A 144,179-nucleotide genomic window follows, 5' to 3' on the forward strand; every position below is an offset into this window, starting at 1 on the left:
CTCAGAACAGCCGAACTCAGACCACCTCTTACAGCTCCCCGGTCTGCATGACAGCTTTCACATTACCAATTTTTCATGTGAACCGTGCTCCATTTCAAACCAAACTGCCAGTGTGAAAGCACCCTTAGATTAGCTGTGACACACTTTTAAAAGCTTTTTTGCCCCAAGGTTCACTGTCAGACAAAAATATACCTTTAGGTGTTCAACAGCTTGTCACTGGGGCAGTACCATCAAATGTACATCCACTATACTCTTTACATGTCAATTGGAACGTATTTGAACATTATCTGTTTTTAAAGGCACATATTAGTACCTTAATTGTCGTATCTATCCCTAAAGGGTACATATTAGTACTTTAAAAGGTAAAAAAGGTACAGTAAGTGTCTCTTTGAAGGTACTGCCCCAGTAACACAATAGTACAATATTACAAAAGAAATTCTGACAGTGTTGTACAGGCTCTCTGTTATGGGGTGGTTTAACAAAGAACTCCTTCAACATTGATTTACATGAGTTTTGGATTCGAGAAGCTTCAAAGCTTTCTGAAGTTATTCTCTGGAGTGAACAACCATTATTTCATTGTGATAGAGCAGGAAATCGAGTTGCCATTACTTTCAGAGTAAATTCAATTCAGAGTAGGTAAATGGGACACTTCATTGGAGAGGCACTGCTGCACTGATGTATCGTCTAGTTGAGAGTGTGGTGCTGCAGGATAGCAGTAAGGCATAGCGGGATGCTGATGGTTGGGTGTTGGAGAAATCAACTTTTGTTGCCCTAGAGGCTGGAATGTTTTTTCAGCATCACTGTTCATTGTTTGTTCATAATGGGGCAGTAGTCTGGTAGATGGAGATAAGACAGTATCTGATTTAGTTGGTTGTTGCTGTGGGTGTGAGACTGGAGATGCTGTTCCAGAGAAAATAGGAGAATACAGTGAACCTGTAGACTTTGAATGGCATGGGTGGATTGGAGTTAATCCAGGGCTGCAACACTCTACCTCTACCTTTCCACTGTCTTTTATATTTTACTTAATCACGTCTTATTGATGTGCATTCAGCAGCTTGTCTTTTAGCATGTGGCTCTGTCATGTTACGGTGGCAAAGGGGGAGAACAGTTTCCACTTTCATTGTACAAATCTTCACTTAGGAATTATGTGACCTGTTCAATCAGCTCCTGGTGGCTGTGCTTGCATTTCTCATATTGGTTTAGTTTAATGAGGAGTTGGTCTATTTCAGCTCTCCTCTCCAAGTTGAACTTGGACTGGGTGTGGCTGAATGTCCACTCTGGTTGGGGCTGTATCTGTTCACTACGGCTGCTGCTTCTCTGGGTCTCTTTCAGTAGGACGGGAGGAGATGGCAGGCCAGTGATCAAGAATATAATCCTCCAAGCACTTGGGGGTGTGACAACGCTGTGGTGGTCTAGTTTAGGCATCAGCATGAGGGAAAGAGGCTGTTTTATTATCTGATGACATCTTCTGAAGTCGACAAATTAAAGGACCTTATGTTGGGGATTGCCCACTGAACTGGTATTTTTAATAATTGAGTCTTGGTACAATATCAAAATATTCTAAAAGTAATGGAGAGCGACACAACAATGCAGGTCAAGGCTACAACGCACTTTACTGAACTGAACTTTTACTGAAGTTGTTAAATGGAATAAATAACAAAATACAGCGCCACCTAGAGTGTTTCACAATAATTGCAGAATACATTTTGTGTATGTTTGGAATCTTTTAGAACTTGTTGGAACATCAATTTCTGCCTGAGTGTCAAAGGATCGAGCCCTTTGTTTTAATAATTGATCCATGTAATGCTTCCATGTTCCTGCAGCGCCAACGTTGACTGTTGTAGAGGTTCTGAAAGTTGGAGGCAAGAAGGAAGTGGGAGCCGGCTTTGCAGTCCACATAACTGTTCGTTTTATTCTCAGGGCTTAACTCAAATTATTCTTTCCAGCAAGAACTTCAGTTTACACACAACAGCTTCAATGATAGCAGTCAACATAAACTCAATAGAAGCACAAATATAAACAGCTTTTCAGCATTCAGCTCCAGACTGGGTGTCTGTGCGACTCGGTCTCTCTCACCAGTCTGCCGTTCCTACGGCCTTTTAAATCCCGTCTTCACCATATGAGACGCAGGTGTTTAGAGTCAGTAATCACCAGCAAATGGTGATTACTTCCTCTTCCCCCTCTGGTGATTACTTCCTCTTCCCCCTCCTGTGTCACTCTGACACTGAGCAGCCGCAGAAAGCTCCGCCTCCCCAGCCATCGTGTCATATGTCACACACCTAGATTTCGGTTTACAGGACCCATCGAACATATCGTTTTTAATAAACTTTTAAATCCCTGCCAATTGATCCACAAAATCAGCAGATGGGTGAGGCGGGAATTAACCGCAGCCTCCACTCTATGCTTTTTCCCCAGAACTGAATAATGGCTGTCACTACCAGATTCTCGTAAACATCACCATGCATACACCTCACCATCACCTTGTGTTTTGCACCCAAAGCCCCATCATGAACCAAGCCCTTGTGGATCGAGGTTTGATTACAGCCAGAATCCACCATGGCTTGGTATGTATTCCCCTTAATTCTTACCAGTACTTGGTACGTCCATGCTCAATTTCTGGGCGGTCTGTGACGTTTCAGGGACCAGGACCCATGTACCCACCTCTATTACGGTCACCAGTCTTGGGCATGTCCAGGCTCCCTGTAACTCCAACAGACCAGGCCCAGGCTTCCCAGCTACACTCGTGAAGGCAGTTACATCATCCTGGGAGGGTCAATGGAGAGGGGTAGGGGGGACTGGAGGATAGTACATCCTGCGGAAGTGGGGTGCCGGTTTGGCTGAAAAAACTCCCCGTTTTAGGGGAGCGGGTACAGGGCGAGAGGGAGGAGAGGGAGGGAAAAGAGGGTGAGGAGCAGCAGGAGAGAGAGCGAGTGAGAGAGAGAGAGAGGGACGTGGACTCCTGTTTGCCACCTTCCAGATAAGCCGCCATGTGGGCTTCGGCCAGCTGGACAGCATCATTCACCACCTTGGGACGATGGCACTGGACCCATTCCGCGGTTCCTCGAGGCAGACAAACGGTCAACTCCTAGCACCATTAGATCGATGACATCCTCCACGTCATGGCCTTCCTCGGCTAGCACCCACTTCCACGGGCAAACGTGAATGGGCTGCCAGCTTCGCTAAGGGTGAGGTGTCCATGGCAACCGGACTTTTCCCAATTCCCGGGTTTCGGCACCAGTGTAGATGTGCTGAGATTTGGAGGCAAGATGGAAGCGGGAGCCGGCATCGCAGACCACGAGTGTTCTTTTTATTCTCAGGGCTTAACTCAAAATATGCTTTCCAGCAAGAACTTCAGTTTACACACATCAGCTTCAATGATAACAGTCAACATAAACTCACTAGATGCACAAATATAAACAGCTTTCAGCATTCAGCTCTAGGCTGGGTGTGTGTGTCTCTCGCCAGTCTGGCATTAAGCCGGCCTTTTAAAGTTTGTCTCCGCCGTTACTGAAATGAGCATGGGTGTTTAGAGTCAGTAATCACCAGGTGATGGCTCTTACCGCTTCCTCTCTCCCCACTGATAGACAAACAACCATATTCCCATCCTCACAACTGTGTAAGAGACCGATCCAGTTTGGAACATTACACCTCTAGGTTCCATTTTTCCTGTTGTGGTAGTCACAAAGGTCACATGATGCTCACTATAAATGTTCTTGGTCAACTCAGGGTGCATTCCATTCCAAAGGGCTAATCCCTGTGCCTTAATTCCTTCCCAGATAGACAGAATGGAGCAGTTTTAATGTCAAATTGAATGAATACATTAGTGTTTACCAGACATTACTTTCTTAGATTGGCTAGGGCTCAATTAAAGTTTTGAAAACTGTTCTTCCACTGAATTTTAAAGTTGCTGTACACTGTAACGTTCCAAATATTTCTTCTGTCTCTGTAAATATCCGGACCTTAAAATTTCCTACCAAACACTTATTGTAAGAGTTTCGGGAACTAGGCAACTACTTCACATTGTAAACACAGATAACTGGAAACTGGCGAGTTGGACTATTTCAAAGCAGAAGTACTTCATGAGGCTCAATGTAAGTAGTCCATTGAACCCTAAGGAAACCTTTATTTTGAAGGGCCCTTTAAAGCAGCTATTTATTAGCTTTTCAGTTTGGAACGACCCTTCAGAGGCTGATGTATCCTGTGCGTTACATTCTAATAATGGGTCATCCATATGCCCTAATCCCTCCGAAAGGTATAGCGTCCAGAGTGAAAGCTTCAGAGGTCTGAAGAGTGTAGGACTCAAAAATATCGGACATTCAGAAATCACTACAACGTCATCTATCCAAGCCAAAGTAATCGTTGTTACCATTGCACAAAGGATGATGTTAATGAACATCACTTGCACCTTTTTAGTAATCTTTATATGTGATTTTGCCTAATTGCTAGAAGTGGCTCTTAATTGGTAGTGTAGAGACTTTGGTTCCAGCAGCTCGATCAGCTCGGTATCCCAGGCGACGATGTGGAGCTTGGGTTATGGTGACCATGGCGCATGCCTTCAGTCCTGGGCACAAGTTTTTGTGTTCTTCTTCAGTTTATTGTTATTTGACAAACCAGCTTTTGGTGCATTACCCCACCAACTAAACTGGAGTGTGGAACAGCAATGCAGATGTAAAAAAAAGAAGTAAAAAAAAAGATGATATATTCTTGAAACCAATCATGTTGCCTTTAAAAAGCTCAAAACAGCATCTCTCATATTGAGTTTTTTTCTTCTATTTTTTTACTTTCACCCACTGGAGGGCACGGAGGATTGCAACTAACTTGACTGTAAAAACCTGTTGCTCTCTTTCTTGTGGATACCTGTTATTTAGGTACGAACAAAGAATATGGGTTCTTTGATCCATCTGTAAAGATGCCTACAACACTGCTATATTTCTGTTTGATGTACCAGTTAATATGATAATCAACTGGTAAGTCTTCATTTCCCCTGATTTCATCTAGTGTCGATGCAGAGAATACAAAACAACCATGGTGGAACTGCAGGCACAGGCACACTTTGACTATGATCAAGACCCGTTGATTAGGCTGCTCTAGATCCTACCCATCCTAAGCTCTTGCTGCTACCTTGCGTGTGTTCCCAACACAGAGCAAATACAGATATAGGACGATGTCCTTTCAGTGAGACCTATTGACAGTTGTTAACACCTCACTATCAAAGGCATTTCACCCATCTCCACTTGCAGAGCAGCTAAAGGGGAATTTCTGAAAGCCCCACAACACAGTGTGACTGTCTGTATCACATGCAGTCTGTATCTATATTCTTCAATAGTACCGTAATTTCCGGACTATAAGCCGCAACTTTTTTCCCACGCTTTGAACCTCGCGGCTTATACAATGACGCGGCTAATATATGGATTTTTCCCGCTTTCAAATTTTATAAAAAAAAAAAAAAATTCTGTGACGTGCTCAGTTTTTTGGCGGCGTGAAGCTTTCATTAGACCAATGAAATTGCCGAACGGGTTAAGGTCAAAACAACTTTTTTTGTTTACTGTTTAGATTAAATCGAGCGCGCTCAAACTTCCCATCATTCTGATTACGGTAGTAATTTTGTCACCCTCACCATGGCAAAGACATGGAGAAACGCATATGATGCTGCTTTCAAGTTGAAGGCGATTGATCTGGCTGTTGGAAAAGGTAATAGAGCTGCTGCATGGGAGCTTGGTCTTAATGAGCCGATAATAAGACGTTGGAAACAGCAGCGTGAGGAATTGACTCAGTGCAAAAACACAACTAAATCTGAGGCTATTCAACTCCGACAACGAAGGAGATGACTTCAGTGGTTTCAGTGCACAGGACGAGGAAGATAGTGACCAATGACTTTCTTGGTAGGCTACTATTTACTGCAAATGTTTTATTACAAGCCGTGTGTGGCAGCGAGGGCATGGCCAAGCGCCCGTCCGGGAGAGAAAAGTTGTAAGGGCACTTACACCTGCGCTAAATTATGTCTAACACCGGTGTCTCTTTCAGTAGACGGGCCAGAGCCGTTAGAGCAGGTTGAACCAGAGGACTGGGAAGACAGGGAATAGGGCAGACAGGAGCAGTCTGGGGAGAGGGCTAGACAAAATCAGGGAGAGGCTGGGATCACATGATTCACAAAAACACATGATGCAAGGGAATCACGAGAACAGAGACAGAACTGGGCTAATCAACCATAGTCCTGACAGGACTGGACCACCCAACCCGACCTCCGAGGCATCCACCTTCACATTGAACTGCCACTCAGGATCTGGATGGGGCGAAGAGAAACTGGCATTGAGACTTTCAAAGGCTGTTTCAGCATGAGGGGACCACTGGAAGGTAGTTCTTGTGGAGGTGAGGGCCGTCAAGTGTGCAGTGACCTGGATAAAATTGTGCTCAAAACAGCAGTAAAAGTTAGCAAAACCCAAGTATCCCTGAAGCAACTTGCATGATTTAGGAGTCGCTAGTCAGAGACAGCCCTTACCTTGGCTCGGTTTACAAGGATCTCCTACGCAGAGATAATGAAACCCAGGAACGTGACCTAACATGGAAAGCGCACTTCTCAGCCTTGACATAAAGCTGGTTCTCTAGTAGCCCCTGCAACACGTGTCTGACGAGAACAGGAGAAAATCTGGATATCATCCAGGTACACAAAGACAAATTTGTTTACCATATCTCTCAGCACATCATTGACGTGGGGCATTTGTCAGCCCGAAGGGTATGACCCTGAGCTTGAAGTGTCCTGTAGGTTTGTTGAAGGTTATCTTCTTATGAGGACAAGATGGTAAGTCAGCTCACTGAACATTCATTTGTCTGTCCGAGGAAACTGAACAGCTTTTTTTCGGCTGGAATTTGCTTTGTGAAGGAACACACCTTTGAGACATTTCTGTGAATGAATCTACACATTATTTGTGTTTATTCTGCCTATTGGCTGGGTTTGTTTTACAAAGTATTTTCTGTTATGTAATTTTGCCTTACAAATATGTGAGGCAAAATTTAGCAATCCGACGGCAAATTTGTCACGGAGGCTCTCGTAGGCATACGTGGACATTTTCAGTTTAGAGGGTTCGATGCCGGTTGGCGCTGTCGTGGTGGGTTTAATGTGCACATTTTTTGTGAGATTGGGGTTTGATTGTTGCGCTAATGCTGAAATGTGGTCTTTAGAAATGTATTTTTGACACACAATTGATTTTTTCTATAATATAAAAATGTAAAACGTTAATATGATTGGGTTATCTCTTTCCACATGGAATATTAATGGGTTGGGGCACCCCCATAAAAAGATGGAAGGTTATTTCTTTTCTTAAACTTAAGAAATATTATATAGTGTTTCTTCAAGAAACACATATTTCCCTGCAGGTAGCTGGAAAATTTGCGAAGATATGGGGTGGACAAGTTCTCTTCAGTGCTGGCTCAAGAAAAAGCAGGGGAATCATTATATTGGTAAATAAACATCTACATTTCAAATTTCTCAAACAGATTAGTGATAAAATTGGAAGAGTTATTATTGTTTTAGCTGAAATTCAGGGGCAAAGGCTGATTTTGGCTAATATTTAAGCACCTAATGCAGTTGGCAAGAGTGACTGACACACGTCTTTATCGGTGGAAGCACAGCTTTCATATTAATGCTCATTTACAGGTACCAGACCACGGGTGAATCTAAAATAATTGTGTTCACTTTTAATCTTATTAATTTCCCGCTTTAAGATAGTGGATGTAGCTAAATTTATTGTTCCTCAAAGTTAAGCGGTTTTGTGTGTGTGTGTGTGTGTGTGTGTGTGTGTCTCCGCGCTAGCGCGTGCAGCATATTTGTGTTCTTTCATTGTACAAGTTACCCTAATATAGAGGGAAATGTAAAATAAGTGCGTTCGTTGGATTCTTTTATTAACTACCGTAGGTTTTTTAATTTACCGCCTTTCGCCAGTATGTTTTTTTTACGCGGTGGGGGATGGTGGAACAGCTAACGTTAGGTTCTGTAGCACGAGTGAATTGCACACGTCTGTCTCATTTGAAGTTATATGAACTTATTAAATGTCAGTGCTATTATTTTGGCTTTGTACAGTATATGAGCACAATCATTTTAACAGCATACTTTTGCACTCGATAAATTTGCTCCAACTAACGTTACGTACATTAAGTCGTCGTCGATATAACAGAGGACATTCACTTAAGTTTCATTTGAACTTGTTCCTCAAAGTTAAAACACACATGTCTGTGTTTTGATAGCTGGATTGTGCTCTTCCATAGTGTAAAATGTTTACTTGCAAACTTTGTGCACACACATGCAGTACTTTACCTGCATTTGTGAGACACATGCGCATTCATATTCATGTTGCGAATGTCAGGTTTAATTGTGCATTGCCTGCTTGTAATAAGAGTTTCAAAAAGTTTTCAGCTTTGAAAACTCACTGTTATCGACACAAAGAGGGGAAATCTAAGCTCAAATCTATGCCATTGACTTCATTTGAATTAACGTGTCATGTTGACTTGTGTCAAGTCAGGTGTGACACTATGAGTATATTTTATCAGCATCTTAAAACTCACATTAGAGAGGGGAGAAGCGTTTCATGTCCATTTCAGCTATGTGACAAGTCTTTTTCAATTGTGTCCACTTTTACAGCGCATGTATCTAGAAAACACTGTGATTGTTCAGAGGTAAACCTGATTGATTCAGTTGCACTTCCTCATAGCATACATGAGTGCTCTGAACAGCATCATGAAATGCCACAGGACTTTCTTTGCAGTGATACTGATACTGATGGTGTGGAACAAGACACCTTTGGTGAAAGTGTGGACGAAGATCAGTTTTTGAGACATCTAGCTCTATTTTATCTCAAATTGCAATCAAAATGTCTGATTCCATCCTCCACTGTTCAAATAATTGTTGATCACCTTCAGGAAATTAATGAAATGAGTCACTCGCACCTACTTTTTAAATTGAAAGAAAAATTGAGTGCATTGGAGGTTGCAGAAGCAGACATAAATGCTATTTTGGTAATTTTGCACAGTGAAAATCTCTTTGAGACTTGTAATTCACAAAAACTTAAAACTGATCAAAAAAGAAAGACATTTTTCAAGAATACCTTCAACTATGTAGCACCAGTTCCACTTTGTCTTGGGACAAATGAGGCAGGCAAAGAGTGTTTTGCTCAATATGTTCCGATTAAAGATACAATTGGTTCTCTATTACAGATTGACACAGTTACAGAACATCGCAAACAAGTATTTTCTGGTGTACGTCCTCACAATGTTCTTCACGATGTATGGGATGGTAGCAACTTAAAAGGTAATGAGCTGCTCAATACAGACACCTCATCCTTTAGTTTAATCCTTTATCAGGATGCTTTGGAAGTAGCCAACCCACTGGGATCTGGCAGGAAAAAACATAAATTACTCTGTGTATATGCAACTCTTGCAGATATTCCTCCACATCATAGATCACGCATTGACCAGATGCAGCTTGTTTTGCTTTGCAGGGAGCAGGACTTCAAGTATTTTGGCCAGGACAAAGTGTTTAGCCCTCTCATCAAAGACCTTAAAGACATTGAGGTAAGTGGCATTAATTTGCCTGATGGAACAGTGTACAGGGGAACGCTATCTGCAATTTGTGGGGATAATCTGGGCTCCCATGGCATTGGTGGATTTGTGGAAAATTTCACAAAAAGTGTGCATTTTTGCAGATACTGCAATATAGAAAGGGAAACGTTTAAAACAGATCCCTTGTTCAAAGCAAGTAAACGCACTTTACAGTCGTATAGGGATCTTGTTCAAAGTCAGACAAGTAATGCCACATCCAATGCCACTGGAGGTGTCAAATTTGACTCTGTGTTTAATGGACTACGTTACTTTCATGTGTGTCAGCCTGGGCTACCCCCCTGTCTGGGACATGATATTTTTGAAGGTGTTGCATCATATGATTTAGCATTGTACATTAAGAATTTTGTCACAGTGGAGAAGCTGTTCACTTACCAGGAGTTAAATCGACGAATAAATCATTTAACATACTTTGGTAATGATGCAAAGAACAAACCCAGTGATGTTGTTCCAGGGAGTGACAAACTTTCTGGCCATGCAGTTCAAAATTGGTATTTTCTTAGGATGTTGCCAGGATTGATTGGAGACAAAATTGTAAACCCATCTGAAAATGAGACTTGGCAGCTGGTTTTGCACGAGAAATAGTAGAACTTGTATGTGCCCCAGCTGTGTCCACTGGTCAGATAGCTTACTTGCAGGTTCTAATTGATGAGTATTTGCATACTCGATGGCAGTCTTTTCCCAATCATCCCCTCAGACCAAAACACCATTACATCAGTCACTATCCTGACCTGATTTTTCACTTTGGCCCTCTAATTCGTTTGTGGACACTGCGATTTGAGAGCAAACACTCCTATTTTAAACAGTGTGCTCGTAAATCACATAACTTTAAGAATTTGTGTCGAACACTCGCTGAGAAGCATCAGCTTCTTCAGGCATATCTGTATGCTGGGAGCTACTTCCCACAAGACATTGAAGTAGAGAAAAGCACAGACCTTTACCCAGATGATTACAATGAAGACATCAGACGCTCAGTTTCAAATATGAACTTTGAGCCTATGAACACTGAGGTGGCCAGTGATGTTACAGTGAGAGGCACAAAATACAAAAAGAACATGTTTGTATTGATCAGTGACTCTGATGAGGGGCTTGTAGTTGGAAAGATCAAGCTAATTCTCATTCATCAGGGTGTGTCTTTACATTTTGTTGCTCAGGAATATCAGGCTGTTCGCCTTCCAAACATGGGCGTTTACAGAATTACACCAGCAGAAAGAACATGCTGTGTAGATCTAAGGAATATTTTGGATTATTACCCATTGCTTGAGTACACTGTGTGTGGCATGCCTGTACTAATTCTGCACCACTCTTTTCTCTTTCTGTAGAAAAATGTCTACCTGGTTTGAGGAGGTTAAACATTTAATTCTTCATGCATTGCCCAGCCTGTCTCCTGACATTCTCCACCAGATCATTTCCAGTCTTCAAAGCTCAGGACTAGAATGCAAAGAAGACCTCAAATATGTTCAGCAAGAAGACCTTAAGGACATTTTACCTGTCATTCAAATCAGAAAGCTTCAATGTTTGCATGTTTGAACTTTGCCCAACACGTGCACAGTGTCTTACAATCTGTAAAAAGATTGTAAGGGAGAACCCTAACACTTTTGGAGACAAATTTCCAAATGGCTCATTCATAGGAGCGGGATACACATCACTCCTAATTCAAGTGAAGACGAGGGTTGAAAATTTGAACCGTGAGAGCAGCTTTGTCTGTCATCGAGCAAAGCCAAACTCAGGATGCAAAAGAGGACCAACGGACACCTATGGCTGTGTGAGATTTGAACCGCACCTTCCCCCTGAAGAGACTGCAGAGACAATAGAGTCCAAACGTCAAAGACTACATGACATTTACAGCCATGAGGGAATTGGCAGTGTAGAGAGAGCAGAAGTAAACACTCTTATGGAGACTACATTCTGTCTTTTGCGTCAGAAACTAAATTCCATACCAGCACCTTCAGTAGAAGACATTAGGAGCCAGTGGCCATACCTCTTCCACCAGAAGTCTATTTGTGCCCACTTCAAGTTGCTAACTGACATTGATGTGCTGAAAGCCTTTGACATGTCCATGAAAGAATGCGGAAAGGCTATCGTTGAGTACTTCAAGAGCAAATCAAAGAATGAAAAGGTGAAGGATGTCCTGTCCCAGCCTGAAAACACAGAGATGGCACACCTGCATATCAAGCTTCTAATGTCCCATTTTCAGGAACATGAAGATAGACTGGTGTTGCATGCAGATGTTAGTATTTAGTTTTCTTCTTTCTACATTATTAAAGGAGAACTCCGGTCAATTTTAACATTGAGCTCATTTTTTTTGTAAATTTGGAGTGCTGTCAGTACAGAGAACAACGACAAAAATCGGTGTTGCCTACACCGTGTTATCCTCTTTTTAAAATTTGCACCCTATTGACCGGAGTTCTCCTTTAAGTGATGATATGTATTCTGATTTGTGTATTGTGTCCTCTTCAGGTTGCTGCATCTGCAGCTGATGTTGAGAAGAAACTTCAACCTGGAAGTCCTCGTCTTATTTTACTGGGTTAGTATGTTAAGAAGAAACATTGACAAATGGGGAAGATACAGTCAAATAAAATAAAACATTTCTAATTTGTATACAATTGTTAAAGAATAGTTCACCCAAAAATGAAAATTGTCATCGTTTACTTACCCACATGTTCCAAACCTGTATAAATTAATTTGCTCTGCTGAATACTCCACACTGTTGTTGTTTTTCCTACTATGGAAGGCAATGGTGCCTCACAACTGTTGGGTTACAAACATGCTTCCAAATATATTCTTTTGTGTTCAGCAGTAAATTAAGACAGAATCTATCCATATCCATTTACAATGAAGTCTTCTCAAAAGCAGATCTTTAAATGAGTTGTGCCAATGTTTTCATTATTGTTGTTATATATTTATTTATTTATTTTGTTTGTTTGTTTTTGCTGTTTTTATTTTAGGTATGGGAGAGCAGACAAATGCTGTACGATGGATGATAAGCCTTGAAGGCCGTGTTATTTGTAAGTGTGTCCAGTCATCATTTTTGACTGCACTTTCAACACTTTTTGCTGTGTACTACGTCTTCAACCTGCATTATCAAGAGGAGGCTTGTTGCACATTGGAGTTTCTTCAAAGGTATGATTTTTTTTTTTTTTTTTTCCTTTCATCTTCATAAGAATTTTGATGCATCATTCTTGCATTCAATGGTAATTTGTTATATAACTGTCTTTAGACGCTTTGTTGGAATAAACCCAGAAAGAGGTTCAAAGACCTGCAGAGGCAAGGTGGTCTCCAAGAAGACGGGCAAGGTGGTGAATAAAAAGTCTTCCACAGTCAATCCAAAGGTTGCCTCTCTACTGAGAAATCTTGCGGATATAGAGTGATTTCATCTAGGTAAGTAAATTTGCACGTACACACTAATTTATGTAGCTGCTTCCCATTAAAGTTATTACAGTATACCAGCTTTTTTTGTAGAACAGTTTACAATACACTACACTACTGAAAGCTCTTTTCATTTTAATTTCAGATGTGCTTTACAATGTATTGCTAAAGTGTGTGTCTTTCCAAACCCATAAGACTTGTTCATCTTCAGAACTTAAATGAAGATCTTTTTAATGAAATCTTTCTGTCTACACAGCCTACAAATCTACTACTTTTAGGGCCGGTTTCACAGACAGGGCTTAGATTAAGTCAGGATTAGGCCTTAGTTCAATTAGGGTATTTAAGTAGCTTTTATAAACATGCCATAGATAAAAAATATTTACTGGTGTGCATCTTGAGACGAAACAAAGGCTCTGACATATTTTAAGAAATTTCAGTGCAAGTTTCTTTCAGTGAAAACAGCTCAAACATGCATTTTAGTCTGGGACTAACTTAAGGCTTGTCTGTGAAACCAGGGGTTAAAGTCTTTAAAGTAATCCAGGAGACTCCAGCGGTTTAACTTCAGTTTGATGAAGAAACGCAAGTGCTTTTTGTGTGCAGGGAAAAAAAATAACACTTAGCGCATGACGCATGCGTGTTAAACATACTTTGTGTGGGCTTTTTCGCTTCATAAAATTGAGGTTAAACCCGGGAGTCACATGGAGTATTTTAATGATGCCTTTACTACCTTTCTGATGCTTGACAGTGCTGCAAAGGCTGTCCGTGGAGTGACAGAAAGTTGTCAGATTTCATTAAAAGATCTTCATTTGTTTTCCGAAGATAAACAAAAGTGTTACGAGTTTGGAACTTCATGAGGATGAGTAATTACAGTTTCCATTTTCTGGGTAAACTAGCCATTTAACCATGGGTCATTTCTAAACCCCAGATAAACAGCATCCTAGGTTATCTTGATTAATGTTCAGCATTGCTCATAATATACCCTGGGTTTATTTCCATATTTGTGGTGTCATTTCCATTGATTTTTGAATGCTGCTCATGACCCAAACGCTATGATATTGTGGATTCTTAAGTTTAACTGAGTTAAAATAGGGTTTAGAAAGAACAATAACCCAGAGTTAAGTCAGTAAAGCCCTTTTTTGTGACGGGCATCATTGTACCATGCTGCTGCTAATAAAAAAAGCCTGTCACCTCTTCTTCAAGCTCAAAATGTCTCCCCATTTACTCTCTCCTTCAAGTTAATCTAAATTCTTCTTAGTCATTATTTTTGTAGTGTAGCATTATGTTGCTTTTTGTCATGTTCTTTTGACACTTTATTTACAAGCAAACAACATACAAGTTTATTTAAAGTTTTTTCCCCCCCATTTTTTTTTTTTATCTTTCAAACTACACCTGCATCACTTTGAAGATTCCGGCATATTCCTGGCCTGTTCCTGTTCCAAATATTTGCCAGGTTTTGACTTCGATTGACTGACTGTTATTAAACTAAAATTAACTTCAAAAATGTTCACACCATTTACTATTTTGTAAAGGCTGTTAGGGGAATGGGCACCCCAAACACATTCTTGGCCTGTTCCTGTACCAAATACAGGTTTTGACTTTTATTAAACTAAAATAAATTTGCAAATTCACTATTTCTTAAAGGCTGTTTTTATGTAAACACAAAAAGACTGATTATTCTATTGGACGTGGTTCAGTTGTTATGAATTGCTTTTTTTGTCTAAGCATTCAGATTATTTGTCACTAAACTCAATAAATTGTGTGCTATAAGAAATACCCTCTTGAGCTGTTTTTTTTCCCCTTGGGAAAATCTTCTAAATGAAATATTACAATACCAGCTTATTTGTACAAGTATAGATATTAAAGGTAATAAAGAAAATGTATCTTAGAATACAGTAATAAAACTGCAGGATTACGGTACAAAGCTGGAAACCCTGCTGCCAGTATTTTACTGTTAAATTATAGAAAAGCTGTAATTTGGATTACGGTAATGAAATTGTAAAATTACGGTACACAGCTGGAAACCCTGCTGCCAGTATTTTACCGTTAATTTACATGTACATTTTTTTACAGTGTATTGATGGACTCAGTCCTTGATCATAGTGATGCCCCCTAGAGCAACATTGACGGTTCACAGGATGTGTAAAAATCTTGGTCTTTCAGATATTTGGAGACTTTTGAACCCATCTGGTAGGGACTATACATTTTATTCATCAGTCTATAAGATTTATTCTAGAATAGATTTTTTTTAATATCTTAAGTCCCTCATTTCATCTGTTGTGGATTGTTCAATTGGAAACATCTTAGTCTCAGATCATACCGTGGTGTGTTTAGAGGTGCTGCCACATATGGAGAAAAATAAATAATATAGTTGACTCTTAATGTAGCACTTTTTTTTTAAATCCTTATTTCCAACAAATGTTAAATAATGATATCAGTGTGTATATACCAACTGGTTCTCAGTACCTGCTGTGGGTGTGGCTTGGGAGGCACTTAAGGCTGTTGTTTGGGGTCGGATCATACAGTATGCGAGAGGAAGCATATACAGAGAGAACAACACCGGACCAAGGATTGATCCCTGAGGATCTCCACATTTGAGAGGTATGTTAGAGGAGGAGTGATGGCCAATACGAACACTGAACCACCTATTTGTCAAATAGGAGTGGAACCACTGTAGTACCATACCACGAATGCCCACTGCTATCTCCATGTGAGTCAACAAGACCTCATGGTCAACCAGATCGAATGCAGCACTCAGGTCTAACAAGCCATAGAATTTTCTAAGAATTATCGATTTCTTTTCTAAATTTACAGGATACAGATTTAATTGGTCTGAATCCGAAGTGTTGGCTCTGACTGTGTACTGTCCAGTAACGGCTTTTCAGCCAGGCACCTTTCAATGGCCCAAACAGAGCATTAAGTATTTTGGTATTTTATTCCCAGTAAATATATGTGATTTTGTCAGAGTTAATTTAATTTTGTGTAGATGGAAAGTTACATAGTGTAGATATTAGAGATGCACCGATTGCAATTTTCTTGGCCGATTCCGATTACCTATTTTTTGCAAGTGTGACCTGCCGATACCGATTTTTTCCGATTCCGATTTTCTTTCTAAGAACTATTATTGACCGCATATACAAACAAAATCTACCTTTCTTCAATGCAACATTTTATTTTCATAATAAAATAAATAATTAAACATTACAATTTCCCCCAAACTGCACTAAGTTACTGGATCTTCTCTCACTTAAACAACTCTCAAAATAAAGTGCTCTGTGACTGGAAAGAGGTAGAAATAACAATTAACTGCAAATGAGTTGCTTTATATAACAAATGTCATTTTCCACTATTTTTATAAACTGACCTTTTTCTCTTTATTACTCGTCTAACAAAACAATTCCAAAGATCTGAAAAACTGAAGTGTCCAATACGCTCAACTTACGTTAGATGTCCAAATATCGGGAACGGCTTGCATACCTGTCAACACTCCCGTTTTTCCCGGGAGTCTCCCGTTTTGTTATTTCTCCCAAAAAAACTCCCGTAATTTGTATGGCCCAAACCACGTTATATGAATAATCACATCAATATATTATTCCAAGGTGGTCCAGTTGCCAGATCTTGAATGAAACGCATCCTACTCACACAATCCACATATAGTACACATTACAAATCATTTATGACCTCAACCTGGCAACCTACAACCCAGTTGCGCAGTTGATATCTGCGCAGGCAGTAGATGCGGGATGTTAAATCAAGCATCACTTGTAGAGGGGAGGAGAAGACTCAGCTGGTGCTCCGGTGAAAAAAACTAAATATACATGTACATTTAACAACAGCTGGATGGAAGAATTTAATTTAATATCCCGAAGCCATATCGACAATGCCCACGCCTTTTGCAATGTGTGTCGCACTGATTTTAATATCGGACACGGTGGGAAAAATTACGTTACTCAGCACATTAAATCACAACGGCATAATTTCTATAGTATTTAGCCTGCCTCTGCCATCCAGCACCCCACTTCCCCTCACCCGGATTTGTGTACCCAACTGTTGACAGATAACAGGCTGCGTGTGTGACATGACACGACACGAGATTAAACAACTCAGGCATCGCGACGTCGGAAAGTACCTCCTACTCTGTATAGAGGAAATGTATCAGATTTCTGAACCCTCTGTCCTCAACTATGGAGAACAGCTGGTCATCCAGGGCCATGAATTCCATAATTTTCCTCGTAATTGCTTTGGTCTTTTCGCTGCTCTTTCCAAGGGATTATAGGAGAGGCTGCTGACTTGTGAATGGCTCTAAGCTCTGGCTAGCTTTAGCCACTTTCCCTTTTTAGCTTCTTTTTTAAAATGGGCATTTTCAGCTGGGTGATGGTGTTTTAAATGTCTAATTAGGTTTGTTGTTCCGAAAGTTATTGTGGTGGTTCCCCCACGGTTAATTTTGGCCTTACAATTATTACACATTTCGAACTTTATGTATTCTTCACTCACAGTGAAGATCTTCCATGCCAATGACATGTTTACATGCGGCTGTGACGTTATTGCCTGCGCCGCTGGCAACAAAATGGACCGGCTTGGAATCGGAAAGACGCGAGGCTGAACGGCCGAGCATGCGGAAAATCGGCTAATTCCGGTCCCTGGCCAGTCGATCAGTGCATCTCTAGTAGATATACTAGAGGTCGACCGATATTGTTTTTTTCAGGCCGATGCCGATCTTTTGAAATCCGGGTCGGCCGATGGCCGATTAATGCTGCTGATTTATTTTGGCCGATATGTGCTTGTTTTTAACCTCTTATTGGAACCTTTTATTTGAAAGATAAAATGTAACACAAATAATTACTTAAGATAGACAACATTTCTCAACAAATACATTTATTGAACACTTGACCAATCTGTACTTGTACACTTAAATTAAAAATGTATAATGTTAAAACATATTGTATAAATAATGTATAACAAATATATTAAATAAACAAAGCAGGTGTTATGAACTGCTCCGAGACACGAAGGTTGATATCCAAATGCAGCTTTAATTAAGGGGCAATCCAGACACGTAATCCAATATTCAGAGCATCCAAGAGAAGCACAGGCATAACTAGGGATGGGTATCGTTAAGGTTTTAATGGTATTACTATCTTACCGATACTGCTTATCGATCCGATACTTCAACTGTATTCTTAACGGTTCTTTTTGTTATATATATATATATATATATATATATATATATATATATATATATATATATAGATTAAACAAAGATAAACAATTACACAAATATAAACGTTATATAGGCACAGTGATTTAATTTCAGGAAGGTCTACTAACATTACTGTTCAGGTGTGGTCTAAAAAGAAATCTAATAAATTAATCAATTGTAAAATAATACTGCATAGTTTATCATAGATAGATTAATGCTTATTAATGCAGAAGTTATTCATTCAAGAGCTGTAAGTGATTTTCTCTTTGCCTTTTGTTGTTTGATTCGCAGTAATGGCTCAATCGTCAACATGTTGATTAGACAGCTTCCCCTTTAAGACCGAGTTCAGATCTAATAGGCTCCTGATGCAGCATATTTTCTCCCAACTATTTCCATAACTACGTCCATTTAAGACATAAACTGTGTTTAAGTGAATCTCCAAGCCGGTCGTTTTGACATATTTTTGTGTATAGTTGATCGTTTAGACGCGCATATGAAACCCAAAGTAGCCTATAGTTTGCTTGTCTCTTTGCGGTGTGTTTCGGAGCACGCGCCGCCTTGGGAACGGTATCTCTTGCACTCTTTTTATTATTAAACGCGTCCCACAATTTAGCAACAGTAGCTAGACTGCATTTTACAACAATCACCGATCATGCTGATTCTGACGTTAAGTTTGAGTTTTAGGGAGAAATGTCAGTGCACCGCTGTGAAGGGAAGGAAGTTGTGCTAGACAGAATGTGGCTTATGTATAAATATTCTTTTTATAATGTTTGGAAGGTGAAATCTAAAATAAAATCAGACTAATAATCACAGATCTAAACCAGGCTACATTTGAATGTTTAGTTCTGTCACTCATTAAGCAGGGCTCGCTGTGCGCGAGATCTCTCGCTCTCTCTCTCTCTGACTGCGAATAGCTAAATTGCATCACAGACAAATGGTTTCATAGAATTATTATACATAGAAATGGCTGGCGAGATAAAATAACTTTCTCTTTATAGCAATAATAAATGTATTTTCTTAATTTCTCCAGTACCGACAGCAGAACCGATAACGTCCGAGCTTACCAAAGCCAGTCCCTCAGTAGCATATAGTGCGTTGGTATATTTTTATTACTTATTTCTCTGCATTGAGTGACAACCCTCTCAAATATAAGACACACAAACAGAACAAATAAAAGTCTCAGATTCACTGTCCGTAATTGCAAAATTCTTGCTTACATATTGTGACATGATAGCAACCCTTCTGCTGTGATAATGCAACTTCAACTACGCTATCAATATCCAAAGTAGCCGAACGTCATGTCACCTATCGCGTTTGTCACGTTTTTTCTTGAAGTTGGCAGTAACATATCAAAAGTTTTTAATTAAATATAAAGAAGTTATACAAATTTAACCCTTACTGTTTTCTCCAAGGAACTTAGCTCCTTCCTTGGGCACTGGATGAGGTCTGTTCACTCTGCTGGAAAATGACTCTAGGGGCAGCGTGCGTCGAACACGTGTTCCACAACAACACTAGGCTGCCCACAGATGTGCCTGCCTAATAATCGGCTTGATATGCGTGGATATTGGCCGATGCCGATTATGTAAAAAATGCAAAAAATCGGCCGATTAATCGGCCGACCGATTAATCGGTCGACCTCTAAGATATACATACAGTATGTAGATACATTATTTATTAGCAGCTGTTTTAACGGACTGCAATACTTTGGGGTGTCCATCAAATTGGAAATGACAGGAGCAATTTGTCATGAAAGTATACGATCTGCAACAGTCTGGAGTTTTTTTCCAGCCAATGATTTTCCATAAACATAGGGCAGCATTTTAGGTGATGTAAATTTCCAAATTAAACTGAATATGGGTAAAAATGCTCTTATAAGTAATCAGAGCTCTGTCTGATGTTGGAAGTTTCAAATATATAAGCGGTGGTACTAGTTATCATAAACACAATGGGATAGATTGGGCATAACATAAAGGAATCTAGCTCCAAAAGCATCCATAATATGTTTGTTTATTTAAATCATAATATTTTTTTTATCTAGCACCCAAAATATAATATAACATCAATAGTAAGGTCATATTACCACACAAAGTTGTATTTATATATAGAACTTTTCAGAGTTTTATGATAGAGAGTTAGTTACTGTAAATACTTAAATCTTACTTGATGTAATTTTCTGACCTCACTTCTAAAACATATTTTTTCGTAGCAAAATGCAAATAAGTCCTTTACAAATGAATATACTGCATCATGGCAAATGTACTGTAAATTAACACCCAGTCAGTCAATTCATTACTTAATTAACTGTTTCCACACAAAAGCAGTTTATGCAGTGGTCTGAAGCATCTCCTCCATTCACTTGACCATTCCAAGATGGCACCTCGGTTGGCGTATACAAACCAGCCGAATAAGGAATCTATGTTTTTAACACTTTATCTAACATCTCTGTTTGTCTTTGTTTGAAATATCTCTTCCAATTTTACTATCAGGCATATTATTGTTTTTTCTTAATTCCTCCCTCTGATATCCTAGATATCAGAAATCTTTGTTTTCCATCCGAAAAATAATTACAAACTTATTACAAAACAAATAAAGGTTAGGAACACTGGAAATTATTTAGTCACCCTACAGTGACTTCTGTCTTTCTCTGGTATCTTAACTAGGTATGGTGTCAGAGCTTGACGGATATGCATTCTTGACTCTTTTAAGGGCTTCAGCATACAAAATTCCCTCTGCAATTTTTATAATCTGCACCTTTACTGCTCTTTTCCTAACAGATCCACATTAAGTAGCATTATGCACACCCCCAGAAATGCAACAGTTTAGTTTCCTTTTGATTCAGTTAACTTGACATTGTGACAAAATGCTTTGGGGAATTCCTATCACTAGTTGAAGCACTTATACAATAATCCCAATCTTGTGATTGGCAATGGTGATAAAGCCCCGCCCCTTTATGCCATTAGACACCACCCGCTTCCCGCAGCGTTCTGGCAGGAGATATTGTATCCTTTTAATATACATGTATAGTTATATCAAAAATAAATTACTTGCGTGCTACGCATCTTTTTTAAGTTATGCAAGTGTTTCATATGCGAGCGGCTCATCCCGCCATTAGATGAACATTAGAGCTGTTTGCTGCCTAGGCCACGCCAATGGCGAAGCAGCTCTCTGGACGCTCCGCTCAAGGATCACCCTCATTCTGAAGGACGAAGTGACCGGAACCCTCTGTTACATCCCAAGGGATTACATGAGGAGGCCCCTCGCAGCATCAAATACGGGTGGTTGGTCCATGGAGGATGTTACATCCCTTCCCCCAGTGAGGGTGAAGATTGTGCGCATGCCACTGATAAGACCTGATTCATGTCCTCTCGCAGGTGGCTGTGGAGTTCGGACAACAGTGGTCCCTTCCAGTCGACCAAAAAAGATGTCGCCTCAAAGGCACTCACCTCATAAAGTGTTGGCATCAGAGTCAGAAGAATTGCCATGACAGAGTCATGGAAGTGAAACGAAATTCGTGGTTACTTCAAAATGATGCTGCGTGTCACAAAAAGTCTCATGAATCCGAAATATGCTCATTGCACCTGCTCGAGACTCAAACACATTCACAGTGTTCGCTCCACCTCCCCGCCGATGAAATGTATATATATTATTTTTCATGTGTTCATCCCTCTGGGGGTATAATGTCAAGTATGATGTGGCGTGATGGTCCCCATAGTGTTTTGACGCAATGATGAGTGAACGGAATCGAAAGGGATTTTTCGATTCCGAAGGTTACCTGAGATGAAGGGAACGAGATATTATGAAAACTGGCCGCACTACTGCTTCAGAGTTTTGAGGTAAGAGCGATCTTGTCCCTTAGTCCGAAGATTTAGAAGAAATGGTGATTTCACACCTGCTTATATAGGCCAACTGCAAGCCTAAAGGGCCAGGGCTTAATCACCATTGCCAATGACAAGATTGCCGTTATTGTATAAGGGCTTCAACTAGTTGTCGGGTAAGGAATTCTCCATAGCGTTTTGTCCCAACGTCTCGTTCTCTTCATCTCTGAGCTCCGAGGTTACATGTGTAACCATAGACATTTTTCTCCCTCTCCATATGACCCATACTGATGCTCCTCACCACATTTCTCACAAAGTTGCTTACCAGTGCACACCACTGCCAAATGAAACACCAGTGGTGGTGGTACATACTGTCTTTCTGAGTAACTTATTAACCCAACCATCACTCTAGCTGGCAGCTTTTCTTTTTGGAAATGAACCAGTACAGACAAACTATTCTTTTTCACTTCATTTCTTACATATTATAATAATTTCGATTTTGTCACCTTTGCCCCAGAAATGTTGTTCATAATCACTTTGGTGGACATGCCATTTGTTACTCCTTATAACACACCTTTTACTTTTATTTCTTCTCTTCACATCTTATACATTTCACTGCTTTGCCTACTAGAGACTTTGATCTCAAAGCTGTATCACTTTGATTGCTATCTCACTTTATCTTTTTGAGCTCGCTGATTCACTCTTTTGCCTTCGCTATCAGCACTGCAACTAGATCTCTGTGATTCTTTCCTTTTCCCTTTCATACAAACTAACTGCCATCCAACATCATTCAGAGTTCACTCCACACCTTCTTCCATCTCATCCATATTCTGCTCACTTCCCGAATCATCGTCACTTCCAATCATCTCTTCTCCAGTTACAGCTCTGTTTTGCCAACAGTGCCTGGTGCGAATACAAAAGGCTGTACTAAACTTTCCTGGGCATGGGTCGGTCCACGTACTGAATGAAAGCATGTCCTTGAATGAGTGGGGCTCACATTATGATATGACCTATTTTAGGGGTTGCCCAGATTAGTCAAGACTAGTAGATTTACTATTGATTTATTATCGAATGTCAAATTCAGAAATCACTTAGGTGGCAATAATATCAAATAATAAGTAAATAAATAAAATAAAAACAAGTGGGGCAATGCCAATGTTGACAAAGTGCCATTAACTGATTACGCTTAATCTGATTATGCATCGTGCCACTACTTTTAAAGTTTGCTGCCTTATCTAAGCACATTGGCCAAATACACACAATACAGTTTTTGGAGTGACAATCGCATTTAAATGTGTGAGTGAATCCCCTAGATTTTCATATGTGTACAGAATAGGACTGTCTTCTGCAATTGCGATGTTTGACAATTGATAACCATACAGTAGCTACGCTTCAGCCTGTGAACAAGAAACTGAAATGCCATCATCTTAACCCATTCTATATTTGCTATTTTTGAACAAAGAGATTATACACCAGAGATTTCTTAGCCTATCATGCGAAAATGTTCAGTTTGCTGCCGTCAACAGAATTGCAGTGTTTTGTCCATGTGCATGTGTATATGTAACATATAGGTTAAAAAGCTTGCAATACCATCTCACAACCACTCTTTTTATGGAAAATAAATGAGCTAATCCATAGTAGATGTTGCTAAACTAATCTCTGCAGAACAAAATGAACTAGCTATGATGTAATAACTCTCCCCTCTCTCTTTCTGTATATGTAACACACCATATAAGAGTTTAATAGCACTCTTGCGATTCGGATTGAGTAATTTAGAGGAAAACCCGACAACAATCCAATCTTTTCTAAAGAAATGTGAAATAAACATGAGAATCTAAAATTGTCGCTAATTGCACACATATTTGGACTTCAGCTTCTAATGAATGTTGTTTACTGAAGCCTCGCAATAACAAAAAGACTAGAGCTTTCTCACTTTAATGGACTATTTTATGTAAATATTTATGTCCATAACTCTCATTTTGATGTGTACTCCTGATATAAATTAAGGAATTATTCTCAATGTGGCATTTCTATCATTAAACAGTGGTGATGTATCAAAGCTGGAGATTACACCTTTCTAATGATGTATGGTTTGTCGTGATTAATACAGTCATGCTTCTTCTTCTCATCCCCCTCTTTCTTTTTCCCTCGTCTGACTCCCAGATTATGCGTTACATTAAAAGTCAGATGTTGGATATTCATACTTTATATTAATGTTGGAACTTTGACTCATTGATAGATATTAAATAAAAGTGAATGTTTATCACTAACTGTGCAACATTTTCCTGCGTGCCGACATGTTAGTTTGAGGTCACGCACCTGGATTTCCGCACGAGTTTCCAAGTTGGAAATGCGACCTCAAGCGGCGTTGCAATTTTCCTAGTAGGAAGTTGGAAATTCTGACTTTCCAAGTTAAATAAATTGAAGCAAAAGAAAATTATTTGGAAAAAGGACAAATAAAACCAAAGAGGCAAACAGATTTAGAAAAACAATTGGCTAAGGCTTTTACTAAATGCAATTTAAAATCTTTCAATTTCAAAATGTATATTATTATATTTAACTACAGTTTAAAGGGCACCTATTGTGTCTGTTTTCACAAGATGTAATTTAAACCTTTGGTGTCCCCAGAATGTGTCTGTGAAGTTTCAGCTCAAAATACCCTACAGATAATTTATTATACCATTTGAAAATGCCAATTTTTGGGTGCGAATAAAACTAGCTGTTTATGTGTGTCTTTAAATGCAAATGAGCTGGTGCTCCCCGCTGTATCCAGAATAGGGCAGTGTTTTGACCAGTGTTGCCAACTTAGCAATTTTGTTGCTAGATTTAGCAACTTTTCAGACTACCCTAGCAACTTTTTTTTCAAAAAGCAACTAGCAACAAATTTAGCAATTTTTTAAAAAGATTTGGCAACATTTAGCAACTTTTGGAAAGTGACTCTAATCCAAACAACACACGGCAAGGGCGTGGTGAGCTGGTACCTGCTTACGTCAGGGCAAGGGCACCACAACTTCCAATAGGAAAATTAAACTGCAGTAGCCACCGTTCAACCTGAACACGGCAGCACTCATACGTTTTTACACCATATATTGTAGAATTAAAACACTTTATACCCAAATGTCAAAACATTTATGTCAACAAAATTACTTGAATAAATGAACAGCATTAATAAATCCCCAGTCTTACAGATCATTAACTAAAAAAGTTGTTTTAGGTTAGTTACCCTTTAAGATCGCTGTGGAAATGTGAAAACAGGAAGACAAAAGACAACGAGCGCAGGGGCGGGGCTACATAAGGTCTATATAGCCAGGACACAGAGGCTGCGCAGGCAGGCAGCTTGCACAAATTTATGACATCAAAAAACATTGTGCTACAGCAAAGCATATAAATCAAAACCATATAACCCCGCAAAGCAGTCTACATTACCGCAGCTAGTTAAGAAAGTGGATAACTCCAAAAGTGCAGAAGCTGCTATGGCAATGTTCATTGCAGAAAACTGTTCACTGCTAGCATGCGACCATTTGTCGCATGCTATGGTATTGGCTTGCAAAGCTGCCTTTTCAGGCACAGAAATGTACAAACTTCCAAATGTACCGCACCAAGTGCACAGAAATGATTAAGGGAGTATTGGCTCCTTATTTTCTGAAAAGGATAACATCAGATGTGGGGGATGAGAGGTTCAGTCTCCTTTTGGATGAGTCCACTGATGTCAGTGTCTCAAAATACCTGGGTGTGGTGATTCGGTATTTTAGTGTTAAAAAAAGAACAATTGTGTCCACATTTCTTGGGCTGGTTGAATTGGAGGCGGGCGATGCCAGATCAATAGCAAAGGCAATAGTTGAGTTTCTTGAAAAGTGTAGCCTTAAAAAGGAAAATATTCAGGGTACTGGCACTGATAATGCGTCTGTGATGACTGGGGTGCACAATGGCATACACAAGATTTTAAAGGAAGAATGTGCTTTGCCCAATTTGGTACTCATCCGCTGTGTGTGCCATTCTTTACAATTGGCTGTCAGTGCAGCATCCAAAGAAACCATCCCTAGATGTGCTGAATACTTAATCAGGGAAACCTACAACTGGTTTTCTATTTCCCCAGAACGGCGAGAGGCATACAAAGCAGTGTATGCCACCATTAACTGAAAAAGTGTTGTTTGAATTACTTTTACAAATTCTGTGTGTGTGTATTTCAAATAATATCTACGTATTACATAATGGCGTAGTTTTGCGTTGGGATTACGTAATGAGGTCATAGCACAATGACATCACAACGTCATTTAGCAACTTTTAGCAACAAATCGACCTGCCTTTAGCAACTTCCGCTGAAAATTAGTTGGCAACACTGGTTTTGACATCTCTGCTTCAGATAACTAGACATCATAAGCAGTATTACTGACAGCGAAAATAGTGGTGTTCAGGCCTATATGTTTGAAATGGAATCAGACATGGATGAGAGAGAAACTCCATCAGAAGTAACAATTTTGAGAATGAACCAGGAAGATTCTGAATGGTTATTTGATCAATTTATTTATTTGTTGTAGAGTTATTTCAGCAGTTTTGCAATGATGGATGAGCAACACACACACACAAATACTGTTACAATGTATGCTATGCGCTATAACGAAACAACACACACAAAAAAATATGTCCGTCGGCAGTGTCCATCAGCAGTTGTGGGCTGGGGCTGTACAAAGTGATGTCACTTTGTACAGACTCTGCGAATGGCTTGTTCTGAGACAGTGCTTATGATCAATGGGGATTTAAAAAAAGGACTGGGTGGATTTTTATCATTATATCTTTTTATTTTAGTTGTGTACACACACACTGCCAACACACATTTATGTTCAAACACCATGTAAAAGTGAATTTAAAACATGAATTAAACGAACAGTTTTAAATGTCTATTAATTTGTCAATTAAAAATGTGTTTGATTTAAAAAAATATATTGATTTATATTTTCATGTTTGAGTTAATAAACTGAATACCGATTTCGTCATTTCATTTTTAGTGGTAGGTCTACTCATGACCTCCATATGGACTTAGATCGAAACAGGAACGCATCTGGTCCTGTCTCCGGGGCTGTGTCTAGAAGGTAACCCCGGCAGCCTATGTCTCGCGAGAGTCTGTTCGCTGTTACTATGGTTAGGTTTAGGCTTAGATTTAGTGTTTGGGCTAAGTTTAGGGTTAGGTTTAGGGGCAGATGTAGGTGTATGGTTTCTGTAGGACTCTAAATAAACATAAATAACACTGCGTTTGAACAATCAATGTGGCTCTCGCGAGACATTATGTAACTGGGGAGTTACCTTCCAGACACTACCTGTCTCCGGCTGTTCTGGCCTTGTGCTTCAGAGCAGTAGATGGCAGTGTTGGAGTATGACTTGATTCGTTCTGCCAGCGCATTATAGAAGAAGAAATCCGACCGTCCCTTCGGTGTTTATAAAAGGCGAGTTTCAGCGACGGAAATTTAGGTAATTATTAAAACTGTTTGTTTTTATGTGTGCATTTTTGCCTTATGTTTAACAACCGAAAACGAATGTTCCTGCTCAGTTTAAGCGTTACAGATGTAAAGTGGTGAAATCATAAATAGTGCGAAAGTTAAGCAAGCCATCTCGCGAAGTTCCCGGTAGTTATTTATCAGCGTGCGACATTTCTTGCTCGTGTCCAATGAGCTGCGCGTGTCCCTTTCACGACAATTATGATTATCTTGTAAAGAATGAAAATGCTGCCATGACCTTTGTGAAGATGCCATTTGACAAACATCGTAGCTAAGGCTAGCTATGGGGCTAAATGTAGTCAGGAGGTTGGTTATGGCCAAATTTGAATTGTTTGTTGGTGTAAAACATTGAAATGATAGATATTTTATAGGTGAGGTTTGGTGAATTAGCAAATTTTCACACAAATCGAGCTAAATTCCAGTGATATGGAAATATACAGGGATTCCTGTTTGTTGTCCCAGAGTTTTGGATAGCAATGTTGTTTAATCAGAGTCAGTTAATGAAAGGACTACAGCGTGTTATGACGTGTACTGAACTTATAAATCAGCCTAACTGTATTGCAAGCTTTTAGAAGTGCGTACGCAATCAAGCTTGCAGAGGTACTGAATTGTGCTATCTGCAAGCTCCCAAACTTGTGTTCATAATATTTGACATTAAAGGGATAGTTCTATCCAAAAATGTAAAATCTTATCATTTACTCACCCTAATGCCATCCCAGATGTGTATGACCTTTTTTCTTCTACAAACAAAGATTTTTAGAAGAATATCTCAGCTCTGTCGGTCCATACAATGCAAATGAATGGTGACCAAAACTTTCAATCTTCAAAAATCACAAAATGCAGCATGAAAGTTGTACATATGACTCCAGTGGTTAAATTCATAACTCAAGAAGCGATATAAAAGGTGTGGTTGAGAAACAGATCAATTTTTAAGTCCTTGTTCACTATAAATCTCCACCTTTGACCTGCCCCAACCAGTAGGTTGTGATATGAAGAATGCAAATAGCCAAAAAACAAAAGAAGAATGTGGACATGAAAGTGGATTTTTATGGTAAACTAAAAATGACTCAAATTTTGATCTGTTTCTCACCCACATCTATCTTATTGCTTCAGAAGATGTGTATTTCACCACTGGAGTCTTATGGATTACTTATGTTTTCTGACTTTGATTTTTGATGTTTCAAAGTTTTGGTCACCATTCACTTGCATTGTGTGGACCTACAGAACTGAGACGGACGTCTTGCCATTTCAGCGTTGTTTGCTCTGTCCCTTCAAAAAATTAGAATAAAAATTCAGTTGCTTCCCTAATTAATCTGTATTGGTCTCTCTTGTCTTTTGTGTGTCTGAACAGTGTTAAAACTAAGACGATCACATCACTTCCTTTTCTACCTGTTAAAGGCTGGCTATGGACACAAGTGAAGCTGAAACTGTCAGTACACCGAGCCTGTATGCCACACTCGGCCTGTCACCAGAGGATATGGATGCTCTTGCTCAGATTCCAGAGAGTGAGATCAGTGTAGAGACACTCCCTTATTTCATTATGCAACTCAAGGCAAAACGCACCCACAATACATCAGCCACTTCAGATACTGACAACAGAGACAAATCTACACAGGACAAGCCCGATACACCCGAGAAGTCCACCACTGAGAAACGCAGAAGCCCGCAGTTATCCAGTTCAACACGGCGCTCTGGCAGCCATGACCGTGAGCAACATGTGAAAGGGGAGAGTCATCGGAGGGTTGATCGGTCCACAGGAGGAAGAAGGGACTCGAGATACAGAAAGTCATCCCGGGAAAGTGGAGATGATGTAGCTGTGGAGGTGGAGCTGGCCGACAACCCCACGGTTTTTCCACACGAATGCTTTCTCTGCAAGTGTGTGGTGAATTCTTTGAAGGTAGTGAGCTAGGTTTGACCTAAGAATCATTTTGGGAGAATAATATACCATATATGTAGTTCTTCAAAAACTATCAAACCAAATTCAGCATAAAAAACGATAAGACTAAAATCAAAATAAAGCAACAAAAGAAAAAAACAGCAACAGAAATTTAAATTAGCTGCATTCAAATTGAATTCCACTGATGTGCAGTCATAGGTTTTTATGAGCTTTAAACAATACTTATCTAATCAGAGTTTAGAGTCTTTCCTATCCATTTTATAATGTTAGTTGAGTCTTCCATTTTTAAGTCTTAATTATTTTTCATGACAAATGAATGTCCATCTTTTGGTTTTCATCCATCAAGTTCCAAATAAAAAGAGTAAATAAATTGGATGAAGTACCTGTCATTAGTAAAATATTTAATTCACTGGAATATCCATAAGCATTTCTTAGTTTCATTTTCAGCAAAAATATCTGTTCCTTGATGTATACCATTACTGTGATTACTCGTACATTCAATGTAACATTTGGGTCACACGTAGCACATAGAATTAAAAAGCAAATACAAGCTAAACGCTAAATACACCCATTCTTGCTTTTGAATATCTTGTTTAGCCTTTCTATTTTCCATTGTCAACCAAAACTTAATAGGCCTTTTAGATAAACACATGATCATTTTGCCATTTTCATTTTTGACAATTCATCTGAGCCTGTCACTGTTACTTGTTGTGTTCTGTATTTTTGTCTTGTTAGACATGGAAAGAACATTTTTTAGGTGCCCGCCACCAATCACATGAATCACGCATTTCCCACAGAAGTTCTCGCTCTTCTCTGCCTCCTAAGAGACCCTACAGCTCTGAACCTGTCACAGGTACGAAACTTTCCTTTCATACAAATGATTAAAAGAATTGCCCATTGCATCTATAATGAATAATGTAACTACCCTAAATATAATGAATATTTTGTTTAATATATGTCAAGGTCACATAAAAAAGATATATTTTATGAAATTGTATGGCTTTTTTGTCAATGTCTGTTATCTTTGAGGCCATCTATTTTCTATTGTACTCATAAAAGTTTATATATTTTTGCACATTTATGTGTTAAAAATGGACAGTCTTTCTTTTCAGAAAAACAGACCAAAATATTGATCACTCATGTTGTTAGCTGATGCACATACACATATTTTGTCCAATAAAATGATCTCAACAATGACAATGTCCCCTCCCCCATTGATTCTAAATATCACCTGCCAATATCACTAGCTAGCAATAACATATAGCAAATTATGGTTTGCGTATGGTTGATGTAAACTAAAGTCTAGATGGGACAGTGCTTCGATGTCTCTACTGCCAACTTATTGATTCAAAAGGAATTAAACACAGGGAAGTATCCCATGCTGTTTTATTAATGGGGTCTTAAAATTTCCAAGAAGGATCTGTAACTCAATTCATGAGTGTTTTATAAGATACTGTATTATTGTCCTCCAGTATTTCCCAACCTGTTTTGCCATTAGTACCCCCAAAGCACCATCAGAAAGGCTTAAGTATACCTTCATCGCCTCAAAGACTAAATATTTAACATTATCATTAATATTGATTGTTATTGATCAATCATTATTGGTTTAATCTATTGACATCCCTTTATCAAAACACATTAAATTCAGCGCAGATTAAGTTGGGTATATTTTAGTTAAGTATATTTTCTTACATATAAAATAAATGATCTTTCAGCTAATGGTGTTAATTATACAGAGTACCTTCTAAATATACATTTTTTAATTTAGTTATTAGTAGTTTTCCATCATTTGGTTAACATTTTAGCTTTTTAAAAATGTACAAATTTCATGTATTCTGCACTGTAAAATGTTTTTGTAAGGTAACCTAAAAAAAGTGCTTTTATGTGGTAACATTTACATTAACTGGATTTATTCCATTTAGAAATGGTTGTTAATCTGACATTTTATACCTGAAATATTAGGATACACTGAAAAAAGGCATCTTTATGGGTTAGATGATCCAGAAATGTATCTTTGAGGTAATAACTCAAGGGTAGGGTTTCACCAGCTGTGCGTAAAGTCTCACTTATGTTGTGACGTAAAGTTCACACTACGTGCTTAGTAACTACTTGTTAGTTTGTAACTAAGTCAGTGCTTAACTTGGTTGCAACCCCTGTCCTTAAGGCTTAACTAGTAGGTTGTAAGCTCTCCGTAACGTAATGCGTTGTCACATAATTTGACATTTACCTGTATTGATCCAATAAGCAGCCTTGAAATTTGTACACAGAAGTGTTAAAAAGCCGTTAGTTTCAGTTTAATCTTGTTGCGGTTGATGTTCTTACCTTATTTTCTCATGTAACTGTCAGCTGTAATAAATGATATCCCCATTGAAATACGATACGTAATAAAACAAGATTTAATTAATAATATTTAGCCCATGTAAATAACAATATTCAATAACAGCATCCAAAATATAAAAAGGCAATAAATACTAATACAACAGGCTGGAAATATAGACATTTATTCATAGTGAAATTGCTTATATTATATTGCATACATATGTGTAATAAATGTTTTATTGTTTACATGCATAATTTGTATGATTTAAAAGTTTTTACATTGATATGTAGAAAACAAGCTAAAATGGTTCCGTCTCTTTAAAGCCCTTTCAATGTATATACTTCAGTTTTGATTCGAACACTTAAGGTCCGGGTGTACTTTGTTTTTGCGAGTTTCGGATCGCCTCGTGCCGGTCGACCGCTTTGCCTTTGTGAGTATACATTTCTGACTGTATACTTTGGCCTTTAGAGTCTGCATATAGTTAAACACCAGCTTTTCAAAGCACACTTCAATTGACTGTGCACGCATATACAGGTTGTTAGCGCATGCACGTAGCGCTACGACTGCTATGAGATAATGGACTATTTCTCTTCAGGATTTTAGACCCATTAAAATGGGATTGTTCAAATGAAGTTTAAGATTATTTGGAAAATCCATATACCCATCCCTAATCCTTATTATTTTTATTTTAAGCCATACATTACATACATACAAACACAGCAAAATTAAATTAGATTTGCATACCTCTGGTTGGATATCACTGTAGTACATAACAAAATAGCACTTAGTTGATGATAAATGGAAATCTTTTTTTTTATTAAGGTAAACCGTCCATGTCAACCACGTCAGAATTCCTACACCCTCCTAAGGTAATTCATGCTCCTAAATTTTTATATAAATTGTTGTGCTGCTGTTTTATTCAGTTTATTTCTATCGTGTATGCAGTTAAAAGTTTTTGCTTCTTTTTTTTTTCATGTGGTTGCATTACCCTAAGTTCAATACGAGAGTGGTAGTTGCCAAGTTTCCTAGGGGCACTGTGACCGTGGAGGAACTTTTAGGGCTTGGCAAGCCATTCGGCACAATTGTGAAAAACCTAGTGTTGCCTGCAAAGGTAAGATTTCTAGAGATTCTAGATTTATACAGAATGATGAACCATTTCTTGACACTGTTCATGCAACATTGTTTTGCACACTTTTTCTTCGTGATGTTATTGTGTTAAAGCATTAAACATGTTTTCCTTAATATTGTAACCTTTCATCTTGTCTTTACCCTAAACTAGAGGTACAACAGTTTGAGATTTGATATGTTCTCTGATTTTTATACAGAGAATTTATAATAGTCACAAAACATTCACAGTATTATATTATCAAGGTATCACGTATTAAGGAGTATTGCTAATATTTTTATTATTCAAATAATAAAATAATTATAATTTTGACTAAATGGACAAAGTGTGTACTTAAAAACTATGCTGTCATTCTTCACATAATCAAAAATGATTCATATGTAGTTTGTTTTTTCTTGGCAGTACTTTCCATTCTCTTTCACTGTTCCATTTTATGTATGCTTAAAGCACTGTTTTAACCCTGTTTCTTTTTTCTTTTTTTAAAAGGAACATGCAAATAAAACATTATTAATAGCAGAGCACGCTTTGCATACTTAATGTTACTCTTCTCTTAAGCAAATAAATGTATGAGCAAACAGTTGGCCTGTTGTAACTTTACATATAAGCACCTACAGTACTTATAAAGCTGCGCTCTCTGACATGCCATTCATGTGTCTAAAGCTGAGGAAGTCGCATGGTAGAGATTTATTTTTACACTTCAAGTTCATGATGCTTTGTAATTAAAAAACAATTTTAATTTCATAGGCTTTTTTTTCCTGCACTCCAATATATTCCTTGGTATAAAAATAGACTTGGCCATGGACAATCAGATTTAAACAGTTTGGTTTAATTGCACATAAAGACTACTTTTTCTTTCTTCAGTGGTACCTTGTGGTAATATGGGGCGGCTGTGGCTCAGGTGGTAGAGCGGGTCGGCTGCCAATCGCAGGATTGGTGGTTCGATTCCTGGCCCACAGGACTCCACATGCCGAAGTGTCCTTGGGCAAGACACTGATCCCCAAGTTGCTCCCAATGGCAGTGAAGTGAAAAAAATGGGTTCCAATGAAATGCACAACAAAACTTCCTGCAAGTGTAGTGTTTGTCTTTATACCATTTACGGAAAAAATACGGTGAGGAGTACAACTAGGGCTGCAACCATGACAACTGCACAACGTTGTGGTAGAGTGCTACCAGCAGTGTAGTGCATGTCATGCCTTAGTGTGTTGTGGATTCTTTATCCTTTTAAATACTTATTATTTTTCCATTGTTTTAGACTGTTTAGGCTTTTGCATTAAGAAAAGTGCATTGTTACAGCACCATATATCATATACGTCTGTAAATATGACACTAAATCTGTATATTTTGCAAAACAAAATGCTTTAAAATGCTGAAAATTAACATCAGTGTTTTTATGCGAACAGATGTATAATAATTTATTTTGAAATCTGCTATAAAAAGTATGCTGTTTGAATAAAACAATTGTCCTCATTATAAGATTTGGTGTCATGGCAACATATGTAAATTTTACATAGTGCCCCCTTAACTAATATTTAATTAGCAGAAATTTAATAGGGTCCACAGTTGATTGGCAAAAAAAATAAAAAAATCATATATCAACTAATACAATACTTCCGGTGAAAACATCTCAGTTACAAGATGGGAACAAGACGCTGTGTCAGTAGCTGATGCTATGGGAACTCCTCCCAGAAGTGAAAATGGCCTCTAGGTGATTTAGTGAAAAACATTGAAACAGCCACCCCCTTTGTATTGATAACTAGAAAGGATGATGGGGGGCATAACAGTGTTATGATAAATACAACAATGCCAATAGCCATTTCTGATAGTGAAGCATTGGAAGAAAAAACATCCTTTGCATTGCAATGTGAAAAGCCGAGTTCAAATGACCTGCACATAAACAATGTTATTAACCAACAGGGTAGAGAGACATTGATACATCAACCCTCCTTCACAGTAAAAACCTGGAAAGAGAGGGAGGACACATCCAAATTATAGAACCATGTGAAGATTTTAGGGGAATGCCAGGCAGATGCCCTCAAGGGACACTCCATTAGCCTAAGCTCAGGAGGGACCATGCTCCTGGTGGAATGTGCTTGTTGGGTGCTTCGTTCAGGAGCGGGTTTGGTTATTAGCAATTTGGTTATCAGCAATTATGAATAATTAGCTTTTTATTCCTTTAAATCAGCAATCCTCAAAAAAGATAAACCTCAATTATCAAATTCAATAGAATTTTAAATATTATATAATTATTAAAATCAAAAGAAAATTGATTAGAATTAACATTAGCTTATTGATCTTTCAAATCAACAATCATCAAAGATAATTATCAATTGTCAAAATCAATAGAATATTAATAAGGATTAATATCAGCCAAGGCATCACCCTGGAATCAGGGACTAATAACCAGACAGTGTTGCAGTCTCACTAGAGAATTATTCTCTTAGGAATGTCGACGTCCGGAGAACATCGACATTCAAAAATAAAACAATGAAGGCTTGAATCCGAGCACTGACATCCATTGCCAGGCCTTGACACAGGTGCATGCAGAACAATACCAAAACACTTCTCTTTAAAGTATAATAAAATTGATTGATGCAGTAATATCAATTAATAATCAATACATTGCAGTCGGTAAACATCCAACTTCCAACTACAAACTAAACAGTAACATGATTAAATATGGTAACATATAGGCCTATAATACATGAGAGGAAGGTGTGTGTAAGTAGAGAAGGAGGGCACAAAATGGCGGACGTGGCTCTCGTGGAGAGTACTTCACGCGAATGGAGAGACTGGTTAATAGCGTCTGCCCGTTTAAAGTGTGTCTCCGCTGGTACGATAAATTGGGGACAACGCAGCTCTATTACCAAGTTATCTGCTCACCAAATGTGTGTGCGGGCATGTTTGTGAGGGGTCGCGTGTGTGTGCGTACGTAGTACGAGAGAGAGAGAACAGAGTGACATCACCGAAGCCTGTTTTAGCGATTATGGGAGAGAAGGCAACCGTTAGTTTATCACTCAGAAGCGGTGAATGGCTCGTAATTCATCTGCTGTAGTAGTTGTTTCTTTAATGGATAAACTCAGTGTGCCGGTCTCACCTGCGATGGCGGAGCTGCACAAACAGTCCAACATGGTTGGTCGACAACACAGCAAATCTCATTCATGGTAACAGTGAGTTACTGTAATACCTTGAGTATTATTAGCAACAATGAGCAGACTTGGCAGTCTGTAAACTTTACAAGCAATAGCCTTGATACACAAGAATAACACACTATAATGATCTATCTCTGCCCAGACATAAACCTCTTGAGTCGTGTGAGGACTCTTCGGTTGAAGAGGGAATAGAAATCTTTTCTCTTCACTTCTGCTGGCAAATGAGTGAGACGCGGATTGCTCAGCGGTCTCCGTGGGATCCGTTAGCATGCTCGGTGGAACATGGAGAAATCTCGGCTTGTCCAGCGAGGTGAGATAGTATGGCCAAAGTTCATGTACGTACATTACTTCTTGGGCAATGAGTCTACATGGGAGCAGTAGGACTACAACTAGATGAGGCACATACTGTCGCTGGAAGCAACACCCAGAAAGACCTCACGACTTTGAGGCCCAAATGCTGCAAGTGCATAAGCAACAGTTCCTTTGATTGCACTTGAAGCAGACGGTGATCGAGGTAGTGAAACAAACGGATGCTGCTCAACCTCAGCAGAGCAAGCACAATGTCAACACATTTGGCAAATGTGCAAGGAGATAGGGACATGCTGAAGGATAGGACTTTGAACCATCTTGATGGGAGACATCCTTAGTGTCTGGTTCAAGTGCCTCAATTCCAGTATAGGATGAAGTCCACTGTCATTTCTGGCCAGAAAATAGCTGCTGTAGAAGCCTTGCTGTGTCACAAGCACAGTGCGATTCACAGAAATCGAAGCACTGACTGAATTGATCTGCCGAAGGGTAGGACTTTGAACTGGAATGTCCTCCTTTCGATGGCGTATCTCAAGAATGGCCTGTGGCGAGGTGCTATTTGTAAATTAAAGTATGCATCTTTCAGGGCAACACAAACCAGTTTAATGGACAGACATTAGACAAGATGTTCTCTGAGTAACCATCTTGAATGGAGACATCCTGAGTGTCTGGTTCAAGTGCCACCATTCTTTTGGCAACCTGAAAATAGCATCTGTAGAAGCCTTTTGTGGATCACAAGCAGGCACACACTCTCTATCGCATCTTTGGTGAGGAGCCACTGTACCTCTGAGCATAATACCGACGCATCACGCGACCGTCACGTGGATGACAGGATGTGTTAAAGTGAGGCGGCTGCCTTGCAAACTGAATCACATAGACGTCCCCATAGACCTGCCAATAGCTTTGGCAGTGATTTTGGTAGCCTGGAGCTTGATCCGCATTGTCCCTTAGTCATTAGTAGATCTGCTTGATAGGCTTGCAAGACCCCCAAGGTGTGCAAGGCCAAACCAGCTTGGCGCGCTGCAGCAGAAGTCTTAACCCACTAATGAGTATGTGAGCCTACTAGGGCTGGGCGATATGTAAAAATAATTTTATCAATAATTGCCTTAAAAAATTGCCAAAGGTCTCTGATTTTTTTTTTGCATGATTTTGGTTTAAAAATTTTATTAATTTATTGAATCGCAAAAAAACAAAAACAAAAGACACTTCTAAATTCAAATGGCACTTTAAACTAAACGAAAAAAGCAATAAAATAACAAAGTGATAAAAAAAAATCGTGATTTAACCACCTCCCCAAATCCAAACATGTACTGTCTCCAACTGAATCCATTTGCCATCATGCAAGCATCCGTCAACACAACAGATAGAAAATGATTAATAGCTTACAGATTAAGATTTAAAAACAATTATAAATGTAAAGACAATAATAATCAAAATAATTAAGCCTAATAAATTCCTTTAAAGGGAACAATGGAAAGAGAAGGCAAGAACCAGCTTGACAATATAAATAATAGTTTAATGAAGAAATAAACCAAAAGACACAAACATAAACACACAACGGTCAGCTGCCCGTAAACGTTCTCCCTCGCACCACCGTCCGCAGTCGGGCTTTATCGAGGCTTGATTAGCCTGATAAGGGACCGGGTATGTAAAATCACAACCCATTCTCTTTCACTGTTCCATTTTATGTATGCTTAAAGCACTGTTTTAACCCTGTTTCTTTTTTCTTTTTTAAAAGGAACATGCAAATAAAACATTATTAATAGCAGAGCACGCTTTGCATACTTAATGTTACTCTTCTCTTAAGCAAATAAATGTATGAGCAAACAGTTGGCCTGTTGTAACTTTACATATAAGCACCTACAGTACTTATAAAGCTACGCTCTCTGACATGCCATTCATGTGTCTAAAGCTGAGGAAGTCGCATGGTAGAGATTTATTTTTACACTTCAAGTTCATGATGCTTTGTAATTAAAAAACAATTTTAATTTCATAGGCTTTTTTCCTGCACTCCAATATATTCCTTGGTATAAAAATAGACTTGGCCATGGACAATCAGATTTAAACAGTTTGGTTTAATTGCACATAAAGACTACTTTTTCTTTCTTCAGTGGTACCTTGTGGTAATATGGGGCGGCTGTGGCTCAGGTGGTAGAGCTGGTCGGCTGCCAATCGCAGGATTGGTGGTTCGATTCCTGGCCCACAGGACTCCACATGCCGAAGTGTCCTTGGGCAAGACACTGATCCCCAAGTTGCTCCCAATGGCAGTGAAGTGAAAAAATGGGTTCCAATGAAATGCACAACAAAACTTCCTGCAAGTGTAGTGTTTGTCTTTATACCATTCTACGGAAAAAATACGGTGAGGAGTACAACTAGGGCTGCAACCATGACAACTGCACAACGTTGTGGTAGAGTGCTACCAGCAGTGTAGTGCATGTCATGCCTTAGTGTGTTGTGGATTCTTTATCCTTTTAAATACTTATTATTTTTCCATTGTTTTAGACTGTTTAGGCTTTTGCATTAAGAAAAGTGCATTGTTACAGCACCATATATCATATACGTCTGTAAATATGACACTAAATCTGTATATTTTGCAAAACAAAATGCTTTAAAATGCTGAAAATTAACATCAGTGTTTTTATGCTGAACAGATGTATAATAATTTATTTTGAAATCTGCTATAAAAAGTATGCTGTTTGAATAAAACAATTGTCCTCATTATAAGATTTGGTGTCATGGCAACATATGTAAATTTTACATAGTGCCCCTTAACTAATATTTAATTAGCAGAAATTTAATAGGGTCCACAGTTGATTGGCAAAAAAATAAAAAATCATATATCAACTAATACAATACTTCCGGTGAAAACATCTCAGTTACAAGATGGGAACAAGACGCTGTGTCAGTAGCTGATGCTATGGGAACTCCTCCCAGAAGTGAAAATGGCCTCTAGGTGATTTAGTGAAAAACATTGAAACAGCCACCCCCTTTGTATTGATAACTAGAAAGGATGATGGGGGCATAACAGTGTTATGATAAATACAACAATGCCAATAGCCATTTCTGATAGTGAAGCATTGGAAGAAAAAACATCCTTTGCATTGCAATGTGAAAAGCCGAAGTTCAAATGACCTGCACATAAACAATGTTATTAACCAACAGGGTAGAGAGACATTGATACATCAACCCTCCTTCACAGTAAAAACCTGGAAAGAGAGGGAGGACACATCCAAATTATAGAACCATGTGAAGATTTTAGGGGAATGCCAGGCAGATGCCCTCAAGGGACACTCCATTAGCCTAAGCTCAGGAGGGGACCATGCTCCTGGTGGAATGTGCTTGTTGGGTGCTTCGTTCAGGAGCGGGTTTGGTTATTAGCAATTTGGTTATCAGCAATTATGAATAATTAGCTTTTTATTCCTTTAAATCAGCAATCCTCAAAAAAAGATAAACCTCAATTATCAAATTCAATAGAATTTTAAATATTATATAATTATTAAAATCAAAAGAAAATTGATTAGAATTAACATTAGCTTATTGATCTTTCAAATCAACAATCATCAAAGATAATTATCAATTGTCAAAATCAATAGAATATTAATAAGGATTAATATCGCCAAGGCATCACCCTGGAATCAGGGACTAATAACCAGACAGTGTTGCAGTCTCACTAGAGAATTATTCTCTTAGGAATGTCGACGTCCGGAGAACATCGACATTCAAAAATAAAACAATGAAGGCTTGAATCCGAGCACTGACATCCATTGCCAGGCCTTGACACAGGTGCATGCAGAACAATACCAAAACACTTCTCTTTAAAGTATAATAAAATTGATTGATGCAGTAATATCAATTAATAATCAATACATTGCAGTCGGTAAACATCCAACTTCCAACTACAAACTAAACAGTAACATGATTAAATATGGTAACATATAGGCCTATAATACATGAGAGGAAGGTGTGTGTAAGTAGAGAAGGAGGGCACAAAATGGCGGACGTGGCTCTCGTGGAGAGTACTTCACGCGAATGGAGAGACTGGTTAATAGCGTCTGCCCGTTTAAAGTGTGTCTCCGCTGGTACGATAAATTGGGGACAACGCAGCTCTATTACCAAGTTATCTGCTCACCAAATGTGTGTGCGGGCATGTTTGTGAGGGGTCGGCGTGTGTGTGCGTACGTAGTACGAGAGAGAGAGAACAGAGTGACATCACCGAAGCCTGTTTTAGCGATTATGGGAGAGAAGGCAACCGTTAGTTTATCACTCAGAAGCGGTGAATGGCTCGTAATTCATCTGCTGTAGTAGTTGTTTCTTTAATGGATAAACTCAGTGTGCCGGTCTCACCTGCGATGGCGGAGCTGCACAAACAGTCCAACATGGTTGGTCGACAACACAGCAAATCTCATTCATGGTAACAGTGAGTTACTGTAATACCTTGAGTATTATTAGCAACAATGAGCAGACTTGGCAGTCTGTAAACTTTACAAGCAATAGCCTTGATACACAAGAATAACACACTATAATGATCTATCTCTGCCCAGACATAAACCTCTTGAGTGCGTGTGAGGACTCTTCGGTTGAAGAGGGAATAGAAATCTTTTCTCTTCACTTCTGCTGGCAAATGAGTGAGACGCGGATTGCTCAGCGGTCTCCGTGGGATCCGTTAGCATGCTCGGTGGAACATGGAGAAATCTCGGCTTGTCCAGCGAGGTGAGATAGTATGGCCAAAGTTCATGTACGTACATTACTTCTTGGGCAATGAGTCTACATGGGAGCAGTAGGACTACAACTAGATGAGGCACATACTGTCGCTGGAAGCAACACCCAGAAAGACCTCCACGACTTTGAGGCCCAAATGCTGCAAGTGCATAAGCAACAGTTCCTTTGATTGCACTTGAAGCAGACGGTGATCGAGGTAGTGAAACAAACGGATGCTGCTCAACCTCAGCAGAGCAAGCACAATGTCAACACATTTGGCAAATGTGCAAGGAGATAGGGACATGCTGAAGGATAGGACTTTGAACCATCTTGATGGGAGACATCCTTAGTGTCTGGTTCAAGTGCCTCAATTCCAGTATAGGATGAAGTCCACTGTCATTTCTGGCCAGAAAATAGCTGCTGTAGAAGCCTTGCTGTGTCACAAGCACAGTGCGATTCACAGAAATCGAAGCACTGACTGAATTGATCTGCCGAAGGGTAGGACTTTGAACTGGAATGTCCTCCTTTCGATGGCGTATCTCAAGAATGGCCTGTGGCGAGGTGCTATTTGTAAATTAAAGTATGCATCTTTCAGGGCAACACAAACCAGTTTAATGGACAGACATTAGACAAGATGTTCTCTGAGTAACCATCTTGAATGGAGACATCCTGAGTGTCTGGTTCAAGTGCCACCATTCTTTTTGGCAACCTGAAAATAGCATCTGTAGAAGCCTTTTTGTGGATCACAAGCAGGCACACACTCTCTATCGCATCTTTGGTGAGGAGCCACTGTACCTCTGAGCATAATACCGACGCATCACGCACCGTCACGTGGATGACAGGATGTGTTAAAGTGAGGCGGCTGCCTTGCAAACTGAATCACATAGACGTCCCCATAGACCTGCCAATAGCTTTGGCAGTGATTTTGGTAGCCTGGAGCGCTTGATCCGCATTGTCCCTTAGTCATTAGTAGATCTGCTTGATAGGCTTGCAAGACCCCCAAGGTGTGCAAGGCCAAACCAGCTTGGCGCGCTGCAGCAGAAGTCTTAACCCACTAATGAGTATGTGAGCCTACTAGGGCTGGGCGATATGTAAAAATAATTTTATCAATAATTGCCTTAAAAAATTGCCAAAGGTCTCTGATTTTTTTTTTGCATGATTTTGGTTTAAAAATTTTATTAATTTATTGAATCGCAAAAAAACAAAAACAAAAGACACTTCTAAATTCAAATGGCACTTTAAACTAAACGAAAAAAGCAATAAAATAACAAAGTGATAAAAAAAAATCGTATTTAACCACCTCCCCAAATCCAAACATGTACTGTCTCCAACGAATCCATTTGCCATCATGCAAGCATCCGTCAACACAACAGATAGAAAATGATTAATAGCTTACAGATTAAGATTTAAAAACAATTATAAATGTAAAGACAATAATAATCAAAATAATTAAGCCTAATAAATTCCTTTAAAGGGAACAATGGAAAGAGAAGGCAAGAACCAGCTTGACAATATAAATAATAGTTTAATGAAGAAATAAACCAAAAGACACAAACATAAACACACAACGGTCAGCTGCCCGTAAACGTTCTCCCTCGCACCACCGTCCGCAGTCGGGCTTTATCGAGGCTTGATTAGCCTGATAAGGGACCGGGTATGTAAAATCACAACCCGGGACAGGGGGATGGAAACAAAAATTATTAAAATGGGGTACTTCCTGTAACAGTGTAGAAAACCCCCCCCAAAAAAACACTGTAAAATTTAAAAGAGAGGGAAAAGGCCAACATTTACTCGCCGGTTCTCCGATACACCGTAGCTTGGTCCTCGGACACTTTTCCACCCTCTAGTGGATGACAGCCGTGCCTTCCCGGGCAGATCGGAGGCAGTCCTCCAGCCCCTGGCGGACGGAATGCCCCGCCGTGTTCTCGAGGAACAAAAGGGGCCTCCCCTGCCCCTGGCAGCGGTTCTCCCGCTCCAGGTGGTCAGCAGTGAGCCCCTCGCGGTCGGTGACCAATTTCTCCGCTTACAGGCGGCTGAGCTCCTCCGTCCCCCGGAAGACGGCCACGGCTGCTCCGTTGGGGTGGATGGTAGTGGCGAGAACTCCACTACGGCATGTCCCTCCTCCTTCCCGGGTCTTCGGCACCAGTGTAAAGGGAACAATGGAAAGGAGGCGGCTAGAACAGACTTGACAATATAAATAATAGTTTAATGAAGAAATAAACCAAAACAGACACGCAACCATCAGCTGCCCGTAAACGTTCTCTCTCGCGCTCTCTCTCGCACCACTGTCCACACTCTGCCTTTATCCCTCTCGGAGGCTTGATTAGCCTGATAAAGGACCGGGTGTGCAGAATCACAACCTGGCCCCGCCCTGTCACAATTCCCTTGGGTTCCCAAAATAATGCTGCCAAATATGTTTTTATCGAATTTGTGTTTGTATTCCGTTTTGTAATACAATTAATGCTGCCTAAAAAATGTTTTATGTTCAAGGTGAACATGTCTTGCATTAATTTATGATTTAATCACTTTTGTCTTTATTTTATACAAAGATGTGTATTACTGAACCTGCAGAGTTGCATTCACAATTTATGTTACCTGTATGGAAATAAAGTGAACTAAACTAACAGCACCTCCTGTCCCATTTGAAACATTCTCACAGACAACATTACAGGTCTTACAGTTTTCAGAAGAGTGAAAACTCTTTACATGCGCTCGTTCCACATGACAAGCTTGTGGTGCATGCCTCTGAACAAACTAAACTCTGAATCATGTACATTTTTTGCTTTATTTGTTTTGCTTTAAAAATGTAATTAATTTATTGATTAAATTCAGCAGTTAAGGCTCTGGGTTACTGACCGAAAGGTCAGGGGTTCAAGCCCCAGCACTGCCAAGATACCACTGTTGGGCCCTTGAGCAAGGCCCTTGAACCTATCTGCTCCAGGGGTTCTGTTTCATGGCTGACCCTGCGCTCTGACCCCAGCTTAGTTGTGATATGTGAAAACAACTGCATTTCATTGGCTCTGTACCTGTACTCTGCACAATGACAATAAAGTTGAATCTTAATCTGAATCTTAAAAAATCATATTTAACCACCTCCCCAAATACAAATATTTACTGTTTCCAACGGCTCCATTTGCATCACATAGGAATCCGCAATGCATCCCAACCACGTGGGAATAAAGGAAACTAAATTCACAGCACCTCCCGATATGATCGGAGATAATTTGCAGCATTCTCATAGACAACATTATCCTTGCAAACTGTTTCAGATGAATGAAACAGACAAAAAACAAGAGTGAAAGGCACAATAGCAAACACAGAAGTGTGTAAAGGATACGCTGATACAGAGCTGATACAGAACAGGGAGAAGAAAATAATCAATTTGCTGTTGAGGCGTGCAGTTCAAATGACAAAGCGATGAGTCGGGCTTGCAGAGGCACAGAAAATGTATCGCGACCCTGAAGAGAAAAACTCTTACCAAATAGTGCTGTGCTCCGTTTATTTGACCGCGATGAAGCGCATAAGGGGGACAAGTGCCAAAGGCTATCTTCCAATAAGATTGGCAAGATTATAAAGGTTTTTGGAGATAACCACTCCTGGGAGGAGTACCCATAGTGTCAGCTACCCATTCAGTGTCGAAGTAACCGTTTAAATATGTTTATGATATAGTATGCCGCTCTAGTTATATTTTCTATTTTTGTTTTTACCATAGATATAACAGCATACAGACTTGGAGCAACTTAAGGGTGGAAAATGTTTACAGTACTCAGTGTTTTTTGTAGGTATTAAGTCTTATTTTTATGTTGTTTGCTGAATAACAGGGTTTTTTGGAGTTTAGTTCTCACAAAGAGGCTCAAAATATGGTAAGTCACTACAAGTTGAAACCAGCCTTCATCAAGGAGAACCTAATCATCCTGTATTTATCACTAACAGCAGACACCATTCATGTGAGTAGGAATCCCTCCAATCACATATCACAGTGTCACTTTAAAAAAAATAAAATCCAGATTTAGCATTAATTTCCTGGATAATTACAACATTTGGAATATTTCTTGTTGGCAGCCACCATTCATGTTTGATGAGCCTTTGCAAAAACGAGCAAAACGTTCAAGCGCACCTTCAGTAGTTTGCCTTTCACGTTTGCCTGCTGGGGAGGGTGTTGAAGCGGAGGTCCTGGAGCTTGCAGGCATGTTCGGTGAGGTGCAGCAGTCAGAGATCACAAACAGTAAGGTAGTGTTAACTTTTGCTCAGTATAGAAACACAGCTGATTATTTTTTTCTCTTCAGGTTCTTTTTACTAAATATAATAAGGTTATTTGTGTGTGTGTCCAGGCCTTGATAGAAATGGTTAACTGGCGAGATGCAGACATCATGGTGAAGTATTACTACAGTAACCCACTAAGGATTCAGGGCAAAAGTGTCAAAGTTACCATGACCAGCATCACAAGCCTGCGGTAAGAAACTCTTTTACTCTTCTGATGTTCAGATACCTAAAAAGGTATTTAGACTTTAGTATAGACATTCAAAAGTTTGAAACCACAAGAGATACATTTTTTGAAAGAAATTGATCATTTTATTCACCAAGGTTAAATAATATTGATCAAAAATTAAGGTAAATGCATTTTATAATTATTTGTATTTCATATAAAAGTTCTTGCTGCAGTGACAGCTGTGCAGACATTAGGCATTCGAATGGATGTGAAGTTTCATCAAATGTTCTCTTTATCATTTACCATTTTTGTGATTGGAGTGTAGGGAACCTCTCACAGACCATATTTTTAAATTGTTAGCATCGGCTGATACATTTTACTGTTCGACTGATTAGTTTTGCGAGCATGATTGCTGATAATTGTCTGGTTGCATGTGGAGCCATCTGAAACATGTAAACAACCACAGTTCATTTTATTTTTACATGCCATGGTGTTACAAAAATAATAGACCATTACGCAAAACCTCACTTTAATTCATCCATCCATAATACTAATCGTTTAGCATCCAATATAATTTTGTTTTTGCCAGAAAATATAATATTATGAAAAAAAATGTATATATATTTTTGTATAAAAAAGGTTTAAAGCCTTAAAATTATTTTATTGTTTAATTTATAAATTTGAAGTTTAATATGTACCATAGTCCAAAAGAGAGGGGAAGCTCACACACAATGTGTAGAAAATGTTATACAATATTATAGTTTGAGAGGCCAAAAAGTGCTAAATTGCTTAGTGCAAAGACGAGACGTTTTCAATTTACATCATCATCAGTGTCCAGTTAACAATAATTATATGGGAGTATTTACCGTATTTGTCCTAATAGAACTGACTTAAAAATATACAAATGTTTGCTAAATGCTATAGACATATATTGCCTCTTTATATGGTATTCCAGCATTCACATATATTACTAAAGTAACAAAGACAAGTTATCAACAATCTTTGTGTATATATCAGGAGATAGAGATGGACACAAATTTCATATACAAAAATTTAATTGAATTGTATTATTATATCACAACCATATACCAATAATATTCATTATTCACAGAAGTATTGTTGTATGCATTCAAATCAGTAAGGAATTATATTTTGTGTCATATATACATTATACTTTGAGAAATGTCAGTCACTACTAATGTCACTACAAATGATGATCATGGGCATAGTACAACAATCACCTGATATTCAAATATGCTTTCACATATTTTCAAAAGTAAACTGTACATAGTTATATTTGCAAATACACCATGATTCAAATCATAAACATATGCAAATAGAGATGCGTCATAATAATCCTACTGAGGACAAATCTTCATTCATTCCTAGGGGATGTTAAGATTTTAAGTGAAATATCCATCGGGATTCTTTCTGTAGGATTATCCGTTCTATATTTCTCCCCTATGTGGACGCTCAACTTGTTCAATAATCAAAAGGTTAAAGCGGATACTGAATGGCCAGATTCTGAAAAGTGGCATGCAATTGGAGATTTTTGATCTTTCCTTGTCACATGCTGATATGCTCAATTACAAGTGTTCTAATTTGTCTAATTCGATAAATTACATTCTCAAAACTACAAGTGACAAATAGTTTTATGTTGTATATACTGTCTGTTATACAGCTCCTAAACGAGCTGTTGTTATTCTTATGCCTCCTACACACTACACGACTTTCAAAGACGTTTGTGGTACCAAACAACCGTGTGTCTTGTCATGGAAGTCACGTCAGGGGTGAACATATTACATTTACATTTATGCATTTGGCTGACACTTTTATCCAAAGCAACTTACAGTGCACTTATTACTGGGACAATCCCCCATGGAGCAACCTGGAGTTAAGTGCCTTGCCCAAGGACACAATAGTGGTGGCTGTGGGGATTGAACCAACGACCTTCTGATTAACAGTTATGTGCTTTAGCCCACTACGCCACCACCACTCCATACATTTCACTATTGACGAATCCCCGATGACTCTGCCTGGACTCCAAATTACGTTTCACAACAGAGTACATGCAAGAAGTGATATGAGATACAAATCACAGATTTAGAATCGCCGACAGGTCCAACCAAATAGTTAACATACTAGATATCTCGCTGATATCGGCGATGCGTTGGCACTTCTCAGATTGCATCTTTGATAATTCATACATTGTGTTCATTGCTCACGGGAGTGAGCTCTGATTTGCCTATGATTTCGGCTTTTGTCGGTGACCTCCACAAAACTGTCAGCGAGTGAATATCGGGCCTAAAATCGTGTAGTTTAAACTCGACATTACAGGTGGCACAATTCAAACATGTGAAAAAAAAACTTGATTCATCCAATCCGCCATCATTCTTATTATTTGAAGTGAAAGTGTCTGCTTCAATATTTTGAGATCTATAATTTGCAAAGAGCAGAGAATCCTGAAACAATTTGAACAAATAGGATCGCTCTTTAAAAGCAGAAGAAAAAAGACATCGCTTGGAGGAAAGTGAGGACTACCTGTAAAGTTCTGAAAATATGGGCGTCTACTTGATTCCAGTTATTGGTTGTACTTTACTATGAATCAAGTTGTAGAAGCCCCTCCTACTGTCCTTTTTTCTTAAAAAGGAAAAAGAAACATGTTTGATCAACAACTGACAGTTAAGAACATAAGTGATATTCAAAGAGATAACCATCACTCGTCACAGCGGCAACAGGCACGTGTCGCAAATGCAGCACACAGACATGTGATCCTAAAGTGGTTGAAGTCTGTTGTGTGGGAATACTTTGGGCATGTCAAGGTTCCACAAGGCACCATCATTGGTTCTCAGTTACCCTGTTTGTAAGGTTTGTTGCAAAAAAAATTGTTGGTTCAGGAAGTAAACAACCTTGAGCACAATCTCCTCGACCATTATCCCACGGAATGAATGTATATAATGTATATACAGCACAGCATATATGATGTTTATAGACCCCCTTTTCATACTGTGAAAACCATATGCAACACTATGTATAATACTTAAATATTTAAACCGCAATCATACTTTATGGAAATGTTCAAATTTAACATTTGCTGTAAATTTAAAATAATTAATGAATTGACTCTTACTTACAACAATTGTAATAGTGATTGGATTGAATGACTGGGGCAATGTTTTTTTTATTTTTCTATTTTGAAAGGATGTATACATTTGATTGTTTGGTTAATAGATACAGTACACTTTAAAAAGATAATATTATATTGAAGTGTAACATTACTTGGTCCTACAAGCAGCAAATATAGGACCAAGCACCAAAATGGCAAACATTGCATCACACCAAGCACAACGCAAAGAACATATAGACTGAATATGACATGCAAAGCAAAAAAACTTCAAGTTGCCCCATGGCATGATCGAACTTGTAACTTTCCATTGAGCATCGGCAATATGGCCGATATTGAAATGACCCATAGAATCCATAGACACAATATCATTTGATTTTTGGTTAAAAATGTATGGGCCAAAATAGCCATTTTAGACATATCTGGACCCATAGTTGGCACTATTATTACTCAGTTAATGGTCCAAATGAAGCATACCAAGGTGTTGCAGAGATATTGTCTTTCTTCCTGTTTAACATCGACCTTGTTAACTTTTCGATGCCATAACTTTTAAACTAAAGTGAAAATCTATTCTGTTTAGTAATATCTGCTGCTAGATCTGGAGACTGTTTTGAGACATTGTTTGGGTGAATTGGACAAAGTTTGAAGGACGTGAAAAGTTTCAATGTTAAAAGTCATAATTCAAGATGGCTGCTGTTTAAATTAGCGTGAGGAGAGAGAAAAAAAATGGTTCAAAAGATGCACATGAAAAAAAGTGAATTTTTTAACTGGTGGTGGCACTATAGAGATTGTATAAAGTTTGGTTTACTACTGCTCTGTAGTAGTGACAGTGGCTTACCCCTTCAACCATTCAACATCCTTTCGCGTACCCCGTCTCTAATGCATAATATTCACACAAGATTTTTTGAAAATATGTATATTTAACACAATTATCTTTTTACAACAATTCCCTTATATTAAACATGTTATTTGTACATTATATATTTATTATATACAGATTTAATAAATGGCTTACCGATTGAGATGGGTATGCTAGATATGATAACTGCATAACTTGAAACCCCCCCCCCCCCTCATCGTGTCACGATACGCAAGAATAGCATCTGTACCTGGAATTGTGCATCATTGCAGGTAGGGCATTGCCGGCCAACTTTGAGTATCTGTGCAATTGTGCGGTCAGCTCAAGGTGGTTTTTTATGTCACATTTGACACTGTTAGCAAGGTTGAGCTCATTTGCTGAAAAAACATCATGCAACAATGGAAAAACGGGTCTCTAGCGTGCAAGCAAATGTGAGTGAAAATTACTGTGTGTGAATGTGGAAATTATTTGGACGCACCGGATGTCTGATACATGTCATCAAAGCTTATGAACTTGTACCTTGAGAATCAATATTCCATATACATCTAACCTTTCAGCAAATGACATTTTAAACTGTGGAAGAAAAAAAACAAGTATCAATTTTTCTTGCTATCACTAAACTACGTCACTGAGTTGCTGAGCTGGCAAAAAAACATACTTTTGTGTTGATGCATTTTGTTGATGCAACCGCAAAAGATAGGGGTATTTCATTAAATATTTATCTGACCTTTATGACGCAACCTTTTTGGTGTTTCAAGAGGGCACACAAAATAATTTTTGCCAGTGAGAAATACATGAACTGGGTTTGAATGTTATTTTAGACTGATGAACTTAAAAGAACGGTAAATCTCATAATCTCATAATAATAATTAAAAAAAAAACTAACAAATACATACTTTGGTGATGTGGCCACTAATAATGATTATACAGATTATAAATATCTTTTGAAGAAACCTATTTCCAGTGGGCCACAATAACTCAGAAATTTCCAGTAAAATTTTGTCTCCCAATCCGATCCTGCTGTTTTGCATAATGATACCGTTAATAGTGATTTTTAATTTGTAACATTTTAAAATTAGCTGTAATTTAAATCAGTTTTTCATTTGAATCATCTTTTCGGTTCATGGCAAGTGACCATGGGAAAAAGGCACTATAAGTATGCAAAAGCCCAAACTGCTATACCTATATTCAAAGTAATGATAAAACATAACAATAGGATAAAATTAGAGCATGAAGAAAATTTCAGTGCTAAAGAACAAAAACCTGTATCTTATTAATTAGGTGATTATTGTAAATATTGTTGGCTAAAAGTGATAACTATTGAAATAAAATAATAAAATTGATTTTCTCAATGAAATTAGAAACTAAATAAATGTGTTTGTTGAGCAGTCAAATCGCTCACTCATTCACTATTCCTTATAGCCTTTACATATAGGCCTATTATTTTAGCTTTCCAAATATTATAATGTAAGCATGTAATTATTTGTGATTTGGATGGCACCAAATGGCAAAAACATTTAAAAATACACCAAAGAAATGTGATGTCCTTTGGAATGTACCCATGGTACAAAAGGGCTGGACTAGTAGGCAATTTTGTCAAATTCTCAGCTGAAGTATTAAATATGTAACTTGAATGCTGGAAGCACTTGAATTTGGTACTTGAACACTTGCACTTGCAACCTGAAATGAAACGTCAACTTCCGGAATCAACTTTCTGTGTAATATGTATAATTATAATACATTGAATAACTAAGATTTTTTTTTTCTGCTTTCTGTTTTCCTGCAGTTTTCTTTTCCTTGCTGCAAAGGAAATTTTTTTCCTGTATTTCAATTTTGAAAGATAATTAAAGATAATAATTTGGTTTTTCATTTATTCATTTGTCTGTCTTAAATGAAAATTTTATTAGCAGATCTAAGGAAGGTATAATACACAGTCACCCTATCATTATTGCAAAATAAACCTGACAGATTGATCAGCACCCCGATGTACAACTTGTAGAATATAACAGTGCCACTTATCAAATAAATATATATATGGACATGACATATTGATAGTTGAAATTATATTGTTTTATCTGAAATAGATGTTTTCCCTAATAAACAATAAAGCTTCCCCTAGAAAACAATTGGCCTAGAAACCAGACAAACATTGCAACAGTATGAAATTTTACAGTAAATTATTATTAAACTGCAATAAAAAAAACAAATCTTCTTTGCGCTTCTTGCGTTATTTTGAGCTACAATGTAACATCTCTCCCTCTGTTACTTTTTAAGTTCTGTTTCATCCAGCTCATGTGTCTCTTTAACTCTTTGTTGTTCTTCACTGGGGATTTGAAGGCCATCTATCAGAGATTTTATACTCCCTATAATACAGTATATTAAACCAATATATTTGGTTTTGCGATGCAAGATGGTGCCAAAGAGCAAACTTGTGTTGGTATGAAAAGAAAGCATGTAGTGAGACAAAAGACATAAAAGTACTACCGGTATGTTGCCATGGACAATGGTCAACTACAGTTTAGCAGTCAGTATTAAAAAAAATGTACTGGTAAACTGCACGATTGACTAATCTGAATCAAGTGATAAAAGCTAAATAAAACCCTTTTGCAGAAAGAACAGTCCTGATGCTCTGTCCAGAAAATCTGATTCAAGCAAAAACAGCAGACAGAGAGAGGAGTCATCCTCAAGCAACAAGGACAAAAACAACAGCTCCAGTCAGGAAGCCTCAGCCGTCCATGTCGAGAGAGAAAATGAGGGAATAAAAAGGGAAGATGAGAAGATGCTTGGTGAGAAGGAAGGAATTCAGATGGAGGATGAACCTGCACTTCCTGATAATAAGACCAGTGAAATCTCGGTTAATAAAGAGGAGGGAGAAAAAAAGGGAGAAGAGGAAAGGACAGAAGAAGAGGATTCTGCGGCTAAGGCGGAGGAGAATAGAGAGAGACCTTCAGAGGAGAATCTAGAGGAACAGGTCAGTTTTTTTGTCATTTTGGTGCACACATTAAGCTGGTGTCTCCCTAGCCAAACCTTCTTACGACTGTCAGTTTAGTTTCATTTATGCAAGCATTACTCAGTCAGAGGGAGTCATAACTTGCAGCTGAATCCACCAGTGGGAGGTAAATGGTAAATTGTAAATGGTCTGCACTTATATAGCGCCTTTTTAACCTTAGCGGTATTCTAAGTGCTTTGCACTGCGTCTCTTTCATCCATTCACACAACAATGACGACAGAGTTGCCATGCAAGGTGCTACTTGGAGAAACTTGGTGTTCAGTGTCTTGCCAAGGACACTTCGGCATGTGGAGTCGTGTGGGCTGGGAATCGAACCACCAATCCTGCGATTAGTGGACAACCCGCTCTACCACCTGAGCCAGTGAGCTTCTTCTCAAATTGACCATGTGTACACGCACTTAAGAACGCAGGGTTCCTAAACGTCATGTAAACGAGAATGCCGATTTCCTTACACCTTTTAAGGGTTTAAGAGAAAGTGGATTAACACACCTAGGATTCTCCTGGGGAAGCTGCTTATGTGGCCGTGTTAACATATAAGTGGCACTCTAACCGTGCATTCAGACCAGAGGCGGCGAGAGCGTCAAATCGACCGGAAGTCATTCATTTTCTATGACAGCCAGCATCTCTCGGCGGCGAGAACTTGGGCGGTGTGGGCGTCAGAGGAAAGTTCAAGTGCAGCCAACATTATGGTAATGAGCTTTGACGCAGTTCGGCGGCAACCTATTGGTGTATAGAAGTGCTCTGCTCTAGTGAAGTCTAGAGAACACAACCGTGTAAACTTTGGTTCCCACCAAACATTAGTTCCGAAGACAAAATGGAAGAGAAACTGATTATTGCCGTGACGGGTTTCCCCGTAATATTTAATCTGTCCCTGTTTGCTTCCAGGGATATAAATAAATAAAAAAAACGATGCGTGGACAAAGGTGTCTCATTGTTAGTGTGCCAGGTGAGTTGATGTAGTGGATATTGTGGTTTATATAATATTATATAATAATATATTAAAATATTTCATGAAGATATACGCTACTTGTGATATGTCGTCAAAAAGATACCGGTCGACATGTCTGGATGTTTTGTGGCCCCTTTAAATTCAGTTCACGAAACCAAGCATTCTCAACGAACGTTGCCACCTATTTCAAATACGTCAGAGCATCCACGAATTTTCGATAGCGTTGTTGGCAGGGCAGCCAGAGCGAATTTTGACGCTCTTGCCGCCTCTGGTCTGAACGCACGGTAACAGGTTTTTGAAGAGTGCGCATGTGCATGAACAGACCGAATAACAAACGTCATAGGATGGAGCCAAACAACAAGTCAACAAAACATTTCTTGGAGTACAGTGGGAAAAGCAAATACACTATATACTATACCCATTTATAAACACCACTGTAAAATATTGATGGTCCCTCACATTCGTGTATATGTGCTAGTGTATATGTGCTAGTAGTGAGGGAATCCTTGAGTATTACATATGAGGGAAACCCCACTATTGAAATGCAATTCCATTTTAAGTCACAATAGAAAGTTAAGGAAACAAACACAGCAAAAACTCTGTATATCTGGAAATAAAGCGAAGCAATAGAGAATAAAATAGTGAAGTCTTCCTCGATTGCTATGTTTGTTATTTATTGAAGCGCCGCGGGAAATTACATTGTTGTGGAGAAAGTTGCTTACCGACCGAGACGCATGTATACAGGAGTAAAATGTATGCCGCATGTACAGTTCATGTAAATGGGAATGCTGGTTTCTTGCAATAAGCCACTTTCTGTTGTCCATGCATACGTAGTCATTAAGGCAATGACAACAAGACATTGTCTTGCTCTGATCTAATTTGATCCAATCGCAAACACCGATTGTAATCCATGTTGATTGGGTTTTTCTTGGTTACTCCTACATTCATCAAGCAATATCTGTACTGGCACATCAAGTTTTTATTGATATTTTATAAATCCTGAAGTTTTTAGTAATGTATATTACTTGTTGTTTCATGGTGGAAGCCTAGGTAATAGAAGTTAACGTATTGTGAAAGCATTATTTGGATAAAGTAACATTTATTGACTTGAATTTTAATTTAGAAATCATCAGTAACTCATTTTTGTATATCTTAGAACAATCTACTAGTGCCAACATTTCTGCCAGCACATTGTTTTTTTATATGTATGTATATAAAAATAATACATTTCAGTCATGCAGGTTTGCAACAGCATGAAGGTGAGTAAGTTATGGCAGTTAGAGTTAGCATCAACAGACGATGCGCATGCTGCAGTTATGTTCACAGTCTAGAAAATGGATGTAGATGACCTGCTACTGCTTTAATCTTTGCAAAGAAACTAAAATAAAAACAGATGGATGCAACTTCAAAGGTGACAAGACAAAGTTGTCTACATTAGCACTGGATATCTGAGGTCATTTTGTGTTGCCAGCTTGCGTTAGCTTTTCATTATCTCATCTCTGTTAATTCTGAAGAAGAATGCAGAAAAAACATTGCAGGTTCTTGAGCAGGAGTTTCCATTTCTTTTGTGTGTGTGTAATAAGTGGCGATCCAGTGCTGGAATATGTTATTTTGAAGATGAGTGCACCTTGCAGCTCGAGCCCTTTAAATTTGGATGGACTTTGATTGGCTGTCAATCGTTCATCAGCTGGAAAACATATTGCGCTTAAAGTGACTCTGAAAGATATCGTTCATCTGTGTCGTTATTTTTATGGTATGGACTCTTCTCTTACAGGTAGAATGATTTTTAAAACTTTATGGTTTTAGTTATCGTTCTTGGTGTGAACGGACCTTTACATTAGCAATGGCCGTTTAAAGTTGACATAATATATTGAAAATATTAGCAGAGGAAATCCTGAGAGCGAACCTTGCTGCATAATCAGTTATCGTTTATACTGAAAACAGATCGTAAATATTAAAGATAGATAGTATATTTTATTATAATTTATACTGTTAATATTTATAATACTGTGAAATTGATCTTGGAAAATATATAATTTTGTATTTATCTTTTAAAACGATGATATTGACACTACTTACATTGCTTTAGATGCAATGTGACTAAATGTGAAGTGTTTACTGTCATATGTCTTGTTTTTTCAGGAAAGTTTGGATGATGAAGAATTCCCAGAGAACCTAGATGATTTTGTTACATTAGATGAACTGGACAACACTGCAGGGGCCGATTCAGCCTTAGGTACATAAAATGAATAGCTCCTGACACCTACCAAATCCCTTAGGGGTTCCTTCATTTTCCTTTATCCTAAGTTTTTGTTTTTCATATTTTACATATTTGTCATATTGTTTTTCCTTTTCCTAAGGCTAAAGCATTTGTCAAGGTTTTTCACAAATACAATTAGAATTTAATGTTTCATGACCATTTTCCACACTCTCTCTCTGACCCTTGGAATTAAACCACATGATTGATAAAGATAAGGAATAATTGATTTATCACATTAATTTCTTTATAATTAATCATGCTAAATTATAGTGTAAAACTAACCATCGTTTTGTGTAGTGTCTGATTACAGAATACCTCAAACTCTTATTAGAAATGATCATGGAAAATCTCTGTTACATTTAGACTTGTAACATTTAATCCCACAATGCATATAGTTTAATCTTTGTCTGTAACTTATTTTTTTTCTTTTCTTTTCTTCTAGATTCATCTGAGACACAGGTCAGTATTACAGCTCTCATTTGAAATCTTAGTTGTTGGATATCGGGTTACAAGCTATTTTCAGGATGGGATACTTGCTGAAAACTTGACTCATTTTTAAATAGTAAATAAAAGAGTAGGCATTAAAAATGGAAAATTGTACCTAAAGTTGAACTTTGGTGGCTACAACAGCAGTGTTTTAAAAGAGAGATGGTTTTTACCATGCTGACTGTTACCATGCTAAAGTTTTAAACACGCTAAAACACTCCTAGAAGTTGCTTCTCTCAATTATTTAAGAACGGCATCTCTCTTTTCAAGCACCACTGCTAAAAGTATTAAACTCACCAGTTGACTTCATAAATATATCTGAATTATAAAGACATTATACCAGTCCAGGGGAAAAAGCTACAAGTCACTAGTGAACGCTCTACAACTTAGAAGTCATCCTGAGGACACCTCCCTAAGTGTGCATCACAAACACTCTAAAGCATTGCTGCTGTCGTCAATCCACGTTGCAATCGAGTCAGTATTTTTAAATATTATAATGACATTGGGCCTCATTCATGAAACATTCATAAATATATGAGTAAAGGTCTTTGTTTTTGGAAATGAATTGCAGACGAATGGCCCTTCCCATAGGAAGTGAAACGAATGTTCGCTGTAAGCACATTCATGCCTTTACAGTAGGTGGCTTAACTCAACTTTGAGCTGGTCCACCCTCCAGCCATCATGGTTGAGAAGAACTAACCACCTGACATGTTTGCAAGACAAGCAAACTATTTCTCTAGCGAGCAGATCGAAAAAATAAAACCGATTTCTCTACAAGTTGCAGCATAGATTGACTTTGTTGTTGATTTTTGTTTTCAACGAGATGAGAACATGCCAGACACTTCACAAACTATTTTTGTTCACCTGCTGAACAAGTTGACTGACTTGATTTAAAAAGTATAACAAATTATATTCAGAGATGTCTAGAGATGTTGCAATTTATAAGGTTTCACTTTTAACTTTGATTTAAAATGTCAATGTTAATTTAGCCATAAGAATTAAGAATCTACAATTAAAAATCATGAAATGCTTTACACATGGCAAAAAATATTATATTTACAGTATAATATCTAGTTATTGTGACAGAATGACCTGCCCCTCCCTCTCATCATCATGCCCCACCTCTTAAAGCCATCCATCAGCCATGCTCACAACGGCAGTGTCTGGAGGTGAGGAGAGGCGCAACTTTATGAGCCTCGTTAGGGCAGCAGATGATGAGGCACACCAGATGTGAGTGGAGCCTCATCAACACTGACATAAAAATGCAGAGCATGAACCTCCTTGGGGAGCCGGCTCCTTGTGTGCTCACTAGTGTCCTTGCAGATCCAGGAACGGGGAAGGTACCGGCCAAGTTAGAGTGCGGACGCCTGTAGCCTCGGCCATCTGGCGCAAATTAGATGTGACGCGGGTGATTGGAGCATGTGCTTGGTTGAACTTTTTGAAGCAGCTCAGACTACCTTTTCTAATAGATTGTGTGCGACAGAATGGATAAAGAGGGCAGGGATCCCAAAACGCACTTTTAGAAATGTAACTCCTTTCCTGAAACAGCGTTTAAAAATGCATTGCTTATGCTTTGAAACGATAAGAGAGCAAGAACCACCATAGTTAGTGCTTGGCACAAAAGTAAAATTCAGATGCTCAGTTTTGTATTTGAATGTGCATTTGTTTTTTTTTGTTTTTTACATTTTTCAATTTCAAATTTTTATTTGACATCCTAACTGTGCACATTATTATACGGTTCCAAACATAGTCACCCTTTTAGCAATAGTAAACTGTTATCTAGAACGTAACTTGAACATGTGTGTGTTTTGTGTGTGCGCTCTCACAGGGTGGTAAAGTATTGATGGTGTGGCCTGTCAAGAAGATTCCAGACTTGACGGAGGCTCTGAGCAGTCTGTGTGCACCCTTCAGCAGTCTGGTGAAGCATTCTTTGTCTTTGTACAAAAAAGAGGTCAGTTTCATGCGTTTTACTGAAACAAAATCAAACTTTAAACAAAACATTAAGGCATGATTTCACTTAGAGCTTTTAGTCATTTAAGACATTACAGTGTGATTTTCTTCAAAGCTGCTTTAAGAAAGCGCAATACAGATGCTGGGCCTTTTCTTCACTGAAGAGCATTGGAGAGTTTTATTTATCATAATGAACTACTGTATTTTGCAGAAATAATGTTACCTTACTATCGGACCTGGTAAAAATTGTATAGTTTAGAAAACAAACTCCCACAAATATATCACACTGATAGCCTGACAGTGGTTGCATTTGGCTGACATTAGGACCCTGGAGTTGCCAACTTCCCTTCAGCTGCACAGCATGTCAAGTTGTGAAGTGACTGTGATGATTACCTCAAAATCTGGATATTGTATCATATTTTGCAAGTTTTAAGGCCTTTCCACACTAAAGGCCATGCCATTATGAGAGGCAAATCACCAACAAATAGCCCTTTTTCCATAGAAAGCGGTGTGAATGTTCGGCATTAGCGCATTCACGACTTTGCAATTGGTGGCGCTAATCGACAAGCAATTTCGGAGACACTACCACGTTTTTTTTATTCAGAGACATATATAGTATATATATATACAGCAAGTCACAGCAGTAGTATAAATATTCATATTTGGTGAAGAAAAACACATACATCAAGTTGTTTATGAAAAAAGGTGATACAAAGACTAAGATGCCGCCATATACACTGATGACCCAAAACATTATGACCACCTGCCTAATATGCTGTTGGTCCTCTGCGTGCCGCCAAAACAGCGCCAACCAGCCAAGGCATGGACTCTACAAGACCCCTGAAGGTATCCTGTGGTATCTGGTACCAAGACAATAAATCCTTCAAGTCCTGTATGTTGCGCGTTGGAGCCGCCGTGGATTGGACATGTTGGTCAGGCACATCCCACAGATGCTCAATCTGATTGAGATACCATTGCCATGAAGGGGTGTACCTGGTCTGCAGTGATGTTTAGGTAGGTGGCATGTGTCTTATTGACATCCACATGAATTGCCAAACCCAGAGTTTTGTGGCAGAACATTGCCCAGAGCATCACACTCCCTCCATAGGCTTGTCGTCTTCCCACAGTGCATCCTAGTGCCATCACTTCCCCAGCTAAACTGTGCACACTTACACGGCCATCCACGTGATGTAAAAGAAAATGGGACTCATCGGACCAGGAAACCACCTTCCACTGCTCCAATGTACTGTTCCGACGTTCGCGTGCCCATTGTAGGCGCTTGCGATGCTGGACAAGGGTCATCATGTTCGCTCTGACCGATCTGCGACTACACAGCCCCATACACAGCAGGGTGCGAGGCACTCTGTGTTGTGACACAATCCTCCCGTAACCATCATTAAAATTATCTGTGACTTGTGCCACAGTAGACTTCATGTTGGCTTGGACCAGGCGGGATAGCCTTCGTTGCCCTCACGCTATGATGAGCCTTTGGTGCCCAACACTCTGTCACCGGTTTGTGGTTTGCCCCTCATCGGACCACAGTCAGTAGGTACTCAGCACTGCTGACTGGGAGCACTCCAGTCAGCAGAGCCTTGCCGTTTCAGAGCTGCTCTGACCCAGTCGACCCAGGTCTTTACTTCTGCCCATTTCTCCTGCATTTTGTTGACTACAAAAACTGATTGTTTGATTACCATCTAATCTACCCAGACCTTGACATGTGGCCTTGTTAGGAGATAATCAATGTTATCGCTTCCTGCGAGTGATCATAATGTTTTGTTTATGATCACTCATCTGTGTAAATATTAGATATGAGAATTTGCGTAAGATTTTGCGAAGGCAAAAAAAGACATTCCACATAAGATCAGAAGATTGTTAAGGGTATGCAAGGCAGTGATCCAGCAATATCATTTACATGTTACGAGATCCCATTAAAAAAAAGGTCTCCGTTTTTAAGGCATTAGATGCAAATGAACTACACATCCTCACTGCATGTTTAGGATTTCTTCCTTGAGTTACTTCAGTGTTTAATGTCGGTTGTCAACCACTTGCTCTGGTTCTTTTAACTGCATCAGCTTCTGACACATGATCTAAAGTGTATATTTTATTGGTCAGGGCATTTTATCGCCGGGTGAAGGAAATACAATTTACACACCATGGAAAAGTTTTGCTTTGTCTGCATGCGATTTGGCACGAATGTTTGCTCCAGGTTTGAATGGCTCTTTAGGAATCAATTTTGATTCATAATGATGATCGTAGCTAAATATTGTGGTGAAAATGTGTGTTTGGTGTGCAAAATTCAGGAGAATTTCCTTAAAGGAATAGGATAAGTAATCATTTTTCACATTTTGTTTGTTTCATGAAAAAAATTAAAAGACAAATAATCCACATCGGTTTATAACACACGTAACTCTGATCGACACTATAATGCAATGCCATCCAACTATGCCAGTTTTGCAGTGTTGGTAGTATTAAGTGAAATTTCAGTAGTGTGTTGGGGTTGCCACTTGATGTCCAATGTACAATTTGGGTTTTAAAGCAATATCAGTTGACAACCACTGACATATATTTTCAATTTGACTAATTGAGTGATTTTCAGGTTTTGCCTTGTGTTTGTGTTCCTTCTTGTAGGCTATGGTAGAATTGGAAACTGTTGAAAAAGCCCAAGAAATGCTGAGATTCTACAAAGACCACAAGGCAACAATCTGTGGCCATACTGTGTCTGTTTTTATGTGCAATACCATGAAAACAATAGAGGTATTGTTAAGACAAAAACACACCAATAACATCATTTTTAATAGTGACTCATTTATTCAACCAATTTAATAATGTTACTGCTTCTCTTAAAGCCTTTTTTTTTTTTTTTTTTCCAAAGAATAAATAAAAATTCTGTCATCTACTCACCCTCATGCAACTTAAAAAATACTAATTTTTCCCCCATGGAACACAAAGGGAAATGTTTTGCAGAATGTTCAGACTGCTCTTCTATTCAGTATAAAACTTGTGCAGAGAGCCACAGAAACAGTGAGCAGAAAAGACATGAACAGCGAAAGAGAAGGAAAATATGCATTTTTATATAGTATTTGCAATAATGTTTAAGGCCTAACTATTATAGTTGTATGACAAGAGTCAGTAAAAAGGTTTCCTTTTTAAGCGTACCACCTTTGATCAGATCAAAACATCAAAGTACCACCTGGTCACCACCAATGTTCCACTCTTTTTTTTAACATTGTTCACAATGTCATCCACACTTTTTTGTCAATAAATTATTTTTTATTTATGATTTTAGAACACATTTAAACATTTTGAAATTACATTGTAAACCAATTCAAGCATGCTAATATTTTAATATATATGTATATATATATATATATAACAAAAAGGTGACTAAATGATAGAATTAAAATTTTTGGTTGAACTATTCTTTTAAAGTAAAAAGATGGTAATGATTTCAATTCCTCATACCCTTTTAGACCCCTAGTGGGAGATCTGTTTTCATCAGTGGTTTTCCCAATAAGTATGTATGGCAGAAACACACAGCATACAGAGCCCTTTTAAATCTGGCCAAGCCCTTTGGAAATCTGACTGGCTACTTTCTAAACAAGCAACTGGGAACGGTATGTATGCACATTTACAACTTTAGTTTTTTCCCTAATCACTTTGCATGTGATGTTACATAGCCTTCAAGTGGAGTAAAAAGTGATGGGTTCTGTGCACACACATGACCCAGCCAAGTTGTGTACTAATGATAAATATGGAACAGGGATGTACAGTCAGTATGTTAGGCTATGATTGTTTCAATATACAGTCAGTAAAATATGAGTCTTTCTATAAAGCCGAGTGCCTTTTAAAATTATTTTTTGTTGGAATTTCTGTAGGATTTCAAAAATTCTTTCAGACAAATAATGTCTTTAAAAGCTAATACATTCACTTAGCACTTTATTAGGAACACTGTGGTCCTAATAAAGTGCCTGATGTGGTATTCTGTTGTTGTAGCCCATCCGCCTCCAGGTTTAATGTGCATTCTGAGATGCTATTCTTCTCACTACAATTGTACAGAGCGGTTATCTGAGTTACCATAGACTTTGTCAGTTAAAATCAGTCTGGCATTCTCTGTTGTCCTCACTCATCCACAAGGCATTTCTGTCTGCAGAACTGTCGCTCACTGGGTGTTTTTGTTTTTGGCACCATTCTGAGTGAAATCTAGAGACTGTTGTGTGTGAAAATCCCAGGAGATCAGCAGTTACAGAAATACTCGAAACAGCCCATCTGACACCAAAAATCATGCCATGTCAAAATCACAAATCACATTTTTTTCCCCATTCTGATGGTTAATGTGAACAATAACTGAAGCTCCTGACCTGTATCTGTGTGATTTTATATATTGCACTGCTGTGACATGATTGGCTGATTAGATATTATATGAATGTCTTTATATAAAATGACTCATGTGCATTTTTAGGTAGAAAGCTCCAAAATGTATTTCCTAATGCTTTGGAAATTTGCTAACTTTATTTCTGAATTTTTTAGCTTGTTTGCTAAACATTTTATTAACATTTCCCAAACTTTTTGACTCTCACTGCTTGGTCTGCTCCACTGCCAGTCCCACAATTTCCACAAAAATGTATGTTGTTTCATCCGTAAATGTGTGAACGCAGTGGTGGGACATTTTGCTGGTGCACTTGAAGACCACATTCTCATTTAATGCTGTTTTTGTAAAAGTTTTGTGGTTTAACCCTTTCTTGCTGTTTGTTTTTGACCTTCTTTTCTGTCTGTCCTCCACCACGCTTCGTTTTCTCAGTGTTACATGCAGCTGGAAAGTACAGAGGCAGCTGAAAAAATGGTGGAGCAAAGCATTCGCTGGCCTCGCAAATTTTGGGGTTTGGTTCTAAAAGTAGCCAGGTGCAGGAAGGGAGACTCTCTGATTCGTTGGTAGGTGAATGTTGCTGTTTCATTCAATTCAGTACAATGCTGAAATACATGTGTCCTTTGAGATTGATGAGCATATGTTAATGAGACTGAGGCCATGTCCACACCATAATGTTTAAATTTGAAAACTCTGTTTTCAATTTCCTAAAATCATCGTTTTCCATAGTATGTGGTAATGCAGTGTGTTTTCCAGTGTGGACGAGAGCCGTAAAGGTAGCAAAATGAATGCATTTTTAAATGAAAATGTATTGGTGTGGACATGGGACGAGTATGTGCATGTGCAAATACACTTAACACACACAAACCACCATTGCGCATAGTCTTATCACTGGCATAAATATTACACCATGTATACAGATATTTTTGTGCATTGCGTTTGTATCATGTGTTTTGTTGTTTACTACAGTGCATCCGGAAAGTATCACAGCGCTTTTTCCACATTTTGTTGTTACAGCCTTATTCCAGAATTTATTATATTCATTATTTTCCTAAAAATTCTACAAACAATACCCCATAATGACAATGTGAAAGAAGTTTGTTTGAAATCATTGCAAATTTATTTAAATAAAAAAAAAATAAGAAATCACATGTACACAAGTATTCACAGCTTTTGCCATGACACTCAAAATTGAGGTCAGGTGCATACTGTTTCCACTGATGATGCTTGATATATTTCTATAACTTGATTGGAGTCCACCTGTGGTAAATTAATTTGATTGGACATGATTTGGAAAGGCACACACCTGTCTATATGAGATCCCACAGTTAACAGTGCATGTCAGAACACAAACCAAGCCATGAAGTTTAAGGAATTGTCTGTAGACCTCCGAGACAGGATTATATCGAGGCACAGATCTGGGGAAGGGTACAGAAAAATTTCTGCAGCATTGAAGGTCCCAATGAGCACAGTGGCCTCCATCCGTAAATGGAAGAATTTCGGAACCACCAGGACTCTTCCTAGAGCTGGCCGCCCGGCCAAACTGAGCGACAGGACAATGATCCTAAGCACACTGCCAAGGTAACAAAGGAGTGGCTACGGGACAATTCTGTGAATGTCCTTGAGTGGCCCAGCCAGAGCCCAGACTTTAACATGAATGAACATCTCTGGAGAGATCTGAAAATGGCTGTGCACCGACGCTCCCCATCCAACCAGGTGGAGCTTGAGAGGTCCTGCGAAAAAGAATGGGAGAAACTGCCCAAAAATAGGTGTGCCAAGCTTGTAGCATCATACTCAAAAAGATTTGAGGCTGTAATTGGTGTCAATGGTGCTTCAACAAAGTATTGAGCAAAGGCTGTGAATACTTATGTACATGTGATTTAAAAAAATAAATAAAAAAATCATTTTTTTATTTTTAATTCATTTGCAAAGATTTCAAACAAACTTCTTTCATGTTGTCATTATGGGGTATTGTTTGTAGAAGTAAAATAATGAATTTAATCCATTTTGGAATAAGTCTGTAATAACAAAATGTGGAAAAAGTGAAGTGCTGTGAATACTTTCCGGGTGCACTGTACATGCTGATAATTTTCTCATTTTCATTTAATTAATTATTATATTGTTTGAATATTGTTATTTAAGTCTAACTTTATAGTTCAGTTCTGTTGCTTGTTCTGCACCTGATCAGCCTAATCACTATTTTTGAAGGCTTATTTGTTTATTGTTTCTTATAGAGAAAGGTACAGTTGAAGTCAGAAGTTTACATACACTTTGAAGTCATTAAAACATTTTTAATGCCTGATAGAAAATGATCTACCTTTGTAGAGCAATACAATAATTTAGGCAATTGCAGAATAGTCCCATTAGTCATATATGCACTTAAGATTGAGTACACAACTATTTCTGGACTTAAAAGATACATTAATCAATGCAGTACATTGTATCTCAAAAGGAGTACATGTGGCCCCCCCTATGCACTACTTAATGCCCAATGTGGCCCCTTTACCAAAATAGTTGCCCACCTCTGTGTTAGGTGAATGCACTTGTGACGGCCATTATAACAGTAAAGATGTAACAAAAAAATTGTGTTATTCTCTTTTTGTAGTAAACTCTTCAGACTTTGCTCTGTTATTGTAGGAAACGCCCGAAGCACAACACTGAGGAGAGAGAATTCAGAAAGGAGGCGAAAAAGCCTAAAAGCACCAAAAGGACAGAAAGGGACCAGATGACCAAGAGTGGCACAAAGGAGGTGAATGTCTCCTTAGTGATTTTACCTCAGCATTGTATCTTGCCCAAGAAAAATCTATTAACTATTGTAAAATGACTGTAACGCAAAGCATTAGCTTATTGTTTTAATGGGTAATGAATTTTTACATTTTGGTTTCCAGGTCTGGAAAAGACATGAACATTTCTGTAGTGAACATCATTTTTGTTAGTAATGCTCATGTGGATCAGCTAGAAATTGTATACAATAATATTTAAAATCCCTATCTAGTAATCATTAAACACTGTAAAAATCATGGACAGGAAGTAGAATTTGATTTGTCAAAATAAGTGATTCAATTCTTGCAATATTTGTGTGTTTGTAGAACCACCACAGCTCTTTACCAGATTGTGAAGGTGTGTGTGTGGATCCCGTTTGTGAAACACCAGGTTCAGAAGATATTGACCATCAGGAAAAAACCATTCTGGGCCCTTACTTACCTGACCACAGTGTGGGTAAGTCTTTCACACACTCTGAAAATAGTATAATTGCCAAAATATATATTTCCATTACAGTTAATTTATGCATTTGATAGATGCTCATATGCAAAGTGACTAACAGTGTATTCAAGCTTAAATTTACCAGTATGTGTGTTCAGTGGTAATCAAAAACTTGACCATGGCATTGATAGCGCCATGCTCTACCAATTGAGCTACAGGAACTGTGTCCACTACAGCCTCATGTAATAAATCATATGCTCTACTGCTACTGAATCTCAAAGGCGACAGTAAAAGAAGTCATGCTTCACCCCAGTTGTGAGCTTGTGCTCTGAATGAAATGAATTGAGATGAAAAATAATCACTAAAATGTCTTTCTACTGCATTGTTTGCCGATGCACGTAGAAACAACAGCACAGCATACAGCGTGACAAGTCTAGTTCAGTTCATGAACAAATGGCTTACCGACTCACAAGTTATCGGTATGAATCAGTTGACGAATCCTTCCCTGAATGAACTCACTGAGTCAATCATAGCAGTTACTGAATAAACAAATGAAACAAGTTATTCATTCATTCCCGACTCAAAATGTTTTTACTTAGTTTCATAAAAATTAAGTCAGTCATTATACTTGTCTTACATTATATGTATTATATATAATAAGAGGAATTTTAATTGCAACAAAAAATATGAAAACATTAAAATGCTATGAAAATAGTACTATATTACACAGCTCTCTTTAATTCTTCGTTCTGATTGATCAGCTGCCCCATCTCAGGTCAGATATTTCTCAATAACAACAAGAGGTGTGAATCTTCACTGGCCTCATGATTCTATTACGATCCAAAAGTAACGATTCGATTACAAAACAGTTCTCTATGCATCACAATGCATCTTGTCCTCCAAATGTTTTTATCAATGGGTGATGCAAGTTTTTTATAAAGCAGATATCAATGGCAATTCAAAGTGCTTTACATAATAAAATATAAAGAATATTAATACGAGATCTAATTTTTTTTTTTTTAAACCAATTAAGAACAAGAAATAAGAGTAAAAAGAAATAAAATAAATATTACATTTTTGTAAATTATGAATAATTAATAAGTAAAAGAAAGCTGAAGTCCCCCCTTTTCTTACCGATTTGGAATGCCCAATTCCCACTACTTCGTAGGTCCACGTGGTGGCACTGCTACTCACCTCAATCCGGGTGGCAGAGACAAGTCTCAGTTGCCTCCACTTCTGAGACAGTCAATCCGTGCATCTTATGTGGCTCGTTGTGCGTGACACCGCATAGACTCCCAGCATGTGGAGGCTCATGCTACTCTCCGCGATCCATGCACAACTAACCACGCGCCCCACTGAGAGCAAGAACCACTAATCATGACCACGAAGAGGTTACCCCATGTGATTAATGTGATAATTTTTATATCTTAAACACATGGAGGAAACTAGTGTTAAAAGACTTTATTCTTTTAATGAATTACAAGTCCTACTAAACCTCACTGGTGTAATAATAATAATAAATATAGCTGCAAGCAGCAATGCGGATTCCTCCTCAAAATGGCAAATCATTTAAAATTGATCAGTAGATGGTTGGGGATAAACCCTCCCAATTAAGGAATTCAAAAAAACATGTCTTCGTCTGATTCCAAAACAAAACATTTTCAATGTACAGGAAAATCCATACCGGACCTTATGGATCCTTGAGGCTTTTTTGTTCCCAATGAGAAATGCGGCATGTACACCAAGTTTCAGGAGATTTGGACAAATGGCGTGGAAATGGTATCACTTTGAAAATATTTTTTTTGGGCGTGGCCTGTAGCGCCACCTATGGGCGAATGTTGACCATTCTTGGTTTGGGGGTACCCGTTGGCATGGACTATCAATGTGCCAATTTAGAAAACTTTTGACCAGTGACTTTTTGAGCTATTTGGGCTCAAGGAGAAGAATAATAATAATAATAATAATAATAATAATAAAACCATCAAATACAATAGATTCCCTCCTTACGGAGGAATCTAATAATGTCAGTGGTCTGTGATAATGCCAGTAGTTCTCTCACTGGCTTCAAATATGCTGTGATGGTTAATTATGCAACAGGAAGATCGCAACACATCGCACCTGTCCTTCCGAGTTCATTCTTCCAAGGTATCTTGGCAAGACTGGTCTTCATAAGAACCCAAGTCTGTTCTCTACATTCTTTGCATTAAGAAACAGCCAATGTAAATTTAGAGTATTTTTGAAAATGAGTTAATGGTATGGAATGTTCTGCTAATAAAATGGATTTTAATTAGCTAAAATCTTACAAAATATGAATTTGCCCCTTTTCAGGTGTGAACTACGTCATCCCAGTAACTGGCTTCTTTTGCCAGCTGTGTAACATGTTCTACAGCAATGAGAAGAGAGCGAAATCAGAGCACTGCCACAGCCTTGAACACTACAACAACCTGAAGGTACTGGGGTTAGAACAGAAATTAGAGTAAATATTTTTGCAATATTTACTGTAATCTTTATAATAATATCTTATTATCTGAAAATCTAAAGGGTGAGTAAATGGTAGTAGAATAATTGATTTTGGGTTGAATATTTTTGAGTAACTTGATAGTCTTCTTGGTCAGTGTATTGTTGCAGCACATTTATTTTAAGGGGGAATAATAGACAACTCTACTGTTATCCAAGTATCTTTTCAGTACAAGTTTTTATTAGTGTCTATTGTTTACAGACTACTGTTAACATGTTCTGCAAAGTGTATTGTTTACTGGGGAGCAATTTAATTGCTCTCAATGACTACGTTTACATGGACACCAGAAAGCATTGCATTGCAAGAAAGTAGCTTTCCCATTTAAATGCACTGTTTAAGAGCGGTGTACTCTTATACATACGGCTCAGTCAGTAAGCAGCTTTCTCCACAGCGACGTTATTACCCCACAAAGCTTGTGTAAAAAACAAACATGGTATCCAAGGAAGACTTCACCATTTTCATTCCCCGTCACTTTATTTCCAGATATTCCAGAGTTGTTGCTGTGTTTGATTTCGTAATTTTTTTTATCACATCCTGCAGTGGAAATTCGCTGCAATAGTGGTGGTTTACCAAGTGTATCTATCTTCGTCCAGCAAGACTACAAGGAACACCCACTTCAGGACATGCCCCTCTTGGATCATCAAGCAATTATATTTGCTACAAGAACTTCTAAAATCTTATGCAGTCGTTGTATAATTAATTTTCTCATTACTTTTTAAATATGACAAAAAATAACTTTGAAATGATGTCACGCGGCATATTATTAAACGGAAGACATAAATGGTAAACTGAAATTGTTTAATGTGAAATTGAGGAAGTGCTCTTTACTCTATTCCTGAAGATTTCTGCTTATTCAGTAATAAAATAAAATAAAAGATATAAATGGTAAGATAAACATTTATCTGTTCTGTTTTTTCCAGTTAGCTTACAAGCTAATCAGTTAGCCTACTAGCTTTTCCTCTTCACTTTCACTAAATTCATCTTCACTGTTGCCACCTAGTTATACGGTGGTATAATTTAAAATAACTTCTTATTTTGTGGTATATAATGTATTTACAAACTTTTTTTTTAAATATTTGTAGTTATGGTTAGGTTTAGAGTTATAGATGGGTGAATAGGGACACCAAATAAACACAACAAACAGTGTGTGAATGTGGCATCCAACTGTTCTAAGACTTCAGGATTTTGCTGGTTATTTGGAGGGGGCGTAACTTGTAGTGGGCAAGTATTACAGGATGCAGACAGACCCCTTTCCAATTTACAAGCGCATAGTAAACGTGAGTGACTGTGAAATTTTACATGGGTGTGTTTAAATGGGTATAGTTTATAGTGTACTGTATGTGCCTTTCCCATTGTACTCCCAGAAATGTTGAATTCTTTCTACGTTATTGACTTGTTGTTTGGCTCCATCCTCTGATGTTTGTTGTCCGGTATGTTCATGCACGTGCACACACTTCAAAACCCTGTTTACAATGCCGCTGATGTGTTTATATGACCACATAAGCTGCGTTCTCTGGGAGAAACCTGGATTGGTTAAACCATTTTCTCTTAATTCCTTAAATGGTGTAATGAAATCAGTTATTGTTTAGATGAAATTTCAGAATGACTCTGGAATAAACAATTTTCTGAAGTGCATGTAAACGTGGTCACTGTGTGTTCACAAGTGTTCATTGTCATATTTGTAACTTTCACTGTAGACCTGATGAAACGATATTTCATTCCACTGTATTTTCCATAGACATAGTTTAGCAGTTGCTTATATATATACACACACATACATACAGTGGGTACGGAAAGTATTCAGACCCCCTTAAATTTTTCACTCTTTTTATATTGCAGCCATTTGCTAAAATCATTTAAGTTCATTTAGCACCCCATATTGACAGAAAAACACAGAATTGTTGACATATTTGCACATTTATTAAAAAAGAAAAACTGAAATATCACATGGTCCTAAGTATTCAGACCCTTTGTTCAGTATTTAGTAGAAGCACCCTTTTGATCTAATACAGCCATGAGTCTTTTTGGGAAAGATGCAACAAGTTTTTCACATCTGGATTTGGGTATCCTCTGCCATTCCTCCTTGCAGATCCTCTCCAGTTCTGTCAGGTTGGATGGTAAACGTTGGTGGACAGCCATTTTCAGGTCTCTCCAGAGATGCTCAATTGAGTTTAAGTCAGGGCTCTGGCTGGGCCATTCAAGAACAGTCACGGAGTTGTTGTGAAGCCACTCCTTCGTTATTTTAGCGGTGTGCTTAGGGTCATTGTCTTGTTGGAAGGTGAACCTTCGGCCCAGTCTGAGGTCCAGAGCACACTGGAGAAGGTTTTCGTCCAGGATATCCCTGTACTTGGCCGCATTCATCTTTCCCTCGATTGCAACCAGTCGTCCTGTCCCTGCAGCTGAAAAACACCCCCACAGCATGATGCTGCCACCACCATGCTTCACTGTTGAGACTGTATTGGACAGGTGCTGAGCAGTGCCTGGTTTTCTCCACACATACCGCTTAGAATTAAGGCCAAAAAGTTCTATTTTGGTCTCATCAGACCAGAGAATCTTATTTATCACCATCTTGGAGTCCTTCAGGTGTTTTTTAGCAAACTCAATGCAGGCTTTCATGTGTCTTGCACTGAGGAGAGGCTTCCATCAGGCCACTCTGCCATAAAGCCCCAACTGGTGGATGGCTGCAGTGATGGTTGACAGTGATGGAGCTCAGCCACAGTGATCTTTGGGTTCTTCTTTACCTCTCTCACCAAGGCTCTTCTCCCCCGATAGCTCAGTTTGGCCGGACAGCCAGCTCTAGGAAGGGTTCTGGTCGTCCCAAACGTCTTCCATTTAAGGATTATGGAGGCCACTGTGCTCTTATGAACCTTAAGGGCAGCAGAAATTTTTTTGTAACCATGGCCAGATCTGTGCCTTGCCACAACTCTGTCTCTGAGCTCTTCAGGCAGTTCCTTTGACCTCATGATTGTCATTTGCTCTGACATGCACTGTGAGCTGTAAGGTCTTATATAGACAGGTGTGTGGCTTTCCTAATCAAGTCCAATCAGTATAATCAAACACAGCTGGACTCAATTGAAGGTGTAGAACCATCTCAAGGATGATCAGAAGAAATGGACAGCACCTGAGTTAAATATATGAGTGTCACAGCAAAGGGTCTGAATACTTAGGACCATGTGATATTTCAGTTTTTCTTTTTTAATAAATGTGCAAAAATGTCAACAATTCTGTGTTTTTCTGTCAATATGGGATGCTGTGTGTACAATAATGAGGAAAAAAAATGAACTTAAATGATTTTAGCAAATGGCTGCAAGTGAAAAATTTAAGGGGGTCTGAATACTTTCCGTACCCACTGTATATACTTAACCTGGTTTTGTGGATAAGCTTACATCTTGTTTTGATTTGCAGAAGAAACATGATGAAGTGGTTGAGGACACTGATGGACACCCAGATGGTTGAGTGAATAAAAGCGTGAACATGAGGAAGACACCGACATTGTACTTTTGATTAATTTTTTATTATCATTTGTTTTGATTTCAGTTACATTTCATATTATTAACTGTTTAAATGTTTTGTTTTTGAGAGTGAGAGAAACACGGGTGTGTACAAACTTGTGAAGTCATTCTGATGGTTTGTATGTGTATCAGTAAGCAAAATTAAATGTTTGTCACTTCATCACAGCTCAAAGACTGCGTAATAATAAGCTTTTGAAATAAACTTGTTTGTTTAAAAATGATGGCTTTCTATTTCCGTGGAGCATGTTTACTGTCAAATGTGTATCAGGTTACCATAAGAAGTTATGCAAGACTCTACAGTGGTCATGGGCTGAAATTATGTGTGCGCACATGCGTGTGTGCATATGTACTTGGCTATACTTTGGAGATAAAACTGTCCCTAAAAGAGATCTAAATCAGACCTCACTTTGGGAACCACTTTTTTTCTGTCAAAATCTTTTTCTTTTAGGGGTAGGGTGTGAGTTATGGTTAGTCTGTATTGTGTTTATTTATTTATTTATTTATATATAACATGTGTCTCAGTGTTTGCCAATGCTGGTCTAACTGTCATCTTAACACTGAACCAACTTAAACCGCACAGTACTGGCTCCCGTTAATGTTCAATGCATCCAAACCATGTTGAGTAAAAAAAAAAAAAAGTGGTTTAAAATGTAAACCTTGAATACTTTCTTGTGAAGCAAATGCACTAAAACTAATTAATAAAATGAGGAACAACAAATGTTTAAAATAAAGTATAAAACATGAACTGTGATAGAGGTGAAAACTATTCCATTTAAAAGAAATGATCAGCATTAAATTAATGAAGAAAAATAAATATGTATTACTGGATTTAGCTAAACATGTTGACCTATTGTCCAGCTATCAAAATTGGAAAGTGTTTTGATTGTCAAAGGGACGGTATGTAGTTATATACATGAAACTTCACAATAAATAATGGTGTAATAATCTATAATACAATCATAAAGCATAAGAAGCACATGCATGTTAATGCAAAAGAAGTTGAAAATAGATGCATTTTTAATTGACATTTCATAAATACCACAACTGAATTAGTATATGATTGTACAGCATCTTAAATACTTTTCTCATATCACATGAACCAATGACAACAGTTCTCTGCAGTAACATCACAAAAATATGCAGTACTATTACATTTTGTAAAGACAATTTAGAATGACCCGAGTCTGTTAATTTGCGGCATTCTGGTAGCAGGTTACTGTAAAATATGTGTATCTTTGTAGTGAGACCATTAACATTTGTTAGTCACTTCACAAAGTATTACCTCAACCATATACAGTGAGACTAGGGTCATTCTGGTTTTGAGCACTTTGACGTTATTTGAATATTAAAGGTTAATGGTGAAAATAGTTCACCCAAAAATGAACATTCTGAAAATAAATATGAGGTTTGGAATGACAAGGTGAGTACATAATGTCATTTTCATTTTGGGGTGAACTATTCCTTTAATTTGACATCTTTAAACACAATAATTAGTTCTATATGGCTTCTAGATAAAAATAATAATAAAATCTTTAGAACATTCCCATTGCACAGTATGCAGGATTTGACATTTGACCTTTAAAGACTGCATGCTAGCTTACCATTCTTAAAGGGGTACACATTTAGAAAAATCCACAATTCATTATTGGTTTTTAATTCAGTTTTAGATGTGTATTGTGAAATTTTGTTTTGGACACAGTGGGTGAAGAAATAACACTAATGTGGTAATCTAGGGCTGGTGTAAGTCCACTATACAGGGCTGTGAAAAGGTAAGTAAACCCCATGACAAGTGTAATTTTTTTCAACTGGGCATGGGTGAGAATCAGGTCTCACCCATGCCCAGCGGCATGTTGCCCTGGCAAAAAAAAATGCACTTTAAATTTAGCACTCTCACAAAAATTGGATAAGATGTAGCACAGTTGTTGCTCATAACCCTGCACCTAATGGAGGTATGAAAAAGGGCCCAATATTTTTGCGAAAACCAAACGCAGAGAATGAGACAAGAAATGCAACCTCGTAACAAATTTGGGCTTGCTATGGGGGCTGTTTTGCTGCTTAAGGGTCCAGCAAACTTGCAAAGTGGACCTTTGATAATGACCCAAAACAAGCAAGCAAATCCACAAAGGTGTGGCTCATAAAAAGAAATGGAGGAGTTTGGAATCGTCAAGTCAAAGTCCAGATCTCAATTCAATAGAAATGCTGTAGGAGGGCTTGATGTGGGCCGTACAGTACATGCAAGAAATCCCTCATAAAGCAATTCTGCAGCACAGAATAAAAGACTAACAAAATAATTTTTTACAAGAAGGTATTTCTGCTAAAGGGGAAATGCCAGCTACTAAATGTAAGTGTTTGCTTATTTTGTCCACAGAAGACATTTCTGTAGATAGTTTTGTTGAGTCAAGTCAAATTTTCACATTTTATTTGTTAAATTATCACCTTCACACATTAATATGGTCTAAATAAAGCTTCAGTATTGATATGCCAACATGTTGAAGGAAAAAAAAAAAAAAAAAACTTTCATGGGGTGTGCATAATTTCTCACAGCACTGTAAATATGGTACACACATATCCTCTACAACTGACTGTTTATCTCCAATAGAGATTTTAATCATTCTTAACAGTGTTGTATTTAGGGATTGCTTTCATCTCCATTGTGTCGAGGAGAGTCATACCGCATGATTTGACGTGGGGTGCCATACCCCGTCATGCCAGCCTGAGATGCTCCACGATTGCTTCCCATCTGAAATCCAATTAGACTACGGCCTTGACGCAGCTGTTCCTCAGAAAACTCCCTCTTGTTTCCCTTTGTTTTCCTAAAACACAATAGTTTTTACAGAAAGTGTGCATAATGGGTTGTAATAATAATAATAATGCGATAATACAATGCATAACAAATTTGATTTGATTAGTCTATTAGCAACAGACTTTTGACTTTCAGCATAGAGTCTGGTCCATCTAACTGACCATACACAGCAACGTCCACTAAGTTTTTGGTTTAAAACGTTTTCCACTTCCTAATGTCATTTTTTTTTTCCAAAGTATGTAGTACTAGAGAGTGTTTTCTAAAGTTTACATTGTCTGTGGAGGAAAATGGCATTACATTGTGGATGAGAGGCATAAAATCAATGCATTTTCAATTGAAAACATTGGTGTGGACCTGGCCTTGGAGTAACAAACTATTTGACCAGCTCACCTATGGAACCAGTCTTTGTCTCCAAGGTAATAACCGTCATCCTTTGTTAGAGCTTCACTTCCCAGAGCCACCAGTGTCCTCTGGACTGCAGCCATGTCCTTTCCTTAAAAACACACCAAAATGTCTTAAATAAACAATCATTGCTGTAACACAATACAACCTGACCAAAGCATCTTTCACACCATGTCCACCATGCTAATGACAATATCTCAAATGCTACACACAATTAAACACCATGCCAAGTCATTTTTATTTGTATAGGGCTTTTCACAATACACGCCATCTTAAAGCAGCTTTACAGAAAATTATGCAGTTATGTCTTAAAGTCCTCGATGAGAAGTTTCATTGAAGAAGGTCATTGAAGATCCTGTCATAAAAATGAATACCCCAGTGAGCAAGAGGACTATTTTGAAGAGCTAACAAAACATATAAAAAACTCAAAAGCCACAACATGTATGTTAGATCCAATCCCAACTAAGGTTCCCAGTAATCTCAGAAACACTTCTTAATATTATTAACCCCTTGCTATCCTTAGGACATCAAACCGCTATTTAGGCCCCATTACAGTACAGAGACTGCGCCTAAGAGTTACAAATGACTTGCTCTTATAATCTGATCGCGGCTGCATTTCTCTTCTAGTGCTTTTAGATCTTAGTGCTGCTTTTGACACGACAGATCACGACATTCTCTTGAATAGGCTGGAGAATTATTTTGGCATTAGTGGACTTGAATTAGCATGGTTTAGGTCCTATATATCAAACAGCTACCTCTTTGTATGTGTAAACGAGGAATTGTATTGAGTGCCATAGGGATCAGTTTTAGGACCTCTGCTTTTCTCCTTATACATGCTTCCCCGGGGAGATATTATATGCCCAAAAATGTATTAATGCGTTCCTGACCTCAAGACTAGATTATTGTTATGCATTACTGGGAGGATGTTCGGCAAGTTCAATAAATAAGCTTCAATTGGTTCAAAATGCAGCTGCCAGAGTGCTGACTAGAACTAAGAAATATGATAATATTAGCCCAATTTTATAATTGTTACATTGGCTACATGTAAAATTTTGTATTCATTTAAAAATTCTGTTAACTACATACAAATCTTTGAATGGTCTAGCTCCACAGTACTTAAGTGACCTTCTGACGCGCTATATTCCATCACGTTCATTATGATCACAAATTTCTGGCTTGTTAATAATTCCAAGAATATCAAAATCCACATAGGGATGCTTGGCTCCTAAACTATGAAGTTGTCTTCCTAACACAGTTCGGGATGCAGACACACTCACTCAGTTTAAGTTTAGACTAAAGACTCATCTATTTAACCAGACATACACATCATTTATCCTTCAACTCACAATTAGGATGCTTTAGTTAGGTCTGTCAGAACCAGAAACATCCATCATGATCTATAGCTCTGCATAAAACTGAATGGCTGAATATGCTAATATTATTCTACAGTCAGGTCCATAAATATTGGGGCATTGACACAATTCTAATCTTTTTGGCTCTATACACCACCACAATGGATTTGAAATGAAATGAACAAGATGTGCTTTAACTGCAGACTTTCAGCTTTAATTTGAGGGTATTTACATCCAAATCAGGTGAACGGTGTAGGAATTACAACAGTTTGTATATGTGCCTCCCACTTTTTAAGGGACCAAAAGTAATGGGACAGATTGATTAGATAAATCAAACTTACACTTTTTAATACTTGGTTGCAAATCCTTTGCAGTCAATTACAGCCTGAAGTCTGGAACGCATAGACATCACCAGACGCTGGGTTTCATCCCTGGTGATGCTCTCCCAGGCCTCTACTGCAACTGTCTTCAGTTCCTGCTTGTTCTTGGGGCATTTTCCCTTCAGTTTTGTCTTCAGCAAGTGAAATGCATGCTCAATCGGATTCAGGTCCGGTGATTGACTTGGCCATTGCATAACATTCCACTTCTTTCCCTTAAAAAACTCTTTGGTTGCTTTCGCAGTATGCTTCGGGTCATTGTCCATCTGTACTGTGAAGCGCCTTCCAATGAGTTCTGAAGCATTTGGCTGAATATGAGCAGATAATTTGCCCGAAACACTTCAGAATTCATCCTGCTGCTTTTGTCAGCAGTCACATCATCAATAAATACAAGAGAACCAGTTCCATTGGCAGCCATACATGCCCACGCCATGACACTACCACCACCATGCTTCACTGATGAGGTGGTATGCTTTGGATCATGAGCAGTTCCTTTCCTTCTCCATACTCTTCTCTTCCCATCACTCTGGTACAAGTTGATCTTTGTCTCATCTGTCCATAGGGTGTTGTTCCAGAACTGTGAAGGCTTTTTTAGATGTTGTTTGGCAAACTCTAATCTGGCCTTCCTGTTTTTGAGGCTCACCAATGGTTTACATCTTGTGGTGAACCCTCTGTATTCACTCTGGTGAAGTCTTCTCTTGATTGTTGACTTTGACACGCATACACCTACCTCCTGGAGAGTGTTCTTGATCTGGCCAACTGTTGTGAAGGGTGTTTTCTTCACCAGGGAAAGAATTCTTCGGTCATCCACCACAGTTGTTTTCCGTGGTCTTCCGGGTCCTTTGGTGTTGCTGAGCTCACCGGTGCGTTCTTTCTTTTTAAGAATGTTCCAAACAGTTGATTTGGCCACACCTAAAGTTTTTGCTATCTCTCTGACGGGTTTGTTTTGATTTTTCAGCCTAATGATGGCTTGCTTCACTGATAGTGACAGCTCTTTGGATCTCATATTGAGAGTTGACAGCAACAGATTCCAAATGCAAATAGCACACTTGAAATGAACTCTGGACCTTTTATCTGCTCCTTGTAAATGGGATAATGAGGGAATAACACACACCTGGCCATGGAACAGCAGAGCAGCCAATTGTCCCATTAATTTTGGTCCCTTAAAAAGTGGGAGGCACATATAAAACTGTTGTAATTCCTACACCGTTCACCTGATTTGGATGTAAATACCCTCAAATTAAAGCTGAAAGTCTGCAGTTAAAGCACATCTTGTTCGTTTCATTTCAAATCCATTGTGGTGGTGTATAGAGCCAAAAAGATTAGAATTGTGTCCATGTCCCAATATTTATGGACCTGACTGTATTTGTTTCCATATGAAGATCCAGCTATGTTCAGAGACAGTGATTTTCCGAATATCCAAACTGGCCAACTTCCTGTGGGGTGAGCTAATGACTGTAAGTATGAAAGTTTTTTGGCTTGGTGAGATTAATATGTGTGCCAAATTTGGTGACTCTAGATGAAAATGAGGATGCTATTACATGCCCATTTTCAAGGGGGTGTTACAGAGCCCACTGAGCCCACGATTTGGCTGGAGAAGTGAGGGAAATTCAACGAGAATTTTTGAACATGTCGGCAATGGAAAATAAGGTTGTTCCTGACTTGGAAGATCTTGCTGTAATATGTCGATTGATCACTCCAATGGAGACAAAATTCACTGAGGTGGTCACAAGTGTGGGGGATGTCGAGAAACGGATCGACTATCTTGAGTAATTGGAGAGGGAACTAGCTGCTAATCTGCTAGCTACCAAGGTGGATTTGGAGCACATCTGGGAGATATTGGAGGACTTGGAGAACAGTAAATGGCAGAATAATATTAGAATAATCGGAATTCCTGAAGCCAAAGAAGGTCGGGATATGGTGAAATTCCTGGACATGCTTTTTCCGAATCAGCTTGACATAACAGGCCATAAGCTGGAAATCACAGGGTTCAAAGTGGTTGATAATCAGGGCTTTTTTTTATTGATCTTGAAGAGATGTTGCATGCTGCTGGCATCCCTCATTATATAATATTTGAGACTTTAATCATTTGATGACTTAGTCCTTGATTATAGTGAAGCAAAAATGTGTAAGTCCCCTAGAGCAACATTAGGGAGACTTTTGTCCACTTTTTCCCAGACATGTCCTCTTTTCCAGACCTTAAAAAGTTTCCGGCTTGGATTTCTACATTTGCGATAATGTCCATGATTCAGCTTTAGTTGCATGATGATGTGCATCTGGTCTACTACTTTGCTAATGTGTTTGCATGCATATTTGCATTGCTTTAACTCCTCTTTTTAAGTCCCGCCTTCTAGCATAGCAAGACCAAAATAAGACCAAAATTGAATAGTCAATCTCTCCGTGAACACTATTGTGTTCAGCATCAAACAGATGCTTGACACTGATAGTAGCAGCAAATGACAGCTGAGTTGAAAGAATGCCCAAATGAAATTGCAAATTAATGCAGATTTGCACAAAAGATTTCCATGCTTTCGTCCATGTGGAGACCAGTGGAAAGCAGAATGTATGACATGTAAAGCTGGCACTTATGTGTCAGTTACTAATAAAGGTGCAAGTGATTTAGAAGCACACATTAGCTCTGCGATGCAAATTAACAGGCTACTTTTTGTGACCAGGTAAAATTATCACATTGCTTCATTTTCCATTGCCATTCAAAATAATAGTAATAGTAAATTAAGGTAAACTTACGGCATCATATATTTTATTTTAGTACATGGATATTCAAACGAATGTTGGAAATGTATATTTATTTATATATATTTATGTTATGCTAATAGAGTGTCTTTTTCACTGTATTAAAGTTTGCATTCATAGTATCACTGTTTTGAACCCTATTATCCACCCCCCCGGTGAAAAATGTGTCCTCTATTTGGTCACCCCACCAAATGTCCAAATTCAAGAAATAAATATAATGTTGTGCTTGTATTTAGAAATAAGTGTAAATTTGGTGGAGAAATATATAATTGCCATAGCCAGTGGGTGACACCTGTCCCTCATTGTGGTTTATCCGGGTTTGTCTCATAGGAAAAGTAAATCAAAACGGTTGAAAAAATGGTCTGCATGGGGTGTGCTAGTCCACTTATACTAGTACCAGCAACTGACTGACTTAGATGTTCATATTAGAGTAAACTAATGTTACACCAAAATAAATTGTTTTACTGTTTAACAATAAATCAGGATATTAGCCATTTTTGAGGTACACATTGAAATTTCCAATGAACAACACAAGTACTTCAGTGTTTCCCATTAATAGACTAGACTCTGGTGGCCCGCCACAGTCTCATTTGCCCCGCCACGGTCTCATAATGAACTGAAAACATTTGTACAATTCTTAGTCTCGTAATAACATAAAATAAAAGGTTGTGTTTTGTGCTCTCTCTCGTGCACCAGTCAGCTCCTCACCCGCTGCTGTAAACTCACGCGCTCACACGCACTCACAGATATATGCACTGGAGTATTCCTGGATCCGCCTAACATTATTTGGTTGAGGAGGTAATCTTTGAGATAATTAACGTTAACTAACATTAAATGTATCCACTGCATTTATACACTACTCCACACACAATTTATCATCATCAGTGTACAAGAGCAAACAGATAATATTATTGCCGAAGTTACAATCATGATGATTTACGTAAATTAACGTTAGTGTACTAGGTTAATTGGCATAACGTTACACTGGTTATGGCTTCACTAGCTAGCTACTGTTAGCAGTCTTAGGTAACATTAAAAGATAAAAAGCTGAAACTGACATCCCTAGTTTTTACCCTGCTTTTCAGAATGAGCATACAAAAATATTTTAAGAGACGTCAAAACTCAGATGAAGAAGTTAAATGTAGACATGGTGTCTAAGTTAAATGAGGCAATGTAAGAGATTATTTAGCACAACAGACTCTTGCTCTAAGTGAAAATTGTGGGTCAGGTAGTGTTAATCCAGCTAATTTTAGCCAGTCGCTTTTGGCGAGGCAGGCCTTGGCTCTGTCAATTAAACCCTGGCTGGGGGTGAAATGCATCATGTATATGGCTGTTTCTCACAATTAAATTTATTTCAAAATTGCCAATTGCAGCTTTAAGAGCACAAAATTGTTTACAAGAGCACAACACTAGACTCTTAATTTTGCTCTCAATGTGCACCAGATGGAAGTATTTAACTTTAAAATGTAAAAAAAAAAACGGGGAGCATGCCCCCAAACCCCCCTAGAGGATCGGAGGACCACCCACCCAAAGTCTCACAAAATCCTGTAGGAATCAATGTACTTTCATTGTAAGCAAGGTGCCAGAGTGCAGTTTATTTAAAATAGATGGGGGGTCACCTAAAGCCACACCAGCTTAAATGGGGGAGGGCTTAGCCCCGAACCTCCTCAAGTCCTAGAAACACCCCTGCTGGTCAGAGTGGATTGTGAGAGAAGTTAATACACTCGGTAACCTATATGAGATTTGATATCTCAGTATTTAAAACTGTGCCACCTGCTCTGTTCTATTTTTGGGAGTAGCATACTTCCCCTAAAATGGCAGATCCTCTGGGAGTGGTGATTACTGCTTTTGGAAAAGGTCATGAGCCATCAGTGTATTACTCTCTGCTAATTCAGAGTGTGGGGACGGAGCTTCAACTTCTCTCAAGAGATTATGGGAGAAAGATTTAAACTTGGTATTGGAGGAGGGAGTGTGGGCTAGGATTCTAAAAAATGCCAAGTCTGCACCTAGAGATGCAAGGGTGCATATTATGCAATTCTAGATTTTACATCGATTCTATTGGACACCCTCTAGACACACACACCTGCTGGCGGTGCCAATCAGAAGATGGAGACACAAACCATGATTTTTGGTGGTGTGTTAAGATCCAAGAATTTTGGTTAAAGGTTCAGAGTTTTGTGTGTGACGTATTGGGCACTCAAATTTAATTTTGCCCCAAAATCTGTATTTTAGGCGATATGGTGGTCATCAATATTGGGAATAAACACATAAAATAAATTGGGTTCTAACCAGTGTTATGATCGCCAGACAAGTTGTTTTAAGGGGATGGACGTCTGCTGGAGGGCTCCCATTTCAGGAGTGGTACATGGAGATGGTGAGGGTGGCGGCTTTTGAGGAAGCATTATTTTGAAGTCTGGGGAACTTGGATGTGTTTGTTGGGAAATGGTGCAACTATTTAGCTCTTGGGGAGGGGCAGTGAAGAGAAAGGTATAGTTATAAATGTGTGTGATTCTTATATATTTGTGTGTGTGTGTGTGTGTGTGTGTGTGTGTGTGTATACTCATGTGTGACCACAGGAATGTTTGTTGGGGGTCAGGGATTGGGAGGGGTAGTGGTGGGGGTTAAATGTTGATTCTGTGAATATATGTTTTGTATAAATCAATAAAAATGTTAATCACAAAAAAAGAGTTTTCACATATATTAAATACCCCAAAAGTACCGAAAACCTTGAAGAGAATAATATTAATAATAATCATTAGAAGAACAATAGAGCCTCCACACCTTCAGAGCTTGGGCCCTAAAAATTCCTGTGGCATGTCACAGTGAATATGCTGGAGCTCCGGGGTCTACAGGAGTCTATCCTGCAGTCTGTCTGGCCTGCAGCGAGCCCGAGCGTCAACAACTTAAAAGCATGAAACAACTACTCACAAATGGTTTCTGCTTCGGCTAGACAGCCAATACCCCAATCTGAGTCGGAGGGGGACGACATCAAAAACTATCACTTTGAGCATCTGGCCAGGACTTGGAGGTGGCCTGAGGAGGAGTGGAGCTGTTGGTCTGTTCCATTGCTGACAGGACAGGCACTGGAGGCTTACATAGTGTTGGACGAAGAGCAAGCAGAGGTGTACAGGGAACTAAAGGAGGTGCTCTTGGTTTAACATCTCTCCGATGACCAACTGCCAGTGCTTCTGGGTGACCTCTGTTCCAGCCGAGGAATCACAAACAGAGACCTACCATCACCTGCAGAATCTCTATCGATGTTGGGTGAGACCTGAGCTGCACTGTAAGGCAGAGATTGTTGAGACTATCATCCTAGAGCTACTTCGTGTGCTCCCATACGACTGCCATACTTGGGTGAGGGAGCACAAGCTGACGACAGGACTGGCGGCATTGACAAACAAGCTGCTGGCCAGGTGGCAGTGGCCATAAACTGTCATACGGAAGATGGGGCCGGTAACCTATGAGATCCACCACCCCGACAAGGGAAACATACATATGTAAACCTAATTAAGAATGGAAGGAGCCAACCAATAAGACCACTGAAACATTGCTCCTGATATGGAAGGTGGAAGATATGAAGGATGAAGAGCTGGAACCAGAGGGGAGAGCACAGAGTCAGCCATCAGCAGTGAAGCTAGACCATCTGACGGACTCAAAGAAGGCTGAACTTCAATGCCACAAATAGATGCCTCTAAGACATACACCATGTTCGGACTTCGCTGGGGCTGATCCAATTCATTATTCTCCCCTTTGATCTGCATGGGGCACCTAAAACTTTTCAAAGGTTGTTGGACCAAGTTCTGCAGGGCTACGAGGGATGGTCTGCTACCTACCTCGATGATGTGGTGATACATGAAAACACCTGGGCAGAACACCTGGAACACTTGCAGCAGAGCTTAAAGAAGATCAAAGATGTGAGTTGACCCTGAATTTGGCAAAGTGTGAGTGGGTTTGGCAGGAAACCAGCTACCTCGGGTATAATCTGGGCAATGGTGAGCTGCGACCACAAGTCAATAAAGTGGAGGCAATACAGCAGAGCCCAAGACCTAAGATGAAGGAGGTAAGGTCCTGGTACATAAAATGTATCCCAAGCTTTTCCTCCATTGCAGCACCACCAGGCAAGTACACATGTAGACATCAAAGGGGGCTTGAGCATCTGCCATTTTTCTACCTCGAGAGAAAGTGCCCTTTATCTGGGATGCTTTTTATCCCTAAATTTATTGAGTAAAAAATCTAAATATCAGGTCGGGAGATAAGACTTTGCAGAGTTCCGATGCCCTCCCTCCCTCTCTCTCTCTCCCTCAGTGTCTCCGCGCAGCACATATCGGCACATCAGACACACAGAAAGGCAGGCAGCAGCTCCCAGCTCCTATCCCAGTTGTGTTTTTCTTGGCTTCTGTGGAGGTGAGTGGTGATGAACAAAAGACCAAGTTACCAGTGCCTCGACTCTACAGCTAATTAGCCAAAAGCCAGATATAGTTAAATTGTGTCTTGCTAACATGCATGACTCATGAGCTACTAGCTAATGTAGTAATAAGTTAGCTACGGTTTAGCTAAGGCAATATATCATGGCCATACAGGCTAATGTACTGTACTTAATGCCGACACTACAGGTGAATACAATAAAATGTGTGTCTAATGACGTCATCACAATCGCCACATTGATATACAAATTAGTGGTTAAAAAATTAAAATGCGCTAATTTGCATACATTGAAATATTATGTATTCAAATAACACCAAAATAATTCAAACGATTTATTACCTTTTTTACATTATAAAAAAATGATTAGTGAAACTATATCCCTCACCTTGGTGCAGTCATTTATTCTAAATTGAAACTAATAGCATAGAAAACATGCACATTGTGGCATAGATTCCTTTGCTGTTGCCGGCTCTTGTGATAAACCTAGTGAATACTTAAGAAGACCATGGTCTCTGTGTGAACTGATTCTTTTGAAGAAATCGGTTGAGTATGAAACAATTGCATGAGTGTGAGGGAATTAAAATAAATTGGTAAGGAAGTCAGAGTTGTGTTAATATATTTAATGTTTTGTTTAACAAAAAACAAATAAATAGAAGTTCCCTTTTTTTCAACTTGAGCCTCTGCCCCCAAAATGTCTGTGCATGTCCCTGTGTACCTGACTAAAACCGGGAAGATTCAACAACCTGAAGAAGAAAATATGTTCAAGCCTGGTCCTACAGAGTCTAGTTTTTCGCAGCTCTTCCTGGTGTAGGTGGACGCTTCAGCTACAGGAATCGGTGCAGTGTAACCAAAAACTGACGAAACCATGCATGTAATTAGAAGGGGTAACAAGCGATGGTAAATACCTCTAAAGAAATGGCGAATTATTCAGGTATATTGTTAGTTGCCATGTTTATTCTTGTTTTAAGGAATATATGATGAATATGTGGAGGTTATGGTTTATATATAAGTAAATGTACTTACAAATTATACTTACCTGTTTTATGGTTTGCTCCAAAGTGGGAGGAGTCATGGGCTATAAAAGGGAACCCAAGCTCATTGTTAGCGAGTGCCCTTTGGGAGCTCATGCAAACAAGTATTAGTGGTACTGTGAGTGATTCTTACAACTTGTGTATACGAGTCTGTCTGTCTGTCTGCCTGTCTGTCTATCTATCTAATTATATTTTGTATTCATTTTTTTCTTTGATACGTTTTGTATTCATTTTTGCTTTGATATTTTGAGCACATGTAAATAGCCTTCCATCTGTTCAAGTTTGTACATTGGCACACTGTAAATTAGTGTTGGTTTCGAGTCCACCTTAGTCAAGTCCAAGTCTTTAAACAATCGAGTCCAAGTTGAGTCTGAGTCAAAAAGGGGCAGAGTCAGAATGAATCTGTTCATGAATTAAAATTGTAAGATTGTAAAAAATTGTAAAATAAGAAAAAAAAAATGTCAATACAAATGCAACAAAAACACTTTAGGTGTATGAAGACAAAACTGTTCTTCAACACACTTCTTATTGCATTCTGTTGACATTTAAATTATTTGTTGCTTTTTCCCTCCACTCAAAAATACACCAAAGAAAGTGAAAGCTGTGTTAGTTATTACAACCAGAGTTATTATTATTTCTAATTTTAATGTTGTTTTTTCTACTTCATTTTCAATTTAGTTTAGTTTTATCAAAAATTATGGATGAAATGTATGTAATGTAATGAAATTAATACATTAATGTAATATTAAAAGATATAATTATGCCCATAAAATTAAACAGAAAATAAAAACAGAAAAGATCAAATATTTGTATTCTACTAAACCAGGTATAGCCTACTTCTCTAATATTACGATACATTTTTAATGACAAACACTCCTTGAGCTGACGTGTTGCTCATTTTACATTATATTCAGTATGGAGACTTTTGTGTTCTTCGTTGTATTTTCTGACTTTTTTGCCATTGAAACGCAAGTGCCAGCTTTACAGATAACGCACAGCGGTTGCACTACAAATATGTAACGGACTGAGTTGAACAATTTCCATGGTTTATTTCATCCGTCATATAAGTTTGAGGAATCTTGCACACATACTTCTACTTAAGCTCCAGGGCACTGCTTCACGTCCCCAGTTTTTGTGACGCTTTCAGATGCAATAAATGCTTAGATATAGTGTAATTATTAAAAAATTAAAGCCTCAATAGAATCTAAATATTGCCATAAAATCTAAGGATAAATCTTAAATAAATAAAAAATAATAATAAACACTTAAAAAAATATATATATATATTATAATTGAGTATTTTCATAAATTGAACATTAAGGGTTGGGATTTGGGACAGCCACTTCCTAATATAAAATATACTATAAATTATGTTTTTGTATACAGTATATTTATATTATTATCATGTCAATTAATGCCTTGGGTTAAAATAGATCCGAACATATTATGAAATATCCAATATCTAAATTCTTAATAGTTTTTTATCACTTTTTTATTGTGAAACTACATTTTAAACTCTGTAGTATTGTCCATATACATACTGTATATGTATAACTTGTTTTCCTAGTGGTCACAATTGTTAAATGTATTCATGATGACTTACATGTTTACTTGTCCTGTGAGCATGATTTATATGAGCCAGAACAATTTTATTAATAAATTAATAACAGACCCTTTAAACCTTATATGTACCAAATATGGTAGCTGTATGTGTTTTATTACAGGTTTTACTTGCGTTCTTTTATGGAGCTTTGAGACACACACACCATTTATTAGAAGGGCAAAGTGGAATTATAAAGCTGTGGTCATTTGACTATTTGCACCACTCATGTAAAAATTAAAACATGAAATCAAAACATTCTGCATGTTCATTTCAACTGTTTAGACTTAATCATCAGACTCTTTTAGTGTGTGTGTGTGTGTGTGTGTGTGTGTGTTACCTTCCCAAAGATCAACGGTTTGGAATATATCTCCTCTGTTGACTCCATATTCTTCAGCAGCCTGCAAGAACTGAGAAATCTTCTCCATTTGTTTAAAGACCATTTTACTTTCTGTAATTTTCTTAATGGGCTCCATTCCACTGGGGTAAAGACTGTTGATAAGACGACACAGAATCTGTGGTGGGGAGAGGGAAGGCAGGGAGACATATAATTTATATTGCACCCAGAATGCTGAGTTATAGGCATCTTTATCTACATGTGCCAGAAAACATTCTCTTACAGAGCATATCCAGAACCATGCAAAACCCATCGAGTCAGTTCTATCGGGAAGACACGCAGGCTTGAGTGAAGTTTAAGATGCCATTTATTTGATAGATGTAAAACAGAAAGTGATGTCTCTCTCTTTGGCGTAGGCCCCGTCCGGCGTTCCGAGGGAGTTGTACCCGGAACCGTCATGTCCTGCCGTAGATAGGAGGCAGGGGCGAGGAGCCTACCCCAGTGCGGGACGGGGCTCAACTGGTGGTGGTGGGGTGGTGGAGGTTGCAGTGTTAGCACACCGAACCAGCAATGTGATAGATTGTGTGTGGACTTATAAAGCAATGGCTTACATGCGATTGGCTAGGAATTACCCAGCTAATGACGTGATTATGTACAGCTGCTAGTCTTCCTGCTAGAACTACGCTGCGCTTCCATTTCTGCAATAATCTCATTTATCCAGGCGACTAAAGCAATAACTACATATCTCACAGCTGTCTTTTACTTAGATAGGGTTCACATAATGAATAGTCAAAATAGGTTTTTTTTATATTTTGAGAAGAGAATTCAATTTACTATACAAACACATTTTCTGCTCATTTCAAAAAGAGCAACAAAGCTCATATAAATGTCTAGCTCTGAAACTCCACAACATTCATCTACAACTTAACCTACAGTATGAATACATTAACATATATGACCACCCTCAGTTACACGTTAATGATGCCTATATGGTGTTCAGCTATTACATAGTCTTAAATACTACCACCTAATCTTGGTGAAGTTATATGGAAGAAGCCTGATAGATACTATTATTCCTAACACCAGAAGATGTCATTATTCCAGTTTACAAAACATGGTGCTGTTTCTGGTACCGTGTGAAAAAGAGTGACCAACATTTAATTTTTAACTAACAAAATAAAATGATGAAAACTATTTATGACATGTTCCTTCAAGTACTTTCCACGATGGCCTGGAAGGGGCAACATGGTTTTAGATGTCTCCACAGTTTTCCTTCTTTCTAATTCCAACATAAAACACATACTGTTCCACTCATGAGCCATTTCTGGAGGTTCTGTTTGCCAGGTTCTGGCCGTTCCAGGTCATTTCCACACTGGACAAGGATCCATTCCACCAGCTTAGACTCCAGCTCAGCATTATACTTCTGCTCAATCTTCTCTTGGACCTCACGGCTGAGCCCATAGCTTGGCCCCCTGTTTGCCATGGCAGCACTCAGACATCAACACCGACCTACACCAGAGATGATCTGAACTGCTAGGGTATGAACAAACACACACACACACACACACACACACACACACACACACACACACACACACACACACACACACACACACACACACATGGTACAAAATGTAGTCACAATGATACATTTTGACTGTTGTTGTGTAATGCACTTATTTAAAAAAACTTTGTTTTGTTTGTTTTGCATCAGAATATCAGCCCATTTGCATGTTCCCCTTCATTACACTTTATTCAGTAACACATGTTTAATTCTACTTTACTTTTATTAAAATTAAAAAATTATATCTGTCCCTCACTTTTTTTAACTTTCTTTTCAACCCCATTATGCTGTGACATTTCCCTCATTAATTATACAATGCTTTGACCTTTCTGACATCTTATTTAAAGGAGGATAATCATGCAATGCCTTTGACATCCTAGTTCAAACAGAACCCTTACAGTATATATCTGTATTTATACAAATTTACACATCTTAGCTTCATCAAGCGCAATATTTCAGCTCTGTTATTGGTAAAAAAATATGGATATTTGAACAAAACATAAGAATATGGACTGTTATGTGGTACAATTAATGGTTTTGCTATATTCAAATGTTAAGTAGTTGCATAAAATAGGCTACAAATTTGAGGGGGTTGAAATTATGTAGTCTTGGGATTAGTATATAAAGAACTTACTAGAAGGACTTTAAAAGGCTACAACGACATACAGTATTTAAGACAGGGATTGGGAGATAGTAGTTCAAAAATATTTCATTGTAAAACTTATATTGGTTGACCACTAATCTGAATGTAAGAGGCACATTGTGGATCCCTTATGGTGATCCCCCAATACTTGTTATGGCTGAGTAGGGGAGAACAAAGTTGTCTGGCAGTTGGCACAATCTTCATACTTTGTTGAATGTAGTGTATGATGGGGCAAATGTTAATATACCCAACTCATGCAAATGAAATCTCAAGTTTTTAGGTAAAAAACAAATCCATTCAATGTCACCAAATATTATTTTTTTTATTGTTAATGATTAAAATGATATTGTGGTTGGTTGACACACACACGTTTCAAGAGAGAAGCTACACAGAAATACAGTAAAAACAACAGTTTATTTTAAAAGGGTAACTGAACTGAACACGTTTATCATATACAGGATCGTATGAGTAATGATTAACATGATTGTCATTAAAATATCAAAATAAAATTATATATATTATATATATATATACTTATTTTTGTATTTAATATGAACATTTTGAACATGTATAAACTTGTATAAATGTTAACCATTTTACATAAACATGTGAGGATGTTAGCCAGCCAGCTAGCTTAGCTTAACATGCAGTCTTACAAATCTTATATAAAAATGACTTGTACCCATCATTTTTAACTAAAATGAATATATTTAAAATCTTTCAACGTATTGTTTATATAACAGTTTTAGAAGAGAGGGTTTATTATTTCTTTATTTTGACAAATAAAATGAAAAGTTATCTTCACCTGAACAGATTTTTACATTCAAACTCTACGACAGAATCAAGAACGTGAACGTTAATTACAACATTAGCAGAAATGAGCTCTGTACCAAACAACCCATGGTCTCCCCTACTTTGGGCCTAAGGTGAAAAAATTATTTATTGAAAGTTCAGCTTTAACCTTTCCAAATGAAATCATAAGAAATCCTGAAATCAGGCAGTTATGGCTTCGTTTCCTTATGTCCACCTGACAAAATAGTGATGAACGCATTTTCCTCCACGGATTGGCACGCAGCACTTTTTGAGTCATCGTGTTATTACGATGATAATATAATGAATTACGCTGTGTTAAATAAACTACAAGAACCTGCGCTATATCAGGATTGTTACTCAACAACAAACTATTAAATATGCGCATTAAACTGCACGAAGCATCCAACACTCATATTAAAAATCCATATCTTTTCGAGAACATTGCGCGCAACTGTGTTACTAATTGTTAAATATTATTACACTGGATGATTTTATCACTGACAATCCAGTGAGGATTCATGCACATACTTACATGACGAAGGCTGTTTGTTGTTTTTCTCGCCCGTGTAATGTCCGTCTGTTGGCACCATGAAAGAGCATCCGTATGGGGCGAGGGGGTGGGACACAGCTCAGCATCCGTCATTGCATGGAGGTAGCCAAATCAGAGCATCACGCATCCTCACTCAGAGAACTGGGTTGGGAACTGCACGGTAAAGTGTTACGTAAAAATGGAGTGTTGCGCTCATCATTGGCTTGACAGAACGCAATGTGTGACATGCGTGACGCAGCCAGCCAATAAGGACGTTGAAAGCCGTTAGGACTTGATCGTGCATGGATGAGAGCATCAGTGTGCATACATGAAAAGTAGGCCATGATGAATATGTTGCTTGATATACAGTAAGGCAAGGTCAAGGTCAGAGTTTATGACGATGAATTCCATCACACTGAATTGAGTAATCTTTTAAATTAAATAAAATGTGAATTAATTTAATTTTGTTAAACATTACGCAATTCGATGTGATGGAATTTTGTTATGACGTTGAAATGCGTTATTGCATAAAAAATATTTTCATAATTAAACATAAAAAATTAAATGCAATACCAAGGGAGAACTGCTTTGATGCATAAATATGTTACAATTTAAATAATATATACTTATACAAATATATACTGCGATAATGAGAATATTATAATGACCCTCTTTTTTTCGTATTGTGGTAATGAGAACTCGGGGCTAATATATGTGTAATAGTCATTAATGTCACAATGTAAAAACTCTTAATGGCCCTATAAATATCATTCATTTTCTATAGGCAAACACAATTTGTTTATTTGTTTTTGGAATAAAATAGGACCAGAACATTAAAAAGGCATTTTACCCTAAAGGGCCTTTAGCCATTGTGCCTTATAGCCTCTTATACCTTAAATATATAATAGCTTATAACTAATTTTCTGAAAACACTTTTACCCCCTCCAAAAAAAGAAATAATAGGGCATGCAGATGCAAAGCAGACTTCTTTATTGTGTACTTGCAAATGTATTCTTTTACATATATAACTGAAAATATAAATGTATGATGTACATACAGCACTTTATATTGGTCTCTATGCAAGACAGTATTTTAGCAAATTAAATGCAATCTCTGAGAGAACCATTTGCAAAAAGCAATTAGCCCTACCCACAACCCTGAGATCAGCCAAGCTGCCTCATCACTCTCTATTGATTTAATGAATCCATCAATCAGTCTATCATGTCAATCACTGTCAGTCAATGTTTGTGCATACAGCTGAGCTCTCACATTCCATCTCAAGCCCATTGTTCTCACTATAGATAAAACAAAAGACTTAGATTTATTGTTTTATTATATTATAACATATTACTCTTGTTGGCTCTGTTACAACAACATCTCACTATTTAGACTACTTAAAGGAGAAAAGTGTAATTTCTATACCACTAGCATCACCAAACTGAATTGCAAAAATAATCACTTTTTCCATACAAGTTTCCCTCACTCCCCCTGTCTGTTATTGGTCATCAACAAGATTTGTCCAGCTCCAAACTCACAACACTGGTGGAGACAATGACTACATGTATGGGTGATTCTGTCAAGAAATCTGAAAAATAAAAAGTCCTGTTCCTACTTTACACCAGATCAATAAAAAACAATTAAGAAATTATATTTTTCCTATAGAAAATGAAGCCTATTTTTAGGGCCATTAGAACTTTTTACAGCGAGACATTGTTTTCATGACAGTTACGCAAATTTTATTCTCATACCGCAATGCAAAACAGATGGTCATTATGGTATTATTACCGCAAAATGAAAAAGTGTAAGTATTTATACATCATAGTAATTCTCCCTTTGTACTGTCTTTCATTTTAGCTGATTTTATTTCAATCAATCATTGTACAACAGCATCTTTTTTTTTGTAATACGGTTAAACAAATGACTGTGTTACGGTAATAAGAATTCTCATTGAAAACAATAGAAATAGTAAAAGTAAAAATTTCTTAAGGATTACGGTAATGAGAATAAGTGGGTAAAATCAAGTCAAGTCAAGTGGTTTTTATTGTCGTTTCAACCATATACAGTTAGTACAGTACACAGCAAAATGAGACAACGTTCCTCCAGGACCATGGTGCTACATAAAAACAACAAAGGACCAACACAGGACCACATGAGACAACACAACGAAATAAAATACCTATATAAAAAACCTATATATACCTATATAAAGTGCACATGCAAACATGTGCAAAAAGTACGGGACAGTACAACAAATTTCTGACAATGAACAGGACAATAGACAGTGCAGCGCCGACCAGAACTCAGTAGTGCAAAAAGATGACAGTTTCTAAAAATGTAAACATAACATACTATGAGATTGTGCATAGAACACTTAGCAGTTATTGAGGTAGCAGACAGTTATAAAGTGACAGTAATTAAAGTGCAAATCAGGACACGTGTGTGTCAAACCAGTCTCTGAGTATTGAGAAGTCTGATGGCTTGGGGGAAGAAGCTGTTACACAGTCTGGCCGTGAGGGCCCGAATGCTTCGGTACCTCTTGCCAGACGGGAGGAGGGTAAAGAGTTTGTGTGAGAGGTGTGTGGGTTCATCCACAATGCTGGTTGCTTTGCGGATACAGTGTTTTTTGTAAATGTCTTTGATGGAGGGAAGAGAGACCCCAATGATCTTCTCAGCTGTCCTCACTATCCTCTGCAGGGCTTTGTGGTCCGAAACTGTGCAAGTCCCAAACCAGGCAGTGATGCAATGTGCTTAAGTGTCCTGAAAATAATTTAACACACTGTTGTCACGAAAAGAGAGCTGAGCCGAAAGGCAAAGCACTCAATCTACCGGTCAATTTTTGTTCCTACCCTCACCTATGGTCATGAAGGTTGGGTCATGACCGAAAGAACTAGGTCGCGAGTACAAGCGGCCGAAATGGGCTTCCTCAGAAGGGTGGCGGGCTTCTCCCTTAGAGATAGGGTGAGGAGCTCAGTCATCCGTGAGGAGCTCGGAGTAGAGCCGCTGCTCCTTTGCGTCGAAAGGAGCCAGTTGAGGTGGTTTGGGCATCTGGTAAGGATGCCCCCTGGCCGCCTCCCTAGGGAGGTGTTTCAGGCACGTCCAGCTGGGAGGAGGCCTCGGGGAAGACCCAGGAATAGGTGGAGAGATTACATCTCCACACTGGCCTGGGAACGCCTCGGGGTCCCCCAGTCAGAGCTGGTTAATGTGGCTCGGGATAGGGAAGTTTGGGGCCCCCTGCTGGAGCAGCTGCCCCCGCGACCCGACTTCGGATAAGAGGTTGAAGATGGATGGATGGATGGATGCAAAAAATCTTAATGGTTCTCAATGTAGGCTTCATTTTCTTTATGAAAAATCCATTTTTATTTAATATTTTCCACATAGATTTGGGGTTAAATATGACCAGGACATTTACTTGATAGATTTCATGAGAATGACCCTTACATGCATATTATTTTCTGCTTACGGTCCATATTCTGATTAAGATGGCCTTTGTTCTGGAAAAAAAAGGATTATTGATTAGCATGTAAATGTAGTTAATGTTGCTCCACTATGTCAGGCTGGTCATTATGATGCTTAATCAAAGCAATGTTCTGATACTGCCACAGAGCCACTCTGTTTCAAGCTTCATGGTCAACCTCGAATGGCTTCCTTATGTTGTCTATCAACATTAAGCTGAAAGTATTTTAACAATGAAACAATTACATACTTCACCTTGAAAGTTCCTCACTCAGCCACAGAACAGTCAAACTTGAGATTTACCATGTCCATGTAATATTGAGCATCTGCTCTCAGAATATTCCAGTATTCATTGCCTGTCAAACAGAGACCATGTGCATACTAATGAGGAACAGCATTTAAAACACATGGTCATTACTGATAAATGCAAGGAATTTCATGAAAGAAATCAAATATGAGACTGCAGAAAGATGACTCACCTGCTGTTGAATGGTGTAATCCCATTGGTTGTGTGAGTGGCTGGGGTCCCAGTAGCCAATCTGTCTCTTCGGATATAAACATTTCTTGGCCTGATCCCCCTTGACAAACGGAGCAGCAAACGCACCTATAGAAAACTCAATTATAAATCTGCTGACTATACAAGTCAAATTCAATTCTCATTTACATGCAAACTGCATGCAATTTTAAATGTAATGCATCTCTCAGATAATGTCCCAGATAGCACACGTACATCTCCGAGATGTCTGTTTTAGATCTTTTCATCTTAAAAGCTTCACATTCTAATTAACATCTGATAAACATCTTAGAAATCTCAGACTAACAAACATTTTAACTTATAAAAGTCTCAAAGACATCTGCTGAATGTCTTATTGCCATCTGAGAGGAAACGTCTTATAACGTATTGCAGATGATCATGTCATAATGTTTGTTTATATTAATTAAATTTATATAGTTAGACATTAATGGATATCTATGGTCTAACAACATCTATACAAAACAACTTCTGTCCCTTCTCCTCCAGGCCAGCCCACACTACACTCTAAAACCCCTGGCTATCTGATGTTCTTTGTGAACATCGGTCCAAACTCAGAACTGCAGTAAGAAAATAGCACAACTTTAAGATCCAACTGACCTGAGCAGGTGTCAGTCACTGCTCTCTTCCTTCTCTACTTGAACCACTTAAACATAATACAAATCAAAACTAAATCAACAGAAATTCATGATTTCGTGCAAGACAGGAATGTCAGTGTTCTGGCATGGCCAGCGAAGAGTCTGGATCTCAATCCCATTGAGCATGTCTGTGACCTGTTGGATTGGAGGGTGAGGGCTAGGGGCCATTCCCCCCAGAAATGTCTGGGAACTTGCAAGTGGAAGTGGTGGAACTGGCAAATCTGGTGCAGTCCACGAGGAGGAGATGCACTGCAGTACTTAATGCTGCTGGTGGCCACACCAGATACTGACTGTTACTTTAGATTTTGACCCCCTTTGTTCAGGGACACATTATTCAATTTCTGTTAGCCACATGTCTGTGAAACTTGTTCAGCTTATGTCTTGGTTGTTGAATCTTTTTCTGTCCATACAAATATTTACACATGTTAAGTTTGCTTAAAATAAAAGCAGGTCCTCTCACTTTCAACTTTCTTTTTTGCTGAGTTTATAATGCAAACATTACAACGTATCGCCTTACAAGTCACGCATTAGAGTAAAAGTGTTTCGATGTAAGAACATGCAATAAAGGGCTCCATTTTCATGACGCATTAAGCACAGCGCTACATGCAACGAACGTATGCTAAGTCTTATCCAATTTTCATGAGAACGCTAATTCTAAGCGCTATTTTCATGCCAGCACAAAGTGCACGAGGGGGTGGGAGTGTCTGTGCTCTCAGTGGGTTTATGCATGCAAACTGGGGTGTAAACGAAGTGGCGCAAAAGTGCAATTTGATATTTTCCTGAGAAATATGTCATTAGGCTAAGGCATTGGAGAAGGATGTCTAATCTTAGTGCAAAGTCTAAGATCAGTTCCTGCATTTGCAGTTTAGAGATTCCCCTAGAAGGTAGTACTGGTAATAAAGTTCATGTCCAATCTCTGAAAATATAATGGAACATCAAATAATGTCCCTGACAATCACTGTTGTAGCCATTTTATGAAACAAACATTTGGAGATGTTTGTTTCATAAAAAGAAGTTTGAGAGGGTCAAATGTTTGACTTTTTTTTTAATGATTTTATGAAACACGTAATTTTGATTATATTTTCGTTTCATTTTAGTGTCATTTGAATTTAGAAATGTTCTTACATTTTTTCATGTTTCATTAAATGAATTACATTAGAAGTGAAGTGCGTGCACAATTTCGCCAAATTCTCTTGTACCTAGACTTAGTGCATGCTTGCAAGAAAATACCAAAACTTTATGGTTATGCCCACTGACTTTGCACATATGACTTAAAGCATATGCTGCGCTTATCGCTAGCTCATTTACAATAGGGCCAAAATGTTAAATATAAAAAGCAAGCAGCAATAACAATTTGTTATAAACAGAATGTTTTATACAAATAAAAAAACTATTTGATTGAATTTAGCTCACCAGCTATGAGGGCCATCAGGATTACTATATGCCCCATTATTATACTACACATATTACGACTGGTAATAACACATTACCAGATTCACTGAATGACTTTTATCATCAGTAAATACAAATCAAGTTTGCCAATTTGCCATCATTTTCTACAAAACATTTGCTTAAACTTAAGGGTATGGCTATGAGTTACCTGTGCTGTTGAAAATGAAGTCCACCAAGTGCTGATCATGAGAGGTTGAATGCCATTTCATTAGATAGCAAATATAAAACTAAATGGTATTTGCAAACAAATGACTCTAGACTTTTTCTCTGAAGTAACTTCACTTTTCCGAACTGTTTGTGCGAAGGAGATTTTTTGCAAAGTAGTTCAAACTTATTTTGTGAAATGATTTGCTTGAAATGTCTGCTTGTGTCATCTTTCTTAAATAAATGCCACTTGGTTTGATATTTGTAGTCTAATGCAATGACGTTCATACATTTTTAAGAGTAGTTAAAGTGACCAAATATTTTTTGGAGTCGCTGTATATCTGAGACCACACATATGCATATTATTACTAATCCATTAACAATGATAACAATATCATAATATACTAATATACTACATGAATCAATAATTTATAGTTTAAAGGCAACAGCCCAAAATACACTAATCATGAGCTCTCTCTCAATGCTTATATAAGCATTCAGTCAACACTGTGCAGAAACCTAACGTTGTGAACAAAGCGAAATTTGAAAACCTGAGGAGAAAAAGCCTCAGTCACTCACCATCATCCAGCTTTTAATAATGAAAAGCCCTTTTTATATACATAGCATATATTTACCTGTAAACATAAATTAAAACGTGATACACATTTTAAAAATGGTTTTGGATATGTTTAATATGAACTAATAGAAGTTCCAAAAAAAGATTTCCTAATTTGGCCTGGAAGACCTATATTTACAAAACATGAGATAAATAAGAGAAAGCTTTTATATTGTTGACAAAAATGAGAGAAAGGTGATAATACTTTTAGTGATCAACCTGCAGAGACATTAGTGCAATCCGAGTACACACAATATATATATATATATATATATATATATATATATATATATATACAGTGAGGAAAATAAGTATTTGAACACCCTGCTATTTTGCAAGTTCTCCCACTTAGAAATCATGGAGGGGTCTGAAATTGTCATCGTAGGTGCATGTCCACTGTGAGAAACATAATCTAAAAAAAAATCCAGAAATCACAATGTATGATTTTTTAACTATTTATTTGTATGATACAGCTGCAAATAAGTATTTGAACACCTGAGAAAATCAGTGTTAATATTTGGTACAGTAGCCTTTGTTTGCAATTACAGAGGTCAAACGTTTCCTGTAGTTTTTCACCAGGTTTGCACACACTGCAGGAGGGATTTTGGCCCACTCCTCCACACAGATCTTCTCTAGATCAGTCAGGTTTCTGGGCTGTCGCTGAGAAACACGGAGTTTGAGCTCCCTCCAAAGATTCTCTATTGGGTTTAGGTCTGGAGACTGGCTAGGCCACGCCAGAACCTTGATATGCTTCATACAGAGCCACTCCTTGGTTATCCTGGCTGTGTGCTTCGGGTCATTGTCATGTTGGAAGACCCAGCCTCGACCCATCTTCAATGCTCTAACTGAGGGAAGGAGGTTGTTCCCCAAAATCTCGCAATACATGGCCCCGGTCATCCTCTCCTTAATACAATGCAGTCAGCCCTGTCCCATGTGCAGAAAAACACCCCCAAAGCATGATGCTACCACCCCCATGCTTCACAGTAGGGATGGTGTTCTTGGGATGGTACTCATCATTCTTCTTCCTCCAAACACGGTTAGTGGAATTATGACCAAAATGTTATATTTTGGTCTCATCTGACCACATGACTTTCTCCCATGACTCCTCTGGATCATCCAAATGGTCATTGGCAAACTTAAGACGGGCCTTGACATGTGCTGGTTTAAGCAGGGGAACCTTCCGTGCCATGCATGATTTCAAACCATGACGTCTTAGTGTATTACCAACAGTAACCTTGGAAACGGTGGTCCCAGCTCTTTTCAGGTCATTGACCAGCTCCTCCCGTGTAGTTCTGGGCTGATTTCTCACCTTTCTTAGGATCATTGAGACCCCACGAGGTGAGATCTTGCATGGAGCCCCAGTCCGAGGGAGAATGACAGTCATGTTTAGCTTCTTCCATTTTCTAATGATTGCTCCAACAGTGGACCTTTTTTCACCAAGCTGATTGGCAATTTCCCCGTAGCCCTTTCCAGCCTTCTGGAGGTGTACACTTTTGTCTCTAGTGTCTTTGGACAGCTCTTTGGTCTTGGCCATGTTAGTAGTTGGATTCTTACTGATTGTATGGGGTGGACAGGTGTCTTTATGCAGCTAACGACCTCAAACAGTTGCATCTAATTTAGGATAATAAATGGAGTGGAGGTGGACATTTTAAAGGCAGACTAACAGGTCTTTGAGGGTCAGAATTCTAGCTGATAGACAGGTGTTCAAATACTTATTTGCAGCTGTATCATACAAATAAATATTTAAAAAATCATACATTGTGATTTTTGGAGTTTTCTTTTAGATTATGTCTCTCACAGTGGACATGCACCTACGATGACAATTTCAGACCCTCCATGATTTCCAAGTGGGAGAACTTGCAAAATAGCAGGGTGTTCAAATACTTATTTTCCTCACTGTATATATATATATATATATATATATATATATATATATATATATATATATATATATTTTTTTTTTTTAAATGATACTGTTATTAATAGAAGCTCAAAATGTGAAAAAGTATTTGCCCCCTAAGCTACCCAAATCTATGAAACTGCATTCATAATGCAGCTGGACTAGACACACCCAGGCCTGATTACTGCCAGCCCTGTTCAATCAAATGAACACTTAAACAGAAGTTTTTCAGCAGCATGAATTTTGCTAAAAGGTCTCACCCAGTAGCACTCTATGTCAAGTTTGAAAGAAATTCCAGAAATGATAAGGAAAAGGGTGATTGAAATACATCAGTCTAGGAAGGGTCACAAAGCTATTTCAAAGGTGCTGGGACTCCAAAGAACAACAGTGAGAGCCAAATAGAGAAAACTTGGCACAGTAGTGAACCTTTCCAGAAGAGCACAGCGAACACTCATCCAGAACTCACAAAAAAGCCAAGGACAACATCCAAGGAACTGCAGGCCTCTCTCGTATCAACAATCAGAAAGACACTGGGCAAGAATGGCATCCATGGAAGAGTGGTGAGGCAAAAACGACCGCTAACCCATCCAGGTGACAGGGAGTGGGCTCTGGAGTACACAGTGGTTCTCAGCCTCTTTCAGAAAGTTTACGCTCAGAGTGTAGAAACCCTCTTCGTTGTACTTGGTTGGGAACACCTTCACGTTTTTTTATCATGCACTAGTGCAATGTTGCAGCCACAGAACAATAACAAGAAGGTCATATATATATATATATATATATATATTTGAAAACCGTATTTTGTTTTTACTCAGGTTGCCTTTGATTCATATCTTGTTTGAAGATCTAAAACAATTTAATATAAAAAATACACAAAAATAGAAGAAATCAGGAAGGGGCAAATCTCTTGTAAGACAGTCACACCATGACCTTCTTGTTATTGTTCTGTGGCTGCAACATTGCACTAGTGCATGATAAAAAAACGTGAAGGTGTTCAAACAACAATCCCTATGAGAGTTCAGAGAAACCAGCAGGTTACTACAATAAACTGAAAATTAATGTACTCATCTTATGTCATTCCAACATGACTTTCTTATTTTGCAATGAACACAAAAGGAGTTATCTAGCAGCACATTCCTGCTGCTCTTTTCCATTCAATGAAAGTAAATGGTGCCGACAGTTGTCCCAGGACCCCATCCACATTGTATGAATCAGTGTGGACATTCTACTAAATGTCTCCTTTTGCGTTATACGGGTTTGTAATTACATCAGGGTGAGTAAATAGTGACAGAGTTTTCATTTCTGTGTGAATGTTAAAATACCAGTACTGTGATCACTTGCAAATCTAACCTGATATTGTTTAGTCAGTTAGGAAAATAAAAACAAAAAGTGTTGTGTGCTTATATGCTTAAATAAACTCATTTATTTAATGCCCCATTAGCAGAATCCCTTGCAATTAAAAGCATGTACTAATCATTCATTTCTTGGATGTAGTTTTCCAAGTAAATATTCAGTTTTCTTTCTTTCAAGTACACAGAAAAAACAATACAGTGATTTAAAATAACAAATATACCGAATGACATTGCCCCATGTGGCTGTTTACCAAGCCTTATTCTAAACTATTTTTCCTTATTTTGTAATATCATTTATAAGTTTGCTTATAATATTTGGTTTGAGATAGCAGCTTACAATAAACTACTTATTGTCATCAGCGTACACAAAGCCCTGGACATAGACGGCTGTCATTCCTACCAAAAACGGAAACAGGGATACGTTTTAGATTGATAACTTGCTGAAAACTAACAAAATACACACATTTTGTGAACCAGTGATCTATAGAAGTGTGCCCCTCTAGAGATGATAAACTAGACATGTGAAAAGAAAACCCAAGGCACAAACACTTACAAACAATAGTACTTGAGGATGACCTTTTTTGTGAAATATTGTGATAGGCTACTTTGAAAACATAACAAAATGTAAATGTAACATTAACATCCATCCATCCATTTTCTATAGCCACTTATCCAATGTAGGGTCACAGGGAGGGCTGGAGCTTATCCCAGCTGTCTCGGGCCAAAGGCAGAGACCATCACAGGGCTAACACACACAGACAAACACATTCACGCATCCACTCACACCTAAGGTAAATTTAGAGTCTCCAATTCACTTGACCTGTATGTCTTTGGATTGTGGGGGAAATCAGAGAACCCAGCGGAAACACATGCAAACATGGGGAGAACATGCAAACTCCACACAGAAAGAACCAGAATGAGCCGGACTTGAACTAGGGGACCTTTTTGCTGACAGACGACAGTGCTATCACAATAAACAGTATATATATATATATATATATATATATATATATATATAAACAACTAGGCATGGAGAAGAACATTGAGTTCTTGTTTTTTTGTACATGTCTACAATGGTTTGGCAAAACCCTCCCATCACAACTGGTCCATCCCTCCTCGCCCCAATGTGGTCAGTTTATCAATAAGGTCATCAATGGTGTACACCAAGAGCTTAATATCATCTTTCTCTGACATGCGATGATGCCCATGGTTGCGAAGAATAATGTCCACATCATTGCTGAGTACCCGTTCTGCGACCTGAATGGAGACATGCCAGGGTACGTCACAGTCTTTAACCCCATGGATCAGACGTACCGGACAGGTGACAGGGAGTGGGCTCTGGAGTACACAGTGGTTCTCAGCCTCTTTCAGAAAGTTTACGCTCAGAGTGTAGAAACCCTCTTCGTTGTACTTGGTTGGGAATTTCCAAGAGCCCTGCTCCTCTATCTCCTTCTTTGTCTGATAAAGATGAGGAAGAGTTATTAAAGTTATTTTTGCGATTACATTTGGGTGTACTAATCCAGGGTTGCTGCAGAGTTTTTAAAATAATATTTAAGACATTTAAAGAAATTTTTTTAAAGACCTGAACAAATTAAATAAATACCTAATTTACATACCAGAATAAACCCACACAATCTAAAAAACAAATATATATATATATATATACACATTATTATACATCACAGACACTTTTAATTTAAACAGGCTGGGGCACACATTCAACAAGGCCTTAAAGGAATAGTTCACTCAAAAATCTAAATTCTCTCATGATTTACTCACACTCATGCCATCCCAGATGTGCATGACATTCTTTTTTCTGCAGAACTCAAATAAAGGTTTTAAGAATATCTCAGATCTGTAGGTCCATACTCAAACCGAACTCAGTACTTTCATGAGATAGATGGAGTTTGTGTGGGCTGTTCACTATTTCCAAGCTGCTGAGACAGTGGAAAACAGTGGCCGTTCTTGGACCATGTTAATCCAGACTATAAGTGTATTTATTGAATGAAATTGCAGCCTTTTGGTGGGTTTAATAAATCACACTGGCCCATATCAAGATTTAGGTTTTATTTTGATTAACTCAGCCCTTAATTTATCACATCTGTTGACTTTTTGACCTACTTTTAATTGTAAATTATTCCAAAGTAAATTAAAGATTTAACAAAATCTTTGTCCGAGATTTCACCTTCAGAATGGCTGATAAGTGCTTAGTAGGACTGCTTGATTATGGCAAAAATCTAAATCACGATTATTTTGGTCAATATTGAGATCACGATTATTTAACACGATTACTCATTGGCTTTGGGAACATCATGCATTTATTTATCTTTTTAAAAAAAACTTTTTTAACAGTTGATTTCCTTGAACTTGAAATGTAAACTGCACTGGGTAGGGGAGGAGGCTATTGTCATATGATAATTATTTTACGTATTACGTATGGTAGTCAAGTAAAGGAAAGTCTCAAACTTCTATGGAATGAGATCTACTTTTTTATCATGTTATTGCAGCAAGCTCTACCATGTACAATAAAGGCTTTACATTATCAAAATACTGATTTTCAATTCCAGCTTCAAAATCAAATCCACAACAAATAAAAACACTAACTAATATGTTAATTATGGGAGAATGGTTTCAAGTTTTTAAGTAATTATTCAAGACTATTAAACAGTCAGTAATAACATTACAATAAAAACAGCAATTAAAAACACAAATGAAAAAAAAAAAAATCTGTGCCTTTTTAACATCTTTAAACATTTTTATCAAGTTTTCAATTAAACATTCAGAATGAAATGCTACATAAAACTACTTCTACATTAATATATTTTAAAGCAACTAAAGTTACTCAGTCAAGAGCAGTGAGTGTTTTCTTGTTCCCCTTCTGTAACTCACTAGAGGTTGTGTCATTTGTAGTGACACAAGGGGTCTTTCTTGAGAGCCTCACGTACCTCTGAACTTGAGAAAAGGCCAATGTGAAATGCAGACAGAATTTGCTTCTTAGAGTTTATTTCTGGTAAAAGAGCAACATACACATGGGAGCGTTGAACGTCCTTTTCAGGACGAGTTTTTTTAAAGATGCCTTTTCCGCCACTGTGTAGTTCCAGGATGTGGTAGATATCTCTCCAGATCCAACGGTCATAGATGCCTCTTGTCCCTGGGTCGCACAAGAGGCATCAGATCACACTGAGGCGGCGTTTGTGGATGGTTCATGTTCTTCCTGAACGCCACTCCAGCCACCCCCCTCGTTGCTCCTTCTTCCCATGGGATTGAGGAAGACCCGGCTGGCGATGGAGGCGATTTGGGGATGGCATCGGGCTCAGTTTCGCCGGGCACAACCCCACAAACCACCCACCCCCCGGCACGATTGCTTGCGTCCGCACTCGGGACGACAGTGGTTTGCTTCATGGTCAGTTTGCCTCCTCCCTAGAGCCAGGTCTGGATGATGGCATCGTCGCTGCATCAGATAGCGCTCAGGCAACTGACGCTGAAGATTCGACTGGACTCCTGTCCTCGGGCCAGCCCGCCCAGTCGGAGTCTGACGCGCAGATGGTTTCCCGGGCCGCTGTAAGCGTTGGGCTGGATTGGAACCCTCTGTCTTCCCCCCAACCCTCACGGCTTGACGATTGGTACCACTGCTCCGGGCGCCGCTAGCAGCCATGCCCCCCCCACCAGACGTTTGCTCCAGAGCTGGTAGCAAGACCACTCTGTCCCCTGGTAGAAGGCTGGTAGGAGAATCCTCAGTTCTCCCTTTTTCTTTTGCCCACATATTGTCAACAAAAGAGCAATTTCCTCACTTCCTGGGTTATCAGACCGGCACGCGCCGTTCTCAATGGCACCCTAGCACAAAAGCTTTGCAGTCCCGGCTCCCCGAATGTGGCCATCTCACCTCCAGACCCACGACTGCCCAGCCCTCGCACGGAGCTTAGACGCATGGCTTGCGTTACCCAGCCCGTCGCGTTGGCTGGCCAGGACCATCCGACTCGTCTATGTGATTCAGTTTGCCAGGCTCCTGTCTCGTTTCAGCGGTATTCGCTCCATGTCAATGCGCAGCGAAAACACCAGCACCTTAAGAGCAGAAACAAGATAGAGCCTGTCCCTCCAGCCGAGATGAAGCCCTTACTTCATCCTACCCAAAAAAGGCGGTGGGTTGCGGCCAATCTTGGACTTGCGAGTTCTCAACCGGACTTTACACAGACTCCCGTTCAAAATGCAATCACAGAAGCAAATCTTAACCTGCATTCGCCATCAAGATTGGTTTGCGTCGGTAGACCTGAAGGAAGCATACTTCCACATCTCCATTCTGCCTTGACACCGACCCTTCCTACGATTCACATTTGACTGCCAGGAGTATCAGTACAAGGTCCTCCCCTTCGGCCTGTCCCTGTCCCCTCGCGTCTTCACCAAGGCCGCAGAGGCAGCCCTTGCCCCGCTATGGGAAGTGGGCATCCGCATACTCAATTACCTCGACGACTGGCTCATCCTAGCACACTCTTGAGAGTGAGTGGCACACAGCTGGCCCCAGGGGCTGCGCAAGTACGCATTCCCCCCAGTGAGCCTTCTTGCACTGGTGCTGTGCAAGGTCAGGGAGGACGAGGAACAGGTCACCTTAGTGGCTCCTTACTGGCCCACTCGGACTTGGTTCTCAGATATCATGTTCCTCGCAACAGCACCTCCCTGGCACCCGCACCCATATCTCTGGAACCTCAAAGCCCTCTCCTTGAAAACGGCCCTCCTGATCGCGTTCACTCCATCAAGAGGGCTGGGGACCTGCAAGCGTTCTCTGTCAGCAACACTTGCCCTGAGTTTGGTCCGGCAGATGCTCAGGTCATCCTAAGACCACGACCTGGCTACGTGCCCAAGGTTCCTACGACTCCCTTCAGTGTGGCATCCTCGTGGGCACTGGCCCACGGCACCTCCCTAGCACACATCTGCAGAGCAGCGGGCTGGGCAACACCCAACACATTTGCTAGGTTCTACAACCTCAGGGTTGAGTCGGTCTCGTCCCGTGTTTTGTCAGGTCCGATCCTGTAGAACTCGGTAATACGGAACAGCCGGATGGGTGTTCCGCTTGCACCTTGTGCCCTTCACCAAGTTGATCCAGTGCGCATTCTCTCCCAGGTTAGCCATTAAGCTCTCACTTCCTGGATGTTCTTCCTCCCTAGCCCTCTGGCCTGCTGACTCAGCGGAGGAATTCGCCGCCAGACCCACCACAGGTCAAGTGCTCCGTGTTGCGCTTGGGCTCCACAGGCATAGTTCTTGCTTTGGGAAACTCCCTGTGATGTGTTTTCCCGACACAACGTCTCGTTCCCTCCATCAGGGAACGGAGGTTACAACAGTAACCATGACGTTTTCTTGTTATGGTTGTTTGATTATTATAATGACACAGCAGGTCTGTTAGCTTACATTTATACTTACAAGTCCGACATTCTAATACAAATCTGCTTTTTTCTCCACTGTTTACGTTCACTTTAGACATCACTCTCTGTGCTGACATGAATACCTCACCAAGATGGGCATTGTGGCAGAATTTTGAAATGTATTTGACTGTTCAGGTGCACATTAGCGTGAGCATTTTCGGGAACACATGCGCATGTTCAACACGCACACACATGCTACCTGTCAATAAAACAGGGCACAGCTGTTACTAGATTGCAAGCCAATTATAAAATTACACACTCTGGATTACTTTCAACAGCACAATAAGAATATTACCTTTCTAATAAGTGACACAGGCCTAGGCAATCACAAATATAGCCTGTTATTTTTTCGTTATTGATGTTTTTATCAGTCTGCTTGAGTAAAATTCTCTTTCACTTGCCCCTTCAAGAATACTCAAGTCCCAGACAAGCGTTTATTTCGAGCCCTGATTAAATATTGTATTCAACATTCTCCAATAACAATTTTTTGCAACGTTGTTTTAAAGGAGTTTTTGATATAATTTTGAATGACTAATCAAAAACGTATTTTGTTCCAGTGTATAATGGGCTAAGACTACACGCTCTCACATGTATGTTCACTTCGATCCATTTTTAACTCACAAAAACAAACGTTCTCTTCTTAAGAGCTGTGTATTGCTGATTTTCTTCATGATAAGATACACACAGTGAATGTGACACATACACTAACCTAAAGGATTATTAGGAACACCATACTAATACTGTGTTTGACCCCCTTTCGCCTTCAGAACTGCCTTAATTCTACGTGGCATTGATTCAACAAGGTGCTGAAAGCATTCTTTAGAAATGTTGGCCCATATTGATAGGATAGCATCTTGCAGTTGATGGAGATTTGTGGGATGCACATCCAGGGCACGAAGCTCCCGTTCCAACACATCCCAAAGATGCTCTATTGGGTTGAGATCTGGTGACTGTGGGGGCCATTTTAGTACAGTGAACTCATTGTCATGTTCAAGAAACCAATTTGAAATGATTCGAGCTTTGTGACATGGTGCATTATCCTGCTGGAAGTAGCCATCAGAGGATGGGTACATGGTGGCCATAAAGGGATGGACATGGTCAGAAACAATGCTCAGGTAGGCCGTGGCATTTAAACGATGCCCAATTGGCACTAAGGGGCCTAAAGTGTGCCAAGAAAACATCCCCCACACCATTACACAAACACCACCAGCCTGCACAGTGGTAACAAGGCATGATGGATCCATGTTCTCATTCTGTTTACGCCAAATTATGACTCTACCATCTGAATGTCTCAACAGAAATCGAGACTCATCAGACCAGGCAACATTTTTCCAGTCTTCAACTGTCCAATTTTGGTGAGCTCTTGCAAATTGTAGCCTCTTTTTCCTATTTGTAGTGGAGATGAGTGGTACCCGGTGGGGTCTTCTGCTGTTGTAGCCCATCCGCCTCAAGGTTGTGCGTGTTGTGGCTTCACAAATGCTTTGCTGCATACCTCGGTTGTAATGAGTGGTTATTTCAGGCAAAGTTGCTCTTCTATCAGCTTGAATCAGTCGGCCCATTCTCCTCTGACCTCTAGCATCAACAAGGCATTTTCGCCCACAGGACTGCCGCATACTGGATGTTTTTCCCTTTCCACACCATTCTTTGTAAACCCTAGAAATGGTTGTGCGTGAAAATCCCAGTAACTGAGCAGATTGTGAAATACTCAGACCGGCCCGTCTGGCACCAACAACCATGCCACGCACAAAATTGCTTAAATCACCTTTCTTTCCCATTCTGACATTCAGTTTGGAGTTCAGGAGATTGTCTTGACCAGGACCACACCCCTAAATGCATTGAAGCAACTGCCATGTGATTGGTTGATTAGATAATTGCATTAATGAGAAATTGAACAGGTGTTCCTAATAATCCTTTAGGTGAGTGTATATTATGATTCACTATGTTGCGAGCCATCATGTTATAATCTAGCTGCAGACGAGCGTCCATGTGCCAGAGTGTGCATCAGCCGGGAGAAGATTCAATCTCTTCCCCAGTCACTTCAGGCAACTCATAAACGTGGTGCTAACTGCACAGAGAAATGCCAGTTTCTGAGTTTTTTTCATAACCCACTTCATTATTATTTTAAATTTAATAAAGGATGCTTTAAAGATATAACGCCAGGGTGTTTCATTGCCAAACGGAATGCAGCACAATAATCGTTTTATCTCAATTATCTTGTTTTCATAATCGTTGGAAGCCAAAATCGTAATTTAAAATAAAATTTGATTAATCGCCCAGCCCTAGTGCCAAGCCATTCCTTCTAATGTGGAACTGTAAAAATAAAGCATTTTCCAAACTTTCAAGACTCTACGAACCTTAATGCTTATTTTGTGGAGAAGACAGGGTGGGGAAACTTGGTGCAGGTCTAAATTTGTATTAAACTTTTGTGGGTAGGTAAAATCTGTCTTTTGTGAGTATGCACACTTTTAAGATTAAATGTGTGCCAAGTTTTATACATGAGGCCCCAGAAGTTTAAAAGATGACTTTTCTCACCTCTATTGGCAGCGTCTTGAATGATGTGACAAAATGATCTGCAGCTGTCGAGATGCCCACTAAGGCAGCGGTCTTTTCTGGTCGTGCAAGAGCTGCTAGCAGCATCAGCCAACCACCCATGCTGGAGCCCACCAAAATCTTGAACACAACAACATAAGAGATATAGGTCTACTTTGTCAGAAGATTTGAATTTGGTCTTGTACAGTGCATTCAGAATGTATTCAGGCCCTTTAATTTTTTTTGACATTTTGTTATGTTGCAGCCTTATGCTAAAATGATTAAAAAAAAAATAATCTCTGACATCAATCTACAGTCCATACCCCATAATGACAAAGCAAAAAAAAATATTTTTCATAACTTTGCATAAATATAACTATTATATATAACTATATTAACTCAGTACTTAGTTGAAGCACCTTTTGCAGCGATTACAGCCTAAGGTATTTTTGGGTATGATGCGACAAGCTATGCACACTTGGATTTGGGGATTTTCTGCCATTTTCTCTGCAGATAATCTCAAGCTCTGTCAGGTTTGATGGGGACCGTCAGTGGACAACCATTTTCAGGTCTCTCCAGATGATCGATTGGGTTCAAATCCAGGCTCTGGCTGGGCCTCTCAAGGACATTCACAGAGTTGACCCTAAGCCACTCTTGCGTTGTCCTGACTGTGTGCTTAGGGTCCTGAGTGCTGTGGACCAGGTTTTCATTAAGGATATCTCTCTATATTGCTGCTTTCAGCTTTCCTTCAATCCTGACCTATCCCCCAGTCTCTGCCACTGAAAAACACCACCTCAGCATGATGCAAAAACCTGTCTCTGACTGAGCTCTGCAGGCAATTCCTTTGACCTCATGGCTTGGTTTTTGCTCTGATATGCATTTTCAGCAGTGAGACCTTATATAGACAGGTGTGTGCATTTCCAAATCATGTCCAATAAATTTAATTTGTCACAGGTGGACACCAATCAAAGTGTAGAAACATCTCAAAGATGATCCAGATAAATGGGTTGCCCCTGAGATAAATTTCAAGTGTCATAGCAAAGGGTCTGAATACTTATGTCAATGTGATATTTCATTTATATATATATATATATATATATAAATTTGAAAGTTTTTTTTTTTTTCATTGTCATTATGGGGGTAGGGAGTGTAGATTGATGTGAAAAAATAATAATTTAAAGCATTTTAGCATAAGGCTGCAACTTAACAAAATGTGAAAAAAATGAAGGGGTCTGAATACTTTCTGAATGCACTGTATATCTATACAATTCATCAAATGATGAATTTGTATTCAAATCATTGAAGTCATATTTGGCAATTAATTAGTCAAACATATATAGTTGTTAAAGTGAAATTCAATCCAATATAGTCATGGTTTTAATGGTGCAAATCTATTCACCTGTGGCCCCTCTACTAGTTCATCCAGTACAAAGAGCACATCCTTCTTCCAAGCACCAATGCTGTAGTTTGCCATTTCACCTTCAGATGACCCACAGCCAGAATAATCAAACCTAAAAAAAAAAAGTAAAGTTTATCACCATCATAATACAGATATAAAAGTGGACAGTGAACACATTTTGGCAGTTGATTAAAATGAAAATCCATATGAACCAATGCCAAAACATATCTAAAAAAAAAAAAAACAACAGGGGTGTTGGAATGATCTGAAGTGTGGGTAGGACACATTAGGTCTTTGAAATGGCACGGATCTATTACTGATTACTAGGGCTGATTATGGAAACAGATTTACAGATTAGATTATATTCCGAATCATTTGGGTAAATTTTAGTGTCAATTTTCAAAAGAAATTCCCTAAGCTAAAACATCCAGTGAGTGGCAGTTCTGCAGTCTGAAACGTCTTGTTGATGAGAGAGGTCAACTAAGACCTACAGTAACTCATATAACCACTCTGTACAATTGTAGTGAGCAGAATAGCATCTCAGAATGCACAACATGTCGAACCTTGAGGCAGATGGGCTACAACAGCAGAAGACCACGTCGGACACTTTATTAGAACCATAGTGTTCCTTATAAAGTTCTTAGTAAATGGATGTTTATTGTTTACATGCATCATTTGTACCATTTACAAGTATTAACATTGGACTCATTTCCCACAGAAAATCAAACTGTTACGTCCCGCTTTTACTTATGTCCTCCTTTAGTCACTGTACTCTCTTTCAATTTGTTCATGATTGGTCAGTCGTCCCATTAAAACCGACTTTTTCGCATTTGCAAATTATGGATCTCCGTAGAAGAGATCCATAATCTCTACCATATCGCGAGTGTTCGTTTCATCCGTTATTCCTGATGTCTGTAATGTCTGACATTTTTGTGTTTTTTTATTTTCTATTGTTGATATAGAGTAAAGAAGTACTCCATGCTGCAGATGGTAACTGTCCAAACTGTTTTAGTTTTGTACCTGGTGATGACACATTGTAACCCTCTGACGTAATCAGTTCTTTTCTTATACAGAGACTAGCAAGCCCAGAAACTGCCTTTTTTGCAGTGGAAATGCATGTAAAAGTTCGAGAAATCGCACCCAGGAAACTGCCGCCAAATCATGTCGGTGGAAAGGGGCTATGGAAAAAAAATTTGTGGACTGATGAAACTAAGGTTGAATTGTTTGGGAAGGACACGTAGCACTATATATGGCGTAAAAAAGGGCAACGCCTGCCAATATGAAAACATCATCCCAAGGGTGAAGTATGGTGGAGGGAGCATCATGATTTGGGACTGCTTTGTTGCTTCAGGGCCTGTACCGTTTGCCATCATCGAGGGAAAAACAAATGATCAAGTTTATAAAGATATCCTACAGGATAATATCAGGGTGGCTGTTCGCCAGCTGAAGCGCAGTATAAGTTTGGAAGTGCAGCAAGACAATAACAGAATGGCTTTTAAAAAATCCACCTTTTGGATTGACCCAGTGGAGAACAGACCTTAACCCAATATAGATACCGTGGACTTAAAGAGAGCCATTCACACCAGACATCCTAACAATATGGCTGAGCTGAAACAGTTCTGTATGAAAGAATGGTCCAAAATTCCTTCTGAATGTTGTCCAGGTCTAATCCGCAGCTACCAGAAAAGCTTGGTTAAAGTTATTGCTGCCAAATGAGGATCAACCAGTTAATAAATCCAAAGTTGCACTTACTTTTTCCACAGCACTATGAATGTTTAATGGGATGTGTTCAATAAACACATAAGATTATAATTGTTTGTCTGTTGTTAGCTTTATAACATTGTGTTTGTCATATTTTATGACCAATTAATACAGAAAAACACCTATTTATAAGGGTTCACATACTATACTTGCCACTGTAAATGCACCAGAAAGCACTACATTTTCCAATTACTCCATCATACAAGCATGCTCAAATAGTGCACAAATTAAAGGCAGGCCATTGCTCTGTCTTACTGAAAAAAGGCACGACTCTTTATGATCGTAGAGCAAACCCCCTATACAGCGTCATTACCGGAGGTATGAGTGGCCCAAAGACTTGCAGAACTCCTCCAAGGCTTCTGCTTTCTGACCGCCCATGTTGGAGGCAAAACCAGGCAGAAAAACCACTCCAGGACTCTTCCCTGTCAGCTTCCTGTAGGCCAGCTTTGGCAGGTCTGGCCGTGTGGCAAACTGGACTGTTGTCTTTTGTCGAACACCTAAAACCAAACATAAACAAATGCTGGCTTAGTGAATACCTTTTTATTGAAGTGCAATAGATTCCGCTGTAGTCATTTTTATAGTGCTTACGAGGCAGCACTTTATTGATATTCCTCAAACATTCAATAGAGCGCAATAGACGGGTTCCGGGTGTAAAAATCTCAGGATTTTTCACAAAGAATTGATTTTTAAAGATAGCTTATAAATCTTTAAAAACAGATCTACTACCATGAGCTCCAAGGACGTTAATCGATGGTAAGCATCTGTTAAAACCATCTTTCCTCGTTATTTCAACTTAATTTTTTAGAAATTGTTTAATAGCAGAATTCCTGATGAAGAACTACAGTACCGATTATACTGACTGGCTCCACCATTCAAGAGAATCGCGGCAAACAACGCACATTAAACAAGCTCTGCAGTGACTGCTGAATTACATAATCGAGTTGGTCTTCCTACACTCTCGAACTAAATATCTATTAGCAAACAACTGAATATTTTGCAATGAAATTTAAATATATAATTTCTACACTTATAATCAATAACTAGTTTTAATTTGATTACATCTTTCGCAATGCTTCATGGGGTTGTAGTTTATTCCCTCACATGTAAGTACTCAGTCTTGTACCTTTGTCTTTTTGTCCAATTCTCAAATAACTTTTTGCTTCAAATCAAAGTTTATAATGTTGTTATTTACCTCGGAGCTGACTGGTGTGGTTCACGGCTTAGAACTCTTTTATAAAGGATTTTGATGAATGAATGGAAACAAACTTCCGGAACCAAGGAAGCTGAAGAAGTCGGCGGGCTCTAATGCTATTAATTCACCTTGAAATGCTGAACGACTCCATTTGAATTTTTATTTTGGGATGAACTATTATACTACAAAAGTGACAGAAGTGGTGTTGATTTGAATAGCCGACAATAAACAAACTGTAAAGCATCTCTGATGCAACATTCTATCTATACAGAACAAAGCCTAAAGCGTAAACTTTTACACCTCTCATCCACACCATAACAGCATTTTCCTCAACCAAAAACACACTTTATTCAGTTTTCCTGACTAACCATTGGGCAGAGCAACAATGATTTTAATTACAGCTGGATTGTTTTCTGGTTCCAGTCTCCATAAGAAATTACCAATACAAGCATTCCAGACAAAGAACAACAACCATTTTACGTGTTAGTTGGAGTAAAAATTAGTCAAGGCTCGACTTGTGCAGTTGTTGGGTGTCATAACTCATAACAACTCTAAGTAGTTAACAGAGTTGGGGAGTAACACAATACATGTAATGGGATTACGTATTTAAAATACTAAATATTAGTAACTATATAATACTACAGTTACAATTTAAATCATTCGTAATCAGAATACAGTTACATTCAAAAAGTATTTTAATTACTGAAGAGATTACTTTTTATTTTCATTGGTTTCATAAAATTATTAATCTGCTTTGATGGAATACATGCATATAAATAATGTGAACCATAAAACACTTTCTTATGTTTTACTTTCATATGAGCAGACAGGTGCTTTCACAAATTTATGAGTGAAAAGTTGGATTTGATGTTGTACGACCAGAAGAAGATGTTGTTGTGTACATTTTTGGAGCAGCAGAAATTGTTAACCTTGTGTAAATTGATGTGAACCTTTAGCTATATGCTAAGCTAAAATGCTATTTTTAGCCCTTTTACATGCACCTGTTATGAGGCATGATATTTTTCTATCAAAAAATAAAAACAATTCTCTAGTAAGATTTTTAAAATTAAGGCAAAGATGTACTGCAAAAATCTTATTCTTGATCATTTTTCTATTGCGTCTCTGTAAATCTATCAAAAATCCTTAAAGGGGTCATGCATGTCTTTTTTATGTTCCTTGTTTACTTATAATATTTGTAAAGTTTTCTGCACATAAAACAGTCATATATTTGTAAAACATAATTTTCCACCCTCATTTTGACCCTCTGTCAGAAATGCTCGGTTTTGGTGCTGCTTTTCCTTTAAGACCTGACAGTAAACACCCACTTTTATGTTTGGCTCTCTTCTCTTGACTGACCTGCTCTCTTCTTGCATCTCACTGCTCAATGCTACAGGGCGGGCTACCAAAGTGATATGTAAGAGTAGGTGTTGATGTGTTGTTGTGGAGGTGGTCAGATGCAAATGTCTTCCACAGTGTGACATCACATCGGAACAAATCATTTTGGCAGCTTGGTTTCAACAAATGCTCTTTTTTTCAGTAAGGAGGAAGTTTTGAGTTCTGAAACTTACAGTATGTTTTTATAGTACAATGACAAAAGATCAAAGAAAACTTGATTCCTCATGTCATGCTCCCTTTAAAACAAGATAAATTTACTTTACCGTGTTTTATAAGCAACACTACCTAAGATGTTTAGTTTTATTTTTTTTCAAAGAATTGACTTTAATTATAAATGTATTTTGTGTTACTCTACTGGCATTTTTTTTAACTTGTTATTAACTTGTTTATAGTCTAAAGAAGTAAAAAAATCTACCAGAGCCGAAGAAGTAATCCAAAGTATTTAGATTATGTTACTGACCTCGAGTAATCTAACAGAATAAATTACAATTTATATTTAACAGCATGTATTCTGTAATCTATAGTGGAATACATTTGAAAAGTAACGCTCCCAACCCTGATATTTAATGATATCAATGTAACAATGTAACTAGATAGATAGATCAACACCCCCAGATGTGTACCCCAGTGCAGTACCCCCTCCATGACATCCGTACATCGAGAGCGCATTGCCCACGACAGATACAGAACACCAACATATACCGGCATGGCCGGACTGAGGGGGGCCTACAAGGTATTTATTCAGGAGCCAAGTCAGGAGTTTGGGCGGGCATGCCGATGCATGAGAAAACACTGGAAACAGGAAAACGTAAACAGGCGTCCGTTATGAATCTTAGAACACTTCCGCATTCAAGAAAAAGTTTGATTACAGCATGCTTTGGTAAACGATAATGCCAGGAAACTGAAAATGACTTTCCAAACAAAAACAGCTTAGTGTGGACGTTAAACTAGGGCTGTTGATTTAAAGGTGCTGTAAGCGATTTTAGCCATTCTAACTTTCACCAGACTGAGCCGTTAATTTAGCCAAGCCCCCTCATTCCAAAACACTGCAACGATACCTTTGAAACTGGTAGAAAAGTTCCCACGGTTGCCAAATACAACAGTAGAGAAATAGCGTCCTCAACTAACAAATTATAAATCAGAATATGGCATTAAGCCTCAACAATGGACTCTATGCATGTTCATTTCTGTGTTTTGCCTTAGGGGGCACACTAACTTCCAGCGCAGCACTGGAAACGATTTCTTCCTATGCTGATAAATACTGTTGAGATGACACAGGTTTCTGCAGATGACATTGGACAATATCCATTGCATATTGAGCTTTTGCTCCATCCAGTAAAAAGAAGTGGTTTATCAACGTGTATTTTAAGATATTTCTATCACAATGAGGGTGAACATTCACAAGCCATAGACCAGCAAAGGCTTAGCAAGGTCCCTGTTTCTGGCTGTATTACACATGTAAGTGTTTGTTTTATTTTGCTGAATAAAGAATAGCCCTCTGTGATATTCTAGCAAATATGGAGTGCTGGTAATACATTTATTAACATAGTGACTCTAACCATACAATTTGTCTAATAGTGGTCAATATTAGTTTATTGTATTGCACTTTTGCATAACAATATCATATTAATTTACATTAATAAAAATCGTGTCCTGTTTCTGAGAGATTTGGCCTGTGCCTGTGCAGGGATCTGCCGAACTGAAGAGAACACTGATGATGGATGAATGCTTATGAGAAGTGAACATTTTATTCTACTTTTTTCTTTTATTTGCATAAAAAAAGTGTTAACACTTCACAATAATGTTCCATTTGTTAATACGCATTCATGTATTATTAGGTATCATGACCAAACAATTAACAATATATATTTTAACAGTATTTATTAATATTTGTAAATATTAGTTAATAAAAATAGAATTGTTAATTGTTAGTTCATAGTGCATTAACTAATGTTAACATGTACAACATTTGATTTTTAAAATCTATTAGTATGTTCAAATTAATGTTAACTAAGTTTAATAAATACTGTAGAAGTTAGAATGTTAACAGCTGATCTTATTGTAAAGTGTTACTAATTGTGATGTTGTATCATTACTTTTATTTATGAATATTGTGGTGTGATTTAACAGATGACATAAATAAAAACGAATTAATCCTCAACTGTAAAAAAAAGAAATTCTCAGTTGTGTTTAACTCATGTTTTCCTATCTCATGCTTTGACTTGGGGGAAATATAATAATTAAAAAAAAATATTATTATTGTGTGTGTTTGGGGGCCTAGGTAGCTCTTCGAGTAAACACACTGACTACCACACCTGGAGTCGCAAGTTTGAGTCCAGGGCGTGCTGAGTAACTCCAGTCAGGCTTCCTAGGCAACCAATTGGGCAGGTTGCTAGCATAGGCGGAAATCGCGCATAAAATATCATTAAAATATGTGTATTGTAAATAATATAATGATATATTCTTAAAATAATTGTTTAAGAAATAAAATAATACAAATGCAAACGGGGCAACAACAAAAAAAACCCTTGGCGTCCCCTTCATAAATTACTCTTGAGAATTGTTATGTTTATTGCCCCCCCCCCAACATTTTGATGAAATTTTCGCCCCTGGTTGCTAGGATGTGTAGAGTCATGTTGGGTTAACCTCTTTGTGGTCGCTATAATGTGGTTCTCGTTCCAGGTGGAGCACGTGGTGAGTTGTGCGTGGATGCCGTGGACAATAGGGTGAAGCCTCCACGCGCGCCATGTCTCCGTGGTAAAGCTGCGTTCACACTGCCAGTGACACATAGTGACAAAACAACCTCATCTCACGTGATCATCACATGAGCACTATCATCCTCTCTCAGATTGGCTGTCGCTCCCGAAAGTCACTCTTCATTTGCATAAAGTTAAACATTTCTCAGCTTTGTCGCATCGCTGGACATACCTACATCTGGTCGCCAACAGTCGCTGTCGCTTATTGAGCTGGCGACTTCCGGCAACACAAGCGACAGCGACTGTTGGCGACTGGATGTGAGCATGTCCAGCGACGTGAAAAAGCTGATATTTACCTTTATGCAAATAAAGAGAGACTTTCGGGAGCAACAGACAATATGAGAGAAGATGGTAGAGCTCACGTGATCCTAATATTTTAAGAATAATATTAATTGTAAAGAAACTGCTGTTTAGACTCTCCGTACACACCACTAGCGACCTAAGCAACAGCCACGGAGACATGCAGCGACAAAGTAGCTGGCAGTGTGAACACAGCTTCAGACGCACAACTCGAGGCAACGGAGATTCGTCCTCCGCCACCCGCATTGATGCGAGTCACTACGCCACCATGAGGACTTAGAGCGCATTGGGAATTGGGCATTCCAAATTGGGGAGAAAAGAGGATACCATACCGGAAGATTGTTAGCCCCCGGAGATTTGACCGGAAATAGTAGGCTACCTTGACAACACTATGAGAATGCGCAAAATGTTTGACAGGCAAGAAAGCATTACTGACCGCAGCCAGCGGCCACGTTTATGTTGGCTGTTTACAAAGTCTACATCTGTCACAGAGAATGGTGAGACATCTCATGATGACACTTATTTCAATGATATCGTTCAGGGAGTAGGACATTTTTTGCATACCTTTCCATGAAAAAAAAAAATCGCTTTAACTTGTTAATTTACTGTGATTAATTATTTGAAAGAAAACAAAATATGTTTGTGTGTGTGTGCTCCAAAAATAGCGCTTAAGACTAGAAAATAAATTAAAAATGACGCAACTAAAGTGAGACCCACCAAAAAAGCATGCCAATAGTAAGATTATGTTCAATGACATGGAAATAAAGTAATGTTTTTACTTTTAAGCCATTAGCCTAGGCTATATGATATGTATTTGAATCTTAATTGTAATATTTTAATATGGCATATTATATACTAAATTATCTTTATTTTGGGGCCTTTCTTATTAGCAATATTAATTGCGATAAATTTGATTAATGAACTGGAACATCACGTAATTAGGCAGATTAAGTTTAAAAAAAAAAAATAATCAATTCGTGACAGCCATGGTTTAATCACAACGCTCTTTCGCCCCTTTTGAAGATTGTCTTTCAATGATTTCTTTCATTCCACCCTTTTTCACTGTATTTAGGAGAAACAAAGATTTGTACTTGTTAATTGCATTTGGTGGCGCTTAGCAAGAAGACCAAGTACATGTGATCTCTCCCCAGGTTCATCAGCCATTTGCGCAGCAGATTTCCGCCTTGTTATCTCGAGATAGCAGAGTTGTAGGCCTACGTTCAAATCGCTAAATCATAAACGTAGAATTTTATCGGTACATCGCAGTGTTCTAGCTAAAACCCCTATCCTTCTTAACGTTGCAATACAAAAAACTAGATGGGTACATTTCCTGAAGAAAATGTGAGTGGTGCTTGCCGTGGCGAAACTCGTCAAACAGCATGCTGTAACTCGAAAAGAACAAAAATCACGGTCGTAAATAAATCAACCCGGAATTCTGTATGATTTTCTGGTGCAGAAATATGTGATTTGTTACTCGGTTGCTAGGGTAAGCCCGTGTGGTTGCTATGCAGTTACCAAGGTAATACAATACGCGGCTCCTTTCCATCCCGAGCGAAATAAGTCAACCCGGAAGTCTCTAAGTTTTTCCGATGCAGAGATATGTGATTTGTTACTCTGTTGCTAGGGTAACCCCATGTGGTTGATAGGCAGTTACCGTAGTGATACTTATGAAGTGTCCTTGCCATCCTGATTGGAATAAATCAACCCAGAAGTCTCTCTGATTTTCTGGTGCAGAGATATAGTTGTAGCTAAACGGTTGCTAGGGTACTCTGTTTAGTTGCTAGGGAGTGGCTTGGCAGCTGCCAATCATGAAACTTCAAAGGCTGCTTGTCAGTATGAGTGATATAAACCAACTCCCATGCCTCTGTGACATTCAGAATCGAAGATATGCCTCTATGGATTTTGGTTGCTAAGGTGCTCGACAATGGTTGCTAGGGAGGGGCTAGGAAGTGTTGAGGTGATTCATGATTGGCTGTTTGCTGCCCCGAGTCAAACGAGACCACCCTTGTGTTTCTATGACGCTTCTATCCGGAGATATCCCTTTGATGTCTTTCATTAGAAGTCTATGGGAGTTGTTGCTAAGGTGCTTTAAATTGTTGTTAGGGCGTGGCTTGATAGCTTCACAATGATCCCGAGAGACTGATTGGTCGTCTGAGTAAAATGAGCCCACCCCCTTGTCTCTACGACACTGTGATCCAGAGCTATGTTCAATACAAAATCCCTATTTCATGGTCCGTCCTACACCATTGTAAGTCAATGGGGGCAACTTTGGGCTGCTCCTGCCCCCCCAGGGGTGCAACTTTTACCCCATATTGAGGCATGCTCTTACAGAGCCTGCCAGCCTCTTCAAATGTAGCAAATCACACGTTTCTGCGAAATCCTCGCTCGGAGCTGTGATGCGTCAAAGTTTCTCGCAATGTTAAGTCTATGGGATTTTGCGGCCGCTTTTTTGCCCCTGGGGCAAATACCATACCCCCGATCGCTTATAAAAGTCATAGCACACGTGTCCTCAACAGGCCGTTCGATTTGATACCTCATTCGTGGGTCTACGCCAAACGGTGCGGGACGAGTTAGGTGCCGAACTTTTGTACGGAGATATAAAAATAAAAATAAAAATAATAAGTATGTGAGATTACAATAGTGATGCTTTGCAAGCACCACTAATTAGTTTACGCTCGCCATATTGGCCACAACTCCACATGTACGCCCCCTGGCCGCAACACGTCGAAATGCTAATAAAATACTTTATGTAAAGGGCTCGGCTTACCCGTTGCAACGTGCGGGGGCATGATGAATTTCCAGACATGTTTTTGGAGAACCTTGCAGTAATTTCTGATCATTATTTGTCGCCGTACTGCCCCCCTTCTGCGGAGACACAAATGTTGACAGAAGACTCCACTCGCAATAGTCTCCTAATGGTAGATCAAGAGCTGACTACAAATCACTGCCGCCTGCTGGTGTGGAGCGCCAGCGCGCTTTTGAGGAAAGAGAGACAGAGCGAGAGACAGAGAAAAAGAGATACTGGGTAGTAGTAGGCCTACATATTATCAGACAGTTTACACAATATGCACAGTGTTCGCAAAAGCTAGCCTATCTATTATACAATGTAGTATGCACAACATTTCAACAAGAATATTTATGAAATACAGAGCCAACTGTAATTAAATTGCATACAAACTTAAACGTAGGTGGGAGGTTCTTCAGTAGCATACCTTTAAAAAACATGTCTATATCACAAATTTCAATTAATCCCAAGTGGTTGTTCCTGTAAGCAACAGGGATTTGTAGACCTACCTTTAACCCTTGTGCAACTTTCGGGACATTTTTGTCTTTTTCATTTTAGTTTTTTCGATCATATTGTCTGTGTTAATGACAACGGCATAAATTTAGCCAAAGGTGTGTATTTTTGGGGAATTTTGATATTTCAACCTCAGTTCCTATAATATATGTATTATATACTGTGTATACAAAATAGTTACACTCAGGACCTTCAGGAAAAAAACGTCCCCATTTAAACCCATTAAAACTGCTATATTTGATCCCAGTGCCATTAAAGCATAAAATCATGAATTCTAAGATATTATGCTTTCATTCCAGAGCCCTGGCTTCAATTTTTTTATTTGTAATATTTTCCACCAGATGGCGCCATTTTTCTCATGTTTAGCCTATGGAGCAAATGCATTATTTTTTTCCTATTTTCTGTTTGCTGTATTATAGAGCACTGCAGGCCAACTGAATAAATGAAGCAGCTAAAATTGTGTGGGTGTTTTGGAATGAATGTCAGAGTGTTTGTGCTTGTGTGTGTGTGTTTGAAAAACAATAGTGGCATTATGTAAACTAACTGGCATTTAAAGGGTTAAAATCCTGAAATGTTATGAATATTTGGTAGTTATGATCAGGCCTGATGTTGGTTAAGTCAATGAAAATGGAAAATAATATGAATATATTATATTATTATGGCAGTTTTTTTTTACGTGGACATTTTTGTCCTCTAAGGACCTCTGAATAACTGTTTTTTTATTGACGCACAAGGGTTTAAACAAAATTGTCATAAGAAACGGCATCTGGTCCATATAACCTTGTGTGTGTGTATGTGTTTGTATGTGCCATCAGATGGCGCAGCAACTCCACTGCAACGACGTTCCCCGCTAAAGTGTGAGCTGGCATAGCGCCTGAATGCTGTTGTAACTGAAAGATTGTATGCAGAGACAAAGGCAGCATCCTATTCATGACTGAGTTCAGGACTGATTTCAGGTAATTATTTCACCTTCATTTACCTGTTAGAAATAGTTTCAGCAGATGCATTTTAGCCTATGGTTATGAATGTAAGCTTTGAAGTGCCGAACAAAAATTTTTTGCTAGAAGTGTTTTAATTACCATCTTGTACAAATAAAAACCTGAATAATCTTACTATATTTATCAATATAAATACAGGTCTACAAGTGAAGTTGGCTTTATATTGTTTATATTTATCTTTGAGTAGCTATTTGCTTAGTGATTGTATCAGTGGTATATGAGTTTATATGAGAGAAAGAGACCTTTTCAAATATTTACTATGATAATCATAGTTGCGGCCAAAATATCATACACTGTAATGTTGCTACAGTTTTTGCCACCACTGTCATCAAAATAGGAAGGAAATCGAAATGACAGAATAATCCTGAAAATTTACAATAGGCCTAAGTGTAGTAACCATGGTATTTTGGGGGTAACTATACCATGGTCATTTTTTCCACAATAAATATATTAATACAAAATTCCAACCTTCGTTTTTTTCTCTTGACCATAGATGGCATTCAATTTAATCTCAATACATTTAGGTGTGATACATTAGATGGGTGTGCTCCTCTTCATCTGGTCATTTCATTTAATGTGAATATTAGCATTTGTGAGATTTATTGCACCGGAACAGCTTTGATGCTGATTGATCTAATTTTGTGTCATTGGAAAATTGTGATCTGTGACATTCTATATGTTGGACATTAAAAGTGTTTATGCATATTTATTAATGGGAGATTTGTGGACACAGTAATGTATTTAGATTTGTGGAGTAAAAAGTTGTTGTTGTTTTTTTTATTTATTGAAAAGGTAATGTTAGGCCCTTGGGGTAAGATGCCCCACTCAGAATTTTGGGAAAATGCCAACAGTGTTATTATAATTGTATTTATAACTAATATAATACATGGGGTTATTGTTTAATTATTCCATACTTTAGATGTACATTTCAAACATTTTCACTATACATTATAACATAGTCTGAGTGGAATCATTCAATCTGAATTCATAATATTGTTATTATGACATCCCTTCTATTATAGAAATGGGCATTTGAAAATATATATATACATAGACCTGTATATAATTCATAGAATTATAATACAAATTTAATGACTGAATAATGACAGACAGATTCTTTGTGGAAAAACAAAATTGTAAAAATACATAATGACAGAATATTGTACTTTACATTAAATGACAAAAATACATTATTAAATAAGATATCAGGGGCCTGGGTTGCTCAGCGAGTAATTACGCTGACTACCATCTCTGGAGTCACAAGTTTGAATCTAGGGTGTGCTGAGTGACTCCAGCCAGGTTTCCTAAGCAACCAAATTGGCCATGTTGCTAGAATTACATGGGGTAACATCCTCCTGGTTGCGATTAGTGGTTCTCGCTCTCAATGGGGCGCGGTAAGTTGTGCGTGGATTGAAGAGAGTAGCATGAGCCTCCACATGCTGTGAGTCTCCATGGTGTCATATACAGCAAGCCATGAGATAAGATGTGCGGTTTGACAACTGAGATTTGTCCCCAGGATTGAGGTGAGTAACCACGCACCACGAAGACCTACCAAGTAGTGGGAATTGGGCATTCCAAATAAAAAAAATGTAAAATAATAAAACAATTATATCAGATGTATTTTTAACATTCTGTAAAAATCAGATGCACTGGGACAGGTTTACCCTTGGGGGCTTCTTACCCCAGGTAGTCATCCCAGTAGTGGGGTTAGATGGCCACTTTTCTTTTTTTTTTTTTTTTAAATTGGTTGGGCATTTCATCATATGGCTTCTAGGATTTTGAATGATATCAAACTACAGCTCTGTTATCAAAAGCTCTTGAAGGTGACATTAGCTTTATTAATTATGTTTGCAGCTGCAATATGCGCCCACCCTCAGAAGTGTTTGTGAGTTAATTTGTTTTACTAAATGACAGAATCCGCTTGAAACCGGAATGACGCCGCGTCAAACCGAGGACGGCGTCACCCCTCCTCTTTCCTTTTGCGCACGCCCCCTCATTTCCAGAACGATTCCTTGTTATGACATCCCGGTAAAAGACAGCCACAGAGGTCTCTCACCTCGACGCTAAATTCAATGTAATGAATGCAGACCCCGGCGCTCTCGTCGCTGAAAAGAGGCCAACAATTTAGCAATTTCTGCTGCTTGTGACAGGGCTCATGACTAATTCCCATATTTAAATGTGAACAGGCAAAGCTGGCCCATTTGACGGCAGCCAAGCGCATTTTATCAGGTCAGAAAGACATCAATGGCACTGAGGGTAGGAGGTGGCTGGAACTGTTTAACTGTGCAAAATTCAATCAAAAAGAGAATTTAGAAGGCTGTGAAAGTTTGGAAAGCGCCGCTGAAAACATACAGGCGGGTACGCGAGTGCTTTTTGTGCATTATTGAATGTCTTGTCTCTTTATATCAGTTTACAAGAGTTAACACTTGAAAGCGCAGTTCTGAGTCAGCCCTGTTCATTATTTCTCGACCTCTTGACATTGCAGGTGCAGAATCGAATAGTAGCCTCTCTCCCTCGCATTGTCTCTGTACTGAGTGATTAAATTCTGCATGAACAACATCACACCGTGTGATACTGAGTAAAAAGCTCACTGGAAATCCTTGAAGTGATTTTAAAATGCTCCGGGCTTTATGAAGTCTGTCACACTCTTCTATTTTTGAGACAATCGTGTATTGTGGTGGGAATATCTGAGATTTGCACGCCCGCTGAAACACTTTTTATTATTAGCGGTTTTTTTATTATTATTATTATTATTTTTAAATAGGCTTCCTCTTTCTGTATGCGTAAACTTGAGTAAAAGCGTGACCAAATGTGATAGACTGCCAGTGGATAAGGCTGCTCTTGCAAGGTCATGATCGATGACTAGCCTGTCGTATAAATTTCCGGGCTGGATACAACGCCAACATCAAGGTATAGATTCATCTGACTTCAGCACAAGCACTGAGAGGTTATGCCTATACTTGGCGTATTCCAACCCGTATTCATTAGGCTATAAACAGTGCAAAAGCGGATTTTTAGAAATGGCCAGAAATCCAATATACTAAATTCTGCACTTGACGTTTTAATAATAATTATAATAGTAAAATAATAAAAAAATAAATAAATAAAAAATAAAAAACATTCGTCTTTTGATGTTTGCAGCTGGACAACAATATACATTGTTTATCGCTGTTAAGCTGTTATTAAACGTCATTGCAGTATGTCTTCTTAGAAAGGTGCGACTGAATATGCTAAACGACCTTTAAAATGTCTTGTTCTGAAATCGAACAGGTTTTATTTGTGAACAAAACGTATGCTGAAATTGTCAGCTTTCCAGAGTAAAAAATTCAGAGTGTCACATTAGCACAGATTAACACATTTTTGGTAGTTTAATAACTGTCTAATGACTCATTAAAAATGTGAGATTTTATGACGTGAACACTTTATGGGATTTTGAGAGATTTGAACATGTACAAAAACATATTTGTTCGTAGAAAGTGATTTAAGGAGATGTTACAGTGAGCCGCTGCCACACGGGAATTCATCGGTAAAATAAAATCTTAGTGTAGTGTACTATTTTAATTTGTGTAGTAATGTTGTACAATCTTTAACTCTAACTGTAGCTAAAATGTACTTCTGGGATTTTTTTTAATCAGAGAAAATATCAGGTTTTAACAGCGTTTAAAGTTTGTAGACTCGCTGTGAGACCCGCGATTCCCAAGAAGCTCTCATTGAGAGGCCACGTGTCCGTTTCCAAAGCCTCTCCAACTTAACCACCTCCATTGTACGTCTAACCCAGATCGGCAGCGTCCCTCCACATAAAGGGATTTGCAATTTCAAGATATTCCAGCTTAAATGTTTTTGACAGTTCCCTCGCTTTTGCCTCGGCCTGCTTATTTTCACTGTGCCAAATGGGTCACCTTGGGTAGCTGTCTGCGCGCAAAGGGCTTTTGCGCGCATTCAGTCCGAATTTTTTCCAACTTTCCTTGACAGGGAAACCAGCTGCTGGTCGTGAAAAGACGGCTTATTAATTGTCCTTTGTCATGCAGAATTGCTTTATTTCTAAAGAAACATACAAAGGCTCTTTTTCAGGATTCAAGTATTTTGTTTCGTGCGCATTTTCAACTCATCGAATCAGCTGCAGCGCCTCACCGTCTACCAGACTCAGGTACTGACGGCCTGCCTCTTTTGTCCGCTTTTAATGCTCTTGTAAATCGGGCAGACTGATTTGTTACAAGCTGCTCTTTTAATCTGATAGATAAGAGACAAGTCTAAGAAAAGCCGTAAATGAAAAATTAGTTGGAAGAAAGACAAGGGCGAGTCTGCTAGATGGGGGTCTGTTGACTCAAGCGGCCCTCGAGCGTCAGGCAAGCCCTCTCAGCAGCCCCTGTCAGGGTCACGTCAACAATTCGCTTTTCTTTCTCTAAGACACTGTAGCCCTTTTTGCTTCAATGAATTGATCGGCGCAAAATTAAGAATAAATAAATTGAGAATTTTGAGGAGCACCAGGCTTAAAACTCCCCCAGGGCGCATACCCCCGGGCTATTGAATGGATAAAGGGCGCTTTGCAGAGGACGCACGGTGCAAAATGAGACTCTATGGTGTAATTAACAAAATGGTCTAATCCTATATCTTAACAAATGCAAATATTAGAGTTTTGTTAAAATGTTTAAGTGAACAATTAAATGAGAGTTTGTGAGAGAAGCCAGTATCCCACATTAACTGGAATAATTTAGTAAATGTGCCGATCTCACCAGAGCCTTTGTTGACACCGACAGCTGATGATAAATGGCAAGAAATGGAAATAACATTAAAACCTTATTTCAGTTATTTCAATTAAGATTGAAAGCGCGATGGGGTAGAGCGCGTCGAAACGAGTTCCCAAGCTATGGGAACGGTCTTACTAAACTAGTTAAACTGAGTTCCAGTTCTGTTACGCATTAAAAAGAAGAATAAGAGAAAAGAAAAATGGAAATGCCCTTTTCAAGTTTAACGTGTACATTTTCACACGTCTCATTTGTTATTTCTTTATATATATATATATATATATATATATATATATATATATATATATATATATATATATATATATATATATATATATCTGTTTCCCATTTAATGTCCACTCTAATGCTCATTAATTTTGGGGACCTGGAGCAACATGTACTGTATTGTAATTATTTTTAAGTGAGTTATTAATTAAATTATGATTAATACATTCATACATGTATTGTCCTCATGCCTTTTCATTTATGCAGTAAAGTATGCAGCCCATAATTATTGTCGTTATATCAGCGATCTCAAACGCAACAGGCAAAACACTATAATCTCCATCATCACCGTGTGTGCGCCCGACCCCTTTTAAATAAATTTAAATACAAACATCGATTAATCTGCCTCGTTGACTCACATATTTTATTCATTTGCGTATTATTGTCTGTGCATTAATACACTACTTTGGGTTTTATTAACCAGCTCTCACGAGACTGTTAAGAACCGTGCCCTAAAGGGCTCAATGTTTAACGGGGAGGCCCCGCGCCTGAGGGACACCAGGCGCTTTCAGCTGCGTCCCCTGGGAATGCCATGAGGAACCCGATGAATACGCGTCTCTTTGGACTTCTTGACGGAGATCGATCCCGATCCACTTGAGTTGTAAATAGATGAGCATAGAGATGCTGTGATTTAGATAAGCGTAAATACCCAAAATAGCTTACGATAACTACAGGTCAGGGTAGATTGAGTGCTATAAATTCAGGATTTTATATAAAAATTATGTTTCAATCTTTTATTAGTTGTTATCTTATTTAGATGAATAGCCACAGGCGGTCATAGACTCTTCCTAGACTGATTCATCCCTTTAAATACCCTCTAAAAGTTGTTTAAGGGTAGTTGGAGTGCGCTCAACACGCGTGTCTCGTCCTATAAGCTTCCAATTACGCCTTGTGGTTTGTTTCCCTTGATGAGGACTGCTAGAGGTAGACTAAGTTACATCTACATATATTCATTTGAATGTATAAAAAGGTTTTTTTATTGGGCACATGTTATGAATACATTTTCCCCAAAAGGATAATTGTATGTAAATAATGTAACTTTATCGCTCACATATACGTGATGCCATGTTTAAAAAAAGGGTGACGTGTGTATAGATTTCATATATGCTTAACATTTTTAAATCCCTGATCACACATTGCCTACAGAAGAAAGAAAGCGTTAGGATTCTAAACTCAGCTTGATAGGGTGAGTAGTATTGGCGGACCTACGGAAAACAAAGAGTAGCTACATTTTGTCCTAACGATAATATTTGAAATCTTGTGAAGGAAAAGAGTCCCGAGTCAAACCAATATTTTAAGATCAATTTTCATATACATATATATATATATATATATATATATATATATATATATATATATATATATATATATATAATTCCCATTTTTATGACCCTGAATCACTCTCTCAGAAACTAAGTCTTATAATTGGGGCAGAGTTGCAGGTGGAATGAACCCCCGCTATGAGCCGTGTGACATCAGTCATATGCACGAATGAGTCTCTATGTCTCCGTAATTACGTTCACGCAGAACAAATGAGGAACCTCTTTGAATGAAATGAATTAAAAGAGCAATAGTGCCCGTATGACCGAGTGAGAAAGAAAATAAAGTTTAAAACGACACTAAATAGTAATAGTATAAAAAGATGGGACATTTCAAAAGGGAGAAGGGGCAGTACCGCCTCTTGCAGTGTGGGTGGGGCCCACAATAATAGACTACATTATGCAGTTCATTTAGTTAACAAGTGAAATAATAGGGAAGCGTGCAGAGTGAATGCCGAGAGAAAAGGCACAAAACCCTATTGAGTGCTCTCAGCCGCTAGTAGCGTAACCGTCACATGGACGAACTGGCTCTCCAACTATTTAAGCAGGACCACTCTCCTCAGCATCATTCTGCCGTCGAGCCTTGGCTACAGATACTGGAACGAGACCGACTCAGAAAAACTTTTAAAAGCTTTCAAAAACTAAGTGAAGAAACCCAGTGCTTTCAAGATGCCAAGATCTTTTCTTGTGGATTCCTTGATTTTGAGGGAGAACAGCGAGAAAGGAAGAGAGAACAGCCCGCCGTTATTTCCGTACGCCGTGCATCCTTCTCATCCTCTCCACAGCCTTTCCGCAGGCTCCTGCCACGCTCGCAAAGCGGGTTTGTTGTGCTTTTGCCCGCTGTGCGTCACGGCTTCGCAGCTGCATCCGTCGCCTCCAGCGCTACCGCTCATCAAGGCTTCCTTTCCTGCCTTCGGCTCCCAGTACTGTCACTCCGCGCTGTCCAGGCAGCACTCAACTTCTGGCGGTGTAAACCTCAGCAGCGGCTCGGGGTTATACCAAGCAACATATCCAATTCCAGATCCAAGACAGTTCCACTGCATATCCATAGGTGAGTAACTCTTGTCAAACGCCTTACATTGATCAATAATCATAAAAGACAGTAAAGTCTACTTCTAATTAGACTCTGCAATTTCTTGTCTACTTTATTTTAATGTCACCCATGTTAATAGATTTTCTCATGTTTCTTTTCAACAGAGAATAACAGCAGCCAACTGCAGAGCAGCAAGCGCATGCGCACCGCGTTCACCAGTACGCAACTCCTGGAGTTGGAGAGGGAGTTCACCTCCAACATGTACTTGTCAAGACTTCGGCGCATAGAGATTGCAACTTACCTCAACCTGTCCGAGAAGCAAGTCAAGATTTGGTTCCAGAACCGCCGCGTAAAGCACAAAAAAGAAGGCAAAAGCAGCTCCCATAGGACGGGCTTGCACAACTGCAAGTGCTCGTCGTCCTTATCCTCCGCCCGGTGCTCTGAGGAAGAGGATGATCTGCCCATGTCACCCCCATCATCAGAAAAGGAGGACGCAGATCTCTCCGTTAGCCCATGAACTCGTATTCATTATCACATCAACAGACTCTGTATGCCACACCTGTGGAATCTTGAATGCAGCCAAAAAAGCGACGGCACCTGCGCGCGCCGTCACCTGTAAATAGCGAGAAACAAGAAATCCTTTATATACTTTTGTGATCTGCGTATCCCTTTAATGTTGTATATTTGTCTACATGTATTATGTTTGTAGTTTTTTTCTGAAAACGACTTGTTATGCCCATAGTTCCGCATCCAAATACCTTTCCTGTCATCAAATGTTTTTAAATCTGTGTAATCAAATAGTACACGATGCATTTTACAAACAATTATTGAACCAACTGTTTTGGATAAACAAAACTGTTGTTGTTTTGTTTTTTGTTGTTGTTTTTTTGCTTGCATGGATGGCTAGTACAGGGTAGCTTATAAGCACAATTTTGGGACGGAAAGGAAATGGATGTAAGCGGGACGGCGAACACTAACTAAACGTCAATAATTTGTTATTGTACTTTTATTGTAATGAGAATATTTATTTATTTAAAAATATTAATGCTGAAAATAAAGAATATTTCTTAGTGACAAAATGTTGTCTCATGTCAGTTGATTTAAAAAGAATATCAACCAATACAATTCATCCTATCAAGCTGAAGCTGTCTTATTGAGTTTCGAATGAATAAAGTATCCTAACACTTTCTTTCTTTCTTTCTTTCTTTCTTTCTTTCTTTCTTTCTTTCTTTCTTTCTTTCTTTCTTTCTTTCTTTCTTTCTTTCTTTCTTTCTTCTCATGACTGAGCCTTAAGTTTGGATAGCCTCAATGTTCTCACGCGCAAACGATTCTGAATCGAAAGATTTTTAAAGTTCTGCCTACCATGTTAAGAGAAAATACAGCAATTCCAATTCTTCACCTTCATACAATATTTATCTAATCATCTAAACACCTGACTCTTGGAAAAGCACGTGTTTCTAAATAGCGCCAGGACATTTTAACATTGGAATAGATGCAAAAGTTGCACTTTTTCTTCTGTAGGCAATGTGTAATCAATAATTAAAAAAATGTAAGCATATATGAAAAATATACACATGTCGCCCTATTATTAAACATGGAATCGCGAATATGTGAGCGATAAGGTTCAATGCAATTATCCTTTTGGGGAAAATGTATTCATAACATGTGCCCAATGAAAACCTTTTTTAATACCTTTTTATACATTCAAATGAATATATGTAGATGTAACTTAGTCTACCTCTAGCAGTCCTCATCAAGGGAAACAAACCACAAGGCGTAATTGGAAGCTTATAGGACGAGACGCGCGTGTTGAGCGCACTCCAACTACACTTAAACAACTTTTAGAGGGTATTTAAAAGGATGAATCAGTCTAGAAGAGTCTATGACCGCCTGTGGCTAGTCGTCTAAATAAGATAACAACTAATAAAATATTGAAATAGAATGTTTTATATAAAATCCTGACTTTATAGCTAGCACTCAATCTACCCTGACAAGACGACGATAAGATAGAGGCTGATCCACCGGGTTGAGATAAGATCTACAAATATCCGAGTAGCCTATTCTAAACCGTAGTTTTCCTCTGAGAATTTTTTAAATGTGGGTTCTAAGGGTCCGTATCCATTGTGAGGCAAACGCATCATTTCCAGTCTCTGAAAAAGAGACACGTCAAAACCTCAAAGCGATGAGGTTAAAAAACAGTGCTTAATTCCTGCGCGCGGGGCCCCGCAGGGGTCCGGGAAGGAATATATAAAAATAACCAGGTTTTCACTCTCCCAGCCCTCATTGAATGTCATTGTGGAGAGTTTTCAATGCGAGGGAGAAAGGCTCGAATTAAAGTGTGTGACAGCAGCGGACAAAGTGGCACAAAGCCGACTCTGTCAGCGAGGGCCCGAATCCACGGTGAGTGAAAGCCCCTGCCCGCCGCGCCCTGATTTAATTAAGTAATAGGAAAACATTTTCTTTCACTTTAGGTTTGCTAAACAAGACGTTCAAAGGGAAATAGACCACTAATGTGTGAGTAAACAGCGAAATGTGGGGTTAACGTTTTATTTTGGAAAACATTTTAAAGTTCGACATCTCTGGTCTGTGGATGTTCAACGCTCGCGAGCCATATAACTTGGTTATACCACATTAAATGTACATTAACATACATAGGCTGTCAATTAAATCAGAAAGAGGAGCTTGACTTAAATGCATTTCTGTGAAACGACATTCCTACATGACATAAAGAAACTTTACATTAAATTAGGATGTGTGTCCAATGTCTAAACGTCGTTAGGCAACTTGTTGTGTTCACGAGCAGTGTCCACTATTGTATTATGCTTGTCGCATTTTTATTTTTGAAAAAAATTAATAAAATAAAAATGAAATAAGCTCGTAGTGCCTATATTGAAAGCTTTGGTAATCGCCAAATGCAGACGGTGGATGATGGATGCAACCAAAACACGCGTGCGACAGGTCTACATATGGTCATATGAACATACAGCTAACACCGTTAAAATCAATCCCTGTATAGGCAACCACTTATGGTCCTTGACAACCACAACAATTATTCCTGCCCTGTTACTGTACAGGCACGGAACCGAGCCGACTCGCCTAATAGCTCTTGAGTTCAGAACCGAGCCTTGAGCTGGTAATGGACTGCAGGCTTTAACCATTTGTTTTATTTTTTGGAAAATAACAGGGAACCCTCGTCCATCCCTTCCTCCCTCCCACCACAGCTCACTCCAATGGAATCACCACTCGACTCGCATAAAGGGGATAATTTGGTCACAACTTTGCAGCGTCGTAATAGCAGGTCTTTGCCGGACAAATTAGGAGCAATTAAACCCTTAAACAAGCGGCAGGTACGGAGTCACACGGACAAGAGCCTGTTATCCGATAGGCAGTGAGAGAAGAATTAAGCTTTTCATTCTCCTCGACACCGCATGCCAGGCGCTCGCCATTAACTAATAGGAGAGTGCTACCCGTGCCCCACCAGACCTTGTTTTATTCCAAGACCATAATTACCAAATGGCTGATGATGTAATTATAATGTAACGCGGAATTAATATCAATACATTTTGCCTTATTTTGGCAACATTAATTACAGCCATTATAGTCTCCTTGGAGATTAGTTATATAATCCCACCCAGAAGATCATTTTATTGCTCAGAGTTTGTCTCTTCAGTTCTTTAGCTCAAGAGGATTAATGAGGCTCTCGGACTGTCTCAATTATGTTTCAGCTTCAGCCTCAGCTCTCTTTTTTCTCTCTGTTGTTTTTTTTTTTTTTTAATTCCTTAGGAAATAAATGAGACAGTTATTGACGTGCATTAAGAGAGTAGAGTTCTACAAATGAATACGGATAACAGATCAGATCATTTGGTTTCGGAAGAATTACTTGAGAAAATCTCTGACTTTATCTTTACATTGATATTTAGCAAGTTTGAGCACTAGACGAGACATATATGAGATTACTAGCACTTCAGCAAATTTATTCTCATTGCTGAAACAATTAACATAGAGATCTCGTTTGTGATTTGTCTTTTCTACGGGCTTGCCGCGAATGAGTTTGGGTTTGAAATGAAAACAATTTTACTACACTATCTTAAAATGTTTATTAACTTCTTAGATAATTGAATAAATCAGAATAAGTCATTGTGGTTGCCATAGTGAAGCACCTGTGATTTCTTTATCAGAGAGTGAGCGCTTCTGCTCAGGGAAGCTCATCCTCATTTGTACTCTCAACTGGAGACCGACAAATAACTTTGACCTCCGCTGAGGAGATGGAGACTGCCCTCCAGAGGAATTAGACTTAAGCGCAGGCAAATTGTTGCCTGTTAAGATGTTGCCACTGGCAACATCTTAACAGGCAACAATTTGCCTGCGCTTAAGAAAAATTTGGCTTATCTGTAAAGTAGAATATGGGCCAATGGCATTTTTTTTTAACGCAATTATTATTATTTTGTCCAGATCAATTTAATTATTCAAAAGTCAAGTCAAGTCAATTTTATTTGTATAGCGCCTTTCACAACACACATCGTTTCAAAGCAGCTTTACAGAAGATCAGCATGAACAGACGATAAAACTGTAATGTCTATAAAGTCGATGAATCATCATTGTGGAATTTAGATAAAATACGATTCTTAATAGTGTTTAAAAATAATTAAATAATAATTGCATTAATAACCCCAGTGAGCAAGCTGTAGGCGACTGTGGCAAGGAACACAAAACTACATAAGATGTTGATTAATGGAGAATAATAACCTTGGGAGAAACCAGACTCACTGTGGGGGCCAGTTCTCCTCTGGCTAACATCATGCATATAATGTAAATATTACTTATGTATAGTTAAAATCATGGTTTAAAATGATTAAACTAAGTAAGTCTGCTAAATGCAAATGCAAATGCATAAATGCAAGTAAGTGTTAAGTGTCAGTGTTTAAACATCGATTGTGTTTGAACTGTAAGATTAATGATCAAAAATACTTCACAAATGCAATTCACACAAAACAATTACTGGAATAAACATCTATGATGAACATGTTTTCAGTCACTGATGTCTGTCACTTAAAAAAAAAGTTAAGTAAAAAATCTAATGTGTTGTAAACATCTGGAAACAGGAAATTCAATTAATTTTTTAATTAATAAATTATTATTTTTTATTGGCATGAGTAATGCAGTCTCATCTTTTATCATGCACACACACACACACACACACACACACACACACACACACACACACACACACACACACACACACACACACACACACATATGCACCGATCAGCCAATTAAAACCTGCCTAATATTGTGTAGGTCCCCCTTGTGCTGCCAAATCAGCGCCAACCCGTATCTCAGAATAGCATTCTGAGAATATATTCTTCTCACTACAAATGTACAGTGCAGTTATCTGATTCTGGCCATTATCTGTTGTCCTCTTTGACCTCCGTGCACAGAACTGCCGCTCACTGGTTGTTTTTAGTTTTTGCCACCATTCTGAGTACACTCTAGAGACTGTTGTTTGTGAAAATCCCAGGAGATCAGCAGTTACAGAAATACTCAAACCAGCCCATCTGGCACCAACTGTATACTGTATATACACTGATCATTCACAACGTTAAAACAAATGACAGGTGAAGTAAATAACATGTATTATCTTCTTACAATGGCACCTGTCAAGGGGTGGGATATATTAGGCAGCAAGTGAACAAGTGAAAGTGTTGGAAGCAGGAAAAATGGGCAAGCGTAAGGATCGGAGCGACTTTGACAAGGTCAAATTGTGATGGCTAGACGATTGAGTCAGAGCATCTCCAAAATGTCTGGTCTTGTTGGGTGTTCCTGGTATGCAGTGGTTAGTACCTATCAAAAGTGGTCCAAAGAAAGAAAACAGGTGAACCGGAGACAGAGTCATAAGCGCCCAAGGCTCTTTGATATGTGTGGGGAGCGAAGGCTAACCCTTCTAGTCTGATCCCACAGAAGAGCAACTGTAGCACAAATTGCTGAAAAACGTAATGCTGGCCATGATAGAAAGGTGTCAGGACACACAGTGCATTGCCGCTTGCTGCGTATGGGGCTGCATAGCCACAGATGGTCAGAGTGCCCATGCTGACCCCTGTCCACCGCCAAAAGCACCTACAATGGGCACGTGAGCATCACTGGACCATGGAGCAGTGGAAGAATGTGGCCATCCATTCATGTGGATGTTACTTTGACACGTACCACCTACCTAAAGATTGTTGCAGACCAGGTACACCCCTTCATGGCAATGGCCTCTTTCAGCAGTATAATGCACCCTGCCACACTGCAAAAATTGTTCAGGAATGATTTGAGGAACATGACAAAGAGTTCAAGGTGTTGACTTGGCAATGGGATGTGCTGGACCAATAAGTCCGATCCATGGAGGCCCCACCTCGCAACTTACAGGACTTAAAGGATCTGCTGCTAACGTCTTGGTACCAGATACCACAGGACACCTTCAGGGGTATTGTGGAGTCCATGTCTTGATGGCACAGAGCTGTTAATGTTTTGGCTGATCAGTATATATATATATATATATATATATATATATATATATATATATATATATATATATATATATATTATTTATTACATTTCAACAATCTGACATTTTTATGAAAAGGCATATCAGATCATTAATGTGTAACCTTAAAAATGCTTGATATTCTTGACTTAAAAATGGATGATATCATGATATCTTTAACTTAGTGATTAAGTTGTGTATAATCTTATGAATTCAAGGTACAAGGAAAGTACTTCAGTACCTTTTACTTGATGGTCACACCACAAGATATTTTTGAGTAATTAAATATTTATTTAATTAAATTATTTTGTAAAAATGCTATAAAGGCTTTTCAAAATTTTGTGAAACTAGCATGGACACAAACATTGAATTTCTTTGAACTTGATGCATGTTTTAAAGTAGATTTTAAAATTTTCTCATTTGTATCACCTCGAAACAACCTTATTTGTCAATTAACCATTTATTAAATATGGATACTGAATGAATATAATACATTATATTTATTGAAATTAGATTTGGATGGAATTGGTTGATCTAGTATAAAAACTATAGTTTATCATTAAAATGCAAGCTAACCAACATTTGCAATAAATAACCAAAACACGCGTGCGACAGGTCTACATATGGTCATATGAACATACAGCTAACACCGTTATATATATATATATATATAAGATATGCATATATTTGGTATTTCTATAGATTTTATAGAATTATGTTTCACTGTATCATATCTAATTTATATATATATATATATATATATATATATATATATATATATATATATATATATATATATATATATATATAATTTATATTATATTTTAATATATAATTAATACATCTTTTTAATATCATTTAATGTCACATAAATAAAACAAAATCTACACAAAGATTAACATAGTACATAATAAGGTACAAAAACTTATTTGAGCTCAACATATCAACATTCAGACACAACAACCCCCTAACCCCCACCCCCACCCAAATTGATTATGAGCACAAAACAAAGTAAAACAAGCGGTTGGCTATCCCAAAGATAAATAGGCCTACTGTTCTTTCTTAAATCATTCATGCTACAAGCATAAAATAGTATCAAACAAAATAAAAACAGAGCATTGATAATCTCTGTACTCATGAATTTATACCTTCTCCATTACAAAAGTTCAAAATATCAATAATCAAACCCATTTTGCTACTCAAGTCATGCCTGAGGCTATTTTGGGATGTTGTTTTGTTCTGCAGGCCTGCAGCTGCCAGATTCACCCGGCTCCTTTTTCACACCATTTGTTTTCTCTCTTCTCAATTGTGAGTAATAAAATAAAATTAAGTGAGCATTAAGTTCATTGGGTTTGGGGGTCAATGGCTTCCGTATGGTGTGAATTATTCATGGTCAGAGACTGTATTGGTTAGAGACAGGTTGAAGTGCGTGCTGGTGCTGTTGCCCCCACTTGTCTGTATGGAGGGATCTGTTGTGAGCTAAGAGTGAAACAGGATTTAGGGTCCCTCTGGGATTTGCCTGAGCTGGAAGGGGCGCTCTGGCTGTCTGTGTCCCCCCTCCTAGATCTACCCCTAGGCTATATGATACAGACTGCAGGTTTTCCTGCTTTTGGATGCTGAAAAGGTCATAGTATCTTTCATATTCTGCTCAGCCACCAGCCCTTGTTGCAGTTCTTTATACCCAACTGAGAGACTAGTGATACATTAATAGTTCAGTGTGTGTGCGCACAGGCGCTAAGGAGACATCACAACCTGACACCAGACATTAAGAATGCAGGCAGACATGTCAAATCACAATACAACATTTTTGGAAGAATTGTACAGGGAATCAAAGTTTTGTGAATTACATTTTTTTAAATAAATGTTTTACAAATATTTCAAATTTTTAGTTTTTTCTGGTATACTTCAAGTGTCATAACTGATGATTTCATCTATTGGTGATCAAATATGTAATTTGAATTTTTTGCTTATTACATAATATAAGGTAAATTGATGTTGATGGCAAGCACTCTCTCTCTCTCTCTCTCTCTCTCTCTCTCTCTCTCTCTCTATATATATATATATATACAGTGTCATCTTGATAATGCCATGACAACAAATGTGCCAGTAAGACAAAAGGTTACAATTAACTATGAATGAACCTGATGGATGTATCTATTCATATTGTGAGTAAGAAGAGAAGAGAAATAAAATATTTTCAAACCCTTTTTATGTAACACCAAATTGCATTCTAAATTGCTGAGATAATAGGCTAGATCAACCCATAGATTGTGTGGACCATCCAGTCGAATCCATTCATTCTCATTTGTGAGAGGTGTGATAACTCATACTATACATGAGTAATTTATCACAAGGTAAAATAGCTTATTTACATATTATTTACATACAGTATATCAACACTTATTACACAGAAGAGGATTTCCCTTAACAGCCTCCCACAATCCATGAAAATGCTAACCACACAATCCTTGCTCCAATTCAGTGTGTGATTTCTGAAAACACTTTTGGAATATTGATATAAAAATTACAGTATTCAGTTCAGACAATAGTCCCATACTGAAATCGAATATATTGTAATATATGTAAAACACACACACACACACACACACACACACACACACACACACACACACACACACACACACACACACACACACACACACACACATATATATATATAATATTTGATAATATATGTTTGTTTACTGATATAAAAATTCCCTTACTTGTACATATATTTATTTAAATATATTCAAATATATTATAAAAATGGCTATATGGCATATATGTAACTTATATTTTCCCAAATACACATACTGCATATTAGATTGTTTACAGGGGAGGTTATATGTGTGAATTTGGCAAAAGCATCACAAACATATTGTTGTAATGCAAATGAGAGTTAAAATACACCAAGTAATGTTATGTCTAGTAACATCTAAAATAAGTGGTTTGTTCAAATCATAGATTTTATTTAAAATCTCACACTGTATATATGATAATGACTCTGTTAGGTTACATCAGCAAAGGTCATGTTTAATGGTCACATCAGGTAAAAATTATTCTTATAGGTAGGTAAAAGCTGCATGTTTTCACTTAAATGCTTTCACAATAAATTAATCAAGTCACACATGAAGATGAAAGGAAATTTGCAAACAGGACCCTAAGCTTGTGGTGGAAACCAAACCACTGTTGGCGTATAACCAACTTTAAATTAACCAGAGAGATCTCGTTACTTTGTTCACAACTGAGTGAGTGAAAAAGTTCAGGATTTTTAAAATCTCATTGTGAATCTGAATTGCCTTTTGATGTGAATCCATTGGTTATGGTACAGCAATGATTGAGAAGTCATCTTTTTTTTCCCCGTTTTGCGTTAAAAGCTCTGACATAGATTCAAAAGGGGTTTGTCTTTATCCATGGAAGTTAGTTTCCAATTCAGTGGACATTTGGTCTTTAAAAAATGGTGGGTCAAACCAATGAATTTAATGAACTCTCTGACACAAAGAAAGTGTTTTGCCATTTGAACTCCCATAAAGGCGGATAGGCAGGTCAGCAAAGTTCTTTCAAGAGGTTTGTACACAAATGTGACAATGTTTAGAATGCAGACCTCTTGAGTGTCCCCATTGACAAGATTGTTCAACGTGTTGAGAACAAACCTGTCATCCGAGGTTTCGCCATTGTTCTCCCGATTTGAGTCAGTTCCTTTTTCACTGCCCAAAACACTCCCGCACAACAAAAGTCAAGGAATGCAAACCACATTTTCCACCTCTCAGAGCAACTGGCCAAACAAAACCAGTCTGAGAAGATCTTCAGATGGTTGTAGCATACAGAAAGCTGTATTGGCCATTCTTTTATTCCCCCTCCTCTTTATTCTTCCCCTTAGTCATCCCTTCACTGTAATGAGCATCTTCCTCACATTTATTCTACACTCTTTTGGGATGAGATAGAGGGAGTAGAGAGACAGTTCAAAAAAGAGGTAGAGAAGAAGATAAGAAAGGATGACAAATGAGAGGGAGTTTGATGCGAATCACCTGCTGTATGATGTCCACGCTTAAATCAATTGATTTAGAAAAATTAGATAAATGCCAAAACCCATAAAGTGTCCTCCTAGAGTTTTCTCTAAAGAGTGAAACTCTAGGAGGAGACTTTATGGGTTTTGGAATTTATTTAATTTTTCTTAAAATCTTAAAGACTAGCACTTAAGTCAATTTGACATTTGTACTTGATTGCATCATCCAACACTGAGACTGAATGTTCAAAGTATTATTTGATTCAAAACAATGTTAAACCTTTTCTTACAAGGCTCACTTAAAGCTAAAATATTTTTCAAAATTAGATTAAAATGTAATTAATAATGTAAATCGAATGAATTAATTGACATAACACTTAATTAATGAAACGACAAGATCCAAGCGAGTGTAAGAATTACCGTCCAATTTCTCTGATCCAGCTAGATGTTAAAATATTGTTAAAAGTTCTGGCTAACCAATTAAGTAAAGTTATGACATCTCTTATACATATAGATCAGGTGGGGATTATTTGGGGTCGTAGCTCTTCTTATAATATTAGGTGTTTCTTCAATATCATGTGGTCAGTGGCGAATGATCAGACTCCTGTCGTTGTCATCTCAGTTGATGCCGAAAAGGTCTTTGATATTGTAGAATGGGATTATCTTTTTAAGAGTTTGGAAATATACAGGTTTTAATAGTTTAATGGTATAAAGTTACTTTATAGACACAGAATGAGTTAATTTCAGATTATTTTCTTCTGGATAGGGGCACCCGTCAGGGTTGCCCTCTTTCCCCATTATTGTTATAGAAAGGAAGATGATTTTCCAGGGGTGGTGGCGGGAGGTATGGCACATACGCTTTTGCATTACGCAGATGATATTTTGTTTGTCTCCGACTCTACTATATCTATGCCTTGCCTACACAGAATTATACATTCCTTTTCTAAATTCCCAGGATACAGAGTCAGTTGGTCAAAATCTGAAGCTTTGTATCTGACAGCATGCTGCCCAGTAACAGCTTTACAGCCGGGTGCCTTCCAGTGGCCCAAACAGGGCATTAAGTATTTGGGCATTTTATTCCCATAAAATTTGTCTGATTTAGTTAGAGTTAATTTTGACACAGCAATCCATTTTGCAATTGAGTTCATCATTCTGTCCTGTTATCACAGATAGTCTGTGCTATTTTTTAATTGATGGTCTATGTATGTCAAACAGACATTTTTGGAGCATCTCACTGGTTTTCAGGATCATAAATGGCAAATTTTTAGGACACTTTCTCAAGTTAAGAGTAGTTAAAACTAAAATCGCATCTCGATTCATTCTGTTGTTCTTCGTCCAGCTGTCAAGAACGCGTCCACGGTTCTCATTCTGTGGCAGTGCTGCTTGTGAGGTTTGTTGTGACGCGTCTAGTAAAATCCTTGTATTGCTCTGATTGTAGGAAATCTTGCATGACTTTTTCTAAGGCAGATTTTTTTATGAATATTCTGATCCGTCTTTTCAATACAATTAATTGATAGGGACTCGCTGTAAAGATTAAAAAAAGGCCCAAATGTATCATGAAAGTAGTTAATGGGACTCGCTTGATAGGTTTTGGTGAGACAAAAAACTGTGAAAAATATATTTTTGGGTGAAAAGACGTGCGTTATGCGTTTGTGAGTGCTACGAGAGAAGCTTGTTCAAAGTGGCTCATTTTGTGTTATGTAAATGCATTACTTATATAAAAATAAATATGTCACCATATTTGTTTTGAGCACTGTTTATGGAAGATTTTAATTTGATTTTACAGTGTAACAACTTCAATTTCAGTCTGATCATACAAAGTTATCGTAAGGCTTTAGAAGACTTGAAAACTAGTGCATCGAGTTGCATTCGCCACTTTTACTGTGGTTTGATGAGTTTTTTCCTTTATGGAGCTTGACAGCCCAGAGTCGCCATTCACTTTCATCATATGGTAAAAAAAACTTATGAAGATTATAAAAAATTTTCCTTTTATATTTTACAGAAAAAAATAAAGTCATACAGGTTTGGAGCAATACTGTTCCTTTACATTTCAGGTTGTTTCTCACCAATACCATATATCTATAGAAGAAGGATAGGATATACGAGTCGCATGGACAAATTTAATGATACTTTTATGTAACCTTTTAAAGCGATAGTTTACCAAAAATGAAAATTCTATCATTAACGTACCCTCATGCCTACCCCAGATGTGTTTGACATTCTTTTGCTAAACACAAACAAATATTTTTAGAAGAATATCTCAGCTGTGTAGGTCCATACAGTGCAAGTGAATGGTGATCAGGCCTTAAGGGCCCTATTTTAGGAGTGCTGGCATTAAGTGCAGTGCAATGCCTTAAGTCATAAGTACAAAGTCAATGGGCATGGCCATGAAGTTTTGGTATTTTTGTGCAAGTATGCGCAATGTCTAGGCGCAAGTGGGAAATCACCCATGCAATGTGCAAATGGGCTGGGTCAAGTGCAATTGAATTCTTTCTGAGGTTCTTCTCCAGTTATTCCACTGTCTACGTCCCATTATATAGTCCATTCCCTCAAGCACCAATGATATAAACAAAGACAGCACATTCATAAGATGTTGGTAGTGTAAATGGACTGAATGCAATGAAATAGGACAAGCACTTGGTCTGTCAGAGGAAAACAGCTACTATTTTGTTTGATTGCTGGGCTTTTACTGTGATACTGGTCTTTGTAACAGTTGTTAGCCAGGAGATTGCACTGCTATTCAGTGACAATTAAGGTACTGTAAATCTTTGAATATTAGTAAGTATTTGAGGGCAATCCTGCTGAAGTTTCTGGCATTTGACACTTTTTGATTTGCTCTTTGAGTTGCTAATTTGTGGGCTGGACTCAGCATTTGTTGAGATATATAGCAGACTCTATCCCTCCCTCCCATCAAATGCAGGAACTGAATTTGGACTGAGTTAATAGGTGTTATTGAAACATCTTAGCGCAATGACATCGTGGCAGGGCGGAGGGCGGGGCCGGGTCGTGATTCTACACACCCGGTCCCTTATCAGTCTAATCAAGCCTCCAAGAACCGGCTTGTCCATATAAATAATATTTTAATTATAAACTGAAACAAAAGACACAAACACACACAACGGACATGTCCATAAACGATCTCTCTCTCCCATACAATCCTCCGCAGTCGGCCTTTATCCCTCTCGGAGGCTTGATAAGGGACCGTGTGTGTAGAATCACGACCCGGCCCTGCCCTCCGCCCTGCCACATTCCTCACTCGTTCTCTCAGGCAGGGGAGCCCCTGGCATGACATATATCCCTGGGGGAGGGCGTGCCCGAAGCCCCGTCTGCCAGCAAGTCATCCCCGTCCACCTGGATTAGGGAGGGGACAAGGGGAGAGAAACAGAAATAATAAAAATGGGGGGGTACTTCCTGTAACAGTGTAGTACCCCCCAAAAAACACTGTAAAATTTAAACGAGAGGGAAAAGGCCAACGCGGAGTGGCAGTGAGAGAGAGAGAGGAGAGAGAGATGAAAAAAAAAAACCACTTACTCGCCAGTTCTCCGATAAGCCGTAGCTTGTTCCTCGGCCACTCCTCCACCCTCTAACGGATGACAGCCAGAACTCTCCGCGTGGATCGGAGGCAGTCCTCCAGCCCCTGGCGGACGGAACGCCCCGCCTCGTTCTTGGGGAACTGAAGGGGTTTCCCCCGCCCCTGGCAGCGGCCCTGACTGCTCCAGGCAGTCGGTTAGGAGCCCCTTCTCCCTCTCGCGGTAGGCGGCCGTCCTCCGCTTCCAGGTGGCCGCGGCTGCTCCGTTGGGATGGACAGTAGTGGCGAGAACTCTACAACGCCGTATCCCTCCTCCTTCCTGGGTTTCGGCACCAGTGTAACATAGTCTAATGGAAAGGAAGAGGCGAGAACCGGCTTGTCCATATAAATAATATTTTAATTATAAACTGAAACAAAAGACACACACAGGACGGGATGTCCGTAAACGATCTCACTCTCCCGCGCAATCCTCCGCAGTCGGCCTTTATCCCTCTCGGAGGCTTGATCAGCCTGATAAGGGACTGGGTGTGTAGAATCACGACCCGGCCCTGCCCTCCGCCCTGCCACAGACATATTTCTCAGGAAAATAGCAAATTGCATTTTGCAACATACAATACACAGTTTATGCACCTACACCCACAGTAGCGCAAACACTCCCTCCCATGGCCACTTGCATTTTGCGCTGGCATGAAAATTGCACTAAGATGTTGCTCATGGTTATAGAGCTGTGCTTTTCATACTCACAAAAAAGAGCACAAAGTCAGCATAAAAGTAATCCATACAACTCAGGTGGTTTAATCAATGTCTTCTAAAAGCGATCCACAGACCAAAATATAGTTCCTTTTTCAATGTACATCTTGCCATTGCAGTCTCTAGGCACAATCATGATTTCAAGCTCAGTTACCCTTCCTAATGCTTGACGCATGCACAGAGCATTAGATGGCATTAAAGGAAGTCTAATCGAGCATATAATCATGATCGCTAAGGAGACTGCTGTCAATATGTACAGGGAAAAAGGAGTAATATTTTGGTCTGTTTTCACCCATAAACAACAGGAGTCTGACTAATTATGATTATGCTGATTATATCTGCTTTTCGGAGCTTCAAAGGCCTGATCACCATTCACTTGCATTGAATGGACCTACAGAGCTGAGATATTCTTCAAAAATCTTTGTGTTCAGCAGAAGAAAGAAAGTCCCTATCAGCTGCCATTTATTGAAAAGATTGACCATTAAAACATCTTTTTCTGTGTTCCTCATAAGAAAGAATGTCTTAAAGATGCTGAATGAGGGTGAATAAAGAATGGACAGAATTAAAATTTTTTAGGTGTACTATTCC

At 38.6% G+C, this 144,179-nt stretch overlaps 4 protein-coding genes across 6 annotated transcripts; 2 read left to right on the plus strand and 2 right to left on the minus strand.

Annotated features, from left to right (window-relative positions):
- The first annotated feature begins 27,307 nt into the window (after positions 1-27,307).
- On the plus strand, positions 27,308-71,673 carry zgc:152816 (uncharacterized protein LOC777712 homolog). Of its 2 annotated transcripts, none has more exons than XM_052102057.1 (19): positions 27,308-27,456; positions 28,834-29,379; positions 30,115-30,232; positions 32,522-32,568; positions 32,694-32,810; positions 44,800-44,925; positions 45,041-45,208; positions 45,310-45,431; positions 52,001-52,361; positions 55,492-55,585; positions 56,052-56,068; positions 57,924-58,046; positions 60,674-60,799; positions 61,516-61,659; positions 62,844-62,974; positions 65,046-65,157; positions 65,498-65,627; positions 67,941-68,062; positions 71,536-71,673. In XM_052102057.1, exons 2-19 carry the CDS (start codon positions 28,888-28,890, stop codon positions 71,584-71,586), a joined length of 2,601 nt encoding a protein of 866 aa, XP_051958017.1. In that variant the 5' UTR covers positions 27,308-27,456; positions 28,834-28,887; the 3' UTR covers positions 71,587-71,673. The 2 variants fall into 2 exon arrangements, with proteins under 2 accessions (XP_051958017.1, XP_051958025.1); XM_052102065.1 differs by having other exon boundaries at positions 27,403-27,456; positions 28,881-29,379.
- A 2,583-nt stretch (positions 71,674-74,256) lies between these two features.
- On the minus strand, positions 74,257-90,426 carry tagln3a (transgelin 3a). Of its 2 annotated transcripts, none has more exons than XM_052102076.1 (5): positions 90,276-90,426; positions 88,027-88,256; positions 86,727-86,901; positions 74,836-74,938; positions 74,257-74,455 (listed from the first exon to the last, which is right to left on the minus strand). In XM_052102076.1, the coding sequence occupies exons 2-5, from the start codon at positions 88,204-88,206 to the stop codon at positions 74,272-74,274; spliced, it is 642 nt and encodes a 213-aa protein (XP_051958036.1). In that variant the 5' UTR covers positions 88,207-88,256; positions 90,276-90,426; the 3' UTR covers positions 74,257-74,271. The 2 variants fall into 2 exon arrangements, with proteins under 2 accessions (XP_051958036.1, XP_051958044.1); XM_052102084.1 differs by having other exon boundaries at positions 88,027-88,253; positions 90,276-90,417.
- Positions 90,427-100,413: 9,987 nt separating this feature from the next.
- abhd10a (abhydrolase domain containing 10, depalmitoylase a) lies at positions 100,414-120,002 on the minus strand. The gene is made up of 5 exons (XM_052094110.1): positions 119,870-120,002; positions 111,773-111,956; positions 109,699-109,810; positions 108,303-108,440; positions 100,414-101,814 (listed from the first exon to the last, which is right to left on the minus strand). The coding sequence occupies exons 1-5, from the start codon at positions 119,940-119,942 to the stop codon at positions 101,452-101,454; spliced, it is 870 nt and encodes a 289-aa protein (XP_051950070.1). The 5' UTR covers positions 119,943-120,002; the 3' UTR covers positions 100,414-101,451.
- Positions 120,003-128,333: 8,331 nt separating this feature from the next.
- gsx1 (GS homeobox 1) lies at positions 128,334-129,841 on the plus strand. Its single transcript, XM_052094122.1, has 2 exons — positions 128,334-128,798; positions 128,945-129,841. Exons 1-2 carry the CDS (start codon positions 128,417-128,419, stop codon positions 129,295-129,297), a joined length of 735 nt encoding a protein of 244 aa, XP_051950082.1. The 5' UTR covers positions 128,334-128,416; the 3' UTR covers positions 129,298-129,841.
- Positions 129,842-144,179: the final 14,338 nt, after the last annotated feature.

This window comes from Xyrauchen texanus, chromosome 3 (assembly GCF_025860055.1).
Source record: "Xyrauchen texanus isolate HMW12.3.18 chromosome 3, RBS_HiC_50CHRs, whole genome shotgun sequence".
Lineage (NCBI taxonomy): Eukaryota > Metazoa > Chordata > Actinopteri > Cypriniformes > Catostomidae > Xyrauchen > Xyrauchen texanus.

What these genes read in the sequence shown, in the direction of transcription:
- zgc:152816 (XM_052102057.1), top strand. Translation starts at nt 28,888, where the DNA reads ATGGACACAAGTGAAGCTGAAACTGTCAGTACACCGAGCCTGTATGCC. An exon ending in TGTCTTTGTACAAAAAAGAG is followed by an intron (nt 58,047 to 60,673) that starts GTCAGTTTCATG and finishes TCCTTCTTGTAG; the next exon opens with GCTATGGTAGAATTGGAAAC. An exon ending in CCAAGAGTGGCACAAAGGAG is followed by an intron (nt 65,158 to 65,497) that starts GTGAATGTCTCC and finishes GTGTGTTTGTAG; the next exon opens with AACCACCACAGCTCTTTACC.
- tagln3a (XM_052102076.1), bottom strand. Translation starts at nt 88,206, where the DNA reads ATGGCAAACAGGGGGCCAAGCTATGGGCTCAGCCGTGAGGTCCAAGAG. An exon ending in AATGGCTCATGAGTGGAACA is followed by an intron (nt 86,902 to 88,026) that starts GTATGTGTTTTA and finishes TCCCCACCACAG; the next exon opens with ATTCTGTGTCGTCTTATCAA. An exon ending in AACCGTTGATCTTTGGGAAG is followed by an intron (nt 74,939 to 86,726) that starts GTAACACACACA and finishes TGTGTTTTTAAG; the next exon opens with GAAAGGACATGGCTGCAGTC.
- abhd10a (XM_052094110.1), bottom strand. Translation starts at nt 119,942, where the DNA reads ATGATCAGAAATTACTGCAAGGTTCTCCAAAAACATGTCTGGAAATTC. An exon ending in GCCCCCGCACGTTGCAACGG is followed by an intron (nt 111,957 to 119,869) that starts GTAAGCCGAGCC and finishes GTTTGGTTTTAG; the next exon opens with GTGTTCGACAAAAGACAACA. An exon ending in TTGGGCCACTCATACCTCCG is followed by an intron (nt 109,811 to 111,772) that starts GTAATGACGCTG and finishes TTTTTTTTTTAG; the next exon opens with GTTTGATTATTCTGGCTGTG.
- gsx1 (XM_052094122.1), top strand. Translation starts at nt 128,417, where the DNA reads ATGCCAAGATCTTTTCTTGTGGATTCCTTGATTTTGAGGGAGAACAGC. An exon ending in GTTCCACTGCATATCCATAG is followed by an intron (nt 128,799 to 128,944) that starts GTGAGTAACTCT and finishes TCTTTTCAACAG; the next exon opens with AGAATAACAGCAGCCAACTG.